Genomic DNA, 144179 nt, shown 5'->3' with positions numbered 1-144179 from the left:
TCAGAGCAGTCAATAATGGTAGCCAGGCACCATCTAGTTCTTCTGGTCTCAGGCTAGGGGAGGCTGTGGTTCACACGGGCCGTTAGTCTGACTAATTGCTTCCTTGAGCCTTTGATTTTCTTCACTGTCCTTAAAAGCAAATTTTTTATCAGGTTATATGACCCAACTGCTCCTCCTGACATCCTTAACTCTTACAAGCAGACTGTTCTGCAAGTTTCGTTTGATGGAGATACAGTGAATTAGTAATTGCTAGATGGAGAGAGGGGTACCTGAGTGGTACAAATGGTTAATACACTCAGCTACTAATGGAAAGGTTGGCAGTTCTAGTCTACTCAGAGATGCCTCAGAAGAAAGGCCTAGCGATCTGCATCTATATCGAAAACCCTATAGAGCACTGTTCTCTCAGAACTTCTCTGACATACATGGGGTTACCATGAGTTGGAATGACTCCACAGCGACTGGCAGTGTGGTGATGGAGGGAGAGAAAACAGTAAGGGCTTGAAATTCTCACACCTGTACTGTTGTAATAGTTAACTGGTTTCCTAACATCCAGGCTTGATCTGTTCTAGTTATCTCATAGTCTACATACTCAACACTGGCTGCATATTAGAACCTCTTGGGGAACATTTAAAAAAATATTGATGCTCTGGTCTCTACCCAAGACCAATTAAATTTGAATCTCTGTTGGTGTGCTCCTGAGCACTGGTATTTATTAAAAGCTCCCCAGGTGATTTTAACACATGCCAGAATCAAGATCCACTGCTGCAGACAGTTTACAAATGTTTATTAAGCACTTACAGCCTGCAGGTCCCGTGCTAGGTACTGGGGAAGCAGAGATGAGGGAAGGCCTGAGGGCAGCCATCTTGCTTCTGGTGAATGTGGTCCAGAAGCTCTTCATAAGGGGTCTTACACCAGGTGCTCAGTCAATATTTCTTAATTGGTTGTTTGACTCACAGATCACTGATGAGCTGTCTGGGATACAAGACAAAAAAGTTAGGAGTGAGAGGAAGTTATAGAGTGACAGCCAAATTTTAAAGTAGGGAAGCAGGAGATGCTGGGCCTTAAAACTCAGCCCTTATCTTTGACACCTTCTTTGTGTTTGCTGTGTATGTGCTTATCAACGCTGTCCACACCCACACACTTTTTTTTTTCTTATTTTTTGCCTTCTCTTGGCTTGATTAAAGCTACATATCTTTATTGTTTAGGGACTACCCTCCCTTTAAAAAAAATATACTTCTTGTTTTAGAATAGTTTTAGATTTATAGAAAAGCTGTGAAGATAGAACACATAGTTCCCGTATACCCCAAACCCAGTTTCCCCTATTATTAACAACTTACGTTAGTATGGTACATTCATCATAACTAATGAAGCCATATTGATACATTGTTATTAACTAAAGCTCACATATTATTCAAATTTCCTTATGCTTTTTTTTTTTTAAATCTAATGTCGTTTATCTGTTCCAGGATCCCACGTAGGATACCACATTACGTTTATGAACCACTGCTATTTTTTTAACACACATAAATTCATTTGTTTTCCGGCAAAGTTTAAGTTAATTGATAGCTCTTTCTTCCTATTATATAAGAAAAGAACACTCCAAAAAACCCACTGCCACTGATTCCGACTCGTAGCGACCCTCTAGGACAGAGTAGAACTGCCTCATAGGGTTTCCAAGGCTGTAAATCTTTACAGAAGCAGACTGCCACATCTTTCTCCCATGGCGTGGCTGATGGACTCACTTTAATTCCTCTTTGGTTTTCCATTCCAATTTCTCCCTTAGTGCTAACGTAAGTTTTTAGTTCCAAATTGTTTTTAGGGATGTAAAGGCCCAGGAGCAAGGACATCCAGTGGGAAATGACTGTTCTTTTTGGTCTTCCCTTGTTAAGGACATGAGTGAAAACCACAAGCCTACACTATGAAATTTTGGCTGTACTATTTGATAATTTTAGAAATTAGAACTGGAATTGCCAAATGGTGTTTTCTCAAACATTCCACCCTCATCCCTAAAAATTGACAAAGGAAATTGACTGTGGGTGAGAATAACTCTCTATTTCAATCTGAGCATTTTCTAGACTCAGATATCTCCATTGGATCATATCTTTTTTGAGGAATATAAAGACAGAATCATCATGAGATACAGTAAATAATACCCACAGAGTCTAATTGTTTTTTAAATTGCAATTGTAACTAATTAAATGCTAAAATGTGAACAGCTGCTACTTTTAAAAGACTATCTTATGTAAATACATGTTGTTGTTAGCTGCCATCAAGTCAGCCCTCAGGTCATGGCAACCCCATGCACAACTGAATAAAATACTACCTGATCCTGCACCATCCCCATGATTTGTTTTGGACTAGATTGTTGTGATCCATAAGGTTTTCACTGACTGATTTTGGAAGTAGATCACCAAGCCTTTCTTCCTAGTCTGTCTCAGTCTGGAACTCTGATGAAACCTGCTCAGCATCATAGCAGCATGCAAGCCTCCACTGACAGATGGGCGGTGGACATGCATGAGCTGCAATTGAACCTGGGTGTCCCACATAAATGGCGAGAATTCTACCACTGAACCTCCATTACCACCTTATGGGAATACACTGTGAGTGGTTATTTTATGTTTTACATCAAAAATTGAAAACCAACCTGGAAGTGGACAAAGAAAGAAATCTCTGGGATTTTTGGTTTAAGATGCTCACTGTAGGTTCCTTCAGCGAGTAGACAACAACACAGCGTAACTAGGTGCTTAAGAGTGGTCAGCAGGCACCACAATTCTGATCAAGAGCTGTTCAAACTGGGTGATGAGGGGAGTCTTTGTGGAGTCATCTGAGCTCAGTCTTGACAGATGAGCAGAATTCTTTCATTTGACATACATATTAAGCTTCTTACACTCATCGTGGTGTTAGGACTGGGAGCAAAGGGCAAAATAAGATATGACCTCTGCCTTAGGGAAGGTTGAAGTCTGGTGAGGGAGGTGGACTAATTCATCAGTGGCTACAGGGGATGGCAAATTATGGCCTATTGGCCAAATCCAGCCATCTATTTTTGTATGGGTTGTGAGCTGAGAATATTTTTGACAAAGTAGAAAGGAGGCAGGTTTGGATATGGGGTCACCCAGCATGGCTTGTTTTTTGCCTTTCTAGCCAATAGTGGAGCCTCTATATAGCTCTTTAGATAAAAGAAGTAGTATTTTATGGGTTAGAGTTCCTGGGTGGTACAAATGGTTAACATACTTGGCTACTGACCAGAAGGTTGGAGGTTTGAATCTACTCAGAGGCGACTTGGCTTCGAGGGTTCCTCCAGTTTGTTAGACCATTAAGTCTGGTCTTTTTACATGAATTTGAGTTCTGCACCCCACTTTTCTCCTGCACCGTCAGGAACTCTCTGTTGTGTTTCCTGTCAGGGTGGTCATTGGTGGTAGCCGGGCACCATCTAGTTTTCCTGGTCTCAGGCTGATGGAGTCTCTGGTTTATGTGGCCCTTTTGTCTCTCGGGCTAATATTTTCCTTGTGTCTTTGGTGTTCTTCATTCTTCTTTGCTCCAAATGGGTTGGGACCAATTGACACATATTAGATGGCCGCTTGCAAGCTTTTAAGACCTCGGATGCCACTCACCAAAGTGAGATGCAGAACATTTTCTTAATAAACTTTGTTATGCCAATTAACCTAGATGTCCCCCAAAACAATGGTCCCCACACTCCAGCCCCTGCTACTCTATCCCTCGAAGTGTTTGGTTGTGTCCAGGAAACTTCTTAGCTTTTGATTTAGTCCAGTGGTGCTGACTTCGCCTGTATTGTGTGTCGTCCTTCCCTCACCTGATACGATTTTTGTCTACTTTCTAGTTAGTGAATTCCCCTCTCCCTCACTCCCTACCTTTGTAACTATCAAAGAATGTTCCCTTCTGTGTTGCAACCTTTTCTTGATATTCTTATAATAGTGGTCTCATACAATATTTGGCCTTTTGTGACTGACTAATTTCACTGAGCATAATGACTTCCAGATTCATCCATGTTGTGAGGTGTTTTGTGAATTCATCATTGCTCTTTATTGTTGTATAGTATTTCATTGTGTGTGTGTATCATAATTTGTTTATCCATTCATCTGTCGATGGGCACCTAGGCTGTTTCCATCTTTTTGCTATTGTGAACAGTTTTGCAACAAAGATGGGTGTGCATATATCTATTTGTGTGATGGCTCTTATTTCTCTAGGATATATTCCAAGACATGGGATTGCTGGATAGTGTGGTACTTCTAGTTCTAGCTTTTTAAGGAAACACCAAGTCGATTTCCAAAGTGGTTGTACCATTTTACATTCCTACCAGCAGTATATAAGTGTTCCAGTCTCTCCACACCCTGTCCAACATTTATTATTTTGTGTTTTTTGGATTAATGCCAGCCTTGTTGGGGTGAGTGGTATCTCATTGTAGTTTTAATTTGCATTTCTCTGATGACTAATGGTCATTTCCTTATGTATCTGTTAGCCGCCTGAATGTCTTCTTTGGTGAAGTATCTGTTCATATCCTTTGCCCATTTTTTAATTGGGTTATTTGTCTTTTTATTGTTGAGGTGTTGCAGTATCTTGTAGATTTTAGAGATTAGACCCTTACCGGATATGTTATAGCCCAAAAGTTTTTCCCAGCCTGTAAGCTGTCTTTTTACTCTTTTGGTGAAGTCTTCTGATGAGCTTAAGTGTTTGATTTTTTAGGAGCTCCCAATTGTCTAGTTTCTCTTCTGGTGATTGTGCATTGCTAGTAATATTTTGTATTCTGTTTATGCCATATATTAGGGTCCCTACCATTGTCTCTATTTTTTCTTCCATGATTTTTATCATTTTAGATTTTATATTTAGGTCTTTGACCCATTTTGTGTTAGTTTTTGTGCATGGTGTGAGGTATAGGTCTCGTTTCAATTTTTTACAGATGGATATCCAGTTGTGCCAGCACCATTTCTTAAAGAGACTGTCTTTTCCCCACTTAATGGAATTTGGGCCTTTGTCAAATAAAAGCTGCTCATAATGGATGAATTTACATCTGAATTCTCAATTCTGTTCCAGTGGTCTATGTATCTGTTGTTGTACCAGTACCAGGCTGTTTTGACTACTGTGGTGGTATAATAGGTTCTAAAATCAGGAAGTGTGAGGCCTCCCACTTTGTTCTTCTTTACTTATCTGGGGCCTCTTCCTTTTCCATATGAAGCTAGTGATTTGTTTCTCCATCTCATTAAAAAATGTGGTTGGAATTTCCATTGGGATTGCATTTTATCTGTAGATCACTTTGGATAGAATTGACATTTTCACAGTGTTGATTCTTCGTATCCATGAGCAAGGTGTGTTTTTCCACTTATGTAGGTTTGTTCTGGTTTCTTGCAATAGTGTCTTTTAGTTTTTGTATAGGTCTTTTACGTCTCTGGTTAGATGTATTCCTAAGGATTTAATTTTCTTGGGGGCTATTATAAATGGTATTGATTTGTTGATTTCCTCTTTGAAGATCTCTTTGTTGGTGTAGAGGAATCCAACTGATTTTTGTATATATATCTTGTATTCTGATACTTTGCTGAAATCTTCTATTAATTTCAATAGTTTTCTTGTGGATTCTATGGGGTTTTCTATGTACAAGATCATTTTATCTGCAAATAGGGATACTTTTACTTCTTCCTTACCAATTTGGATGTCCTTTATTTCTTTCTCTTGCCTATTACTCTGGCTAGGACCTCCAGCACAATGTTGAATAAGCCATTACTCAAAATTTTTCTGAGAAACATGGCTTTATATGTTTTTTTAAAACTCTTCTCTAGGTGGTACACAGTTAATGGACTCACTGCTAACAGAAAAGGTAGCTGCTTGACTCCACTCAAGAAAGGCCCGGCAATTTGCTTCCAAAAACATCAGCCATTGAAAACACTGTGGAGCACAGCTCCACTCTGAAACACATGGGGTTGTCATGAGTTGGAATTGACTCCATGCAACTGTTGTTGTTTCTGTTAGTTGCTGTCCAGTTGGTTCTGACTCATGACGATTCTATGTGTAACAGAATGAAACGTTGCCAATTCCCATGCCAGCTTCATTTTGGTTGTTATGTACCAATGATAATACAGTGGTGAACAAAAACAGACGTTGTCTTTTTCCTTGCAGAACTTTAAATCGAGTGTGGGAGACAGATATTAATCAAATAATCACATAAACAAATGTAAAATTCCAACAGGAGGATGAACAGTAGACTGCACTCAGAGATGGGTTGATTTAAATGTAGTGAGGAAGGGTCAGAGAAGGTTTTCCGAGTAAAGATGGTCACGAACTGAAATAAGAAGGATGTATAAGAGTTTTTTTTTTTATATATAAAATTTTGTTTTTTTTTATAAGAGTTAAGGGCGAAAAGAACGGAGGGAAAAACTTTCCAGTTCAGGGAACACTGAGTGCAAAGCATCTGTGTTCAGATGGAGCATGGGAAGTATGGACGTCAAAAAGAAGACCTATTGTCCTAGCCAGAGCAGTTAGGCTAGATAAAGAAATAACGGTCATCCAGATTGCTAAGGAAGAAGTAAAAGTATCTCTATTTGCAGATGACATGATCTTATACACAGAAAACCCTCAAGAATTCTCAAGAAAACTACTGAAACTAATAGAAGAGTTCAGCAGAGTATTAGGATGCAAGATAAACATACAAAAATCAGTTGGACTCCTCTACACCAACAAAAAAGAACATTGAAGAGGAAATCACCAAATCAATACCATTTACAGTAGCCCCCAATAAGATAAAATACTTAAGAATAAGTCTTACCAGAGACGTAAAAGACCTATACAAAAAAAACTATAAGACAATATTGCAAGAAACCAAAAGAGACCTACATAAGTGGAAAAATATACCTTGCTCACGGATAGGAAGACTTACCATTGTAAAAATGTCTCTTCTACCAAAAGAGATCTATAGTTACAATGCAATTCCAATCCAAATTCCAACGATATTTTTTAGTGAGATGGAGAAACAAATCACCAACTTCATATGGAAGGGAAACAGGCCCTGGATAACTAAAGCATTACTGAAAACAAAAGAACAGAGTGGGAGGCCTCACACCACCTGATTTTAGAACCTATTATACTGCCACAGTAGTTAAAACAGCTTGGTACTGGTACAACAGCAGATACATACACCAATGGAACAGAATTGAGAATCCAGATGTAAATCCACCCACCTAGGAGCAGCTTTTATTTGACAAAGGCCCAAAGTCAGTTAAATGGGGAAAAGATAGTCTCTTTTACAAATGGTGCTGGCATAAAAGGATATCCATCTGCAAAAAAATGAAACAAGACCCATACCTCACACCATGCAAAAAAACTAACTCAAAATGGATCACAGACCTAAATATAAAATCTAAAACAAGAAAGGTCATGAAAGAAAAAATAGGGACAACGTTAGGAGCCCTAATACATGGCATAAGCAGTATACAAAACATTATTAACAATGCACAAACACCAGAAGAGAAATTAGATAACTGGGAGCTCCTAAAAATCAAACACCTATCCTTATCCAAAGACTTCACCAAAAGAGTAAAAAGATTACCTACAGACTGGGAAAAAGTTTTTAGCTGTGACATGTCTGATCAGCATCTGATCTCTAAAATCTACGTGATACTGCAGAAACACAACTACAAAAAGACAAATAACCCAATTAAAAAATGGGCAAAGGATATGAACAGGCACTTCACTAAAGAAGACATTCAGGTAGCTAACAGATACATGAAAAAATGCTCACGGTCAAAACTACAGTGAGATTCCATCTCACTCCAGCAAGGCTGGCATTAATCCAAAAAATGCAAAATAATATTGGAGAGGTTGTGGAAGGACTGGAACACTTATACACTGCTGGTAGGAATGTAAAATGGTACAACCACTTTGGAAATCGATTTGGCACTTCCTTAAAAAGCTAGAAATAGAAGTACCATATGATCCAGCAATCCCACTCCTTGGAATATATCTTGGAGAAATAAGGGCCTTTACACAGATATATGCACACCCATGTTCATTGCAAAACTGTTTACAGTAGCAAAAAGATGGAAGCAACTGAGGTGCCCATCAACGGATGAATGGATAAATAAATTATGGTATATTCACACAATGGAATACTACTCATCAATAAAGAACAGTGATGAATCCACGAAACATATCATAGCATGGAGGAATCTGGAAGGCATTATGCTGAGTGAAATTAGTCAGTTGCAAAAAGTCAAATATTGTATGAGACCACTATTACAAGAACTTGAGAAACAGTTTAAACAGAGAAGAAAATATTCTTTGATGGTTATGAGAGGTGGAAGGGAGGGAGGGAGGGGGAGGGGTTTTCACTAATTAGATAGTAGGTAAGCTATATCTTAAGTGAAGGTCAAGATAACACACAATACAGGAGAGGTCAACACAACTGGACTAAACCAAAAGTAAAGAAGTTTCCTGAATAAACTGAACACTTCAAAGGCCAGTGTAGCAGGGACAGGGGTTTGGGACCATGGTTTCAGGAGACATCTAAGTCAATTGGCATAATAAAACCTATTAAGAAACCATTCTGCATCCCACTTTGGAGAGTGGCATCTGGGGTCTTAAACGCTAGCAAGCAGCCATCTAAGATGCATCAATTGGTCTCAACCCCTCTGGACCAAAGAATGAAGAACACCAAAGGCACAAGGTAATTATGAGCCCAAGAGACGGAAAGGGCCACATTAACTAGAAACTCCATCAGCCTGAGACCAGAAGAGCTAGACGGTGACTGTCCTGACAGGGAACACAACAGAGAACCCCTGAGGGAGCAAGAGAGCAGTGGAATGCAGACCTCAAATTCTGGTAAAAAGACCAGACTTAATGGTCTGACTGAGACTAGAAGGGCCCCGGGGGTCGTGGTCCCCAGACCTTCTGTTAGCCCAAGACAGGAACCATTCCCAAAGCCAACTCTTCAGACAGGGATTGGACTGGACTATGGGATAGGAAATTATACTGGTGAGGAGTGAGCTTCTTGGATCAAGTAGACGCATGAGACTATGTAGGCAGCTCCTGTCTGGAAGGGAGATGAGAGAGCAGAGGGGGGCAAAATGGGCATGAAAATAGAGTGGAGAGAAGGAGGGTACTGTCTCATTAGGGGGAGAGCAACTAGGAGTATATAGCAAGGTGTATACAAATTTTTATATGAGAGACTGGCTTGATTTGTAAACTTTCACTTAAAACACAATTAAAATTAAAAAAAAAAAAAAAAGAAGACCTGTTGGCTAGAGCATCTGGATTGACGTGTAGGAAAACAGCGGAATGGGAGGTGGGAGGGAAGGGGGCGGCGGGCCATACCAGGCTGTGTTAAAGGAGTTTCACCTTTCTCTTAGGAGTCATGGAAATCTTTGGGAGCATTTTAAGAAGTGCTATAAACAGGTTACAGACAATTTAGAAGTCCCCGGCAAGAAGACCCCTAGATATTAAATACCCTCTCAGCTTCAGACAGCCATGTCAGAACGATAGCTGCTGGGAGCCACTCCTAGAAACCCCAAATATTAACAACCCTAAGGATATGTGAAGAAAGAGCAACTCCAGGACAATGCCTTCAGCAAGAAGCAACAGGCATTAGAGACTTCTGGGCTGGTAGCAGTAGAGTTAGGAGAACTTCATACTTGCCTGATGGCACTGAGAACATTTTTTTAAAGGTTGCAGAACTTTTTCTGGACTATTTTCATATTTTCCAACAACACTATCAGGTACGGCAGGAAATGGAGGTGCCTGCAGAGAAAGTTCTAGAACTGAATCTAGAACACAGTTCTCCTGAGGCTCCGTGCCATCAGTGGTCTTGCTGGGTGACAGTTGGGTGAGGGCTGCACCCACACAGTCCTGTGCCAGGACTGTCTTTGCACTGGAGGACACACAAACCCTGGTTCTCAGAGGTCCTCCAAGACTAACAGCACATTGACTCCAATTCTATTTGAGCCTGACTATGCCCAAGTCCTCAGTACCTACCCTGCCCCCAGGAGCTTTGGGGCTAGTTGTGTGGCTCAAAACTCTACACATTCAAAGCAAAACAAACAAAGCAGAAACCCCACCATGAAGCTGGTGATAACGGGAATAATCCAAGTCATTTAACAGGGAAAATGTGTCTCTGAAGGGAAGGCTCTACTGTCTTTTGAAAGGCTTTGAGAGGAATTTAAATTAATTCTTGTTTGCCAGGAATTTATTTATGTATTGTGATTACCTCCAGTCAGAGCAAATTGTCTTGATGCTTCAGTGTGACTGCAAGAAGCTTTGGGATTGGGTGGGGCAGGTTTGGCTGATTACAAATTTATGCATATAAGTCAACGTTTGTGTGTGTGTGTGTGTGTGTGTGTGATGTCATTTAATCAAGTCAAGAGTGCATTGTAGCCAGGTGTTCTGAGCTGCAGGTATTGTTGATTCTTCCTGTTGGCTTCATGATATCTCTAGATGGCTGTAGGAGCAGACATCTCTTGACCCATTTGCCCGTGGAGTTTCAATGCACAAGAAATAAGAACAGAGGCATGTATTGATATGCAAGGTTTCAACTCTTCCTGGTAGGGTTCTGCTTTTCCTTTCTGAGCCGAGTGGCTCTATGTGAAAAATCGATTTAACTTGTCAAACCTTGATTATTCCTTCTAAAAGTGACGAGGTGCACCCTTGCTTAGTAATTCTAAACTGTGTTACATCTTCCCAGGGAAAAGAAACTGGGACTTGACAGTTGGATTTGGACAAGTTGGAGGAATTTAGAAGAGCCATAAAAGTGATTAAGGGCTGGAGGGAGTGGCTGAAAAGAGATTAAAGGAGTGAAATGTGGATCTTCACCAAACTACAGACATGGGAGGAGCAGAGGGTACAACACTAGAGGATGATGAAGTGCTGGGGAAAGGAAGAGGAGGTGTGTCAAGGCTCTTAACCTCTATTTGGGTCATGGGCCCTTTTGCAAATCCGGTAATAGCTGTGAACCCTCTCCTCAGAAAAACATCCAGCCTGGCACACTGGTGGTCTCTGTGTGTCTGTCTCTTTCTGCCTGTCTCTCTCTCTCACACACACAGAACTTGGGAAGGGTGTCTCTGAATTTCTTATAAACGCCGGGTTAAGACTTCGCTGGTTTAAAGCGAGTGTCACAGAAGGGGACAGCCCCTGCTTGTTTCTGGCCATGTGGCCTTACCACTTGAGCTTGAATTGCCTGATCTTTTGATTTTTCTAGAGAAATTAGGAATACGTATTTTTTTATGTGAATTTTTCCATTAAAAAAAAAAAAATGTGCTGGCCAAATTATTTCTCCAGGTCATTTTGGCCTCTAGATTGCCATTTTCCTTCCTCTTGTTTAAAGAAGTGCTGAGGAAGGCTGGATGTCGTGGCTAGGGTGTATAAGGAGAGCTGGGTCCATCTGTGGAGGGCCTGCAGAGCCCATGGCTGATTATGTGATGGTGAACAAAATGTTGCTGACCTCATAGAACTTGCCATCTTTTGGGGCAGATAGTGGTGGCCCAACCAACCAAATGTATAATTGGAAATTGTGATAAGTGCTGTGAAGAGGTAGAGAGTACTGTGAGAGACAGCAGGGAGTGGGGGTGGGGGCTAATTTAGGTGGAGGGAACATGGAAAGCCTTTTAAGAAAGCGATGTTGAAACTGAGATCTGAAGGACAAATAGAAGGTGGACGGGGGTGGGGGAGAGATTCCAGGCTTTCACAGATAGATAGGAATGACCAGAGATCTTGAAGGAACTTAAAAAATGATGGGTCTGGTTTCTTCATATACATACAAAAACAAAGACAAAAACCCTGAGGCCTAAAGAGTAAAAATATCAACGATAATTGCTTAATTTTGTGTGTAAGGTTGATATGCTGTTCTTCTCATTCTTAGTTTATTTAGCACAACTTAGTACACACACACACACACCCACACACACAGGAGCTTTAGCATCTTTGTGGTAATTGCTAGCCCTAGTCATTTTAGTTGCTTTTTCATACATTCAGCTTACATTTTTGTTTTTTTATTTATTGCGCTTTAGGTGAAAGTTTCAGAGCATATTAGTTTCTCGTTAAAAAATTAAAACGCAAATTGGCTTGTGACATTGATTGCCAACGCTGTGATGTATCAACACTCTCCCCTTCTCTACTCTGGGCTCCCTGTTTCCATTCATCCAGTTTCCCTGGCACTTCTTTCCTTCTCGTCTTTGCTTTCGGGCTGGTGTGCCCATTTAGTCTCATATACGTGATTGAACTAGAAAGCATGTCCCTCATGTATGTTATTGATTGCCCTTTTATAGACCTGTCTGATCTTTTTCTCAAGGTTGAACCTTGGGAGTGAGTTCAGTACTGAGTTAAAAGGGTATCCAGAAGCCCTGTTTTTGGGGTTTCTCCAGTCTCTGTCAGCAAGTCTGTTCTTTTTTTTGTGAATTTGAATTTTGTTCTACATTTTTCTCCTGCTCTGTCTGGGATCCTCAATTGTGATCGTTGTCAGTCAGCTCACATTTTTAGAGTAACTACTGCATGCAAATTGCTGTGAAGGTACAAAGGAAGTACCTGACCTTGCGTTTGTATTCCTAGGAGGCCAGGGGAGGCTTAACACACACACACATACACATACACATACACATACACATACACATACACATACACATACACATACACATACACATACACATACACATACACATACACATACACATACACATACACATACACATACACATACACATACACATACACACACACAAAACTAGAATGTATCATATGGATCATTAAGTGGGCTCCTCAGTTAAATTGTTTTCTTAGGTCCCCACTTGCTTCACTGGCAGTATGTAACGCCTTTCCCTTCCTCACCATATGAGAACATCTTGAACTTTCTTTCTTATACCAGTCCAGCCTCAAAAATCATCCTTGAGTCAATTCTTCCCCCTTCTTTTTCTTCATGCAACCTCTTCCATTTTTACATAGTTTCTGGATACATTTTTTTCCAGCTAAATAGTACTAAAAGGTTAAGATAAGGATGACCTCTGTCCCTAGCCCAGTTACCTGGAGACCACATACCTCTGTTATTGTCGCTGTTCTGTTGGTATTTGTTTCTAAAGAAGATGCTTATAGCACTGTTTCTTGTTTCATCAGGTTTAGATGTTATCTGTGACTTTCTGTTATCTCAAATGGCTTTGGTTAAATTAATACTAAGTGTTACATTATTATAACTCCGCAGTTTTGTCACTGCTTACCCAATAATATACTGTGATCATACGCACCCTTTCTTGTTTATCTTTTCATTTTACCTGGTTCTTATTATTGACTGAGCATATGTAAAAATAATTGTTGTAAACTGCCTGGAGCCCTCAGTTCTCTTGCTTTAATCTGGACTAGTTGTTCTCTAGGCCTGCTCTACTGCCAGGGCTTCCAATGGGTTCAGTTTGGTTTGACCCCCTGCTGAGAATTTGCATTTCCATTCCAGATGTACTGAGTCAGAATCTTCATTTTAACAGGATCCCCAGGTGAGTCTGTGTATACATAAGAACCACCTGGGGACTTGTTAAAATGTAGCTATATACATAAGAATCACCCGGAGATCTTGGTAAACTGTAGATTCTGATTCAGTATATCCGGTGCAGAAATGCAAATTCTTAGTAGGGAATCAAACCAGAATGAGCTGGTTTGAAGCCCTGTTTACTGCAGTTATACTGGCTTTTCTCTTTGTGGTTCTTTGCTAGAACCCTTATTTTCTGAATCCTCTGTCATCCTCTATCTTTTCTTTGGCTGGTCCACATCCTCTGATGTCTTTCTATGAGTCTTTTGAAAGTAAGCTAAGCTCTTTTGTCCTTGCATATCTAAAAATGTCTTTAATTTTGTACCCACCCAAATATCTCTTGAGTGTGAGAGCGGAGTAAAGAAGCTAGTTTGTTCTGTAAACCTTCAGCTAACATACAATAATTTAAAAAAAGAAAACTCCCCATAACTGGACCAATAAACAAAATCATGATAAATGGAGAAAATATTGATGTGTCAAGGATTTTATTTTACTTGGATCCGTAATCAGTGCCCATGGAAACGAGATATTGCATTGGGCAAATCTGCAAAAGACCTCTTTAAAGTATTAAAAAGCAAAGATGTCACTTTGAGGACTGAGGTGTACCTGTCCCAGGCCGTGATATTTTCAGTTGTCTTATATGCATGGAAAAGCTGAACAATGAATAAGGAAGACCAAAGGAAAAAAAAAGGTAGTTTCCTCCTCCTGTCTTCCAGGATTTTGCAAGCATTTTCCATGGTTTTCTACTTTTGTTGCTATTGAGAAGTCTGATATCAGTCTGGTGCCTAATCTTTTATTTGTGATCTAATTTTTTGTTTTATAGTTTTTCTCTCTGTAAACTTTTGAATCTTTATCTTTGTGGTTCCGAAACTTCAAAATAATGTGCATTTTTTCTTCTCCATTCACTCTGTTGAGACTTCTCCGAGCCCTTTGAAATGGGAGACTCGTGTGCTTCCGTTCTGGAAATTTAAAAATATATGTATTTAGTTTATAATTCATTTCCGTATGTTTTTTCCTCCCTTTGGTTGATTCTAGAATTCCTGATGTTTGACTCCTGAACTGATCTTCTGTGCCTCTTATAGTTTCTCTTCACAAATTATCCACCTTTTTGGAAGATTTTTTTTTCACTTCATCTTCCAACCCTTCTACTGATTTTTTTCAAGATTTCTACTAATTTCTTTTTTACTTACAAGAACCCATCTCTGTTCTCATTGTTCTTTTTGCAAAAGGATACTGTATCTATGAAACAAGAACTGGATGACAGTTTTATCTTTCTGAGGGTTAATTTTATTTATCTATATGTCTATATGCAGTGGTTAAAGTGCTTGACTGCTAACCAAAAGGTCAGCAGTTTGAAACCCCCAGCAACTCTGCAGAAGAAGGATGTGGCAGTCTGCTTCAGTAAAGATTTATAGCCTTGGAAACCCTATGGGGTCGTTATGAGTCAAAATTGACTTGACAGCAGTTTGTTTGGTTTTTTTTTGGTTTTATATGTCTGTAAGTCTATATCTAGGAGCCCTTGTGGTGCAGTGGTTGAGCACTCCGCTGGTAACTGAAGGATGAGCAGTTTGGACCCACTGGCCACTCCACGGGAGAAAGATGTGGCAGTCTGCTTCCATAAAGATTATCCATTGCCAGTGAGTCAATTCCGACTCATGGTGACCCTATGGGACAGAGTAGAACTGTTCCATAGGGTTTTCAAGGCTGTAAATCTTTATGGCAGTTTGAACCTACCAGCTGCTCTGAGGGAGAAAGATGTAGTAGTCTGCTTCCATAAAGATCTACAGCCGTGGAAACCCTGTGGTACAGTTTTACTCTGTCCTGTAGGTTGCTATGAGTCAGAATTAATTCGACGGCAGTGGGTGCGTTAGTTTCTGCAGAGAATTGTCCCATCTCCTTGTGGAGGGAGGGGTGTTGTGCGTGTGAAGGAGGACAGGGGGAGAAGGTATATGGTTATATAGCTGGGTGTTGCTGTTATGGTAGGTAGCACGTAGACTGTTGCTTAATCCCCCAGTTTTCAGTCTCAAACTTCATCCCACTGCTCCACTTTGATACTTTTGAGCACAGAGAACTTTTGCTAAATTTTCTCGAAGCCTGAAGCCTCAGTCTTCTGTAGCATCAGTTGCTTTGATATGCAGGGCTGTGGAGAGACTCTGGAGGTCTAAATTTCCCTGTCTGCTTTTAAATAATCTTGTTTTCAACCTAAGATTCACCTCTGCCTTTTTGCTACCTGGTATCTTCAGGTGCTGAACCCCTCAGGGATTCTTTAGAACAAGCTAGTTTTCTTCTTGTTGGTCCCATGCTCTGCAAACTGTCGGCAGGGCAAAGACTATCACAAGCTAACCTGGTTCCCATTTGTCCTTCTGCTTTCCATTTTCCAAAACTGGTCGGAATCTCTCCTCTGCAGTTATCTCTTTCTTGTTCTCTTTGTCTTAGAAAAATTCTAAGTATTAACTAACAGTCATTTTAGTGGGGACTTCAGAAGAGAAAGAAATGCATGATTGGTCTTCCATTTTTAACAAGAAGCCTTCTTGTTTCTTCAGCTAGTTCCTTCTTATTTCTTCAGGACCTAATTTATCTGTTTTTATTTTCTCATCTTTCCGTAGTTTCTCCCCCAGTGGCTCCTTCCTTTTATCCTACAACTATAATCAAATCTCCTGTTCTAAATCCTAAATTATCACCAACGCTTCTCTTTTGCCCTTAAGTTTTCTCTCTCCTTTCTTTCAACCCTAAAGAGTAGATTAATATTGCTTTCTCCAGTGATTTTTTTTTTTTAAACCCAGTTCACACTCTGAGCCCTCCCCTTATTCTTATTAATCTCTGAAAGGTCACCAGTTGGTTATCCAATTTAATGATCTCTCTTCAGCCTCACATTGCTGGTCACTGTGGATTCTTGATCCTTGGCCCTCTTACTGTGGTTCCCTGATCCCAGCTGCCCATCTCTTACATCTAGCCTATCCTTGATATCTTGAGCTGCCCTTATACATCTTCTCTATCTTAAATATACATATCCCCCAAAGGACATACCCTAGTCTCTCCTCTCTCTCCTGAAATGAACATAGCTATGTCCATGCGCACGGCTGTTCCCTTTAAGTAGGGAACCCTGGATCTGCATCTGACCTCTCTTGATTGAATCCAGCACTTACAAATGCCTGTTGATGATATTTGCCCCAAAGTCCTGCTGTAACCTTAACATCAACACAACTAAAACCAAATCAGTTTTATCACCCATAGTCTGTTTTTCCTCCCATGTTCTCCATTTTTTGTTAAGGGTGTCACTACCCTCCAGTTCATTCAGATTAAAATCCTACGACCATGTGTTTGCTACTGCCTTTTCTCATCCCAGAATCTAGTTACAAAGTCCTGTTGCTTTTATCCTCACAGTGCCTCAGAACCCATCACCACTGCCTTGCTTAGCATCTCCACATTTCTCACTTGAATTATTGCAGAATTTTCTTAGTGCTCTTCCTGCTTCTACCTTCTGTTCTCTCCAGGTCATCTTCTATACCAGTGACTCCCAAATGGAGATCTAGTAACATCACGATGAACTCAAATTTTTTAAAAATGCGTATTTCTAGCTCCCGGCACCCAGTGATTGTGATTAATTAGATATGGGTGGGATGCAGGAATCTAAATTTTTAAGAATGCCTTATAGTGAATAAGACAAATGTAGAACAATATTTGTATAAAGCATCATTTATGTAGTTTTAACACAGAAGAGCCATGATATATAGTTTTTATATCTATTTATACCTATCTGAAGAACAAAAACTTAGAGTAGAAGGATACTCATCAAGTGAAAATATTTCTGGAGATGAGAACGGGGGGACTTTAGGTAGAGCTATAGTATTTCCCTTAAAAATTCTAAAGCAATAATGGCAAATTATCGACATGATTTTACTGTGAATGGAGAATTGCATATTACTGTCTGTACTTTTAATAAGTTTTATTATTAAGCAATTTTTGAAATGCCCCAGATGATTCTGATGCACGGTCAGGTTTGGACTCTGCGATGCTGTATAAATTACCACCTGAAACTGCAGGTGTGACCCCATCAGACCTTTGTTCCAAAGCCTGCCCTGGCTCCCGCCTCCTACGGAGTCAGTTTTAAACTACCTGTGATGGCATTTGAGGTGCTGACCTACCTTTCTAGGCTTGCCTTTTTTTTTTTTTTTAGCTTTTATTGAGCTTCAAGTGAACGTTTACAAATCAAGTCAGACTGTCACATGTAAGTTTATATACACCTTACTCCATACTCTCACTTGCTCTCCCCCTAATGAGTCAGCCCTTCCAGTCTCTCCTTTTGTGACGATTTTGCCAGCTTCCAACTCTCTCTATCTTCCCATCCCCCCTCCAGACAGGAGATGCCAACATAGTCTCAAGTGTCCACCTGATACAAATAGCTCACCCTTCATCAGCATCTCTCTCCTACCCACTGTCCAGTCCCTTCCATGTCTGATGAGTTGTCTTCAGCAATGGTTCCTGTCCTGGGCCAACAGAAGGTTTGGGGACCATGACCGCCAGGATTCCTCTAGTCTCAGTCAGACCATTAGGTATGGTCTTTTTGTGAGAATTTGGGGTCTGCATCCCACTGATCTCCTGCTCCCTCAGGGGTTCTCTGTTGTGCTCCCTGTCAGGGCAGTCATCAGTTGTGGCCGGGCACCAACTAGTTCTTCTGGTCTCAGGATGATGTAAGTCTCTGGTTCATGTGGCCCTTTCTGTCTCTTGGGCTCATAGTTATCGTGTCACTTTGGTGTTCTTCATTCTCCTTTGCTCCAGGTGGGTTGAGACCAATTGATGCATCTTAGATGGCCGCTTGTTAGCATTTAAGACCCCAGACGCCACATTTCAAGGTGGGATGCAGAATGTTTTCATAATAGAATTTTTTTGCCAATTGACGTAGAAGTCTCCTTAAACCATGGTTCCCAAACCCCCGCCCTTGCTCCACTGACCTTTGAAGCATTCATTTTATCCCGGAAGCTTCTTTGCTTTTGGTCCAGTCCAGTTGAGCTGACCTTCCATGTATTGAGTGTTGTCCTTTCCTTCACCTAAAGCAGTTCTTATCTACTAACTAATCAGTAAAAATCCCTCTCCCACCCTCCCTCCCCCCCTCGTAACCACAAAAGTATGTGTTCTTCACAGTTTATACTATTTCTCAAGATCTTATAATAGTGGTCTTATACAATATTTGTCCTTTTGCCTCTGACTAATTTCGCTCAGCATAATGCCTTCCAGGTTCCTCCATGTTATGAAATGTTTGACAGATTCGTCACTGTTCTTTATCGATGCGTAGTATTCCATTGTGTGAATATACCACAATTTATTTACCCATTCATCCGTTGATGGACACCTTGGTTGCTTCCAGCTTTTTGCTATTGTAAACAGAGCTGCAATAAACATGGGTGTGCGTATATCTGTTTGTGTGAAGGCTCTTATTTCTCTAGGGTATATTCCCAGGAGTGGGATTTCTGGGTTGTATGGTAGTTCTATTTCTAACTGTTTAAGATAACGCCAGATAGATTTCCAAAGTGGTTGTACCATTTTACATTCCCACCAGCCGTGTATAAGAATTGCAGTCTCTCCGCAGCCTCTCCAACATTTATTATTTTGTGTTTTTTGGATTAATGCCAGCCTTGTTGGAGTGAGATGGAATCTCATCGTAGTTTTAATTTGCATTTCTCTAATGGCTAATGATCGAGAGCATTTTCTCATGTATCATATGTTAGCTGCCTGAATATCTTCTTTAGTGAAGTGTGTGTTCATCTCCTTTGCCCACTTCTTGATTGGGTTGTTTGTCTTTTTGTGGTTGAGTTTTGACAGAATCATATAGATTTTAGAGATCAGGCGCTGGTTGGAGATGTCATAGCTGAAAATTCTTTCCCAGTCTGTAGGTGGTCTTTTTACTCTTTTGGTGAAGTCTTTAGATGAGCATAGGTGTTTGATTTTTAGGAGCTCCCAGTTATCTGGTTTCTCTTCATCATTTTTGGTAATGTTTTGTATTCTGTTTATGCCTTGTATTAGGGCTCCTAATGTTATCCCTATTTTTTCTTCCATGATCTTTATCGTTTTAGTCTTTATGTTTAGGTCTTTGATCCACTTGGAGTTAGTTTTTGTGCATGGTGTGAGGTATGGGTCCTGTTTCATTTTTTTGCAAATGGATATCCAGTTATGCCAGCACCATTTGTTAAAAACACTATCTTTTCCCCAATTAACTGACACTGGGCCTTTGTCAAATATCAGCTGCTCACATGTGGATGGATTTATATCTGGGTTCTCAATTCTGTTCCATTGGTCTATGTGCCTGTTGTTGTACCAATACCAGGCTGTTTTGACTACTGTGGCTGTATAATAGGTTCTGAATTCAGGTAGAGCGAGGCCTCCCACTTTCTTCTTCTTTTTCAGTAGTGCTTTACTTATCTGAGGCTTCTTTCCCTTCCCTATGAAGTTGGTGATTTGTTTCTCCATCGCATTAAAAAATGACATTGGAATTTGGATCGGAAGTGCATTGTATGTATGGATGGCTTTTGGTAGAATAGACATTTTTACTATGTTAAATCTTCCTATCCATGAGCAAGGTATGTATTTCCACTTAAGTAGGTCCTTTTTAGTTTCTTGTAGCAGTACTTTGTAGTTTTTCTTATATAGGTCTTATACATCTTTGATAAGATTTATTCCTAAGTATTTTATCTTCTTGGGGGCTACTGTGAATGGTATTGATTTGGTTATTTCCTCTTTGATGTTCTTTTTGTTGATGTAGAGGAATCCAAGTGATTTTTGTATGTTTATCTTATAACCTGAGACTATGCCGAACTCTTCTATTAGTTTCAGTAGTTTTCTGGAGGATTCCTTAGGGTTTTCTGTGTATATAATCATGTCATCCGCAAATAGTGATAACTTTACTTCTTCCTTGCCAATCTGGATGCCCTTTATTTCTTTGTCTAGCCTAATTGCTCTGGCTAGGACCTCTAGCACAATGTTGAATAAGAGTGATGGTAAAGGGCATCCTTGTCTGGTTCCCGTTCTTAAGGGAAGTGCTTTCAGGCTCTCTCCATTTAGAGTGATGTTGGCTGTTGGCTTTGTATAGATACCCTTTATTATGTTGAGGAATTTTCCTTCAATTCCTATTTTGGTGAGAGTCTTTTTATCATAAATGGGTGTTGGACTTTGTCAAATGCCTTTTCTGCATCAATTGATAAGATCATGTGGTTTTTGTCTTTTGTTTTATTTATATGGTGGATTACATTAATGGTTTTTCTAATATTAAACCAGCCTTGCATACCTGGTATAAATCCCACTTGGTCATGGTGGATTATTTTTTTGATATGTTGTTGAATTCTATTGGCTAGAATTTTGTTGAGGATTTTTCCATCTATGTTCGTGAGGGATAGAGGTCTGTAATTTTCTTTTTTTGTGATGTCTTTACCTGGTTTTGGTATCAGGGAAATGGTGGCTTCGTAGAATGAGTTAGGTAGTATTTCGTCATTTTCTATGCTTTGAAATACCTTTAGTAGTAGTGGTGTTAACTCTTCTCTGAAAGTTTGGTAGAACTCTGCAGTAAAGCCATCCGGGCCAGGGCTTTTTTTTATTGGGAGTTTTTTGATTACCGTTTCAACCTCTTTTTTTGTTATGGGTCTATTTAGTTGTTCTAATTCTGATTGTGTTAGTTTAGGTAGGCAGTGTTTTACCAGGAATTCATCCATTTCTTCTAGGTTTGCAAATTTGTTAGAGTACAATTTTTCGTAATAATCTGATATGATTCTTTTAATTTCAGTTGGGTCTGTTGTGATGTGGCCCATCTCGTTTCTTATTCGGGTTATTTGTTTCCTTTCCTGTATTTCTTTAGTCAGTCTGGCCAATGGTTTATCAATTTTGTTAATTTTTTCAAAGAACCAGCTTTTGGCTTTGTTAATTCTTTCAATTGTTTTTCTGTTCTCTAATTCATTTAGTTCAGCTCTAATTTTTATTATTTGTTTTCTTCTGGTGCCTGATGGATTCTTTTGTTGCCCACTTTCTATTTGTTCAAATTGTAGGGACAGTTCTCTGATTTTGGCTCTTTCTTCTTTTTGTATGTGTGCATTTATCGATATAAATTGGCCTCTGAGCACTGCTTTTTGCTGTGTCCCAGAGGTTTTGATACGAAGTATTTTCATTCTCGTTGCATTCTATGAATTTCCTTCTTCCCTCCTTAATGTCTTCTATAACCCAGTCTTTTTTCAGGAGAGTATTGTTCAGTTTCCACGTATTTGATTTCTTTTCCCTAATTTTTCTGTTATTGATTTCCACTTTTATGGCCTTGTGGTCTGAGAAGTTGCTTTGTAATATTTCGATGTTTTGGATTCTGCAAAGGTTTGTTTTATGACCTAATATGTGGTCTATTCTAGAGAATGTTCCATGTGCGCTAGAAAAAAAAGTATACTTTGCAGCAGTTGGGTGGAGAGTTCTGTATAAGTCAATGAGGTCAAGTTGGTTGATTGTTGTAATTAGATCTTCCGTGTCTCTATCGAGCTTCTTACTGGATGTCCTGTCCTTCTCCGAAAGTGGTGTGTTGAAGTCTCCTACTATAATTGTGGAGATGTCTATCTCACTTTTCAGTTCTGTTAAAATTTGATTTATGTATCTTGCAGCCCTGTCATTGGGTGCATAAATATTTAATATGATTATATCTTCCTGATCAATTGTCCCTTTTATCATTATGTAGTGTCCTTCTTTATCCTTTGTGGTGGATTTAAGTCTAAAGTCTATTTTGTCAGAAATTAATATTGCTACTCCTGCTCTTTTTTGCTTATTGTTTGCTTGATATATTTTTTTCCATCCTTTGAGTTTTAGTTTGTTTGTGTCTCTAAGTCTAAGGTGTGTCTCTTGTAGGCAGCACATAGATGGATCGTGTTTCTGTATCCAGTCTGTGACTCTCTGTCTCTTTATTGGTGCATTTAGTCCATTTACATTCAGCGTAATTATATATAAGTATGTGTTTAGTGTTGTCATTTTGATGCCTTTTTATGTGTGTTGTTGACAGTTTCATTTTTCCACTTTTTTGTGCTGAGACATTTTTCTTTGTAAATTGTGTGTTCCTCATTTTCATAGTGTTTGACTTTATGTTTGCTGAGTCGTTACGTTTTTCTTGGTTTTTATTTTGAGTTATGGAGTTGTTATACCTCTTTGTGGTTACCTTAATATTTACCCCTATTTTTCTAAGTAAAAACCTAACTTGTATTGTCCTATATTGCCTTGTATCCCTCTCCATATGGCAGTTCTATGCCACCTGTATTTAGTCCCTCTTTTTGATTATTGTGATCTTTTACATATTGACTTCAATGATTCCCTGTTTTGAGCATTTTTTTTTAATTAATCTTAATTTGTTTTTGTGATTTCCCTGTTTGAGTTGATATCAGGATGTTCTGTTCTGTGACCTTGTGTTGTGCTGGTATCTGATATTATTGGTTTTCTGACCAAACAATTTCCTTTAGTATTTCTTGTAGTTTTGGTTTGGTTTTTGCAAATTCTCTAAGCTTGTGTTTATCTGTAAATATCTTAATTTCGCCTTCATATTTGAGAGAGAGTTTAGCTGGATATATGATCCTTGGCTGGCAGTTTTTCTCCTTCAGTGCTCTGTATATGTCATCCCATTCCCTTCTTGCCTGCATGGTTTCTACTGAGTAGTCTGAACTTATTCTTACTGATTCTCCCTTGTAGGAGACCTTTGTTTTATCCCTGGCTGCTTTTAAAATTTTCTCTTTATATTTGGTTTTGGCAAGTTTGATGATAATATGTCTTGGTGTTTTTCTTTTTGGATCAATCTTAAATGGGGTTCGATGAGCATCTTGGATAGATATCCTTTCGTCTTTCGTGATGTCAGGGAAGTTTTCTGTCAGCAGATCTTCAACTATTCTCTCTGTGTTTTCTGTTATCCCTCCCTGTTCTGGGACTCCAATCACACGCAAGTTACCCTTCTTGATAGAGTCCCACATGATTCTTAGGGCTTCTTCATTTTTTTTAATTCTTTTATCTGATTTTTTTTTCAGCTATATTGGTGTAAATTCCCTGGTCCTCCAGATTTCCCAGTCTGCATTCTAATTGCTTGAGTCTGCTCCTCTGACTTCCTATTGCGTTGTCTAATTCTGTAATTTTATTGTTAATCTTTTGGATTTCTGAATGCTGTCTCTCTGTGGATTCTTGCAACTTACTAATTTTTCCACTATGTTCTTGAATAATCTTTTTGAGTTCTTCAACTGTTTTATCAGTGTGTTCCTTGGCTTTTTCTGCAGATTGCCTTATTTCGTTTCTGAGGTCATCCCTGATGTCTTGAAGCATTCTGTAAATTAGTTTTTTATATTCTGTATCTGATAATTCCAGGATTGTATCTTCATTTGGGAAAGATTTTGATTCTTTTGTTTGGGGGCTTGTAGAAGCAGTCATGGTCTGCTTCTTTATGTGGTTTGATATCGACTGCTGTCTCCGAGCCATCACTAAAATATTGTAGTGTTTTATTATATATTTGCTCACTGAGTATTATCTTGTTTTGTTTTCTTTCAATATACATAGATGGGCTACTAGATTGCGCTGTCTTGATTGTTGTAGCCCTTGAATCACTTATGACCTATTACCAGCTGGTTTGGGCTGTTGCCGGATATGTATGCCTGAGTCCATTCACTATTCTTGAGTAGAATCTGATTTTGGGTCATCAAGTGTGTGATGCACCCTGTCACCTATCCACCTTGAGAAGTAGCGGTGATAGGTGTGTGCACCAGATTTTAGTAGCAGCTGGGGTTCACACTCCAGTGGGGGCAGGATGCTGACAGGCTTCCCCCAAGTGTCAGTGAGGTAGGTGTGTCTCTATTCCTAAAGCACCTTGGTGGGTGGGCTCTGCAGCTGTACCTTAGGCCCCCAATGCAAGTACCTCTACAGATTGGTAGGTGTCACCCTCCTTAGACCCCTAAGGCAGGAGGCTAGGTGGTCTGGGGGGAGCTTCAGCCCTCAGTTCCCTGGTGTAGGTCAGTTAGGGCTCTGTTGAATACGCAGAGATATCAGACCTGGGAAACTTGTCTTTCCAGTAAATCCGCTAAAACAAATGCAGTCAGATCCCTATCAGAAATGCCTTTGCATTATAATAGCCACCTTGTTCCCTGTAGGGATGAAAGCCCGAGACTGTGGATCACATATGCTTGGCTGGAGCTGGTTCTGTGTTTTTAGTCCAAATAGGGAAGGATTTTTGGTCCCTGGGTTTTTTGTGGTTGCTTCTCTCAGGCCAGAAGAATGGGTTAGGAAAAGACCAAAAAAAAAAAAAAAGGAAAAGAAAAACCGCGGAGCAGTTCTTCCTCTGGCTCAGGAAGTTCCAATGTTAATGAAGCCGCCTGGGAAGGAGAGGGGAGGGTTCAGATAAATAGGAGAGTGTAGCACCCCAGAATATAGACAAAGTTACTTGTCTTGGTTAGGATGACTGTTTTATCTGAGATTCCCAAGGGGCATGTCGCCTGTGTGCGCTGGCTGGGTAGAGATTGCCCCTGAGGGTCAGGCCCGCATCCCGTGCTTGCGCTATCTCAGAAGCCGGGGTTAGTTCCTCCGCTGCCAGTCCAAAGCCCAGCGTCAAGGTTCCCCGGCTGGGACGCTGCACTCCCAGCTCTAAAAACAGTTGCTGCCTCCCGGGGACTTCTCCTCCTGCCAGCCACGACACTGCTCTGCCTGCGCGGACCAGCTGGGCCCCCTCCTGGGGTCAGTTCAGGGGGGTAGGGCTGCGTCCGGTGTTTGCACCATCACAGATGTCGTGCCCAGCTCCCCTGCGCCCAACCCAAAGCCCAGCGCCAAGGTTCCCCAGCTGGGACGCTGCACTCCCGGCTCCAAAACCAGTTGCTGCCTCCTGGCGACTTCTCCTCCCGCCAGCCGCGTCGCAGCGCCGCCCGCGCGGACCAGCTGGGCCCCCTCCTGGGGTCAGTTCAGGGGGGTAGGGCTGCGCCCCGTGTTTGCACTGTCACAGATGTCATGCTTGGCTCCCCTGCACTCAGTCCAAAGCCCCATGCCAAGGTTCCCCACCTGGGACGCTGCACTCCCGGCTCCAAAACCAGTCGCTGCCTCCCCGGGGACTTCTCCTCCTGCCAGCCACGTCACCGTGCCGCTCGCGTGGATGGCTGGGCCCCCTCCCGGGGTCAGTTCAGGGGGTTAGGGCTGTGCCCCATGTTTGCGCCGTCACAGGATGCTGTGCTCAGCTTCCCTGTGCCCAGTCCAAAGCCCGGTGCCAAGGTTACCTGACTGGGACGCTGGCTCCAGGCTCTGGAAACAGTCGCTGCTTCCCCGTAGTTGTTCGTTCTGGGTCTCTGTCACTCAGGTCAACTCTTTAAATCTGTGTTTGTTGGTCAGGGTTCGTAGATTGTCATGTATGTGATCGATTCACTTGTTTTTCCGAGTCTTTGTTGCAAGAGGGATCCGAGGTAGTATCTACCTAGTCAGCCATCTTGGCCCCCCTCCTCCTAGGCTTGCCTTTTATTACTCACCTTTTACTCAGCTAGTGGGTCAGGAAACTGCTTTTTGTTGAACCTAGAATATGCCATTTACTTTCACTTTTTTCTACGTCTTTTGCAAATGATCTTTCTTCTGTGTTTAATTCTCTTCATGGCTCCCCAACTTTTGCCCATCAAAATACTATTTATCTCTCAAGATGCATCAGAAGTGCTACCTCCTCTCTGAATTTTCCCCCTTTTCAAATGCTTCCTTTTCTGTATTTCCCACAGAATTTCATTTATACTTCTTTTATGATACTTGCAGTATTATGAAATGAATTATTGTTATTTGTCTTTGTACTTATCCCATCCTCCCTTGTCCCCAAATGTAAGCTGCTCAGAGGCAAGGACTGTATTATTCACTTACTCAATATATCTTTTATTGATCAAGTATTTATGAGCATATGTTATATGCAAGGCACTGTTCTAGATAGATTATAGGGGGAAGATGCACACATGTAAAGCCGAGTTCCATCCACATTCTATCATGAGGTAGATAGAATGCTCACACCATTGTAAGGGAGGAGAGAACAAGAATGCTTATCTGTTTGGTGTGCTGGGAGATTTTAAAAAGGGGTAATTCAATGTGCTTGATGAAACTGGAAAAGCATTTATAGATGAATTGTCTTTTGAGTTGGGCTTTTTGGTGTAAGATATTAAAAAAGAAATATAGATCAAGATAGGTGCTTGTTGAATTACGTACTAAATAAATCCCAGGCAGAGGGACCTCAAAGAGTGGGAGGCCATTGAGGATCTATTTAAGAATAGTCAATAATCCACTTTGGCCAGAGCCTGGACCAAATTGAGGGGAGCAGAAGAAAATAAGCTTGGAAGAGGTATCCCATTATAGTGGACTTGGATGCTAGGCTAAAGTGTGTGAGATTTATTTGGTTAGATGCCACTAACGGCTTTTGGACAGGATAGTGTCATGGCCAGGTTCTGATTAAGGCAGCAACACTGAAAACCCTATGTAGCACAGTTCTACTCTGACATGCATGAGGTTGCCAGGAGATGCAGTTGACTTGACAGTGTGTGATCTGGTTTGTGTAGGACAGTTTGTAAAGGAAGCTGAGACAGCACTTAAAAAGAAGTTATGGCCTGGTCCAAGATAGATGATCCAAGATGGGACCAAGGTGGAAGTGGCAGCCAAACCAAAAAAAAAAACAAACCCAGTGCTGTTGAGTCAATTCCGACTCATAGTGACCCTATAGGACAGAGTAGAACTGCCTCATAGAGTTTCCAAGGAGCGCCTGGCAGATTTGAACTGCCGACCCTTTGGTTAGCAGCCGTAGCACTTAAACACTATGCCACCAGGGTTTCCAAAGTGGCAACAGGCATGAAAAAAGATGGGACAGATGTGAGCATTCTGTGGGGGTGGAACTGATTCAACTGTACTCAGTTACTATGGATTTTAGAAGTGATTAGTACTGGAAAGTCAGGGATGCGAGCCCTTGAAGATGACTCAGAGTTTAGCCTGGGTTCTGACTGGAAAAATGGTGATTCCACTAATGCGAAGAAGATTCTACTAATGGGAAGAAGAGGTGGGGAAGAGGACAATGAATTTTATGGTGAAGAGGCTATGTTCCGGTTTGGCATATGTTCAGATTTTAAAATACAGGCCAAAAATTTACACAGTTTGATGCTCCAGCTGTAACTTTGTTATTTTATATGAGCCACTAAAAAGATTAACGTCTATTGTTGGGATACCTTGGCTGATGCTAATTTCGGGGAGCGAAAGGTGGAGGAGGAGGGGAAGTAGTGTTGGTGGGAAAATGAGATAGGTAGACTGCATTTCTTTGTACAAGCAAAACTACATCAGTATGTTGGTGAGTGGCATCAGGGGTCTTAAAAACTTGTGAGCAGCCATGTAAGATACTCCACTGGTCGCACCCCATCTGGAACAAGGAAGACTTAAGAAAACTAAAGACACAAGTAAAAGATTAATTCAAAGGACTAATGGACCACAACTACCAGAGCCTCCACCAGACTGAGCCCAGCACAACCAGATGGTGCCTAGCTACCACCACTGACTGCTCTGACACGGATCACAGTAGAGGGTCCTGGACAGATCTGGAGAAAACTGCAGAACAAAATTCTAACTCACAAAAAAAGACCAGACTTACTGGTCTGACAGAGACTGGAGAAACCCTGAGAACATGGCCCCTGTATACCCTTTTAACTCAGTTCTAAGTCACGCTCCTGAGGTTCACTCTTCAACTGGAGATTAGACAGGCTTATAAAACAAAATTAGACTAAATGGCCACACCAGCTCAGGGGCAAGGACAAGGCAGGAGGGGACAGGAAAGCTGATTACGGAGAACCCAAGGTTGAGAAGGGGAGAGTTGGCAACCAGTGTCACAAAACAATATGTGTATTAATTATTTAATGAGAAACTAATTTGCTTTGTAAACCTTCATCTAAAGTACAGTAAAGACAAACAAACAAAAAACACTACGTCAAAAGCAAGAAGCAATCAGTAATTGAGTGTTTACTGAGTTGCTATTTTGCACCCAACACTACAGTAAGCACTGAAAAGGACACAAGGTAAGAATTAGATTCTATTTGGGCCCTTAAGATGCTCATGATCATAATTGAAACAAAACCATTATGAAGCTAATATATAATCAATTGGTCAAATGTTGACGAAGATTGAATTAGCTAACCCAAACCTAAACCCGCTGTCGTGAAGTTGATACCGACTCATAGCAGCCGCATGAGGTTTCTGACGCTGTAACTCTCTATGGAGGCAGACTGCCATGCCTTTCTCCCTTGGAGCCGCTGGTGGTTTTGAACCATCAGCCTTTCAGTTAGCAGTCAATTGCTTTAATTGCTGCACCACCAGGGCTCCTGATGTGGCTAACAGACCTTGTTGTTGTTTTTTTTTTTTTAATTAATTAATTGACTACTTGAAGTTTTTAAAAATTCATCATTGAGTTTATTCTTCTCTGGCAAAGTCTGTCTCAGCAGTCTGTGTCCCCTGATTCCGTTAAGGTCAGATTGCCCCTTGGGTGGGGACGTGCCCTGATTTAACAGCAGAGCCATGGAATTTGTAGGCTGAGAAATCATCCCTTCCTTTCTTACTTTCTTGCTAGGAAAATACTTTGCAGCCAGCAGAATCAGCAGGGGGTGGAAGCATAATCACCCTCCAGTAACGGGAACGGAATAAATTCAAGTACTGTCTTATCTAAATGGCTTGACAAGTTCTGTCTGCCTGGCTAATTGCATCAGTCTGCTCTCCTTTTTCTCCCTCACGCTGGGATTTGGCAGGTGTGAGTGTTCACGGTTCCCTGCCACTGGAATGTGTCGTGGACAAGACCCCCAGCTCATCACTGTGGCCTCAAGAGGACAGAGGGGGCTTGTTTGCTGCCCCCAGTACTGCTTGAGGGCATTACTTCTAATCACAAAAGAATTTTACATCTGTTTCTGGACACATCTTGGCGAAGTTGTACCAAGATTGTGTTGGCTTGTCAGAAGGCAGGTGGGTGGCCTGAGACTAATGGAGCTGGGACCTGGGGACAGGCTAAGCGGTCTCTTGTTCTACCGCTGACACTTGTGATGTACCTCCCCAACAGCCCATCTTGTCGTGGCTCCTTTCTGGATAGAGTGCGAACCCCTTCAAGCTATAGGATCGGGAGTCAGCCCTAACGCCCACCTCTGTTATAGGGCAAACGTTGTCTGTGGAGAGTGCAGAAATTACCCTGTGGTATTTGTGGGTCCCAGCACTAACAATCCCAGCTCTGCCATAGGAACTTTCCAGTGAAGGGGAAAGTAGTTACTTTGTCAGTCCAGGCTGGAGTTCTGTCCCTGATAATCTCTTGCTCTAGACTCCTTTCTACAATGTGCAAGGTACTCTGTCCCCGAACTCTTCTTTTTAGAAAGAGGGGCACCTGAGGCTAGTTAAGGCGTCCGAGCTAGCCCTTGGTATTGAGGCAAAAGAAATGAGGACACCGTTTCTGGGAACAGCATCTCTAAGATGCTGTTTGCAGGGTGATTTCTACCTGCTGTAGATTCGATTCCAACACCTAGTGACGCCATATGTTGCAGAGCAGAGTTTTCATGGCTGTAACCTTTGGGAAGCAGATTACCAGGTCTTCCTTCTGAGGCACCTCTGGGTGGGTCCAAACCGCCAACTTTTCGGTTAGTAACCAACTTAACCATTTGCGTCACCCAGGAGTCCCTTGATTTCTAGTCAATACAGAGCAGTTGAGAAAGGCAGAGAGAGTTCCTGTAATATGGAGGTCAGAGGGCTTGGGGCAGGCAGTAGTCCCCTGTTTTGGAGTAGGGAGTCTTCAGGATATTTGTGAGGTGTTCTTACTTGTCACTTTCTTTCAGTTAGTGATTACTCTAGTTGGGAAGAGGGAAGCAAATGATAGTGAGGTCCTTGAGAGGGACAAGAGACAGAGTGTCACCAAAGTCTCTCCGGAATCCTCCCTTGGAATCCCAGGATTTAGAGGAGAAAGACAAAGGGAACAAACTGGCGGCATTCTACCAAGTTCAGTTTTGTAACACTGATAAACCCTGATTGCCTTTTTGGGATTTGTATCTTTGAGTGTGGATTTGGGACGATGGAATTTGAGGGGAAGGAAGAGGAGGAGGAGGAGGGCATCAGAAAGGCCTGAATGAACTTCACTGAGTGTCTTCTCACGCTAGGTGTTCCTGAGTAGGCTAATTTGAGGTTCTTGCGTTGGAATCCTTTTTTTGGCCATTTGGGATTGCTTTCTCAGCCCGTGGAAATGTCTCCTCTTCTAGAGGCAATGGATTGTTTACCGATAAATTAAAAAAAACTTAACTGTATTTGTTTCTATCTAAAAAAATTAATGCTGTGGGAGTCAGTTTAAAAGACATACAGGAGGAACTCAAAGCCTAGTTCTCTATAATTTTCCCAAACAGCTTTTGTTGTTTAAATGGCATGTTCCCAGCTGACTGAACACAAAGGAAGTGAAAGAACTTCAACTCAGCCAAGTGCTAATAATCTGGGATGACAGCAGCTCCTCCCAGCTGAGAAGTTTATGCTGAACAGAGTGCTCTGAATTTTTTATGGTTCTCAATTTTGCTTGCAATTCCCTTGCCAGCATACAAAAATGGCTGTTTTTTTGTCAACTTCTTATGGACACTTTTTGAGCCACTTTTGTGAATTCAGGTGTGCAGTGCTGGCCCCCTCATGCTCTCTGTACATCTTGAAGGTGAAAACAGAGTCCAGTCGAGGGTCTTGCTTTCTTTTTCAGCCAGGACTTCCAATCAGTTCATTCTGGTTAGAACCCCTGCTGAGAGAATTTGCATTTCTAACAATTTTCCAGGTGATGCTAAACTGCTGATTAGGGACCAGTTCTGAGCACCACTAGAACAGTGGTTGTTAAAAATTTATTATGGATAAGAATCATCTGGGGATCTTGTCGAAACGTAGATCCTGATTCAGTATATCTGGGATGGAATGCGAATTCTCAGTAGGTGTTCGAATTGGAATGAACTGTTCAAAGCCCTGCTTTAAATTATCTTGCTGGGGAGCTGTATTCTTTTTTTTAATTTTTATTGTGCTTTAAGTGAAAGTTTATGAATCAAGTCAGTCTCTCACACAAAAACTTTTATACACCTTGCTACATACTCCCAGTTGCTCTCCCCCTAATGAGACACTCCGCTGCCTCCCTCCACTCTCTCTTTTCGTGTCCATTTCACCAGCTTCTAACCCCCTCTACCCTCTCATCTCCCCTCCAGGCAGGAGATGCCAACATAGTCTCAAGTGTCCACCTGATCCAAGAAGCTCATTCCTCACCAGCATCCCTGTCCAAGCCATTGTCCAGTCCAATCCCTGTCCGAAGAGTTGGCTTCAGGAACGGTTCCTGTCCTGGGCCAACAGAAGGTCTGGGGGCCGTGACCACTGGGGTCCTTCTAGTCTCAGTCAGACCATTAAGCCTGGCTGTTTTACGAGAATTTGGGGTCTGCATCCCACTGCTCTCCTGTGGGGAGCTGTATTCTTAAGAAAAAAAAATCCAAACCAGTTGTCAATTCTGATTCATGACGACTCCATATGTGCAGCATAGAGCTGGTTTTTAAGGCTATGATCTTTTGGAAGTAGATGGTCAGGTGCTTCTTCTAAGGTGCTTCTGGGTGGGTTCTAACTGCCAGTGTTTTGGTTAGTAGTTGGGCACTTAATCAATTGCACCACCCAGGGACTATGTACAGTCAATCCTCCATATCAGTGAGTTCCACGTCTGCAGATTGAACCAACCATGGATCAAAAATATTTGAAAAAAAAGTTCCAAAAAGTAAAATTTGAATTTGCAGTGTACCTACCACTCCCTGACCCACACAAATGAAGCGACGTGTAGGCAGCCCCTGCTGTAGCCTCCAGCCATTTCACAGATCCTCATTCTCTCTCCAGCACTCCTTGTTCGAGCACTGTTCATCTGTGTAACTACTTAATAGCATTTACACTGTATTAGGTATTATAATATTCTCATGGGTAAATTGTTGTTATTTCACTTTTTGGAATTTTTTTTGGTGATACTATGTTTTTTCACTAATGGAATGGATGCTGAATCATTGTTGATAGTTTTGTATTTTTTGAAAAAATGGGGTGCCAGCTGCAAGTGAGACTTATCAATCTCATGTTCCATGAAGCACATCACACACACGGGACATATTGGTCCCATGGCGTATCACACTTCCTGGTTATGCTTGAGCCATATAATATCTTTCTCAATGTTCCAAAAATACACATGAAATACTAAATAAGCATTGCACTTATTACTCATAATTGTTACCGGTTTGATTGAGAGTGGGCCATATTGCTACCATGTTCCATGAAGCACACGCATGGGACGAATTAGTCCCATGGCCCAGGAAAACCATTACCATCAAGTCAATTCCAACTCACAGCGAACCTATACAACAGAGCAGAACTGCCCCCTAGGGTTTCCAAGGAGCAGCTGATGGATTTGAACTGTGGACCTTTTGGTTAGCAGTCAAACTTTTAACTGCTGCACCACCATGGCCCAGGAAGTGCATCACAAAGTGTTTTTACCCACAGAATAACTCATTTACTTGAATATTTCTGAATGCTGGTAACTGTACCTTCCTAATAACACAAAGAAAACAGTAAACATATTTGCAAGCCTTCTCTCTCTGTAAACCAAAAAAACCCACTGCCGCCGAGTCTGTTCCAACTCACAGCAACCCTATAGGACAGTAGGGTTTCCAAGGAATGCCTGGTGAATTTGAACTGCTGATCTTTTGTTTAGCAGCCAAGCTGTTAACCACTACGCCACCAGGGTTTTCTTATCTTGCTACAGAAGCCAAAAGACATCTGGGAAGCATCCCCTCATACAAATGTCTTTCTACACTCAAATGTGGCGAATACCAACTTCCTTGTTTTTCAGGCAGTTGCATCAGTATTTGCCATGATGTTAGACCATGATGTAAGGTGGCTCAAATGCCTGTCAATAAATCTCCAGGGACAGAAAAATGTAACACAGGCATATATATCCCCAGCCCATGAAAGGGATAAGTAATATAGAGATGATTTAAAGTGTACAGGAGGATGTGTGTAGGTTATATGCAAATACTACACCATTGTATATAGGATACTTCAGCATCCATGGATTTTGGTATCTGTGGGGGGTCCTGGACTCAATCCCCCACAGATACCAAGGAACGACTGTATTTTTCTTAGGACCCGAGTTTTCACACAGAAGGTTAGTTACCTTATTTACATGCGCTAGAAATGAAAGGAAACCCTGGTGGCATAATGGTTAAGAGCTACGGTTGCTAACCAAAAGGTTGGCAGTTCAAATCTACCAGGCGCTCCTTGGAAACCCTATGGAGTAGTTCTACTCTGTCCTGTAGGGTCGCTATGAGTCGGAATCAACTCGACGGCAGCGGGTTTGGTTTTTGGTTTAGAAATGAAAAGCTGCGGATGGCAGGCAGGTTAGGGGAACACAAGCATTTCTAATTGATTTTGTCCCCATATTTTATCAGTGCTTCAACGTGCTGCAGTGTCTCTGACTTTTTGATATCAGTTGTTGTCTGGACAGAATATCACAGTATTAGCCTCAGGCACCATGATAGTAAGAGTTACATTGTAGGCTGGCCACCTAGTGGGGAATGTTCTGATCTCATTTTAGCTTTAAATATGAAGAACGTTAATTAAGGTTCAGGGCAGGGGGATGGTGGTGGTGGTGGTATGTACTAAATCCTTAGGGAGGAAAACTAACAGATTTGTGTTCTTGCTGCCATTTCTGGTTCTGAAACTAGGATTTGTGTAATTAATCAGTTCCTTGTGGCGTAGCTCTTCTGCCTCTTATACACAGTTCTTAGAATAAAGCAACTATTTAAAAAATCAAGTACTTTTCACCTTGCAAATGGTCATAATTACTTGTTGAGTTGATTATACAAAAATTTATTCCAATGCAGGAAGGGAATATAAGTCTTCTAAAAATGCAAAAATACCAAAATTGAACTTTATATTTCTTAGATATATATTACCTGAAACAAAAAACCTGCCTGAAGGCTGTTTTTCTGCCAATTGGCCCCTAATCAACAATCGAGAATACCTTTACCTAGGCTGTTGCCAAAGATTCCAGCCTCCAACTGTAGCCCAATTCTCAATGAAAAGAAAAAGCAAATACTCCTGAAAACTGTGTACACTGCATTTTATCTTAGATTCAGTGTGATTGTCTTGTGTCTATTTTCTTCTTTGGTTTGGCCACAAGGATGCTCGGATCTTAATTTATGACCCACATCAAGTGATAGTTTAACACTTTACAATATACATTTCTGTGGAATAAATTTTTCCTTTAGCCTCAGATTCCTCAAGCCTCTTTTTTAGGTTGTCTTCTTTATATAGTACATATATTTTATAAGTCAGTGCATCCTTTTTGAAAATTAGATACATAATAAAATTTGTAAATACATAATAAAATTTTCTTATAATCAGATGTAGTTACTCGTCTTTTTTATTTGCTTGTTTGAATGCACGTAGGGAGACAGTCCAGTTGCCTGCCACCTCCTCATCTAGGTCCGAGCAGCATGTTGTCATTATTTCATCAGCTGGTAGGGCTGTCTTCCAAACCAGAGCTAAGTGGCACAGAGTCTTCATTGTAGATGTGTTGAATGTGTGAATGCTATGACCTGCCAACATACCCTGATATATGTCAGTGTTACAGAAGGTTCTGCCAGCTCCTTGGTAAACAGCATTTTTGTGGGGGGACGTGATGAGGTGTATGATTTCACCAATTATTACCATTCCCAATTAGACAGGGCCCAGGTGTGTGTTCATAAAACGTTAGTTACCTCACTCTCTGTAACATTAACGGCCCCACCTGACTTGATTCAGGGCTTTCATGCATTTGATATTGTTCAGTTGGATATATTGCTGTGGTTCTATTCTGAAGCGTCTTCAAGCGACCGGAGACCTGCCTTTTTGTTCTGAAACGTTCCAGTTGTTCAGGAGTGTAACTCCTTGCATACTCCTTTGTCATCAGTGAGCACTTACCTTATCTTTTTTTTTTTATCTTTGGTAGGCTGGTTGCTTTGTTTGGGCACACACTTCTTCACTGGTGGAGAGAGGAGAGTAGGGACCTTGCTCACTCACTCTCGTAAGGTAAGAATTGAAACTCTGTTAGGAATAACCCTAAACTTTTCATTTGGGAACTCTGGGTTAGGCTGACAGATCCACATGGATGCCTGAACATTGGAACTGTGTTTTCCTCTCCTTGAGCAGCTTTGGCAAGTTTTTCATCCCATTTTAACCTCTCTCTGCTTACTAAGCTGCTCTGGTTTTGGCTTAAGTTATGTTTCTGGTGAACCCAGGAGAGAATCTCCATGCCCAAGGATTGTAGATAAAGACCTCTCCACTTACCACATAGGAGCCCTGGTGGTACAGTGGTTAAGCACTAGGCTGCTAACTGAAAGTCAGTAGTTCGAATCCACCACCAGCAGCTCCCCAGGAGAAAAGACCTGGTGATCTGCTCGCATAAAGATTACAGCCAGGAAAACCCCTATGGGGTGGTTTTACTCTGTCCTGTAGGTTTGCTCTGAGTTGGAATCTACTCAATGGCACACAACAACTTATCACATGATGGACTAATTTTGGTCCATTAAAAGATGACAGTCTCTCATTAACTTCTGAAGTGATAGGGTGTATGTGTGTGTGTGGGGGGGTGCTCAAAGTAGATCAAGTGAAATACATTGCTAACTGTACTTTGTAAATATAAAAGAAAGAAGAAAAAAATTTTTTTTTTTTAATATGTGCTAAATATTAAGCATCTGTAAGTATAGGGCATTTAGATGTTAAGGTTTAGAAAATATCAGCTGGTCCAAAACAGGGTGTGGGTGCTACCCCAACAAAGAAGAGACAACAGCATAGATGTGGGCCCACTTAAAGTTGTGTGTTTTATTGATGACTGCCTTTTACTTCTTTCATTTTGCCCCTTTGGTTTTAGGTGTGGTGCTTAACACAAAGGCCTGACTAGATTAGATTGTGAGGTCTGTTTCCATTTTCCCAGGTGAATAAAACAAATCTAAGGTCAGGCTGCAAAGGCCAAGGAATGCCTTTATGAGGCTTCCAGGGCCTGAGCCTAGTCTGCTGAGTTGTCTTCTCCCTTGTGTGGGCTCTCAGCTCCCAGCCCAGCCCTTCCCCTTGCAAACAGACCTCCCACCATGTATCTGATGGCTGGAGGAAGAAGCATCCCTAGGAAATACTCTGAGATTGTGAGCTGCTCTGGCCAAGGCCTGGATTACATCCCCATTTCTTGTTTAAAGAGCAGATTGAATTATTAGCACCTATGTTTGCTAATGGTAATTATATGTTTCAAGAACAAAGTAGAATTCTGTAGAATATCTCCTAAGTTGCTTTACTTCTTGCCTTTGTAAAAGGATGACGTTACACTAACCTAATTAAGCTCAAGAAAACAAGTAGGAATCTATATATTATCACTGTTTCCCCCAGGGCACATTGGGATGTGTGAGCTGTTACTTCAACTTGAAGGCTCTGCTATTAATAAACCCAAAGAATATGAACATCAGAGAAACGATGGTTCAGCATGGGCCATATGGAGATCATTGGGGTATCTTCCAAAGATAAAAAGGAAACTTAATTCCTTTTTAGTTACAGTGTTAAACACAGCATTAGGAATATAATAATAATAATAATAGTGATAATAAAAAATAATAACTATAATATTAACCATCTCTATCACCACCATCATAGCAGCTAGCATTTATTGGCTCCTGCTTTCTGCCAGGCACCAGACTAAGCCTTTTTAGAGGCACTGTCTCACTTAATCTTCATGGCACTCCTATCAGGGAGGTTCTATTATTATCCACATTTTACAGTGGAAGAAACTGAAGTTTAAGGAGATTAGGTATGTTTCCCAAGGTTCGATAGCCAAAAGTGGCAGAACTGGGATGCCACCTGCTAAGCAGTGCAGAATAGGGTCTGACCATTGTGAGGCATCAACCCAGCCTCAGGTATTTGTGGCTGTTCTCCAGTCGACTTTATTGTGATCTAAGACCCATGATTAAGCTGCTTCCAAGATATCCCAAATCTTGGCATTTCTGGCCCTATATTCTGTCACAGACTTAAAAGGAACAAAATCCTGTATTCCCACTGCAACCCCTCTGCAAAGACCTGACTTGACTCAGCAAGCTTCCCCAGTTTCCCCCAGATTTGATCATTAATTGGCCTTAGCTTTTCCCAAGTCACTGTACTGACTGCAGTGCCCTCACTGGCCCAAGGTGGGGGGATGAGAACTTGGAAGCACCATGCGGTGGTTGATAAAACTGTTGGCAAACAGGCAAGTGGCCTGGTTTCATATGTATGTCTGTGTGTGTGTTTACATTTGAAATGCTGTTGAAAATAAAGCCTCATTTCCATAGGACTCTGTATCAGTTATCTGTTGCACAACAAGCTACCCCAAAACCTAGCAACTTAAAATAACAACTATTTTATTTGCTCATGGTTCTGTGGGTCAGCTATTTGGGCTGGGCTGGTTGGGTGGTTCATCTACTAGTCTCACCTGGGGTCTCTCACACCCCTGCAGTTAACTGGTGCCTCAGTTGATCTAGGGGGCCTCAGCTGGGGCAACTCACCTCTGACATGGGGTCTCATGCTTCATTAGGCTAGATCAGGCCCCTTCACATGACATAACTGTCTTGCAGGAGAACAAAAGTGGGAGCTGCAAAGCCTCTTGAAGCCGAGGCTCAGAAATCACACACTCACAGTTTGCCACTTTTTATTGGTCATAGAAAGTCACAGGGCCAGCTTAGATTCAAGGTGTGAGGAAATAGACGCCACTTAACCCTTAATGGGAGTGAGTAGCTGTACAGAACTCATAGCCATTTTTAATGTATCATAGGCCATTAACTTTGATATGAACAGTCTGAAATTATTTTATTTTGCTCTTAATCCTGGGATTCCATCCCAACTGAGTGAGGCCCATCTGAGAGAGGAGAAGCCTAGAAAACAGAGATGTTCTGTAACATACCCCAGAATGCAGTAATAAAGATAATAATAACAGCAGACGCTCACATTGCTCTTACTATATCCCAAGTACTGTTCCAAGTTTTTTACATATAGTAACTCATTTGATCATTACAAAGTCTTATGAGGAAGGACTATTTTAATCACCATTTTATGGGTGAGGCACAACTCTCAGTAACTTCTCCAAAATCATACAGCTAGTAAATGGCTGGACTGAAATTCCACCCGAGGCAGCCTGTCTCCAGAGTCTGCATTAACCCTGATTGCCTTTCAAGTTAATGGAAACTCACTCTTCTGGACTCTTAGCAGACTGTCATGAAGCGTGTAATTTTTCGGGGGGACAGGGGGATTGGTGATATGGAGAGGGTCACTGAACTTTTTCTACTTAATGCGGCCAAAAATGGGTCCAGTCACATGGTGCCATCAAGTCAATTCCGACTCATAGCAACCCTGTAGGACAGAGTAGAACTGCCTCATAGGGTTTCCTAGGCTGAAATATTTATAGGTGCAGATCGCCAGGTCTTTTCTCCCACAGAGCAACCGGCTGACCTTTTGGTTAGCAGCTGAGCACTTAACCATTGCACCACCATAGTAGGAGACCGTAATATGGAAATAATAAAGGAACTTGTGATCCCATGGATCCTGGCTCAATAGTATCTCCTGGGTGGGTAGGTTGGTTAGAGGTTACACTGCTTTTGTGCTAGAGAGGAGTTGAAAGAATGAGAATACTTAATGACGTTCTTCCTAGACTTTTAGATAGCCTCTTGCTCTTGGCTTCAGGCAGGTAGACAGCCTCAGCCCCAAAGAAGAGAATGTTGTGTTTCTTTAGCATTTTGTTTAAAGACTATCCCAGAGAGAGGGTGGGTTAATAGCCTCTTTTATGTAGTATTTGTAGGATTAAATGCAGTCCAATCTCCAGGTGGTACTAATGGTTCATCTAAGGAAAATGATGTATTTCATTGACATTTAAGAGATCATCAGAAGGAAATCCCGATGGCTTAGTGGTGAAGTGCTATGGCTATTAACCAAAAGGTCAGCAGTTCAAATCTACCAGGTGCTCCTTGGAAACTATTGGGCAGTTCTACCCTGTCCTATAGGGTCACTATGAGTCGGAAATCAACTCAATGGCACAGGGTTTGTTTTTTGTTGTTGTTGCAGTGAGTGAAGTGGTCCATTGTGCCCATATCTCAGTCTGATGGGCTTGGAGCACCTTCAAGGACCAGGATTAGACTTGAGTCTCAAACTGGTGGTTTTTCATTTTGCATTTAGCACTAGAGTTGGGGAGAGATACCAGTCTCAAAGGGAAGTGACTCAAGCCATCGAGCATTTTTTCCTCATCAAATTCCACTGTTTTCTTGACTCCACAGCTAACCGATGTCCTTATCCTCTTACATTGACTCAAGTTGGCATCAATGACTGTTCCCCTGCTGCTGAAAGGGATTTGCCGTAAGTTCTGAACGAGAGCCTACATGTTAACCGTAATATCTAATCCAGCTGGAATATGGGCAGTCTGGATATGCACAGCCCACCCACAAGGGAAGGTAGAGCATGCTGCAGGGACTAGGGAGACCCAAGCTGCTGACTGGCCCTCGTCTTCATCACCTGTCTCCCTCCCACGCCAGGAACTTGCCTGAAGGCCTGATTTCTGGATTGTAAAACACGAAATCCTGTGGGTGTTTTTTTCCCCATACTAGTGGAAATTCTGTTACCTTGACAGTCTTTTCTGTCAGGTAAACCTGAAGAGTTTATGGTGCTATCTCGAATTAAACACTTTTTCCTTTTGGATGCTTGCTTCTCCCTTTTCTTATTTAAACAGCTGGGACAGTTTAACCCCTTGCATGGAGGTTAAAACCTGAAAGGTAGGTCTTGAGGGCAGAGCTAGGGCCTGTCCTCTCTCCAAACAGTACTTTACTGCAGGCTCTTGCAACTGAATAGCTCAGCCTGCCTTTAGGACAGAATGGCAGAGAACAGGACGTAGGCAGGAAGCAGCTTTTTGTTTCAGAGGCCTTTGGGGCTGTTTTTTTCCTGTCATAAACTTAATTGCTCCCTGTGATGTATCTAGCAAACACCCCAGTACCCTGTTAGCCCCCGCCTGCTTGGTTGTTCAGGACTACCAAAGCCTGCAGCTTTGTTTTTTTAGCAGGTTTGGTTGATTAAAATTAGTTTGCATTTGGCTTTTGCTGTCATTGCCTATCTGGGGGGACTGGTGGTACTCAGGAGTTAGTGTGTTCCGCTGCTAATGGAAAGGTCAGAGGTTTGAATCTCCCCAGAGGTGCCTCGGAAGAAAGACCTGGCAATCTACTAACAAAAAATCAGCCATTGAACATCCTGTGGAGCACACTTCTACTCTGACACACATGGGGTCAGTTGACTGGACGACACCTGGTACTGGTTTTTGGTGGTGCCCAGGAGAAGGCTGAGAGTCTGTGTGTGTTTAGGGGGAATTGGGAGCATGATAGGCAGCTGGGTCTGCAAGGACAGTGGGTGAGTAGGCATGATTTAGAGGGCTTACAAAATTGTGGTTCTCCACAGTGTCCTCAGTGAATGAAAGCATCCTGTGTCTCCTGAAGGCTGGGGTAGGGGTGGGGATTATGCTCTTTATCCCCATTGCAGTGTTTCCTTGAACCCACTGCAGTTTTCCCTCACCCTTGGATTGCTGGGTTTAATTGTTTCTGTTGTTGGTTGTATGACCAGTGTTTCAGGAAGATAATACTTGAAAGTTTGTGTAAGCCACTCCGTGTTTTCAGCAGAGAAGACTATTGGTTAATAATAAACACAGAAAGGAAGTAACAAAAAAGAAAAAAAAAAAAAGGAACTTTAGGCTGGCTCTTGGCAAGGAAGAAGCTGGGGAGAGAGTTCTGAATAGTTAGAATATATATTTAAACACCTGCATGTCCATGTGTCAGATTCTAACCCATAGTAATAGCCACTTTAGCAACTTTCTTATAATCCTCAGTGGGTCTTTTCTTTAAAGGTTGTGATCAACAATTTAACCAAAACATAGCATTTCAAATTTATCCTTAAGTTGTTCTTGAAATTTTATCTTCAGGAAGTCTTTCTAGAGTAGAGATGGAAGCGTCCTCTCGTGGTATCTGAACATGACAAGCCCAGGTGTGATTTTCCTCTTCTCACCATGATTGCTTTCCATATTTAGCCTCTGTGAACATTGAGTACTGTCTTCTTATTACCTGTGGTTCCTTCCTGTTCACTAAGTGTGAGCCTTTGACAGGATAAAAAGGGCAAAGGTTGTTAGCTCCTGGATGTCAGGTCTGTGCTAACCACCCAGTGTGACACCATCCTGACGGATGATGCATAAATGGGTTTGGACAGTAATGTATACGCTCTGATCCTGGGGACCAAGCATCGGGTTTGCATTTAAACTTCAGGTGTGCTTTAACCAAGTATGTGGTCAAGCCTTTTCATTTAAGTTTACTTTGAAGCCTCAGCAATCTATCCAGAAACATGGTGTGATGTTTGTTGCCCAAAAGAAATCTAATATGAAGTAATAAGTAATAAGACTGTTGGTTCAGTCTCCACAAACTTAAATCAGTTTATTTTCTATATGTATTTTTAGTAGCACCCTATTTATAATCACCCCCAAAAGAATAAGTTGGAGTAATACAATATGAAGAATAGTGGGGGATTCAGATTAATTGAGAAAAGAGAATCCGTAATGCATCTGCTGATTTGCTCTTGAGGTTGGTTTAACTCTGACAGTAACAAGGTTTTCAATTTTCAAGCCTTTACAAATGAACCACCATAGTAGAGGCCCTTACTTTCTCTTGTCAGCGTGTATATTTACACTGTCACAATAAAATTTTATGCTAGTTTTATATAAGCAACAGTAGCAGTAGCTGCTGTCAAGTTGATTCCAACTCATGACAACCCCATATGTGTCAGAGTAGACCTGTGCTCCATAGGGTTTTCAGTAGCTGATTCTTTCGAAGTAGATTGTTAGACCTTTCTTCCTCTGGTTGGACTCGAACCTCCTCCAACCTTTTGGGTAGCAGCCGAATGCATTAACCATTTGTACAAGCAAATGAGGCAATAATCAAGAACAGAGAATCAGGTAGAGCTCCTGTAGACTGTCTCTCCACTGAAGTTATGGATGTCTTCTTTCTCATTTCTCACCTATCTCCAGCCTATACCTGTTATCACTGGGGTCCTAATGTATAGTTCTGTGGGTAGCTTTCCTTGAATTGTGAGCTGAAGTACAGACTTTAAATACAGGGTTGTAAGATGTTAGAGAGGAAAGCGACATTGATTTATTTGCCCTCTTCTTGCCAACTTGAGAAACCTGTCTCATCAGGTAATGAACAACTGCTCTTATCCTGCCTAGTGACTTCAAGAGAGCCATTATTCATCCCATCATTACTGTTCCCCCTGAGTCATCCACACTGGATTGTATTGGTTTCAACTGAATAAGAATCTTCAGGCATTGGAAGTCTAGGGACAGGGTGTGTGCTCAGTAGGGATTATATAAATGTACCTCTGACATGGAGCCACAGCTTACTCTGAAAAAATATTTAATAGGGACAGGTCTTCAGCCATGTGTCTATTTGAGAAATTGTATTGGCCAATATGGGTCAAAAGTGGCCATCTGAATGGTAAATGTAGAGTGATTATATGAGCAACCAGCCTTTCCAGCCTGCCATGTGTTGATCTAAAGGGCAAAGATACTGCTGTTAAAATGAATGGTAATTTGGGGGTACCTCCTGCCTGTACCTTCTTAGTAATGCTGCAGGTTGACCACTGAGTGTTCAGTGTGGATCATAGTAACACCTCTCTAAGGCTCTGCTCTTGTGACTATGCTGAGCTAGCCTAACACTTAAAAAGACCTGTGCCATTATAAATGAGTACTACCAAAAGACAACTGGAGTTGTTTCCGTTTTCCAAATACCACCTGTCCTCTTTTGTGTCACTCTTCTCTCAGGTCCTATTGTATATGATTTGGATGACAACTATGAGACTGAACTCTCCTGGATCAAATTTGGGTGAATGGTAGGTAGAGAGCTCAACATTGTTTGGCACATGTGTTTAGACCCAGTTCATTTCAAAATTCAGTTTAAAGTTCTTCATGTTTATGTTCAGAGCAGATCTAGAGAACCTTAGTTTGAAGTGAGAGCTCTATTTTGAGATTTAGTTGAAACATCCCATGTTCATAGGAGAGCTTTAAATGTAGAAAATATTCAAGGCAGAATGCTGGGCGTAAGTGTGTGGGTCAGTAGGAAATCCTCCCTCTTCTGCAGATTCTTAACTAATCCTCCCTGGGTTTAAGTAAAATCAACAGTTGCTATTACAACAGCTACTCTGTCACCTTTCTCTATCTTCAGGCACTTGAAATACATCATTAAACAGCATCAGAATTAATCCAAGGCCCTTTAGACTGTAGACTGAGTTCCTTGGGGCAGGAACCTCGTCTTCTTCATCTTGAATTCCTAGGACTAAAGAAAATAAATGTTTTATAAGCAGGTATGTATGGAATAATTAGTAGCTGTGCAAAGCAAAACAAATTGTGATCCCAGAGCCCCAGCAGTTTGACGGCATGCCCTATAGGGTCCTTGTTAGGTAGAAACCTGCTTCCAGGCGGGGAGCAGCTGCTCTGGGATTCTTGAAGAGGGCCTGCTTGGAGAGGCAATAATGCGTGCCCTGTGGCGGAGTGACTTTTACCGTTGCCTGTGATTCCTGTGTTGAAAGAGGAAGGCCCGGCCCAGACAAATGCTAAGGAAACAAAACCAACTCTTTTATTACTCTCTACAACATTTATAGCCAAATCCTATTCGATGCCCTTATCCTTGAGGCATTCTGACAGCCATTTTAATGATTTATTTTCTTTTTCACGACCAAAAAACAAATAAAATATTTTATTACCTTTTGGGTCGACTTGATGTCTTTCTCTTTATTTCATCACTTTCTGGGTCTATAAAATTCCCCTTACCTTTTGGTTTTTATAACTTGAGGATAGGAATTCTGCTTTTTTCATTCCTTGGCTGAGGGCTTTTTCTTAGTCTGATTTTGTTGTTATTGTTGTTTTCCTATATCTCCAGTCTATTTTCGTTGTTTTGTTTGCATGTGTGTGGTAAGGGGTAGTTGAGGAGAGGGAGGAGAAAGAGGGCTCAAGAAAGACCACATGTTTGCAATAATACACGGCAGGGAAGGTTTTGAATGAGAATAAAAAAATTTTTTTTTCAATGCTATTCTCTACTATTTTGAGATAGGAGAAAAGAGGAGCCATCAATGCTGAAGGAGGAAGAAGAGAGGTGGTTGTGCTGGTTGAAGAAGAAAATAGCCTGCTGTTGAAATTTGTTCTGTGGTTTCCTTACAAGGATCTACCATAAAAACAAATGATCTGTGTGAAAACCCATGGGGATGTGATTACTACTCTCCATTCTGAATTGTTGTCTTCAACCCAAGCTGCCTGCTTTACTGCTCCCAGGCTCATTTGTCTCCTCTTTGCCCTTTTGGTCATTTCTGCCTCATTCGCCATATGGCTCCTTATAATGGGGTGTCAACAGCAGGACATACTCTCAGACCAGTCATCATGTATCACAAAAGCTACTTGACCACATGTGTGGATTTGTAGGGACAAAGCTCTTCTTGGGGAGGCAATTTCAAGTCTGACTTGATGCAGCATGCAGTTTTGCCAAGTTAAGTAGTACAACTTAAGTGATTCTAGATGTCTGCCTTCCGCCCTTCTAGTTTCTTCACCACTAGCTCCAAAGAGGGCCTCAGAATTGAAAGAGGGCTTCAGGTATCTTTTCCTTCAAGAATCCTGATCTCCAAGTACAGAAATCCATTTGACAAGATCCCCATTTGTGGCTGCTCATCCATCCTCTGCTTGCATACTTCCATTGCCTGGGAACTCATTGCTCTCCAGCAGCCAGTTTCCTTGTTGGGCATTTCAAAATTTGACCCCAGATCGGTCTCCCTGCAGCTTCTGTGAAGTCATCCTCTGAAGTAATTGTCTCCTCTCCAACTAGTTGAAAAGTTATCAGTTGAAGTCTAACTCTCAATTCTTCTACCCCTACCTCAAAGTTTTCTTTTCCTTGGGCTGAAGAAGTGTCACTCTCTGAAATATCCTAATGAAGGTGTATCTATAACCATCCTGGACATCTGGTTCTGTTCTGTGTGCCTTCTAATCAGAGTCCACACAGAACTGGATGTAATAATTCCAAAGGTGACCTAATTCATGAAGAAGAATTTTGCTTGAACCAGATGTTGTAATCTAAAGATGAGGCTCATTGTGTATTAGTAGCTTCTTTAAGCAGCAGAATAGTATAGATAGAGAGACATGGTTTTTTAATTACTTAAAAAATTCATATAAAGTCACTTTTATATAATGAGGTTTTGACTGTTCTATGCCTATACCATTGATTATTTGAACCAAAACACAAAACTTTAACATGATATTGGTTTCACCTTGAGGTTTTAGTATAACAATTTTTTTTAGGTTAATTCGGTTATGAAACATGTTGTGCCATCAGTAGGTTTGACAAGAAGTCTTCTTATCTTCATTCGAGTAGGTGATAAGAGTGTTAAACAGATTCTCTAAAGTCAGAGCTCTGCAGCATACTTTAGAACGTTTAGGTTTGAGGCTTGTCTATTTAAAAACATTCTTTGGCAGCTCATAATTTTCTATCATTTCTACAAGGATAAAATATTTTATATATTGCCTTGCCAGAATCCAGATTGTGTGTGAAATTCCACTGATTTAATAGCTTGATAACTATGTCATAAAGGAGAAAGGAGAAATGAGATTTTTGGGGGCATACTTTGTATAGCCTTTTCATGTATAGTGGAACATATATGTACCACTTATATTTTTCATGTTTGGGGTTTATTGGGAGACTCATTTCCCATTTATACTACTTCCTGGCATTGGGGTGGGGCCACGTGTAACTACGTAGAACAGAAGTTCGTTGGCGCCATATCGCTGTGTTGAGAGGTTAGCGTACGAGGTGGTGCATCCCAGAGGAGTTATTGGGTGGAGCTTTGGTCTCTTTGGATTTCTGCACAGCAAGATAAGCCTTATAAGTATATTTACTGTTTCCTGTGAGTTATTGGGAAGGTATGTTTTTTGGGATTAGGTAATATCCAAATGAATAACTTATTTTCAGGTGCAATATAGTCTAAGCACACATTCTATTGTGCTGCAAGACCGCTGGGGCGTGTAAGTCCCACCTATCCTACCACCAGAGTACACTGGGACATATGTATCTCAGAGTAATATTTATCAAAATCCATCTTACCTAACAAAAATTTACCAACACTCCATGATTCAGCACTCATTCTATTACTGAAAAAAAAATTACATCACCAAAAAATTGCAAGCATAAAATAATTTGTTCATAAAATGGTTATCTTGGTTTACCCATTCTAGATCTTACTAATCACTTTTTTCTGCTTTCTCATAAACCAAATATTTAATAATGTGCACCTTCATTTATTCATAAAAGTGCAGATTATTATTAAAGAGATATTTATTTGAAAATTATCCTTGTCTAGTCCAGTACACAATACATAGGGTGTGGCTCCTGTCTTTAACAACTTTATAATCTAAATTCAGATGGCCACCAGACACGTGAAAAAATACTCAATGTCATTAGCCATCAGAGAGATGCAAATCAAAATGACAATAATAAGATACCATTTCATTCCCATGAGAATGGCTAAGATAATAAAATAACAAATGTTGGTGAGGATGTGGGAAAACTGGAACCCTTATCTTTTGCTGGTGGGTATGCAAAATGGTATAGCCGTTGTGGAAAACTGTGTGTTGGGTCCTTAAAAAACTAAAAATAGAACTACTATATGACCCAATAATTCCTCTTCTAGGTATATGCCCAAAAGACTTGAAAGCAGAGACTCAAAGAGATACTTGTATACCAGTGTTTACTGCAGCACTGTTCACAATAGCCAAAAGGTGGAAACAACCTAAATATCCATCAATGGATGAATGGATAAACAAAATATGGCACATACATACAATGGAATACTACTCAGGCAGTAGGAGAAATGAAGTCTTGATACGTGGTATAGTATGGATGAAGCTGGAAGACACTATGTGGTGTGAAATAAGCCAATCGCAAAAGGACAAATATTGTATGACCTCACTTATATAAAAAAACAAGGAAAGGCAAATGTATAGAGACCAAAGTTTTTTCATGGTTACTAGGAGTGGGAAAATAAGGGGTTATTGCTTACAGAGTACTATTTTTGGTTTATGGTGATGGAAGAATCACATTGATAAGGGTAGGGTTGCTCAGCCGATTAATGTAAATGTCGACAATAAGCTACAATTTATAACAATGACACACAGACACACACGAAAGGACAGTAGCTACTTATGTAGGATTGGAGGTTTAGGATAATGGATTCAAGGGGTATCCAGTTAATTGGCCTAATAACATGTTTAGTGCTTCTGTTCTACCTCCTAGTTCATTGTGTAGTGCCTGGGGTCTTAAAAGCTTGCAAGTGGCCATCCAAGGCAAAATTGGTCTCTATTTACCTGGAGCAATGAAGGAAAAAGGAGAGTCAGGGATAGGAGGAGGATCTGGACTGTGTGGCTAACTGCCTCCATGAGCAGCTGTCTCCTTTGCCAGGAGATCAGAAGAACTGCCTGGTGCCCAGCTACCATTACTGAACATTTTGATCAGCAGCTCTATAGAAGAGTCCTGATTAAAAGTGGGAAAATGCAGAACAAAATTTCAAATTCTTATGAAATCCAGATGTTCTATAGCCATGGAGGCTAGAAGAATCTCTAAAACTATTGCCCTAAGATAATCTTTAAACTTTAAACCAAAAGTATCCCCTAAGGTCTTCTTAAAACCAAACAATAATTTAGCTTAACTAGTAAAAAATACCTGCCTTGAGCATTATGCTCTTTTAAAATCTGTCTATATGGGATCAAAGTGGCAATAGCAACTCGATAGATTAGATAGGAACTTTTGGGGGCAGTGAGTTGATGATAATGATAGAGAAACAACTCAGAAAGGGAGGATGAGAACGGTTGTACAACTCAGAGTATCAGTGCCACTGAATTGTACACGTAGAAAGTAGAATTGGTGTCATTTTTGATGTGCATATTCTCAACATCTACAAAATACAACTTTATAATCTATATTGAAGAAAAGGATATGTAATTATGATACTCTGTTGATAATATAGGGAGCCCTAGTAGCACTGTAGTTAAAGCACTGAAGTGCTACCCGAAAGATCAGTGGTTCAAAACACCAGTGGCTCTGAAAAAAAAAAAAAAGCTCTGCAGGAGAAGAATGTGGCATCCTGCTTTCATAGAGATTTACAGCCTTGGAAACCGTATGGGGTCGCTATGAGTCAGAATCGACTTGATGGCAGTGGGTTTGGTTTTGGTTAATAATGTATATGTGTATGTATCTGTATATAATATGAGAGTGTGTATATACTTCTGTGTGTGTGTGTATGTGTTTGTATTAGTATATAATAAAGATGCAGTTTAAAACACAGTATAGTAAATATCACCTAGTAAAGGCATGCCCAATAGAGCAGGTAGCTGCCTGGTGAGATCAAGGACAAAAAAGACAAGGGAGGTAAAATTTGAGCTGGGCTTTACAGAATGAGGAGTAGACCACTAATTTTAGAAAAGATGGAATTGCAGTCAAAGAAAGGAATAGAGCCTCCATTGATAAGCTGCCTGGAACTTGGATTACAACCCCCTGGCCTACCCAGACCCTTTATGTCCTATGATGACTGCCCAACGCTCAGACCTGTGGCTCTTGGTCATGTTAACTACTGAATCTTGCTCTGACAACCATTTGACTCACCAACCTCCAGACTATGTTTGATTTTTTAATTTGGTGGGGCATTAGGGCCAGACAGGTGACTACAGGCAATTGTCAGGATCTGTCTGGTGGCCACCTACCTCCTATCGTGGCAGCCACCTCCCAAATTATATAGAAAGCAGCAATATTGTGACCCTAAGAGGCAGTACATACAGAGCCACATAGAATGTATATCTGTTCGACAAACTTCAAAATTAGGGTAGTACCTATGCTTTAAGCTAGTGACTGTAATAACCAAAACAAAAAACAGCTGTTGTCCAGCCGATTCTGACTCATGGCTACTCCGCGTGTGTCAGAGGAGAGCTGTGTCAGAGTAGGCTGTGACCTTCCAGAAGCAGATTGCCACACCTTTCTTCCAAAGTGCCTCTGGGTAGGTTCAAACTGCCAATCTTTCAGTTAGTAGTTGAGCACTTAACCAATTACACTACTTAGGGACTGCTAAACTAACAACAACTCTACTAAAAAGAAAACTTGCCTCACACACACACCCATTATCCCCGTGCCCTGAAACATCCAACCATCTTCACTTTGAACATCTCATCTGCTTTCATCCTCAGTTGAATTGTTTGTGAAGATTTGAAGTGGATCAGTTCAGCTGCATTTGCGTTTTCTAGAGCATGAATAATGGTCTTTCAGTTACGACGTAAAATAACTGAGGAACTGTGGAAAATGAGGAACCAAATGCACAGCCTGGTTATTTAGATGCAGGTGGAGCTGGCAGCATCTGTAGTTAGAGAAACTGCCCTCAAGCACGTGAGCTGAGTAAATTTGATCAGTGTTGCACAGAGAGAAAAAACCTGGAACAGCACAGTGTCTTTTTTTTTTTTTTTTAATGGATTTCTGACTACTCCCCCATTTGTTTGGGAAAAGGTCCGTTGTTTCCATCAAATGTATAGCCAATTGGCTAAGACGGTAACTTGCAAAGCTGGCTGGGATTCTGTTTTTAGTGTCCTGGCAGTAAAGAGATGTTTATTATATTTGGATACCTTAGCTGTTCTTCCATCTGGCCGTTTCCTCCTGTCTCTTATTCCACTTCACCTTGTTCTTTGGGAGCCAGTAGTGTTGCCTTTTTGTAAAGAAAACGGAGGTAAATTACCAGGGGCAGTGAAACAGCTCACGCATTGCTTTTCGGCTCAGAGGGCGGACGTTTTGGGAGTCAGCAGCAGGACACTTTGCCATGTGATCTGCAGGGGCCTGGGATGGATGTGCTGTGTGAACAAATCTCATGCCTATCGGGCACTCCATTGTCCATTCTCTGCAGTGAATGACTTCAGCAGGTGGGGATGCAGAACCTGTTTATGGGACCACTAGCTTTGGCAGCCAAACCTGCCACTCAGATAAAAAGAAAGAGCAAACTGTGTCATCTTCTTACACAACCTGGCACCATTTCCTTCCTCCAAGTTTCTTATCCACAATTGAAAGTGAAAAAAAGCTGGACAGGAATTAGCGTTTTTGAGTGCTTACCGTATGCCGGGCATTGTAAAAAACACTTGACAGTTAATTTCCACTGTGTTGTGTTTAATTCTTACATACAGCCCTAAAGTTTAGGTGTTACTGTTCTGATTTATAAATGAGGAAACTGAGACTCAGAGAATTTATGCAACTTGCTCAGGTTAAACAGCTCCCAAGTAATGGATTTCAGGATCTGAACCCAGGTCTCCCTGACTCCAGTGAAATCCAACATACACTAAGTCTTGAGAACAACTTCTTGCATTCTATTGGGGGTTAGAGGTTTACATACTTGGAATGAGAAGCAATTAGGCTTCAGCAAGCCTTATTACATAACAAGTAACATATGGACAATGGCTCATTGTTCTTCCCTCTATTGTTACTTAGTGTTAGAGCTTTAACATTTTTCATCTTTTAGAAAATCTAAAATATTGTAAAGACAACATCTTGTCACCATTCTGATTGGAGGTCAGTGCAAAATTTACTTCAAGTCAGTTTTCTATCCCTTTGCCCCTCATTGCCAGAATGAGAGGAGACAGTGCTATCTGATGAACGTCAGACAACAAAAGTGGTGAAGGCTGCACGGTGTGACCCCCGTTCACGGAGCAGAGTTTCTAAAAGTTACAGAACTCTGCATCACCAAGGACTTCAGACTGACACTCGCAGCTCTCACCTTGCCTTTGAAATTTTGTTTTCCTTTAAACTTGAGAAACGCCTTTAATGCTTTCCTCCTGATACACGTGCATTGTAGACATGATCTTCTAAGCCAAAAGACTATTGTATGAGGTCTTGGAAACCTGTTGGTGGTATACATTCTTCTCTTTCTCAACAAATGGTGTGTCCCTACACTTACTCTAGCCAGTAGGTCTTCTCAATAAATCCATCAAAGGCCAGGCCAGTCTGCACAAAGCCTGCTTTCAAGCCTTCCCCAATGGGATGGAAGGGATGAAAGGCGGCCCTGTAGAGCTTGGTGGAATGGAAATTAATTTTCTTATCCAACTCAAGAGTAAAACCACGCATCTATCAGTTTTCGTTCCTGTCTGGCGACGACAGTGGTGGGAAGATTACTTATTGTTCCTTCATTAGCCAATTTGTAAATTCACAAGTTTGGGAGCAAGGAAAACATTTCCGGCTGTGCAGGGCAATTTCAGAGTCACTGGCTAGCGGCAGGCCAGAGACAGAGGTGCATGCTGGGAGGCCTGCCTTCCTTTCCCACAGTGATGCTCAAGTGCCAGTCCTCAGTAAGGACTGACAGGAAGTCTGTGTATCGAATTACCTGGCCAGATCAGAGAGCTTCCATTTCTCCTGGCATAATTACGGGTCTTCGATGGTGTTTAGAAAGTCTACAGTTATGCAGATGACTTTCAGAGGCAACACAATATATTTTACCTCTCAAACTAAGTCCACCCATCTCAATAACTCTCAGCAGCTGGCTGACAGTGCTGATAACTATTGTAAAATCCAGAGCCTTGGTGTTGGGGAATTGCCCATGAAGCACAGAGAGCTATGCAACTTATTTGAAGGAGATTTTACATTCCAGACAGGGGTGATTAAAAAGACGAGCTGTATTGCTCAGATCAGCACATATGCCACTAATGTAACTTTTTCCCAGGTTTCTAAAATGGGGTCTGTTCCTGTTTGCAGGGTTGATGAGTGCCCACAAAGTCATTTTGATTTGTTATTTTTTAAACTGGCCATTCTGGATATCCAGGAGTTAATCAGTTGACAGAGGGCTGCTGCTAATTCATAATTTATAATCCCTTTTGGAAATGTCTGTTGCTGCTCATGTCTTCGAAGCCAGGTCACAATCCCCTCTGCATTCTCTGTCCTAAAACGGTGACATGTAGTCTTGGTAGAGCCAAACTCATCTTGCAACGTCAGTTCGTACGTTATCTGTATTCTCCCCAGTTTTTTAAATTAACAGTAAGAAGCTTAGTTGGTTTAGGAATTCTCTCAGATTTGGTATTTTGCAAAACTGGTAAGGAATCTTTCAGCCTAAGCTAAAACTAAAGCAGCCGTATCATGAGCAGAAATTTCCTACAGACAGAATTCTACTCCTTTTATTTGTTATCTTTCCTCATTTTTTTTTTTTTTTTTTTTCCACAAAGAGAAAAGGAAATACCGGGATTGGAAAGTCTGTCTTTTTGTACCTGGTGAGAAGGTAGATTTTGGCCAACTTTTCTTGAAGATTTAATCAGTGTTTGCTGTCAAAGAAGAGAAATGTCGTAGCTCTGTGAAGATGCTTTGTCTGTCTTGACAAACACAGTGAAGGTGATGGTAGGCCCTGTGTGGAAAAGTGAGGGGAATACTTTTTTTATGATTGGAATACAAAAAGACAGATTTACTAGGGGTTCTGCTGTTTTTTCCCCCCTAAACTTCCTGATTCAGCGGGCCGTGCAGGAACAGGTACAATGTTATATGCTGTTACACAAGTGAAGCCGGGCAGATTTAATGATTCTCTGCTTCTGGGTCATAATTCTTTGGTAACAGAGCTTCAAACCTGCAGCACTTCTCTCTCTTGCCCAGAGCACGCACATCCCGCGTACTCACATCTCTTGTTCTGTTGTTGTTTGGTTGGTTTGGTTTTTTGGATTTTTTTTTTTTTAAACCTTACCTTTAGTCTCTAAAAGAAGACTCTGGCAGGGGCAGGGGGGGATAAAATAAACTTCGAAATATGGATGAGGCAGAGAAAAGTGTTAACTACACCCTTTTTTTAATCTTAGAAACATTCTAAATTTTAGTTATTCGCAGGAGGTTCAAGACTGTGAAACTGGTTCGCTGCTCTGCCCCTGAGCCGTCCAGACTCGCTCCCGCCTGCTCTAAGCTCAGCCCCAAATAGAGCGTGCTCATGCACCGTCCTCAACCGCATTCCGCCATACTGACATGCTTGGGGCAACTTGGGATTGGCTCCTGGGATTGGGTCTGTCACAGGCGCAGTAAAGGGGCTATGGGAACCTTGGCCCAGGAGCTTCAAAGTACAGTAAAACCAAAGCCATTGCCTTCAAGTCAATTCTGATTCATAGCAACCTTTTAGGACAGAGTAGAACTGCCCCATAGCGTTTACAAGGAACACTTTGTGGATTGGAACTGCTGACCTTTTGTTTAGCCGTAGCTCTTAACCACTACACCACCAGGGTTTCCTCAAAGTACATTAGATGATCTTTTTTTCCCTAAGTTTTCAGATACCCATTTAGAGCAGTTCAACATGCCTCTTAACTGCCCTAACTCACTTTGTGACCTTGGACCAAACCCCATACCTCTCTGGTCCAGCTTCCTTATCTGTATATGTTTGGGGTTTGACTAAATCCAGGGATTTTCAGATTTTTAGCAATGGAGCCCTTATCTGAATGAGATTTTATGAAAAAAAATCTAAATAAATGCAGTTGTTCAAAATCAGGTCTGATCTGCTCTCATTTAAGTGAGGGTAGAGACCTAGAGCCCCTCTTCATCCGACGCAGATCCCCTCATCTGCTGGAAATCCAGCAGGCCTGTGGGGCCACCTGAGGTTCAGCCTGATAATATGTTGGCCGAGTGCAGGAAGTCAAGGCTAAGCTAAGGCCAGAAAATACAGATGATTGTACTTCTGTCAATCCTGAGTCCTAGAAACAGCGTATCTTGCAAGTTTTTAAGTCAGCCAACCTAAAATGGCTTAATCCATCTTAAATTAGTAAATGCCACTCATTCTTCTCTTTTATATGCCCTGTTCTTGTCACCAAAGTCTCTTGGATTTTCTCTTGCTTGAGGGCATCAGATGCACAAGTAAATCTAGGGTAATGAATTCTGTAAAGCAGGTTGTTGTTGCTAGCTGCTGTCCAGTTGGCCCTGCTCCATCCCCAGTATTGGTTGCAGATGGGACCATTGTGAGCCACAGGTTTTTATTGGCTGATTTTTGCAAATAGATTAGCAGGCCTTTCTTCCTAGTCTGTCGTAGTCTGGAAGCTCTGCTGAAACTTGTTTAGCATGATGGCAACATGCAAACCTCCACTGGTAGATGGGTGGTGGCTGTACATGAGGTGCATTGGCCTGAAATCAAACCCGGTCTCCCACGTGGAAGATGAGAATTCTGTCACTGAACCCCAGTGCCCCCACCTGTAAAGCATACCCATCTCAAAATCTCAGAAGTATGCCAGGCCTTCAGTCACTCCTTGGATTCCAGAAACCCAGACTGTTATGTCCCCAATCTCCCACCACTCTAACTCTTCTACTACAGGAAGACTATGTTAGTCTTCTTAAACTCTATATTCATCATGCCAGTCTCCTTCTCAAAATATCCTTATCACCTGAAAGACCTCAGCTCCTGACTCTGACTCTGAATCCTCCATGAGAACTTAATTTTCCTCTCAAATCCTGTTTTCCACATCCTAATATATGCCCCGTTTCAGTAAGCTATTCTTCCCCTGTTCTCTACCTCCAAGCCTGGGGTTGTGTTCTTTGCCCTGTATTGCTATTTGCTTTTACCCATAAATACTCTATGTCCTTTATGTCATCCACCAGTATCCTTTACTACCCGCCCTTTGAGTCCTTCTGTGCTTCCTTTTTCACTTCCCATGGTGCTTGGCAAAGCAGCATGGTGTGGCAGGTGGCAGGAAGATTATAGAATTGGGAGATAGCATTGAATCCACAATCAACAGCCACGGAAGCAGCAGTCAAGAAATCAAAAGACGCATTGCACTGGGCAAATCTGCTGCAAAGAACCTCTTCAAAGTGTTGAAGAGCAAAGATGTCACCCTGAAGACTAAGGTGCGCCTGGCCCAAGCCATGGTATTTTCAGTCACATCATACGCACGTGAAAGCTGGACAATGAATAAGGAGGACCGAAGAAGAGTTGATGCCTTTGAATTGTGGTGTTGGCAAAAAATATTGAATATACCATGGACTGCAAAAAGAATGAACAAATCTGTCTTGGAAGAAGTAGAACCAGAATGCTCCTTAGAAGCAAGGATGGCGAGACTGTGTCTTACATACTTTGGACATGTCAGGAGGGATCAGTCCCTAGAGAAGGACATCATGCTTGGCAGAGTACAGGGTCAGCAGAAAAGAGGAAGACCCTCAATGAGGTGGATTGACACAGTGGCTGCAACAATGAGTTCAAGCATAATAACGATTGTAAGGATGGCACAGGACCGGGCAATGTTTCGTTCTGTTGTGCATAGGGTCACTATGAGTCGGAACCGACTCGATGGCACCTAACAACAACAACAACCATCCTGGGAAGTCTCTGGATGGTGAAAATGGTGAACATGCTTGGCTGCTAACCAAAAAGTTGAGGTTCAAGTCTACCCAGAGGCACCTTGGAAGAAAGGCCTGTCTACAGGTGGCATAGTGGTTAAGAGCTACAGCTGCTAACCAAAAGGTCGGCAGCTCAAATCTACTAGATGCTTCTCGGAAACTCTACGGAGCAGCTCTACTCTTTTCTATAGGGTTGCTATGAGTTGGAATCATCTCATCGGCAATGGGTTTGGTTTTGGTTTTTGGTACCTGTTGTTGTTGTTGTTGGGTGCCTTTAGAGCAGCTTAGACTTCTTCCTTCCAGTTCCATTGGTTCCTGATCATATGCCACCTCTTGAAATGGTTGAACATTGGCTAATTCTTTTTGGTATAATGACTCTGTGTGTTCCTTCCATCTTCTTTTGATGCTTCCTGCGTCGTTTAATATTTTCCCCATAGAATCCTTCACTGTTGCAACTGGAGGTTTGAATTTTGTCTTCAGTTCTTTCAGCTTGAGAAACACCGGGCGTGTTCTTCCCTTTTGGTTTTCCATCTCCAGCTCTTTGCACATGTCATTATATTTTACTTTGTCTTCTTGAGACACACTTTGAAATCTTCTGTTCAGTTCTTTTATTTCATCAATTCTTCCTTTTGCTTTAGCTGCTCAACGCTCAAGAGCAAGTTTCAGGGTCTCGTCTGACATCCATCTTGGTCTTTTCTTTCTTTTCTGTCTTTTCAGCGACCTCTTGCTTTCTTCATGGATGATGTCCTTGATGTCATTCCACAACTCATCTGATCTTCAGTCACTAGTGTTCAATGCATCAAACCCATTCTTCAGATGGTCTCTAAATTCAGGTGGGATATACTCAAGGTCATATTTTGGCTCTCGTGGACTTGCTCTGATTTTCTTCAGTTGCAGCTTGAACTTGCCTATGAGCAATTGGTGGTCTGTTTCACAGTCGGCCCCGGCCTTGTACTGACTGATGATATTGAGGTTTTCCATCATCTCTTTCCACGGATATAGTCAATTTGATTTCTGTGTGTTCCATCTCGTGAGGTCCATGTGTATAGTCGCCGTTTATGTTGGTGAAAGAAGGTATTTGCAATGAGGAAGTCATTGGTCTTGCAGAATTCTATCATTTGATCTCTGGCATTGTTTCTGTCACCAAGGCCATATTTTCCAACTACTGATCCTTCTTCTTTGTTGCCAACTTTCGCATTCCAACCGGCAGTAATTATCACTGCATCTTGATTGCACGTTTGATCAATTTCAGACTGTGGCAGCTGATAAAAATCTTCTGTTTCTTCATCTTTGCCCTAGTGGTTGGTGTGTAAATTTGAATAATAGTCGTATTAACTGGTCTTCCTTATAAAGCGTATGGATATTTTCCTATCACTGACAGCATTGTACTTCAGGATAGATCTTGAAACGTTCTTTTTGATGGTGAATGCAACACCATTCCTCTTCAAGTTGTCATTCCCAGCATAGTGGACTATATGATTGTCCTATTCAAAATGGCCAATACCAGTGCATTTCAGCTCACTAATGCCTAGGATATCGATGTTTATGCATTCCATTTCATTTTTCATGATTTCCAATTTTCCTAGATTCATACTTTGTGCATTCCAGGTTCCAATTATTAATGGATGTTTGTAGTTGTTTCTTCTCATTTTGAGTCACGCCACATCAGCAAATGAATGTCCGGAAAGCTTTACTCCATCCACGTCATTAAGGTCAACTCGACTTTGAGGAGGCAGCTCTTCCCCAGTCATCCTTTGAGTGTCTTCCAACCGGGGGGGCTCATCTTCCAGCACTATATCAGACAATGTTCTGCTGCTATCCGTAAGGTTTTCACTGGCTAATGCTTTTCAGAAGTAGAGTGCTGGGTCCTTCTTCCTAGTCTGTCTTAGTCTGGAAGCTCAGCTGAAACCTATCCTCCATGGGTGACCCTGCTGTTATCTGAATATTGGTGGCATAGCTTCCAGCATCACAGCAACACGCAAACCCCCACAGTACGACAAACTTACAGACACGTGGGGTGTACCTACTTTCAAAAAATTAGCCATTGGAAACCCTGTGGAGCATAGTTTTTTTCTGATACTCATGGGGTCACCATGAGTTGAAGTCGACTCAGTGGCAGCTGATACCCGTATATCATTCTGAAATCCTGCCACTTATCTGCACGGTGTTCTTGGCTAAGTCCCTTAACCACTTTGGGTTACATTTTCGTCATCTATAAAACGGGGGTAATAATTCAATGTCTACTTTGCCTACTTCACAGTGTGGCTGTGTCAAAAGTCAGTTTAAAAAATAACAAAATGACCTTATGAGCACTCATCAACCCTGCAAACAGGAATAGACCCCATTTAGAAACTTGGGTAAAAAACTGTATTTGTGGCATATGTGCCGATCTGAGCAATACAGCTCATCTTTTTAATCACCCCTGGCAGGAATATAAAGTCTCCTTGAAGTAAGTTGCATAACTCTCTGTACTTCATGGGCAATTCTCCAACATTGTATGTGAATGAGCTTTATTTAATTTAAACACTCTACATGTTTAATTTTTTGTTCTTGAATAATAATAGAGCATCGTTATGAGATAGTATTATCAGTTATTTACCTTATGGCTTTTTTAAAATTCTTAATCATATCCTGTCCTGTGCTTAATCTAGTCATTTCGTGTATGGTGTCCGGTCTCATCAGTTGTTGAGGTCAAAGATTTGTCTTATATTTTAAAACTCAACAATGATTATCAGAGTGTTGACTGCAGAATAGGTGAATATTTTTTTTTTTTTGATAGAATTTTGATCTCTGATAGCCTCTGAGTACCTACTATTTTTGGCCTGCTGACAGTACAGGCCATTTAATTATCACAAAGATATTTGAAATCTGATTGATTGATTGAAGTTTTAAGAATTTAAAATGGACATGGGAAACCTAAGAAGCAGAGTAAATAAGTAGTTTGGGTGATTTTCCTTCTTGAAAATTAATTCAAAGTAGAACTCAGCTCCAGGACCAGTTAGAATGAGCTTAGCAGTCAGTGTCTTAAGTTAGTGTAACTTTCTTCTTAAAGCTGTGGATGCTCACAGGCAACAAGGAGAAAGTCTCAGTAAGGTGTGGATGCTGCTGAGAGTCATCAGAGCTGCACAGTTATTCACTGAGGACATGTTGCAAGAAACTCCCATAAGGGAGGCAGGAGCATACTGGCTACCACTTACAACTCTGGAGATTTAATTTGCAACGGTAGAGGGTCAGCGAAAAAGAGTAAGACTCTCAACAAGATGGATTGACACAGTGGCTGCAACAGTGGGCTCAAGTATAAAAGAGATTGTGAGGATGGCGTGTGACCAGGCGGTGTTTCATTCTGTTGTACATAGGGTCGCTAGGAGTTGGAACCAACTCGATGGCCTAACAACAACAACAAGCTGGTGATCAGCGAGATTCGATGTTTTTCCCTCCAGGGATGACATAACTGGTGTACCCTACGCTCCTGGAAAGATTGAACTTTCTAGGAAGAGTGAAATTTCCAAACCAAGAATGGGGACATAAGAACTACGGAGCTTGCTGAGAAAACAAGATATCTGGTGCTGTAAATTAAGCCACCCACACTCATTTATTCTGGTGATGCTTAGGGGAAAGCCTCAAGTTGGCATGATTTCTTTCTTTCTTCTTTTTCTTTTTTTTTAAGAAAAAACACCTCCCCCCAAGACATTTTCTTTATTTGGCCAAGCAAAAATGTGTGTAAATTTGTTTTTGCATATTTGCATGATTTCACCATAAATAATATGCTTCTCTAAGTAGTATAAGCTACAGAAGAGTAAATGTACTAGAGTTGTTTTTTGTTGTTGTTAGGTGCCATCAAGTCAGTTCTGACTCGTAGCAACCCTGTGTACAACAGAAGGAAAGGCTGCCCGGTCCTGCCCTATCCTCACAATCGTTACTCTGAGCGCATTGCCACAGACAATGTGTCAATCCATCTTGTTGACAGTCCTTCTCTTTTTTGATGACCCCTTTTTTTTGTTTTTTTCTACCTTACCGAGCATGATGTCCTTCTCGAGGGACTGGTCCCTCCTGATAACATGTCCAAAATATGTGAGATGAAGTCTTGCCATCCTCACTTCTAAGGAGCATTCTGGTTATACTTCTTCAAGACGGATTTGTTCATTTTTCTGGCAGTTCATGGTATATTCAATATTCCTCACCAACACCATAATTCGAATGCATCGATTCTTCTTTGGTTTTCCTTATTCATTGCCCAGGTTTCACGAGCATATAAAGTGATTAAAAATACCATGGCTTGGGTTAGGTGCCCCTTAGTCCTCAAAGTGACATCTTTGCTTTTTAACACTTTCAAGAGGTCTTTTGCAGCAGATTTGCCCAATGCATTGTTTGACTTCTTGACTGCTACTTTTATAGGTGTTGATTGTGAATCTAAGTAAAATGAAATCCTTGACAACTTCAATATTTTCTCAGTTTATCATGATGTTGCTTATTGGTCCAGTTGTGAGGATTTGTGTTTTATGTTAAGGTGTAATCCATACTGAAGGCTGTAGTCTTTGTCTTCATCAATAAGTGCTTCAAATCCTCTTCACTTTCAGCAAGCAAGGTTGTGTCATCTGCATATCGCAGGTTGTTAATGAGTCTTTCTCCAATCCCGATGCTGTGTTCTTCTTCATATAGTCAAGCTTTTCGGATTATTTGCTCAGCATACAGATTGAATTAGTATGGTGAAAGGATACGACCCTGACACACAACTTTCCTGACCTTAAACCGCACAGCGTCCCCTTAAGGAGCCCTGGTGGCACAGTGGTTAAAGAGATCGAATGCAAACTGAAAAATCGGAAAATGGAAACCACCAGCCACTCCTCAAGAGAAAGATGTGCCAATCTGCTTCCACTGAAATGTACAGCCTTGGAAACCCTATGGGGTCACTATGCATCGGAACTGACTTGACTTCAGTGGGCTTGGGCTAGTATCCCCTTGTTTGGTTCAAACTGCCTCTTGGTCTATGTACAGGTTCTGCATGAGCACAATTAAGTGTTCTAGAATTCCCATTCTTGGCAGTGTTACCCATAATTTCTTAAGATCCACACAGTTGAATGTCATTGCATAGTCAATGAAACACAGGTAAACATCTTTCTGGTATTCTCTGCTTTCAGCTAGGATCCACCTGACATCAACAATGATATCCCCCATTCTATGCCCTCTTCTGAATCCACCTTGAATTTCTGGCAGTTCCCTGTACCTTGTAAAGCATGATGTCCTTCTCCAAGGACTGGTCCCTCCTGATAACATGTCCAAAGTATATGAAATGAAGTCTCACCAGCCTTGCTTCTAAGGAGCTTTCTACCTTTTCTTCTTCCAAGGCAGATTTGCAAGACAGAAAAGCATAAAAAGCATCATTTTTTTTAGTATCTTCAGCATAATTTTACTTGCATGTGATATTAATTATATTGTTTAGTAATTTCCACATTCTGTTGGATCACTTTTCTTTGGAATGGGCACAATGGATCTCTTTTATTTGATTGACTAGGAAGTTGTCTTCCAAATTTCTTGATGTAGATGAGTGAGCACTTCCAGCGCTGCATCCATTTGTTGAAACATCTCAATTGGTATTCTGTCAGTTCCTGGAGCCTTGTTTTTTTGCCATTCTCTTCAGTGCACCTTGGACTCCTTCATTCAATACCATCAATTCTTGATCATATACTAACCCTTGAAATGGTTGAACATCGATCAGTTCTTTTTGGTATAGTGACTCTGTGTATTTCCTCTAACTTCTTTTAATGCTTCCTGTATCATTCAATTTTTGCCTGTAGAAGCCTTCAAAATTGCAACTCAAGGCTTGAATTTTTTCTTCAGTTCTTTCAGCTTGAGAAATGCCAAGCGTGTTCTTCCCTTTTGGTTTTCTAACTCCAGGTCTTTGCACATTTCATTGTACTACTTTGTCTTCTTGAGCTTCTTCTGTTCAATACTTTTACTTCATCATTTTTTCCTGTCACTTTAGCTACTCTATGTTCAAGAGTAAGTTTCAGAGTATATGCCTTGAGTGTATCCCACCTGAATTTAGAGACCATCTCAAGAATAGATTTGAACACTAAAGACCAAAGACCAGACAAGTTGTGGGATGACATCAAGAACATCATACATTATGTAAAAGGTCATTAGAAAGATGGAAAAAAAAAAAACAGAAGGATATCAGAGGAGTGTAGAGTTGTTGGTAATGTTCGATATTTCATTGTCCCTATGGCAAAAAAAAAAAAAAAAACTTTTTTTTTTTAATAGCAATTATGGCAGGGGTGGCTTTTGTATATGGGTTGCTGTCATGTCTATATTCCAGTCACTTTAGGGCAGGAACTATGCCTTACATTTTCATTTCTGGTTCCTCATATAGTACACAGTAGGTGCTCAAGGATGTTAACTAAATGAATAAAAAAGGAAGATATGTATTTCTGTGCGTGTGTATATATACATAAACATAGTTATTTATAGTGCATATATACACAAGAAAAATCTCAAAGATACATTTGAATTGATGATGCCAAAACATAACACTTTTAATCCAAGGCTCAACATAATTACCGACACAAAAGGAAGCCAAATATATGGGATACGTTCATCAATATGTGGCCACACAGCAGCCAAACCACCAAATTGTCTTAGTCTGTCCTTCTGCAGGGCCCAGAGAACTCATAAAGGAGCTCTTCACACTGTTCTCAACTTTTCTTTATGAGTTTCACCTGCGAAAAGCTATATAGAAAGCTTAGATTAAAAAAAAAAAAAAGGTATGGAAGAGTTAGTAAAAGTCTAACCAGGGTGGCAATATTTTAATATACAACCATCTAGTACTCCTCATTTAATACCTCATTAAGGTATTAAATTTCCGAAGTTCTGCAATTTTCCTTGAAGAATTTTTAATCGAATCAAGCTTGTTAGAATATTAGGTGGTGTTGCTGTTGATGTTTTCATGTCAGTTTGATGTCCCCATGCCACTTTTCTTTATCATTTCAACCTCTCTTTCTCATACAGATTTGAAATCTTTAACTGTTTTGAGTTAATGGTAAGAACCAGATCATCATTGCTGTGATGTGTGAGCACTAGCCATGTGACCTATAACACTCATAATACAGCCCCCGTCTTCTCAGCATTCACATTAAAACATATTATTTGAGATGGTTGGCACAAGCAGTTAAGCACTCGACTACTAACCAAAAAGTTGCCCGTTCAAACCCACCCAGAGGCACCTTAGAAGAAAGGCCTGGATATCTGCTTCTGAAAGGTCACAGCCTTGAAAACCCTGTGGAGTTCTTGTCTCCGCACATGGGGTCCCCATGAGAAATCAACTCAGGGGCAACTTTTTTTTTTTTTTAATGTGATATGTATATCCCCTATGCAAACTTAAAAAAAAATTATTATTAAATCTGTTGTCCTATAAAGTGCTTCTTAAAAGAAAACGTGACTTTGCTTTTGTACCTGCCTTGGTACATTTCTTTATTCCACAACATCCAGCAAACATTTGGGCCCCTCCTCTGTGACCGCCCCATTGCTGGAGATGAAAGACAACCCCTGCCTTCAGGGCGCAGGGATGTGGTGAGAGAGGGTGCGATCTCCCCTTGCACACACATTGTTCCTCCCACTGAAGAATCTGGAGCCAGACACGGAACTGTTGCATGGACTTCTGGGGCATTCAGGGATTAAAGCAAGGTTTTTTTCAGTGGACCCATGAAAGAATCACTGAGGAGAATAATCAGGGTCTGAAGCCTCAAACTTGAACAGTCTCACATTAACCTGGGAAAATAGCGGCGGTGATAGCCATCTGCTGACACGCCGCTGCCCACTACCCACTACCAGGGAGCGAGTGTTTTAGGCCAGCCAGGCCTCCCGCAAGCCGGGAGGGTATCCCTGACCAGAGCAATTAAAGCGGCTCCCTGAACCAGTGCATAATTTGCTTAATCACGCTCACTGCACTCGACTGTGGTTTTGGCTAAGAAGGTTTTAGAAAAAAATGCAAGGTTTGGGGAGAAGAGAAAGGAAGCAATTAGGGAGAGAAATTCAAATTGATTCTCCTTCCTAGCCAGTCTGGGGTTGGCAGAAAAGAAGGCAAATGCATCAGTGACCAGGTGTAAGTACAAGGGGGCTGATTTGGAACATAGGCCCTTTGAGTCCTATTTGGGTGAGAATCACTCAGATCACAAAAGGAAACAGCTGGTAAGTTCCAAAAACCTCTGCATATAAGCCCAGCATTTGAATAATGTACTAAATGTAGTGTATCGTGTATATTTAAATATTTATGTACGTGTGGCTGTCGGTTCTTAGCCTGCTCTACCATGGTCCCATGGCTTGATATAATTGCTTTTAAATGACCATTTTCTAGATGCTGGAAAGGCATTGTACAGAAGAGGGTGAGAATCACAGCAAACCAAACAAAGAAAATGCAGAAGAGAGTATTATAATCCGAATACAAATCATCGTAGCAAACTATATTTAGGAGGCGTTTGAATGGAGGAGTTTGGAATCGGACCTGAATTTAAATTTATTCCGGAGTTACTAGCTTTGTAACTTTGTGCAGGTTACTCATCCTCTTTTTAAACTTCACATTCTTCCTCTGTGAAGTGGGGCTAATCATAGTGGTATCGACCTCACAGTGTATCTTACGCAAATGAAATGAATTCGTGGTGTTAAGTGTGTAGGATAATGCCTGATACCTATACCAGTTGCTGTGGAGCCAATTCCAACTCATGGCAGGCAACCCATATGTTTCTGAGTAGAACTGCGCTCCATAGGGTTTTCAATGGCTGTGACCTTTCAGAAGCAGATCGCCAGGCATTTCTTTCGAGGTACCTCTAAAAAAACCAAACCCACTACCATTGAATTGATTCTGACCCCTCGCAGCCCTATAGGGCAGAGTAGAACTGCCTCATAGGGTTTCCAAGGCCATAAATCTTTATGGAAGCAGACTGCCACATTTTTCTCCTGTGGAGTGGCTGGTAGGTTCCAGCTGCTGACCTTTTGATTAGTAGCCAAGTGCTTTAACCACTGTACTGGGTGGATTCAAACCCCCAATCTTTCGGTTAGTAGCCCAGCGTGGTAACAATTTGTACCACCCAAGGACTCACCTGGTGTGCCTGGTGAGGACTAAGGTGTACCTGACCCAAACCATGGTATTTTCAGTCTTTTTATATGCATGTGAAAGCTGGACAATGAATAAGGAAGACTGAAGAATTGATGCTTTTGAATTAAGGTGTTGGCAAAGAATATCAAATATACCGTGACCTGCCAGAAGACCCAACAAATCTGTCGTGTAAGAGGTACAGCCAGAATGCTCCTTAGGAGAGAGGATGGTAAGACTTTGTCTCATGTACTTTGGACCTGTTATCGGGAGGGACCAGTCCCCAGAGAAGGACTTCATGCTTTGTAAGGTAGAAAAAGAGGAAGACCCTCAATGAGATGGATTGACACAGTGGCTGCGATGGTGGGCTCAAGCATAGCAACAATTGTGAGGATGGCACAGGACTGGGCAATGTTTTGTTCTGTTGTACATAGGGTCGCTATGATTCAGAACTGATTCAATAGTACCTAACAACAACAAAAATGGAAACTCAACTGACATCTATAAGCCCTCAATAAATGTTAGCTTAAAAAGAAAGTTAGCCTGTATGAGGGCATGTGTAGGAAATCACTAGCAAATTTATTAGAGGGTAAGAGCCCTGAGAGCAGGAACTTTCCATTAGGAACAGAAGCAATAGCAGCAGACAAAAGAATACTGTCATGTACTGAATTGTGCCCCTCCAAATTATGCATCCACTTAACTAGGCCATGATTCCCAGTATTGTGTGATTATCCTCCATTTTGTGATGGAGGATAGCCTCTGTGCATTATGTTAATGAGACAGGATTAGGTCATATGAATGAGGTTTAAGGTGGAATGTATCTTGAATCACTACGCTTTACTGCCCTGATCTGATGTAAGGAAGTGTTTCCCTGGGGTGTGGCTTGCATCATCTTTTATCTTACAAGAGAGAAAAAGAGAAGTGAGCAGAGAAAGGGGGACCTCCTACCACCAAGAAAGAAGAGCTGGAAGTAGAGCGTGTCCTTCGGACCCAGGGTTCCTGTGCTAAGGAACACCTAGACCCAGGGGAAAATTGATGCCAAAATACACAGAGATTTCCAAAGAATGCCGGGCCCACAGGTGTTGAAAGGAGACAAGGACATTCCTCCAGAGCCAACAGAGAAAGAAAGCCTTCCTCCAGAGCTAGTGCCTTGAATTTGGACTTCTAGCCTCCTAAACTATGAGTCGAAATTGACTCGATGGCAACGGGTTTGCTTTTTTAAACTGTGAGGGAATAAATTTTTGTTTGTCAAAGCCATGTACTTGTGGTATTTCTATTTTTCTAGGACTAAGATGCCTAGCACATAGTAGGTGCTCCATAAATATTGAATAACTGAATGAATATATTTAGTCCATTTAGAGTGTAAATTGGATTGTTTTAGGATACTAACTAAAATGTGAATTTTAAGTGAGGAAAGCAAAAGGAAAGAAATAATGGGTGAAAATTTTGAGTGTGGCAATGGTGTATTTTTCAGCTTTTAGCCAGAAAAATGTCAGTACTTTCTTTTTTCATCAGGGACACAGTTTGATTCCATTTTCCTTCCAAAGATCAAATCACCTTGGGGGTCATTTTTTGTAGTGCTCCAGACCGTCTCCTCCTGGGAACAGCATTCCCAATTCCATTTGTTCTCCTATTTGGAGGATGTTAAGAAGAGACATTGTAGGATAGAGACACTTTAAACACTATTTTATCTTATTTACTTCTGCAACATGATAATTTAATATCTCCCTTGTAGTAGAAACAAGCCTCGGAGGTGCCAGACCCTTGAGCCTATCTGGAATCACTGTTTTCCCGTTTGTGCTATCTGTGTGTGTAAATAGTCTTACCCTCTAAACTCTCTTCTCCAGCCATGGATTGGTGGTTCTGCCCTGGTCTTCCTGCAGTGTCTTCCTCTGCTTCCTCGTGTCCTAAGCCCTGGCCCACAAGGATTGACATTCTCTGCCTAACCCCAGCCTGAAGTCATCACTCAGACAAGATGTGATGAATCAATACTGTCTTTGGAGGAAGACTTATAAAAATGCCAAAGAAAGGAATGTGCTTCTGGGACCTCCTAACTATTTTTTTTTTTTTTTTCACAGCACTAGTGAAGTGGAGTGGAAGTTACGAAAGTAAATACTTTCCATTTGTACTCCAACTAATTAGTCTACGGAAAATGGTGACGGAGGATGTGTACTCTTACTTCTTAGGAAGTAGCCCAGGAAGACTGGCTCAGAGAGACAGTTTTAAATATAAACCAAAAAAAAAAAAAAACCAAACCCAGTGCTATCGAGTTGATTCCGACTCATAGCGACCCTATAAGACAGAGTAGAACTGCCCCATAGAGTTTCCAAGGAGCGCCTGGTGGATTTAAACTGCAGACCCTTTGGTTAGCAGCCGTAGCATTTAACCACTATGCCACCAGGGTTTCCCATTTTAAACATACTCATGTCTAAAATGTTATGTACTGGTAGCTAATATTTATTGAATTTTTACCATCTTCCAGACATTATTCTAAGTGGTTGAGATATATTAACTCACTTATTTGGAGCCATTATTTTTATTATCATCTGATTTTTACAATGAGGAAATCTGAGGCACAAGGAGGTTAAATAACCCTGGTGGTGTAGTGGTTAAGCAGTACAGCTGCTAACCAAAACTTTGGAAGTTTGAGTCTACCACGTGCCCCTTGGAAACTCTATGGGGCAGTTCTTCTCTGCCCTGTAGGGTCACTATGAGTTGGAATCAACTGGAGAGCAGTGGGCTTGGTTTTGTTTGGTTTGATGCCATGCACTTTTTTTTAATTGTAGTAAATACACATATTTATCTATATATACATGTAGCATCTATATGTTTATATATATTGTATAGGTATATAACAACCCATTTTCCATTTTAACATGTTTTACATTAATTATGTTCATCATGTTTCCACTAGCTTTTAAGACTTGACCTTACATGTAAGAAAACTGAAACGCCAAGAAATATCCCAGGTATGGAAAAATATTTAACTTGTTCACTAAGCTAAATAACAAGAATAGGAGTTTTCCCCCTTTGTATTATTTGCACAAGGAACCATTGCATCCTTTCCTATGGAAGTAGGTCATAGCCAGTCTTACTTATAAAGCCTTCATGCTGGCGGTGGAGGGTGAGGCTTCCCAGACTTCCTCCTCTTGCCTGGTCAAGCACCTGAAATCTGGGATCCCAGAATGCAAATGTAGCCATAGTCATGGGTGATGTTGAGCTATTTCCAATATTCCAAAGAGCTTAAGTGAAATTTTTCATTTAAGAGCAATAAAACAATGTGAGCTAATGAATATATAAAAACAATTTTTTGCATTTGCCAAAATCGTATATATCATCTTAAAAAAAAAAAAAAACTTGCCACTGAGTCGATTCTGACTCATAGTGACCCTATAGGACGTAGAAGAACTGCCCCATAGGGTTTCCAAGGAGCAGCTGGTGAATTCGAGCTGCTGACCTTTTGGTTAGGAGCAAAACACTTAACCACTTCACCATCATCTGGTGTAATATTACTTATCGCATGTGGGTCAGGCCCTTTTCATGGCAATGGTGTGTTTTTGATTTTAAAAATCAGCATTCAATTATTATCTCCTACATAAAATTTAGATAAATCTTTCTGAACATGGATTCTGGGGGTCTGGGTGGATGTCTTAGTCCTGCTGTAACAAATACCACAAGTGGGTGGCTTCAGTGACTGGACGTTTATTTTTCACAGTTTAGGAGACTGGAAGTCTGAATTCAGGGTACCAGCTCTAGGGGAAGCCTCTCTGTTGGCTCTGGGGAAAGATCATTGTCTCTTTCAGCTTCTATTCCTTGATTTCTTGACAACCTTCACGTGGCACCTATCTTCACCCGTCTGCCCTTGCTTACTTCTGTGCCTAATCACAATACAGAACTTTTAATATCTCAAAATGAGTTGGTTTAAGGCACACCCCACCCTGATATGCCCTTATTAACATAACAAAGAAAACCCTATTCCCAAATGGTATTAATCCACAGTTATAAGGATTAGGATTCTAACACGTATTTTGGGGAGACGCAATTCAATCCATAACAAAAAAAAAACAGTGGGGACAAAATAGAAATGGGCTGGGGGGATGAAAAAATTGGCACCTATTGGCAGGGGCAGATGAACCAGTGAGCAGTTACGCACGGGCTTAATTTTGTTTACATACAAATCTGTACTGCACAATTTCACCTGGTCAAAGATGTGAAAAACAAGTACACACCACAGATTAATAAGCTCGAGGAAATGCGTGCGTGCCTTGCTTATTGGGTAATCCTTCTCAGCCTGTTGGCCTGTAGCACAAGAGAGGCTGTGCTGTTAATAGTCAAAAAAAAAAAAATCACAACACTCTCTAATATAGATAGTATCCTTGTGTTCTGAGGGAAGGCAGATCCTGGCTGTTTATCGTCCTTACCCTCATTCTTAACCTGCCCTTGTTTCAGACCACTGTGAATGTCTTACCAAGATCTCAGGGGACTTTATCGATGGAATGTGCAAATGATGCATCCCAAAGCCAAATGAAAATGATATTTTGTATCATCTGCTGCTTGGATTTTCTCAGCCACTTATATATTAGAGACAAAAACCGAGCCTTATTAACTGTATAGTAGGTGCTTACACATAAACCGTACAGCCAAATGAATTCTTTTAATTTAATTTTTTAATAGGCCATGGATTCACATGGGTCAAAAATCGGAACAATGGAATGAGGTATACCCTGCGAAGTCTTTTTCCTACTTGTCCCCTTATACTATGTGTTCTCCCCCTGCCCTTCCACCAACAGGTCATGACTTTTATTAGTTTCTTGTGTGTTCTTACTGAGTATCTTCATGCATATATATAAGTAAACAGATATATTATTTATTATTCTGTTCCCTTTCTGACACAAAAGATGATTTTACATATACATGTTTACATATATATCTGTAGCCTAAAACTCTTCACGCTGGCATACAGGAAACATCCTTACATTTTCTTTTTACCAGCTGCATCATATTCCATTGTGAAGATATACTGTATTTTGTTTAACTGATCTCCTTTTGATGGATACTTGGATTTCTTCAATCATTTACTATTATAAACTGTACTGCAGTGACTATCGTGGCAATATATCATTGTATGTGTATGCAGACCTATCTGTAGGAAAAATCCCCAAAAGTGTTTTTTTTTTTTTTTTGTGCTTTAGGTGAAAGTTTACAGAGAAAATTACTTTCTTGTTCAAAAATTTATGCACAAATTTTTTAGTGACATCAGTTGCAATCCCTGCATTGTGTCTGCACTCTCTCCCTTTCCACTCCAGGTTTCCTGTTTCCATTCGTCCGGTTTTCCTGTCACTTCCTGCCTTCTCGTCTTTTCTTTTGGGCATGTGTTGCCTATTTGGTATCGTATACCTGATTGAAGATACTTGTTTGTTTCATAGGCCTGTCTCATCTTAGGCTGAAAAGTGAGCTTTGGAAGTAGCTTCAATTCTGAGTTAGCAGGGTGTCCAGGGGGCCATAGTCTCAGAGTTTCTTCCAGTCTCTGTTAGACCAGTAAGTCTGGCCTTTTTTTGTGAATTTGAATTTTGTTCTACATTTTCTCCCTCTCTGTCCAAGATCTTCTATTGTGATCCTTGTCAGAGCAGTCAGTGGTAGTAGCAGGGTACCATCTAGCTCTCCTGGGTTCAGGCTGGTGGAGGATGTGGTTCATGTGGTCCATTAGTCCTTTGGACTAATATTTTCCTCCTGTCTTTGGTTTTCTTCATTCTTCTTTGTTCCAGACAGAATGGGACCAAATAGATGTATCTTAGATGACTGCTCACAAGCTTTTAGGACTCTAGATGCTACTCATCAAAGTAGAATGTAGGACATTTTCTTTATAAACTATGATATGCTAATTGAGCTAGATGGTCCCCAAGACCATGGTCCCCAGCCCACAGCCCACGTAACTCAGTCTTTCAAGGTGTTTTAGATGTGTCTAGAAAGCTTCGAGAGCCCTGGTGGCACAGTGGCTAAGAGCTCTGCTGCTGACCAAAAGGTCGGCATTTGAATCCACCAACCGCTCTTTGGAAACTAGTTATACTCTGTCCTATAGGGTCACTATGAGTTGGAATCCACCTGACAGCAATGGGTTTGGGGTTTTAGGAAGCGTCTATGATTTTGCCTTGGTCAAGTTATGCTGACTTCCGCTATATCGTGTATTGTCTTTCTCTTCACCAAAGTTAGCACTTGTCAACTATCTAGTTAGTGATTTCCCCTCCCCACCCTTCCTTCCCCTTGTAACCATCAAATATTATTTCTGTGTGTAAACCTTGAGTTTTTATTCATCGTTGTTCTTTATCGTTGATTAGTGTTCCATTGTGTATATGCACCATAATTTGTTATCCATTCAGCTGTTAATGGGCCATTAGGTAGTTTCCATTTTTTTGCCATCGTGAATAATGCTGCAATAGACATGGTTGTGCATATGTCTATTTGTGTTACGACTCTTATTTCTGTAGGATATATTCCTAGGAGTGGGATTGCTAGATCATATAGTATTTCTGTTCCTAGCTTTTTAAGGAAGTACCATATTGTTTTCCATAGTGGTTGTACCATTTTACATTCCCATCAGCAGTGTATAAGAGTTCCAATTTCCCTGCAAACTCTCCCACATTAGCTATTTTCTGTTCTTTTTTTTTTTTTTTAGTGTCAGTAATGTCAGGGTAAGATGATACCTTGTAGTTTTGATTTGCATTTCTCTAATGGCTAATGATCATGAGCATTTCCTTATGTGTCTGCTAGCTGCCTGAGTGTCTTCTTTGGTGAAGTGTCTGTTTATATCCTTTGTCCATTTTTTTAATTGGATTATTTCTTTTTGTTTTTGAGGTGTTAAAGTACTCAATAGATTTTAGAGAATCGACCCTTGTTAGATATATTGTAGCTAAATTTTTTTTCTCAATCTGTGGGTTCTCTTTTTACTCTTTCAGTGAAATCTTTTGATAAACCTGAGTATTTAATTTTTAGGAGGTCCTAGTTTTCTGTTTTATCATCTGGTGTTTGTGCATTGTTAGTTATGGTTTACTTTCCATTTATGCCATATATTAGGGCCTCTAGTGTCGTCCCTATTTTTTTTTTCCATGATCTTTACAGTTTTAGGTTTTGTATTTAGGTCTTTGATCCATTTTGAGTTAGTTTTTGTGTATGGTATGAGGTATGGGTCCTGTTTCATTATTTTGCAGATGTACATCCAGTTTTGCGAGCACCATTTGTTAAAGAGACTGTCGTTTTCCCATCTAACAGATTTTGACCCTTTCTCAAAGATTTATGTCTAGGTTCTCGATTCTGTTCCATTGGTGTATGTGTCTGTCATTGTACAAGTACCATGCTGTTTTGACTACTGTTGCTGTATAGTAGTTTCTGAGATCCGGTAGTGTGAGGCCTCCTGCTTTGTTTTTTTCTTCAGCAATGCTTTGCTTATCTAGGGCCAGTTTCCTCTCTATATGAGGTTGGTGATTAGTTTTTCCATCTCATTAAAGATTGCTTTTGGTATTTGGATTAGAATTGCATTATATCTGTAGATTGCTCTGGGTAGAATTGAAATTTTCACAGTGTTTAGTCTTCCTATCCATGGGCATGGTATGTTTTTCCATTACATAGGTCTCTTTTGGTTTTTTGCAGTAGTGTTTTGTAGTTTTCTTTGTATAAGTCTTTTATGTTCCAGGTTAGATTTATTCCCAAGTATTTTATCTTTTTATGAGCTACTGTAAATGGTATTGTTTTCCTAATTTCCTTTTTGTAGTTCTTTTTGTTGATGTATAGGAATTCAACTGATTTTTTCATGCTGGTCTTACATCCTGCTACTCTGCTGAATCTTTTTGTTTGTTCCAGTAGTTTTCTTGTAGAATTTTTGGGACTCTCTATTTATAGTATCATATCATCTGCAAATAGGTATAGTTTTACTTCTTCTTTACCAATTCGGATACCTTTTATTTCTGTTTCTTGCCTTATTGCTCTAGCTAGGACTGTCAGCACAATGTTGAATAGCAGTCATATAAAGAGTATCTTTGTCTTGTTCCTGTTCTCAAAGGGAATGCTTTCAGCTTTTCTCTTTTGAGAATAATGTTGGCTGTTGGTTTTGTATAGATGCCTGTTATATTATGTTGAGGAATTTCCCTTCTATTCCTATTTTATTGGACATTTTTATTAGGAATAGGTGTCGGACTTTATCAAGTGCCCTTTCTGCATCAATTGAGATAATTATGTGATTCTTTTATTCGGTTTATGTGGTGATTACATTGGTTGATTTCCTGATGTTGAACCATCCCTGCATACCTGGTATGAATCCCACTTGGTCTTGGTGTATTATTTTTTTAATATGATGATGAAATCTCTTGGCTAGAATTTTGTTGAGAGTTTTTGCATCTCTATTCATAGGGGATATTGGTCTGTAATTTTCTTTTTTTTTTTTTTTGTGGTGTCTTTACCTGGCTTTTGTATCTGGGTTATGCTGGCTTCATAGAATGAATTTAGGAGTATTCCTTCCTTTTCTATGCCCTGATTTGAGTAGTACTGGTGTGAGCTCTTCCTTGAATGTTTGGTAGAATTCTCCAGTGAAGCTGACTGGGTGAAACATTATTTTTTGGGGAGGTTTTGTTTTGTTTTGTTTTGTTTTGTTTATTTAATTACCTCTTCAATCTCTTCTCTTGTTATGGTTCTGTCTAGATTTTCTACCTCAGTTTGTGTTAGGTCAGGTAGGTAATGTGTTTCTAGAAGCTTTTCCATTTCCTCTAGGTTTTCAAATTTGTTGAAGTGCGATTTTTCATAGTATCCTTTTTATTTCAGTTGAGTCTGATCTAATGTTCTCCATCTCATTGCTTATTTGGGTTATTTAATTCCTCTTCTGTTTTTCTTTTGTCAGTTGGCCAGTGGATTGTAGATTTTGTTGTTCTTTTGAAAGAGCCTACTTTTGGTCCTATTGGTTCTTCTTATTGTTTTTCTGTTTCTATTTGATTTTTCTCCTCTGGTCTTTATTATGGAAACCCTGGTCGCGTAGTGGTTAAGTGCTAAGGCTGCTAACCAAGAGGTCAGCAGTTCAAATCCGCCAGGTGCTCCTTGGAAACTCTATGGGGCAGTTCTACTCTGCCCTATAGGGTCACTATGAGTTGGAATCAACTCGACGGCAGTGGGTTTGGTTTTTTTTTTTTTTGAATCTTTATTATTTCCTTTCTTCTGGTGACTGGGTTTCTTTTGCTTCTCTCATTCTGTTTGTTCGAGCTGTAAGGCTAACATTTTGATTTTGGCCTTTTTAGGAGTGGGATTTTTGAGTCAAGGATAAGTGCATTTGGAAATTTTGATAATTGGCCAAATTGCTCCTTGGAGGTTGTGCTCCTACTAGAAATATCTGAAAGATTTCACATGATCTCCCCAACAGAGAGTGTTAGAAAACATTTTCATTTATCAGATTGACCAGAGTTTAGAAGTTATAAAATATAGTTTTAATTTGCATTTCTCTTATGTGAAAAAAGCTCAACTTTTCTCATGATGTTTAAGGGCCATTATATTTTTTGTTTCTATGAAATGTCTGTGTTGTCTGCCAGGTTTTCTATTGGGTTGCTAATAATTTTCTTATTGATTTATTGTAGTTCTTTCTATATTTTTAAGATAATTCCTCATTTTGTCTGTGATATGAGTTGAAAATACTTTCCCCTGGTGGTTATTTCTCAATTTTGCTTTTGCTTTCCTTTTTTCTTTATTTTCTTTTTGTCATACAGAGGTTGTCGTTATTAATATAGTTGAATTTGTCAAACTTATGATTCAAAATCAGTTTTGAATCATAGAAAGGCCTTTTCCTCTGCAGTAAATGAAGTCACTCATGTGTTCTTCTGCTACTTAAAAAAAAAAAAGTTTTATTATGGAAAATTTCAAGCATATAAAATACAGAGAAAATACTAAAATGAACCCCAGGTACCTATTATCCAAATTCAACAATTAGGAATACTTTGCAGTCTTCGTTTAACTATTTCTCCTCATCCCCAATTCCCCGCTTATAACCTGGGCATGATCACACAGCCTTACCTCACAGGGATTAATTAGTTTCAGATGGGAAAGTTCTTTGACGATGAATCATGTGGTTTTAGGGAATGTGCTCACCTGAGGCTTTACAGCCCATGAATTGGGGTAAGTGCTTGCTGCCCAAAGGCCGGTCACCAAAGGCTAAATGGAAACCAATCAGCCACAGAGTCAAGGGATTGGACTTTGCAAATTGAATAAATGAATGAAGTCTACCTTATTCAAGCGTTTATTCTATGAGTGTTTAGCAAGTTCCTATTCCGTCAAAACACCCATTTTGAGAATATGGAAAGCAAATGCCAGACATCATATTATTTTATTCATAAATACATCAGTATATACCAATAATATATATGGACTTTTTAGAACATACCCTATATACCATTATTATACCAATAAGTTCTTATTATCTAATACCATTCTGTGTTCAGATTTTCTCTTTTTGCACTTTTATGGCTTTGTTTTTTGTGCATGCAGTGTGACATACGTGTCTGACCTTATCTTTTTCCAGATAGCCATCCAGTTGTCCCAACTCAAATTTTAAAAGTCTATCCTTACCTTACTGGTTTGAGACACCACCTTTATCATCTGTCAGATTCCCATATGAACATGAGTCTGTTTCTGGACTTCCTATTGTGTCCCACTTGTCTGTCTATTCATAAGCTAGACTACTGAATTTTTGAAGCTTTAAGGGGTGTTTTAATGTCTGTTAGGACTAGTCATTACCCAAATGAAATAGTAAGTCATCTACTCCAACCAATGTGATACAAAATTGGCAGAAAATTTCAGTTTACAATCGAGCCTCCTCAGGTTAGGGATCAGACTAATGATTCAGAAATTGGCAATATAGGAATGGGAGTTAAAAGTATGAAAGCAAATGTGGTCCCTAAGGAAGGTAATAACCAAACACCAGTTCCTGTTGAGTCAATTCTGTAAGGTCGATTTAGTACTGGTGACCCCATGTGTGTTTCAGAATACAACTCTGCTCCATAGGATTTTTAGTGACTGATTTTTTGGAAGTTGATCACCAGGCCTTTCTTCTGAGGCCCCTCTACGTGGACTTGAACTTCCAACCTTTGGATTAGCAGCCAAACACATTAACTGTCTGCACCACCCAGGGACCCCGAGGAAGGTAATAGAGCAGAACGTAAAGCCTAAAACTTTGAGCGGGTCCTGATCAGGGAGGTGGGAGAAGGAAGACAAACCACCAAGGAAAAAGGACAAAGTTTGGATGCTGAAAGCTTCTCCATTGTTCTTTTCAGCAAGGTTAGAATATTGAAATATTTGCTGTGTCCCGGAGAACCAATCAGAGACACAAAGTGTGCTACAGAGCAGCAAGGTCCTGGGGGAACTGTTTTAACGAGGTGAATGTTGTCATTCTGCTGTGGGCAGTTTGCAGGCTTGGACAAGTGGTGACCCTGAACCCCAAAGCTGCCTTTGCACTGGCTTGTGCCTCTGAAGGTGCAAGAGTGACCCTTGTTAAGTGCTTCGCAGGAAGACAGATGAAGATTTATCATTCTCAGTCTTCTTTTTTGGAGACAATACTAAATCTACCTAACAACATATATTTGTTTACTGGAAAAGATCTGAGAGAGGTGACTTCTAATACCAAGTTATTGTGGGAAGGAAATCTGAAGTGCTTAGCAGGTGCTAATCATAATACAGTGAAACCTGTGAGAGTCAAAACTCAGCGGGACTGCCTTATCTTTCCCAGCCTCACAAGTTTTCCACCTTTGACCGGATGTAGTCTTACCACTTTTCTGTTGCTCTCTATTAGTGGAAAATACCTGAGTTTTCCTTCTCTGATAGGTTTCTGGCTTACACAGGTTTTACTGTAATTTCTTTTTTCTCTGAAATGCTCCTGTCTGCTAGGTTCTGTCTACACCTTCATAAAAGCCCAGAGAATAATGCGGTCCAGGCATGGTGGAAAGGTCTGGATTCTGAGTGGGTGGAGAGACAGAGCCTGGGATTACTGTATGATGACTTCATTCCCCTGCAGACACCCTTAATAACCTTGCCACAGCCTATAACCTCCTCATCCCCAATTCCCCCCTTATAACCTGGGCATGATCACACAGCACTTACCTCACAGGGATTAATTAGTTTCAGATGGGAAAATTCTTTGACGATGAATCATGTGGTTTTAGGAAATGTGCTCACCTGAGGCTTTACAGCCCATGAATTGGGGTAAGTGCTTGCTGCCCAAAGGCCGGTCACCAAAGGCTAAATGGAAACCGCTCAGCCACAGAGTCGAGGGATTGGACTTTGCAAACTGAATAAATGAATGAAGTCTACCTTATTCAAGCATTTATTCTATGATTATTTAGCAAGTTCCTATTCCGTCCAAACTGTAACAAGCAGCCATGGTAGGCTGGAGGATGAGGGGTGGGGTGGGTGGGAAGGAGGTTAAGCAAGGAGGGATAAACCCTGAAGTGCAGGCACTGTGCAGGCTGCTGGAGTGGTTATTCCCCATAGTGGAAGCCAGCAGCCCAGAATTGTGAATTCGTAGACTAGGCGATCATCTTTGCCATCAGTGGGTATATCCTGATCATCAAGTACAGTGGGCTCCACTCTGTGGCGTATTGTGAATAATCTGATCGATAGGGTCACTGTTGCCTCCTCAGTTTCCTCACCTTCCAGGCACTACCCTTAACAACTCCCTCAGCCAGTCTTCTGTGGTAGATGCTTTTAGTGAAGAGGCTCTTTGCATCCATTACAAATCACTAAGGGATAAAAATGAGAAGAATCCCCCTTGGGCCTCCTTGACTTCTGTTTTTACATGCCACCTTTTTAAAGAGTACATTCAAGGTGTGCTATACGTTAAGCACAAGGTAAAGAGGACTGTTTTAGGCATTATTATAGAACACTTTCTCTGCCAGCAAGGAGTTTTATGGTCTGGAAATTGGTATAGAATATGGATGAGATCTCGATGTACATTTCAAGCTGAACTTTTTTACTTCCTCCCCCCCTCCTTTCAGGTGTCCTTGAGTGAGGGTAGCAGGGAGTGGAAGCGAGGAGGAGGAGGAAAGAATATTAATTAAGAAAGGAGGGTATGAATAACTTTGGAAGGTGAAGTAAAGGGCTTCCCTTAGCAAATGAGGTTACTGAGACCATTATCCCAGTGGGAAGGTTTGTGACTAGGGAAAAGTGAGGAAACCAGAAGAATAACCAGAGGGCAATTCGGGAGAAGGTCCTTAATTATGTGAGAAACCCATTGTGAAGAACAAAGCTCCTGTGGTTCTTGAAATACAAAATCTTAGGCAAAGCGCCCCTGAATTAACGTGTGATTCCAGTTTTAAGTGAATTTATTAAGTTCATATAAACTTACATCCTCTGCAAATATTTATAGATTCTATAATACATTAAGAGGGGATAGCGCTGAATATAATAAAACTTCAGTGGGCCTCAGTACTTTTCCATAACAATAAATGTGACTTTTTTTCAGCTCTTTTATTAAAGTTCAAGAATCTTGCTCATCTCTCTTTGCATATGTAGTAATGTTCTTCAGTGATGGTGGCAGCAGAAAAAGCTGAATTTTGGTGGGGTTGTGATATTTGCATGAAAGTAAAAAATATTGTTGCTTCAGCCAAATTTATTTTCTGATATTATAGTTTTATTTTCTTTGTAAAATCTTCATTCTTACCATGATTGGTTTGTAGTATAAATCCTATATTTGGAATTTCCTATAACCTAAGGTTGCTGAGTCAGACTTAAAGGTGGTGAGTCAGCAGGCTAAGAGGAGCTCTGGTAGTGCAGTGGTTAAGAGCTTGGCTGATAAGCAAGAGGTCAGCAGTTTGAATCCACCAGCAGCTCCTTAGAAACCCTGTAGGGGCAGTTCTACTTTGTTGTGTAGGGTCACTATGAGTTGGAATTTACTCCATGGTAATGGGTATGGTTTTTTTGTTTGTCTTTTGATATAACCTAAGAAATGTTACCACTTGCTGCTAACCTTTACTGGTAAAGAGGCTACTGTTTAATCATTGCAGCTGTTCCTGTAATAGCTCTGCTCTAACAATTAGAGTCCCTGGGTGGTGCAAACAACTAATGCACTTGGCTGCTAGCCAAAAGGTTGGAGGTTCAAATCTACCCAGAGGCACCTTGGAGGAAAGGCCTGGTGACCTACTTCCAAAAACTGCACTGTGGAGTGCAGTTCTATTCTAAGACTTGGGGTCACCATTTGTCAGAGTCAACTTGACTGCAGTTGTTATTTTGTTGTTGCTTTAAATAATAAGCCTTGACACCTTTGTCCAGAGTTGCTCCTTTCCTGGTGTTTCAAGACTAGGGCTAATCAGGCCTCTGCCAGGGTCCTGGCAGGAACCAGATGGCATGCTCAGACTGGAGTTATTTGAGGGAGTTAATGAAGAGACTTTTTAAAAGTGTGGGCTAGTTTTAGGGAAATCAACAAGGGATAGTACTAGACTCTAGAGCAGGGCATCAAATTGGTTATTTCCAGTTCGACCCCTTACTGAGAATTTGCATAACAGTCACTTGGGGATCTTGTTAAAAAGTAGATTCTGATTCAGTATATCTGGGGGTGGAAATGCAAATTTTCAGCAGAGAGTTGAATGGAATCAAAGCCCAGCTCTAGAGTTAGCAACCCAGAAGAACCATTTCTGCCCCATAGGTCTAAAGGATGAGGGGAGAAAACAACTACCAGAACCCTGGAGCTAGCTACCTAACAGGACCTGTGGGATGCGATGGCCACCTGGCAAGGAAAGAGTCAGGGGAATGAATACCCCGATTACTCCTCCCACCCTCCAATGGCCAGTACCTGCCATTGGCCAGACCAAACTGGAGCCACTGCAAAAGGGAACCTTGAGAATGGGCTTTATAGCTCGGCTTTCCGGGGCACAGAGCAGGGTAGAGAGGGGTGAAGGGTGGGCAGAGGGGCAAAAGGTGAAAGGCCAGCAGAATTAGCTTCCCTTTCAACCTACTAGGATAGCTTGTGAAGATCATGTTTCTGAAGCATATTTAAGGTCCCAACATAGTGTGTGTTGAACAGGGCCATTATTGGACAGACCTTGAGTTGTTGAAAATGGAGTATCTCACATAATCTCCACTTAAAATCTAAATGAATGATCAGAATGGAAATGGCAGTTCTTTAGGTGGAGAAGATGAAAAGTCATTTTCATTATTGGTGATGCCTGCAAGTAGGAGAGGTATGTAATCCCTTAGAGACCTTCAGTCAGTTTCTGAGCATGGACTAGAGCTTGCCCCTGCCCAGGCCAGTGCAGGAAAGGACAGAGTCTTATGTCCCCAAACACATGCTAAGCTTTTTGCAGGGTCAAGACTAACCCATGGGCTGGAGTAGACACCAGAAGCCTTCATGAATGGGAGATACTTGAACTGGGTCTTCAAAGAAGAATGGGAAGTACAAGGCAATGACAATGTGAAAGCACAAAGCCTACTGCTTTTTTAAAGCAAAAGTTGTAGGGACTACTGGCTATTATTTATAGAGAAGGAATATAGCTTTATCAGAAATCAGATAAATGAAAATGCTCTGGTAAGGCCTAAATATTGTTCCCAGGCATATTGTTATTGTTTAAGTGCTGGACTATTAACCGAAAGGTTAGTGGTTCAAACCCACCCAGAGATGCCTCAGTACTAAGGCCTGTCAATCTGCTTCTGAAAAGTCACTGCCTTGAAAATCCTGTAGAGCAGTTCTCCTCTGTACACATGGGGTTACCGTGAGTCGGAATCAACTCCATAGCAACTAATAACGACAAGATATTCTAGAGTGGTTTTCTTAAAATAGGTCTTTGGAGAAATTTCACATCCTTCTTACATATATACTTACTCACATAATCATAGAATGTGGGACCTGAGAATATGAATATCAAATTTGAGTGTTAAATCTTCTCAGATATTGCATGATCTTAATGAGATCGGTCAGTATGGTAATCCATAGAAGAACAGTAAATCTTTTCATTTATCTTTCTAATTGATTTAATAATTTGGCAATAACTACAGTAACAGGCAGGGACTTATTCTCATTTAATTCCTACAGCAACTCTCTGCAAAATAAGTACGTAATATCTCTATTTTACTGATAGGGAAACTGAGTCTCAGGGCAATAGAATTTCCTGCTAGAGGTTGTAGAGCCAGCAAGTGACAGAGCCAGAATTCGTACCCAGGCCTAAGTGCCCCTGAAGGCCGTTCCTTCCCTGTTATGCTAGGCAGCATTTACACAACTTTATCCTTGTGGGATCGTGAACTGTCGCTTAAATGTCATTTTTCATGTTGCAATTAAAACACTGTTTAATGCACGTAATTTTTCAGTTTCCTCTGGGTGTGTGAAATTATGCACACATATATTTTTATATATGTACATTTCCTTCTGCTCCAAGTGGTAGTAGTGACAATTTATAGAGCAGGTGACACGCTGTTACTTTATTATATATGCAGAATACAGAAATTTTTTATTAGGATTGCTTTTATAAGCTTGTCAGCTTCCGGAGAGTTCCTTGAATAATCTGTTCTGGATTTTGTGACTCTGCGAAAGTCAGCACAATATTCTTTTACCACAGCAGTTTTGGTGGGTTTTTTAATGCCCTCCTGTTTCAAAATGATACCTACAAACAACATATCCTTTACTTTTGTGATAAATGCTTTTAGATGTAGAATCAAGAATAAGTTTGAGCTAGTGAGAAAAAAAAAATGGGGCTCTGTAAACAATGACATAAACGTAAACATAAACAATGACATAAACCCTTTTTTCCCCCCAGTTGCCATGGAGTTGATTCCAACTCCTGGCAACTCCATGCGTATCAGAGCAGACCTGTGCTCCGTAGGGTTTTTAGTGGCTGATTTTTCAGATGTGGACCGCCAGGCCATTCTTCTAGGGCACCTCTGGGTGCGCATGAACCTCCAACCTTTTGGTTAGTGGATGAGCACATTAACCATTGGCACCACCCAAGAGTGAATGAAGACAGGACAAATATGTAGTAACAAACAGTTCTTCATCCTAAAGCTTTCCCAATTGAAAGATAACTGGTTACTGAAAGCAGCTGGCATGATTGGCAATACAGACTTTTAAACAGTTCTAGGGACATTGTTACAACCTGGCACATGGTTAGCGCTTAAGCAATCAATTCATTTTGATTAAGTGCTGTATGCCAGGTTATAAAAGTATCCCTAGAATTCTGTGTGTGTGTGTATATACACACGTACATACATGTATATGAGTGTGTATACACACCCATACATTGTACGAACACATATATCCAAATGAACTTATTGTTAAAAATTTCTGCTTTGATACATTCTCTTAAACTCAAATATATATATATTCAAATGAAAATCACACCTATATGAACACTTTATTTCTATGGTCATTTTTCTATGTCAGCTGAGACTAAACAGAGTCAAAAGTACTAGCTGAGTGACCCTGGGTACTAAGGTCTCTCACCTGAGTTATGCCGTCTATTAGAGTCTGCGTCCTTGGGATGACACTCCCTCACTCAACAAATGTAAAGTAATGGACCCTTAGCCAGCTGGCACACACTTCAGCCTCAATTTCTGTTATGAGAGCTTCAATTTGTTATTAAATGTGTTTTGTAAAACAAGCAAGGATGGGAACATAAAAGCAATGTCTCCCGTGCCCAGCCTATGTTGCCCTTTGGTTTATATCCCTACGGTTCTGCCAATGGGCCTGCTCATTAATGGCACCAAACACCTGCGTGCCTGCAACTCTACTGCAGAATTTCTGTCCAGTTATGTCTTTCTCTCGAATTTAAAGGCACCCCTCCCCCAGAGAAAAGAAAAAAAATTATTTCCCATTTTCCTATCTGACAGCAGACATACCGCCATAGAGCTACATTTTACTATCATGGCCTTGGCTTTTTTAAAGAAATGGCCAAAGGAAGGGTCCATCAAAGCTCTCCAAAACAAATGTCAGGCATTATCCTTGTATTTTTTGTGCCCTCTGTATGATAATGCAGAGGGCCTATTAATTTGAGAATTAAGTATCAGGAAAGAGTTTCCTTTCATAAAATAATGAGAATTATGTGTCCCTCTGTGTCTCCCTGGGTTTCTGGAAAGCACAGAGCAAAGGTAACACATAAGCAGAGGAACACCATTCATGGAGGAGGTGAAATACTCTCTCCTCTCATTCAATATGGTTTTTACATGGCATTTTGAAGCCCTTAATGTATAAGTGAAAGGAACCCTGGTGGCACAATGGTTAAGCACTCAGCTGCTACCTGAAGGGCTGGCGATTCAAACCCACCAGCCACTCTGCAGGAGAAAGATGTGGCAGTCTGCTTCTGTAAAGATTTACAGCCTTGGAAACCCGATGGGGTAGTTCTACTCTGTCCTATAGTGTCACTATGAGTTGGAATCAACTCGATGGCACTGGGTTTGGTTTAATACATAAGTGAAGACCCCTGGGTAGCACAAATGCTTTGCACTTAATTACTAACCCAAAGGTTGGTGGTTTGAATCCATCCAGTGGTGCCATGGAAGAAGGGCCTGATGACCTGATTCCATAAAGATTATAGACAAGAAAACCCCATGGAGCAGCTCTACTCTGTGACACTTGGGGTCACCATGAGTAGGAATAAACTCCATAGCAGTGATTTTTTTTTTTAATGCATAAATGACTTATATATCTAAGCCTCTTAAAAATCATCTATGGAAGCAGCCTGGGTAAAAACTATTTCATCTATGTGAAGGATACTCTCAAGTTTAATCAGTTAGCACATTTGGCTGAGCAGTTCAATAAAACACAACAAATCAATCTTGCTTTAAAAAAAAAAAGTCCAGTTTTCAACTCCTGAACAGCTAAGCTTTTTTATCTTGCTCATGTAGAATTCTTTGCACCTTACCCTTCCTATGTCATAAATGCCTTCTCAAAAAAAGATGTAAAATCAGGTCTTTGACAAAAGTGTAGCTGAAAAGCTATCATTTTGGAAGTTTTTTTTTTTTTTTTTTAAAGCTTTTTCTTAAAATTTGAATCACATTTAAAAAGATGTTTTTAAAATTAATTAGACTTTCTCCACCCAAATCATATTACTTACAGGCCTTCCACTAATGCATGATTAAATTTAAAATTGGTTTGTAGTGAAATTATTTAATATTAGTATTGTTTTAGACATTGTGTTTTATCAGCTTGCATGTAGAAGGTAAACTGTCTTTTTTTTGTGATGAATATATACATAACACAATATACACCAACTCAACAAATTCTGCATGTCTAGTTCAGTGACATTGATTACGTTCTTCATGTTGTACAACCGTTCTTGTTACCCTTTTGTGAATCATTCTCCCAGCATAAACGTTAACTCAGTGCCCACTGTCTTGGTTATCTAGTGCTGCTATAACAAATACCACACGTGGATGGCTTTAACAAAGAGGAATTGATTCTCTCACAGTCTAGAAGACTACAAGTCCAGATTTAGGGCATCAGCTCCAGAGAAAGACTTTCTCTGTCTATTCGCTCTGGAGGAAAGCCCTTCTCATCAGTCTTCCCTTGGGCTAGGAGCTTTTCTGTGCAGGAATCCTGGGTCCAAAGGATACACTCTGCTCCCACCACTGCTTTCTTGCTGGTATAAGGTCTCCAAATCTGCTCACTTCCCTTTCCTTTTATCTCTTGAGAGATAAAAGGTGGTGCAGGCCACACCACAGGGAAACTCCCTTTACATTGGATCAGGGATATGACTTGGGTAAAGGTGTTACATTCTACCCTAATCCTCTTTAACATAATCTAATCTTGCCTCATTAACCACAGGCAGAGATTAAGATTTACAACATATAGGAAAATTACAATCACAAAATGGATGACAACCACACAATACTGGGAATCATGGCCTAACCAAGTTGACACATATTTTGGGGGGACACAATTCAATACATGGCACCCACTAAGCAAAAATTTCCCCTTTCTCCTTCCTTACCACCCCTACTAACCACTAATAATCTTTGTTTTCTATATATTTGCGTATTTCATGTAAATGAGATCATATGGTATTTGTCCTTCTGCAACTGATTTATTTCACTCAGCATGGTGTTTTCAGGGTTCATTTGTGTTGTGGCACACATCCAGACTTCATTTCTCTTTATGGCTGAGTAGTATTCTATTGTGTGTATATACTACATTTTGTCTATCCATTCATCTGTCGATGGACATTTTGGTTGTTTATACATTTTGGCTATTGTGAAAAGCTGTCCAGTGAACATTGGTGTACAGGTTTCTGTTTGTATTCTTGCCTTTGCTTCTAGGATTGGGATTGCTGGGTCATATGGTAGTTCTGTGTTCAACTTTTTGAGGAACTACCAAACTATTTTGTACAGTGGCAGTACCATTTTATATACCCATGAGCAATGGGTGAGGGTTCCATTTTCTTACAACCTTGACAACACCTGTTGTCTTCCTTTTTTTTTTTTTTTTTGATCTTTGCCATTCTTGTAGAGGCAAGGTGATATCTCATTGTGGAAAACTTCTGTCTTTTACATTGCAAGATTTATGCCATTATGCTTAGGAATGAGATACTCATTTCTGTGAGTTTTTGATCCTGTGTTTGATGGAAAATTTTTTTTTTTTTAGTTTGTATTCTTTAAAACAGCAAGGCAAGAATCTGAAATATGGGGACGCTGCATTATATTTATGATTTTTTATGGCATAAATGGAATTCTTTATTACTCTCCTACTGTAAAAATCCTAGAATCCTAGAAGTGGAAGGGACGTTGGTGGTCATTTATTCCAACTTCCAACTTGATTGCAGTAGAGAGAATTTCTGAACCGTCTTAAGAAGTTATACATATGACTCAACAATGTGTACCAGATCCAGCTATTATAGAATAAAATTAGACAATTATATACCTTGATCTGGCCTCTATTTAGTTATAGAATAAAATTGGACAATTATCTCCCTTGATCTGGTCTCTGTTCTCCTACTAACGATGTTTGAAGAAGGGGGAAGAAGGAAGAATTGGGGAAAAGAGGCACCTAACATTTCTTGAATGCCATCAAAGTAAAAGATACATCATCTATGTAGTTGTACTTGATCCACATAATTACTTAGAATATTTACCTACAAGTCTCTAAGCCTCAGTTTTATTGGTAAATGGGGGCAATATTTCTTAACTGTATGGTTACCAGGTTAGTAATTGTAGAACCAGAGTTTTATTATATGTCTTTCTGACTCTAAAGCCTATTGTTTTTCCTCCTATTGGAGATGACTGTATTAATGATTAGCAGTCACCTATCATCAGTGGCTCATTTAAGTTTTTGATCTCAGTAGTTTATGAGAGCCCAGGGATAGCATCTCTCTTAGTCACCACTGTATACCAAGTGCTTACCATAGTACCTGCTATAAGTGTATGATTTATAATCTTGCTACTTTCAAGATTTTGATAAGCTGTAATTAAAGGTTGAATCATAACTCTATTTTTCCCTATTAAATGTTGTTATCCAAGAGTAAAATCTGTGATACTCCATGGAAATTTTAGATATTTAGATCAGGTTAATGGATTGAGCATAAGCTAAAATTCTCTCCTCGTTCTGCTTTAGACATGTAAAAATGCTAGATTAAATATTTTTAAAATTAAAAGAATTCATATCTAAACTTAAAAAAGGAACTGTTCATGTACCAGAAATAGAAAAAGAACCTATCCAAGTAGTTAGGAGCTGAAGCCAAAGAAGCTGGGCTCTGAATGCCCGGGTAAGAGTAGGAACTGAATCGTCAGTCCCCATGCAAGGAAAGGAACTAGAACAGAGATCCTACGTAAGACCTAAAAATACTCTTCATAAATTTAATGGGGATCAGATTACCTCCATTGTCCAAACATTGTCCACACTGTCCACTGCACTGTCCGTAATAGCCAGAAACAAGCAGCACAACCCTTGCTATGGATGGTAATGATATCCAGATAGGTCTAGAATCCACATCTCTGAGCCATAGCCAGTTTACAATATATACTGTGTTCAGAAATCTTAGGGTAAGGCCTGATTCAGAGTCCGTGCACCCCAGAAAATACTCTTGAAAGATAAAGTGGCTAAAATTTAAAATATATATGAAAGTATACTGACCTGAAATACATTCCATAGAACCAAACTAATGGAGAATTCACATCTGAGAATTATAAATAATGGAACAATCTAAAAAGGACTTAAAACTTTTAAAGTATTAAATGTATGTATTCTTATTTCACAGCTGCTTGGTTATTTTTAATATGTACTTATTTTAAGGAGATAGAAGAGCACTCATTCATAAGTTGAATTCTTAGATATGAAAACTAAGATAATTGAAATAAAAAATGAATAAATGAGTTAATGGAGTATATATATCTAAAAGAAGAATTGGAAGAAAGCACTGAGGAAATCTTCAGGGTGCAGCCCAGAGCATTAAAAAGATAAAAAATAAGTAATATGACTACTAAGCATTCAAGAAGGGAGGTTAGGGATAACAGGATTAGAAGCAACATAAGAGATAAAAGTTGAGAAGTAAAGACATGAATCAACAGATTACCCTCAAAGAAACAATAATCAGATTGATAGCGCATGTCTCAAAAGCAATAGTACATGCTGGTAGACAATGGGATGCCTCTAAATGTTGGGGAAAATAATGGAAAATTCCATAAACAAGATGTCATTTGATAGTTAAAGTGAGAGAGAAATAAAGAACTTAGAACCTTTACTCCCTGCAGACCCTCATGAAAAAGCCTCCTGTAGAATACATGTTTGGAATGCAAGAACCAACCAGCTCTCCCCACCACTGAGGTCAATCCACTCATCAACCATACTCCAGGTGCAGTCATTTATTCCATATTCACCCATCTCTATTGTTACCATCTTATCATATCACTCACAGTATAATGGAAATCTTACAACTGTCTGGTAAATTCTACTTATATTATATCAATACCAATTTTCTTTTTTATAGGCTTAGTAGGTTGCAAATTAAAAAAAAAAAAAGACTGGTTACTAAAAAAAAAAATTGGTTTGCTTTACTGTCAGTGGTCTTTATGACTCAGGTTAGATTCTAGTGAGTGCTGTGGTTTTCTTTAAGCTATCCCAAATTATATATAGGAATTTTCTGAATATTAACTTTCATTTCACGACTGTTAGCTTTTTCTTTTTTGGAAAATTGGGAAGAAGTTTGCCCATCTTTAGTGTTCTGACATATTTCCCCTTTTGAGAGGAGTGCTTTCATGTGTTCCATTTTTTCTCAGTAAAATTTCAGCACTCATTTTGAATTTCCACTTTGCTTTTTTTTTTTTTTTTTAACAAGGGAAGCCAGGCTTATTAAAGTCTCTCATTAAAGTGTGTTACTGTGGGATAAGTGATGCTTGCAGGAAGGTATGAATGTGAGTGTTGATAGGCATGTTGGACTCAGTAGGGCTGTTTCCCTTAAATAACCTACTTCATTAGTGTTGTTGGCATTTGAAGTTGGCCTTGTGCTTGCTGACTCATTTTTAGCAGTTGTGCAAGAAGTGTCAATAGTTACCATCTCTGTTTAGTCTCTTCTTTTTCAAATCACCTTCCATCATTTCTTTATCATCTTTGGATACCCTGTCAACTCTCTGTTGCCCATAACATTTGTCTTACTTGCTAAGAAAGATGCTACTTCTAGGTTATAGCTAACAATGTCAGTTCTATTCCAAAAAGCGTTGATTGAATATCTACTGTGTGCTTAGTGTAGTCCTAGAGAACATGAAAATGATGTAGGTCATTTTCCTACCTCAAAAGAGTTCATGATCTCAAGGATATGCCACTTCTCAAAGGTCCCCATCAACCTTCCACATTTTCCATAGAAGTGTCAAATGCCACGTGTGGGATGAGTTAATTACTATGACTCAGACCTGAGAGGTAGTCATGCTGTTAGACCATGTGCCATGCAGGTCCTTTACTCTGGGCAGCAGTGGTACAAAGTCTAAGGTGGGGTTTCCTAAATTTACAAATCTGGACACCTGCCATTTTTTGGAACGCCTGCAAGATGTTTGTCCCTACTGCATCCCTACAAATATGCCTTGCAAACATCCCTTCCATCTCCTGGAAGAGAAGCAAATTGCATTCATGAACAAGTATTAATACACCTTTCAAAGAGAGGACTAGCACCATAGGTGAGGGGTTTCTGAACAGGTGTTGTTATTGTTAGGTAGCATCAAGTCAGTGACCCTATGGAGGTAATGAGTTTGGTCTGGAGAGGGGTGTTTTGAGCTATCTCTGAGTTTTAGGGAGGTGGACCAGATCCCTCAATATATGTGGAACTTTATCTCTTTGTTTCAAAATATGAAAACTTCGAAGTCACAGGAAGCTGAATCATAGTGATATTCTGAAACACCAAACCAACATTCTTAACCTGTATGTATGTGTGTCTTATATTCCTGTGAGTTACTCCGCCAGGGGGAAAATAAGTAGAGGCGCACAGTTTTGCAGGTAACTTCAGGGAGCTCATCTCTTCCCCCATGTGAAGAGCACTGTCCTTTGTGATGGCCTTGGAGAATGTACCAGAATGGTTTAGTTGAACTTGTATTAAAGATTTTTTTTTCCTCTAGAGCAAAACCCAAGCTCCACACTAACCTTGTTCTGCAATGACAGCCTACTCAGCAAAGTCTCAGTAGATAATTTTTCATTCAGTGTCTCTGTGAAATGATTCTAAATGTAAAACAACTCTCAGGTACTCTAGTTAGTCATTTACTTTTTCATTATCCTGTTGTCTTTTGGTTTTGAAAAATAAACGGTCATGTTAATGCAAACCTATACACTGAAAAATAGAGATAGATATAGGTGCTTGGGGGGAAAGCAGTATCATGGTAATAGGTTATAAAGCATGCTCCAGAAATATAAGACATTTTTATCTATCACTTACATCATTTGACAGGTAAAACCTTTGCAGTTTTCGAGAATTTTGATAGACTAAGGCTATGGTGTTTTAGTTAAAATGAAAATGGAATATCCTATGTATATACGTTTGGTCTATATGGAAGTAGTATTCTTTTGGTTCACTATTTACCAGTTTTTAAGTTTAGTAAGTGTCTTAGTTATCTAGTGCTGTTAAAACAGAAATACCACAAATGGATGGCTTTAATAAAGGGAAATTTATTCTCCCACTGTCTAAGATGCTAGAAGTCCAAATTCAGGGTATCAGCTCCAGGCTTTCTCTCTCTGTTGGCTGTTGGGGAAGGTCCTTGTCATCAATCTTCCCCGGTTGAGGAGTTTCTCCATGCAGGAACCCGCGCTCCAAAGGGCGTGCTCTGCTCCTGGTGCTGCTTTCTTGGTGGTGTGCGGTCTCCATGTCTCTCTGCTTGCCGTTGTCTTTTATACCTCAAAAGAGTTTGGCTTAAGACACAACCTAATCTTGTAGATTGAGTCCTGTTTCATTAACATAACTGCCACTAATTCCATCTCATTAACACCCTAGAGACAGAAATTACAACACATAGGAAAATCACAAGAGATGACAAAATGGTGAACTGTCACGTAATACTGGGAATCATGACCTAGCCAAGTTCACAGATATTTTTGAGGGGCACAGTTCAATCCATGGCAATAGGCTAGAATAAGCTACTTCGAAATTTTTTGAGGAGATACTACATGCCAGGCAGTGTGCTAGGATTTTTACATATATTGTCTCTGAAACTCAGTTCCCTCAGTTGTAAAATGGTGATGATAACTCTGTTCCCCGCAGTGGTTTTTGAGGAAAGGAGAGATCCAAAAACCATTTAGACCCTTGGGTTTGTTGTTCTTTCAGTTATTTTTAAATTGTCTGTCATCCATTCATTTGTGCATTCAGAGAAACCTTTGTGGTGTATCTAAATTCCATATTCCTCATATTCCCTATTACATATGCCTTTATTCCAGGAGCTAGAAATAAGAGTAGGAATTGGGACTGATTAACTCTACAGAGACAAAGCATTCCTGGTATTTTTCAAAAATAGAACATCTAAAATTAAACAGTTTCTTGATTTTTTTGCTGGATCCCAAATCCTCACCAGAGGTTGTTAAGTTCCTGCATGAGCTGGCCCCACTGACTACCTTCATATTTCTCCCCCCTCAGGATTTCTGAGTTCGCCCAACCAGGCAATCATCTTGTCACCTTATGGGCTTGGTTGCTTTCCCCCTTGATTCTGTACTTGGCTGTTTTCTTCTCATCATTGAATTTACCTGTTCAGATGTCACCTCCTCAGAGAGGTGTATGGGGGCCATAATATATCTAAAGTAGCTCCTCCTACTCTCTAGCATATCACCTTATTGTATTTCCTTCATAGACCTTATGACTGTCTGCAATTTTGTTTTGTTTTCTGATTTATTGCCTGTCTTCTCCCTCTAAAATGCAGACTACATGAGAGCAAAGGCCTTGTTAAGGATTTAGTGATAAAAAATGTCTGTTACATAGTAGGTGTCATAACGACGTGTTGAATCAACAAGTGGACTCAGTGGTTAAGAGTTAGGCTGCTAACCAAAAGGCTGGCAGTTCAAATCCATCAGCCACTCCTTGGAAACCCTGTGGGTTTCCTGTTGGGTGGCTATGAGTCGGAATCGACTCAGTGGCAATGGGTTGACATTACATGAGGACAACCAGGGGTTATGACTTGTGATTCCAAACTGGTTGGGGATTTGTTCATCATAGTAAGTGATTGCTTAGTAAGAATTAGTAAAATGTCCAGCACATAGTTAACTGAATAGTTCAATTGCTTATGTCTTCACTAATTTAATTTCTATAACCCTGTAAGGTAGGTATCATTATTATCCCCATTTTATAGATGCAAAAATTGTGGTACATGAAGGTTGAGGAACTTGCACAAGTCTATACAGATAGGAGGTTTGGAAGCAGGGATTTGAGCCCAGGCTCTACTACCTAAAAAAAAAAAACAAAAAAAAAACTACCTAATAGAAACCAAAAAAAAAAAAAAACCCAAACCCACTGCCATCAAGTAGATTCCAAATCATAGTGACCCTATAGGACAGGGTAGAACTCCAGGGAGTGCCTGGTGGATTCAAACTGCCGACCTTTTGGTTAGTAGCCATAGCTCTTAACTACTATACCACCAGGGTTTCCACCTAATAGAAAGTGCTCAGTAAATACAGCTTTAACTGGGTGCTCAGCACTCTGCTGACTGCTTTGTATGCATTGTGTCATTCAGCCCTTACTTCTGCACTATGAGGTGGGCACTGTCATTGTTCCTGCTCTACAGGTGGGGAAACTGAGTCACGGACAGCTCAAACAACTTGTCTGAGGCCCCACAGTTGCTTAGTGATGCAAACGGGATTTTAATGTAGACAATGCAACCCTGAAACCTGTAATCATAGGTAATCTCCAAAATACTGGAAGCTTGGGGATTCCTGTTGGAACACATTCATTCGGAGGTTTGTAAAAAAGGGATTCATCTCCTCCATTCAAAGGGTCCTCACGGCGTAAGGAAGGGATATTGTTACTTTGCTACAGGTTCATAATGACCACATAGCAGTACAACTCAGAGAAAGAAATAGAAGAATTTATATCAGTAAAACCACTTGTCTGTGAGGAATCATATAGTTTGCCCAACATCCATTTCTTCAGAAAGAGCATAAGGTTAGAATTTAGAAATGTGATTATTCTGAAAGGTCAACCTCAGTTTCTAAAATGAACTGGGACAGAATTAGATATATTTTTACATATCACCAGGCTGATTCTGCGCTGAGCTGAAATGCAGTGTTAAAAGTTTAGCACTGCAGTTTTTCAAATTTACTCTTTAGGTTTTTTGTTTTTGTTTTTAACATGGAATATGTCCTTAGGAACTCAGTCAGTACTGTCAGTGGCAAAAACCCTAGTATATCTCGAGGGATGATGTGATGTTTGGCTACTGCCCTGTTAAAACCCGTTGCTGTCAAGTCGACTCCAACTCATAGTGACCCTATAGGACAGAGTAGAACTGCCCCATAGAGTTTCCCAGGAGTGCCTGGTGGATTTGAACTGCTGACCTCTTGGTTAGCAGCCATAGCACTTAACCACTACACTACCAGGATTTCCTTGGCTACTGCAGAGGGGAGGAAAATGGAAGATCATTTATTTAACCATTATCTCTCAAGCCAGTGCTCTGTCTACCAAACTGTTCTTTGTCAGATAGTATGTTCCATCTCCATTGTTGTTGTTAGTTGCTTTTGCTTCATCTCTGACTCATGGTGACTGTCTTAGTTATCTAGTTCTGCTGTAACATAAATAACACAAGTGGATGGCTTTAACAATAGAAGTTTCTTTTCTCACAGTTTAGGAGGCTAGAAGTCAAAATTCAGAGCACTGGCTCCAGAGGAAGACTTTCTCTGTTGGCTCTGAGGAAGGTCCTGTCTCTTCAGCTTCTTCCTCCTACTTCCTTGGAGATCTCCATGTGTCTTGGCATCTATCTTACCCCATCTCTCTCTCTCTCTGTTCTCTTGTTTAATTGCTTTTATATCTCAAAAGAGATTGACTCAAGATACATCCTATACTAATCCTGACTCATTAACATACCAAAGATAGCTCATTCCCAAATGGGGTTATAACCACAGGCATAGAGGTTAGGATTTATACACATATTTTGGGGGGACATATCCATAACAGTGACCTTATGTATAACAGAAGAAAAAGTCGCCCAGTTCTGCACTATTTTCATGATGGCTGGGGTGTTTGAGTCCATTGTTGTGGCTCTCACGCCATCTCATTGAGGTTTTTCCTCATTTTCACTGACCCTCTACCAAACATATCCTTTTCTAGTGACTGGTCTTTCTCAATGAAGTATCTAAGGTAGGTGAGCCATAGTTTTGTATTATTAGCCACACAGGCAAAAGCAATATACTCACACACAAGAGGGGGAAGTAAAATCCTTAGAACCCACATATTATTACCCTGGCTTCAAATAAAATGTCCATATAAAGGATTATGCTCATATAGGCAGAGATCAAACCTTCTCTCTTTGAAAAATTCTCTATAAATCCACTGAGATCAGTTGACTCAGCAAGAAGAAAAAGAGTTCAACCAATATTACTGAATTCTCATATTCCAACATTTTCACAGAACCTTTATTATGAGTGCTTTTACATACACAATCCTGTGTGATCCTGACCTGAGCTGAGCCTCTATTTGGTGCTCACAATCGCCCAAAATTGTGGACAGGGCAGGCGTTATTACGCCACTTTTCAGATGAGGAAATTGAGGTTAATAGAGTTTAAAGAGCTTGTCCAAGGTCAGGCAGCTAATAAATGGCAGAGACAGGACATGAATCAAAGCCCTTGCACTCTGAGTGGGATACTGTTGCCTCCCCACACCCCCTTGTCAATAGGACCTGTTGGTAGTGATACTATAGGCTTTGAGCATCTTTTCTAAAGATTTTTTTTGCTACTACCTAGGTTCACTTCTTAAAGGCAGGACCCATAGGGCTTCCAAAAAAAACCAAACCCCATTGCCATCAAGTCGATTCTGAATCTTAGTGATCATGTATGACAGAGTAAAACTGTACTATAGGGTTTCCAAAGAGCGGCTGGTGGATTTGAACTGCAGACCTTTTAGTTAGCAGCCAAGTTTTTAACCAATGAGCCACCAGGGCTCCCTGTGGGGCTTAAGATGTGATATCTTCTACTCAGTGCTATGTGCATGTCTGTTTCATTGGGTTCAGTCCTGCCTACTTTGTTAAAGTCTCTGAAAGCAGTGAGTAGTATTTGTGGAGCAGGACTAGAATTATATGGTTTCTAACTTTTCAAACAGCTTTTGTTCTACTTCCTCTAGAAGTGCCTGGCAGCTTCTTTTTGCACCCAGTGTGACAGAAACAAATGGGGTTGGCATTCACCTTCACTGTGGTTTTTCTTCTTAGTGCCTGTGTGCCCTGGGAACAGGAGGTTTAGTTTCTCCAGCTGGTTGTCTTTGTATCCACTGTCTTTCCTGCTGCTCCAACTTGTATTGTTTTCTTTCAGGTTTTGAAAGAGTTACAGAATTTATCAAATACAAATGTTAACTCAGGGAATGGGATTGACAGATATGTGGTCCAGTAACTTCAGCTGAACATGCCTCAGACCATGGTTGATTTAAGAGACCAGGCGATTCAGCACAAAGTAAATGAGGTAGCCTCACACAGTGACAGAACAGGGTGCAGCCAGGTCAGTGCTGGCTGCTTGTTCTTCCTGAACCCCAAAGGCCATTGAATGCCCAGCTGAAACTCAGCTGACTAAGACAGAAGCCTGACCAGTAGAAGGCAATGATTGCTTAACTTTCACCTCATCAGAATTAATGCAGTTTACGTCCAGGGTCTGGCCCTACAAAACAGGGAGATGGTTGAATATATCTGAATAACTGAGCTTTCTACAGAGAAGCAAAACCTACTCCTGTTGATGTGGGAAATACAAATAAGCTCAAGCAGTCTCTCTTTTCATTGTAGACACATGAGTTCCGGACTTTCCGATATACAAGATCATAATGCTGCACCTCTGCCATGCCCTAGCCGTAGCAGTGATCCAGATCTTTCTCTTCTCAGAAAACTGGACGTTTGCCAAGAACATCAACTTCTATAATGTGAGGCCTCCTCTTGACCGTAAGTAGCCATTGCCATCTCAGCTCATCACTGTGGGGGCAGAGCACCTGTTGGAAGCCCCTGTTTTCACCTGTGGGGATTTTGCCTTTTCCTGGAGCCTTTGGTTTATACCTAGAAAAAAACAGACAATCTTCATTACTTCTGTAAGGGAAATATGTAGTGACAGAAATTTTCTCCATTTCTTTAAAATGTTCGACTTCCTGTTAACGTCTTAAAAGAGATCTTGTTTTTTTAAAAAAATTTGAACACTGTCCCTAATCATGGCTTAGAAAAGCCATGCAGAGAAAATCCAGTGTTCTTTGTTGATCTCTTCATTACAGAAGGACATTACTTGTAGTAAGCTTCTGCATAAATTATACACTAATTCTTTCAAAGGGCAATTAACAATTTTGAAAACAGATTGCTATGTTTGACATTTGGAGGAGAATATTACCTGAATTTTTGTTATATTATGCAAAAATAGTAAAAGACAATGTTCTGCGTCCTAGTAGCGTCTGGGCTCTTAAAAGCTTGTGAGTGGCCATCTAAGATACATCTATTGGTTTCTTTCCATCTGGAGCAAAGGAGAGTGAAGAAAACCAAAGACTCAAGGGAGCAATTAGTCCAAAGGACTCATGGACCACATGAACCACAGCCTACACGACCCTGAGACCAGAAGAACTACATGGTGCCTGACTACACTGACAGCTCTGACTAGGATCACAACAGAGGGTCCCAGACAGAGCAGAAGAAGAAAAATGTAGGACACAAAAATCAAATTCACAAAAAAGACCAGATTTACTGGTCTGACAGAGACTGGAGGAACCCCTGAGGCTATGGTCCTATGACACCCTTCTGACCTGGAACTGAAGCCATTCTTGGAGACCACGTTCCAGGCAAGCAATAAACCAAACCAAATCTGTTTCAATTCATAGCAACCCTATAGGAGAGAGTAGAACTTCCGCATAGGGTTTCCAAGGAGCGGCTGGTAGATTGAAACTGCTGACTGTTTGGTTAGTAGCTGAGTTCTTAACCACTTCACCACCAGGGCAAGCCCATAAGATAAACAATAACACAGGAGAGGAACGTGCTCCTTAGAACAAGCAATTATACGAGATCAAAAGCAAAAATGAGATGGCAGGAAGGGGCAGAAAATCAGGATAAAAGGAAATGGGGAACCCAGGTGAAAATAGAAATAGGGATAGTGCTGACACATTGTGGGAAATGAAACTAAGTCCATGAAACACTTCATGTACAAACCATCAAATGGGAATGTAATTTGCTCTGTAAACTTTTACCTTCCTTTTTTTTTTTTAATGACATGGTTGCTCTGTAGCTTATTTAACCATTTCTCCATACTTAGAGTAGCCATATATATATTTCTCACAAGCAAATAACACTTCATTGGAAATCTTTTTAAAATTATTTTTCTCTTCAGTTTGTTAATAACCTTAGGATAGATTCCTGGAATTAGAATTAATAAAGCAAAAAGGTTTTGCCAATTTGTAGTTTAACCATTCACTTACCAGCATTGAGTATTAGTATCTTTTAAACTGTACTGATTTAAAGGTAAAAATGGATTCCGCCCTCCCTGCCTTCTCCACCTGATCCACTTTTATGCATAGGCAAAACTGAAATATATTTGCATGTCTTCAAAACTTTAGTTTTTGATATTTTGCTATTGTTGATGTTTTGATATTTTGTTCTTGTTTTATGTGTCGATATGGTGGCATGCTGGTTAAGTGCTCAGCTGCTAACTAAAAGGTTGGCGGTTTGAACCCACCAGCAGATCCACAGAAGGAAAGACCTGGAGATCTTCTGTAAAGATTACAGCCTAGGAATCACTATGGGGCAGGTGTACTCTGTCCTACAGTGTTGCTATGACTCGGAGTCGACTCGGCGGTGTACAACAACAACAACATATTTCTTATGCTGGAACTGAAAAATATACTGCTTTCTAATTTTTACCACAACTTCTGGTCAGATTCCTAGGATAACTTGGGGTACACCTTGATCCTTGTTTGTTTCTTGCTCCAAAAATGAAAGCCTTGAAAGTTTTATACAGGCTTTATATTCTGGTCCATACAGAAATGTCCAATTACTTTTGACTTCTCGCCCATTAAAATAACAAATTACAAAGCAAAAAGATGGCATAAAGACAAAGGACATGCTAGTGCTCTCAATCCAGACTGCCAGCAACCAAAAATTCCTTCCTCCCTTAACACTTTGGGCCTGAGTGTAAGGGCCTAAGTATTACTATCCACCTTATATTAAATGTTACATTCCTGGTCAAGGTCTAGTATCGTGATAATTGACGTATGTCAAATGAGAGTACTTATTTAAGGTTCTATGTAGCTGTAACGGAAATGACAAATAATCCAGTTTAAAAATGGGCAAAGGAAATGAACAGACATTTCACCAAAGAAGACATTCAGGCATGCAACAGACACATGAGGAAATGCTTACAATCACTAGCCATTAGAGAAATGCAAATCAAAACCACGGTGAGATACCATCTCACCCCAGCATTACTGGCACAAATCAAAAAAACAGGAAATAACAAATGTAGGAGAGGCTGCGAGGAGATTGGAATTCTTATGCACTGCTGGTAGGACACTGGAAACCCTGGTGGCTAGTGGTCAAGTGCTACTGCTGCTAACCAAAAGGCTGGCAGTTCAAATCCACCAGGTGCTCCTTGGAAACTCTATGGGACAGTTGTACTCTGTCCCCTAGGGTCGCTGTGAGCTGGAATCAACTTGATGGCAGTGGGTTTAATGGGAATGCAAAATTATACAACCATTTTGGAAAATGATATGGCGCTTCCTTAGAAAGCTAGAAAGAGAAATACCGTATGTTGTAGTTACCTAGTGTTGTTATAACAGAAATACCACAAGTTGAATGCCTTTAACAAAGAGAAATTTGTTTTCTCACAGTCATAAAATTATTTATTATAGTAGGCTAGAAGTCCAAATTCGGTGCATCAGCTCTAGGGGAAGGCTTTGTCCCTCTGTCAGCTCTGGAGTAAGGTCCTTGTCATCTATCTTCCCCTGGACTAGGAGCTTCTCTGCGCAGGAACTGTGGGTTCAAAGGGTGCATTCTGCCCCCAGCACTGCTTTCTTGGTGGTATGAGGTCCCCAACTCTCCCCTTGCCTCCCTTTCCTTTTATATCTTGTAAGATAAAAGGTGGTGCAGGCCACACCCCAGGGAAACTCCCTTTACATTGGATCAGGGATGTGATCTGAGCAAGGGTGTTAACGTCCCACCCTAATCCTCTTTAACCACAGGCAGAGATTATGATTTATAACACATAGGAAAATCACAAAATGGAGGACAACTACACAACACTGGGAATCATGGCCTAACCAAATTGACACATATTGGGGTGGGGGGGCACAATTCAATCCATGACACCATGTGACCCAGCAATCCCACTCCCAGGAATATATCTTAGAGAAATAAGAGCCATCACATGAATAGACATATGTACACCCATGTTCATTGCAGCATTGTCCACAGTAGCGAAAAGATGGAAACAACCTAGGTGCCCATCAGCAGATGAATGGATAAACAAACCGTCTTACATAAACACAATGGAGTACTATGCAATAATAAAGAACAATGATGAATCTGCAAAGCATCTCATAACATGGATGAATCTAGAGGGCATTATGTTGAATGAAATAAGCCAATCATAAAAGGGCAAATATTGTATGAGACCACTACTGTAAAAACTCATGAAAAGGTTTACACACAAAAAGAAACAATCTTTGATGGTTACAAGGGAGGGGAGAGGTACGGATGGAAAAACACTAGACAGTGGATAAGTGGTAACTTTGGTGAAGGGTAAGACAGTACACAATACTGGGGAAGCCAGCACAACTTGTACAAGGCAAGGTCATGGAAGCTGTACAGACATACCCGGACTCCCTGAGGGACCGAATTGCTGGAGACCATGGTCTCAGAGAACATCTAGCTCAATTGGCATAACATGGTTTATAAAGAAAATGCTCTGCATTCTACTTTGGTGAGTAGCGTCTGGGGTCTTAAAAGCCTGTGAGAGCCCAACTAAGATACTACACTGATCTCACCACTTCGGGAGCAAGAAAGAATGAAGAAAACTAAATATACAAGGGAAAGATCAGTTCAAGGGACTAGTGTACCATGTCTACCATGGCCTCCACGAGACTGAGTCCACTTCAACTAAATGGTGCCCAGCTACCACCACTGACTGCTCTGACAGGGCTCACAATAGAGGGTCCCAGACAGAGCTGGAGAAAAATGTAGAACAAAATTCTAACTCAGAAAAAGACCAGACTTACTGACTTGACAGAGACTGGAGAAACCCCAAGAGTATGGCCCCCAGACACCCTTTTACGTCAGTAATGAGGTCACTACTGAGGTTCATCCTTCAGCCAAAGATTGGACAGTCCCCTAAGACTAAACGAGACTAAAGGGGCACACCAGCCCAGGGGCAAGGACTAGAAGGCAGGAGGGACAGGAAAGCTGGTAATAGGGAACCCACGGTCAAGAAGGGAGAGTATTGACATGTCGTGGGGTTGTTAGCCATGTCATAAAACAATGTGTACTGTTTAATGAGAAACCAGTTTGTTCTGTAAACCTTCGTCTAAAAGTACAATAAAATAAATGAAAAATATTAATAAAAAATAAAATTCCCAATACACACGCACACACACACACACAAATGTAGCTGTAATAAGTGGATGTGAATGGAAACCAGCATGACTTGATGTGCCAGGGACTCTGCTAGATATTTTTCTTGCAGTTACCTCTTTAATCCTTATTCCATCCCTGCAAGTCATGGGGATCTTCATAATTATCATTTTCTAGAAGCTAAAAAAAAAAAAATCTCACAAGTAATTAGTGGCAAGGGCAGAATTCAAACTCAGACTAATTTGAGTCCAGTTTTTTTTCAGGGATGATACTATACCATGAATGAAATTACTGATTCTACTACAGCCACCACCCATTATCCATACCCTCATCTCTCACTTATTCCCAAATTATAAATTAGAATGATACCATGAACCTTTCATAGTGGCTTGTGGAATCGTTTTCATTACTCTGTTATTAGCTGCCATCGAGCTGGGCCCTGACTCATGGCGGCCCCATGCACAATGGAAGGAAATGCTGCTCAGTCCTGCGCCATCCTCATAATCAGTTGGGGATAGGGTGGTTGTGCTCCATAAGGTTTTCATTGGCTGATTTTCAGAAGTACATCATCAGGCCTTTCTTCCTAGTCTGTCTTAGTCTGGAAGCTCTGCTGAAACCCATTCACCATCATAGCAACACGTAAGCCTCCACTGACAGACAAGTGGTGGCTGTGCATGGGGTGCATTGGCTGGGCATCAAACCGCAGGTCTCCTGCATGGAGGACAGGAATTCTACCACTGAACCGCTACTGCCCCCATTCATTACTCTACAGTGGAACTTTATAGGGGAGATATTTAAAGAAAAGGGAATAAAGAAAATGCTTGAAGTCTGGTGGATATATCCCAGCTCCCTAGAAAGAGACTCTAAGGATGATTGATGACTTGTGAATTTTGTTTGATCTAATAAAGTTGCCAGTGTTGTGCCATATTTGATGTTTGAAAATTTTGTCTTTTTTAACCTTAATGTTTCACCTCACACTTTTCTTTAAAGCAACACCATTTCCAAACAGCTTCAAGTGTTTTACCTGTGAAAATGCAGGAGATAATTACAACTGCAATCGATGGGCAGAAGACAAATGGTGTCCACAAAGTAAGTGTGCTGAGTTTGATCATTTGTTTCATGATCCCACTTCATTTAGGTTTGCCCTGAGCAGAGATGCCTACTAATAGGGTTAACATGCCAAAAGGCTGATGATGTTTGACAGGGATCCAGAGGTTTTCTTTACAAGACTATCCAGATGTCAGACTATACTAGGAGAACTTAGAAACTGATGGCACAGCCTCAATTTGTAGTTTTGTGTGTCTTGAGGAAGAATGTCTTAAATGGCATTTACTAGGGAGAACAAATAGACCACAGTGTTGGCTAAGGCATTCTAAGAATTTCAGAAATGCTTAATGATACCTCTAGAGAAGTCATACTTACTGGCTAAAGGAAAGGAAGGCTTTAGTTTGTTTACTTCACTGATGTATCCCCAATGCCTATCTAGCTCCTGGCCCATTTTAGGCATTCAGTAAATATTTGTTATCAGCATGAATGGATGTCTTTGATTAGGTGTCAGGGAAATCTTCTCTTAGAAGATGGCCTTTGAACTAAGACTTGAACGACCCAAACAAGCCAGCCCTGCAGAGATCTGTAGGAAGAGCATACCAGAAAGGGGGGAACAACGAACACAAAGTCTTCAAGAGACAAGAACAGACTTAGTCTGTTCAGGAATCTGAAACGAGGCTGTCCGCTGAGGCTTAGTGTGAGATGGAGAAAGGGTCTGAGATTGAGGCAAGAACTGGAACACAGGATCTTCTTTTTTTGATCAAGAGTTTGGATTTCATTGTAAATGTAATGGGAAGGTAATAGAAGGTTCTAAGCTAGGGAGCATATGGCGCTACTTGTGTTTTAAAAAGATTACCCTGGTTGCTGTGTAGAGAATGGATTGTTGGAGGTGAGTAGAAGGTGACACCAAGTGGAAAATAACCATTGTCTTCAGGCAGGAGAAGATGATAACTTGGCCTAGGGTGGTTGGAGTAGAAGAAAAGAGAAGTTGCAGATTTCGTGTTTAGAAAACTTGGAGGTAAAGGAAATATGATATGCTGATGGATGACATGGAATTAAAAACTCTACTTAGCTTTATGAGGAGGCTCAGGCTCTTCAGATTTTAGGGTATACTTTGTTTAGATTTTCAAATGTGAAAGCCCAAGAAAAAACAAACAATAAGCAAACAAAACCCTTTCAGAGTTAGAGGTTACCAGTTTTGGTCTACTGTTACCTTCTTTTAGAAATTTCTATACCACTTTTTTTAGAGCAGTGGAATATTCTGCTTGGAATATTCCTTGCCTATTCCAGATAAATGAGGAGCCCTGGTGGTGCAAGTGTTTAAGCGCTCAGATGCTAACCAAAAGGTCGGCAGTTGGAACTGAGCAGCAGCTCCTCAGGAGAAAGATGTTGCAGTCTGCTTCCACAAAGATTACAGCCTTGGAAGCCCTATGGGGCAGTTCTACTCTGTTCTGTAGGGTCACTATGAGTTGGAATCAACTCGACAGTAATGGGTTAGGTTTTTTTTATATTCCAGATAAAGCCAATGTGTGGAGCCAGAAGGTAGTACTCATTGGAGACCCCACAGAGCCCAAGAAGCTTATGCTACAAACTAACAAAAATGGCTATGACATCTATACAGATAGTAGTATTTTCTTCTCAAGAATAATTACCAAAACATTTTTTCTCGTGGTTCTTTCACATTCCCATAGAGTGGCCATCTTTAAATCATGTGTGTGCACTTGTCAGTGCACGTGCATGCATGATTTATGTATTTGGTGGCTTCTAAGCTTTTCACAGAAATATTATCTCAAAGTTTTCACAGTTGACCGATTCCTCTCTTTACTAACTTATTTCAGACGATGGGTATCGTTCTTTAACGATTTGCTTTAAATTCCTCCAAAAACTGGATGGTATGGGTTAGGAGACTAGTTAATTGGACACTGATGCCTAACCTCTTAGTTGTATCTTCATGGACCATAGTTTTCTTTTGTACCAAAACATTGCTCCTCCTAGGTCTGTGCTTCATGCTCCAATATGTCATTCATTAACCAAATCCATATTTAATTGGGACGGTGCATGGCTATTTCTGGGCTTTAAAATTTCATCTCTTTTGAAACGTGGGAAAAGGGGAAAGCTGCAGCTTTTCATCACCAAGAAAGTATCAGAGGTGGGGAGGGTGGCAGAGAGTCAGGTTTATCACGTCTTCCCTGAAAACCTGACCCTTAAAGAGATCCACATGGACCGCCTCCACATTCCAGCATGGCGTGACAGCGCATACTTGACCACATGCCAGTCAGGTCCCAAAGACACTAAGCACCTGGAATTATAACTAAGATGTACTTTCTTACTTTTCACTTTGTTATTTGGGCAAGTGATAATCAACCATTTCTTGGGGCAAACAGGCCTGCAGCTATTGTTCTCCGTCATCTCAGGTTTCTTTTTCACCCTACAGCTTCACTTCTGTGGTCTTTTGGTGTTGTTAAAAGAGGTTCTCTATGTAACAGAATATGACAAGAATGACATTTCTTGTTTTGCTTTTACTCGGACTTTTAGCATGTGTGACATTCTATATGAATTCATGCTGCTACCAGTTTTTAGCTCTTTGTTTGGAGGATAAATTAAAATGCCTTCTCCAAAGCATTCTGTTGCTTCCTTTCCTTCTGAATCCAGAAGGCAGCTAATCCTGGAGAGCACTCTACAGCACCGTCTAGTTTAGTATTAAATACATGAAGAGGCAGAGTAATGTGCTGGTGAAGGCTACAAACTCTAGAAAACTGTCTCTGTTAGACTACTACCTTCTACCACTTTCTTCTTAGGTGACCAAAGGCAAGAAACTGTATCTTGGTTTCTTCATCTCTAAAATGAATCTATTAGTATGCCTTGGAAATCCTGGTGGCGTAGTGGTTAAGAGTTATGGCTGTGTTATGTAACAACCCAGCAGCACCTGGACCCAAGGTCGGCCACATCTCCAAGAGACTGAAGAAAGACTCTGGAACCAGCGATCATGATATATGGTTTATTGGGAAACTTACTTGTAGGACCATGGCCCAGGGCAGTGGCTGGACCAGGTTAGCATTCCATAACCACCTAGCAGGGGACACAAGCTTATAGACCATTCCAGCTGGGACCAAGGCTCATTTTCTCCCATGTCCTTGGGTAGTCAGCATTCCCAGGAACTTCATGTTCAGGCACAGATGTTTTTCTTCTTGTTGCTAAGGTGTCCCTTAGCCTCAGCCACTGGCCCAGTCACGCCACCGCTGGCCTTGTACCTTAGCCTGAGTCCATCCCAAATTCATCCCCAGCATGCTTCGGGGAAGAGCAAAGCTGATTCCATTAGGAGGGGATGCATATTGCTGAATAGCATTACTCTACAGGCTGCTAACCAAAAGGTCAGCAGTTTGAATCCTTCAGGTGCTCCTTGGAAGCCCTATGGGGCAGTTTTACTCTGTCCTATAGGGTTTTTTTTTTTTTTTTTTTAATAGGGTTGCTACGAGTCAGAATTGACTTGATGGCAATGGGGTTTTTTTTTTTTTTTTGGTAATATGCCTTACCTTACAGGCTTATTTTGAGGAGTATATGAGTTAACACATAGCAATATGTGTTTGCTATTATTTAAAGCCTACAACAACTCTAGCAAAATGTTAGTTGCCATCAAGTCAGCTCCTACTCATTGCGACCTAATGTATAACAGAATGAAATGTTGCCCTGTCATGTGCCATCTTCATGGTCATTGGTATGTTTGAGTCTATTCTTGTGGCTGTTGTGTCACTCCATCTCATTGAAGGTTTCCTTTATTTTTGCTGACCCTCTACTTGACTAAACGTAATAAAATGTATTACCATCAATTTACAAAAAAGAAAACAAAGCTCAAAGGCTCTAATATGGCTTGCTCACTTCTGACAGAGATAATTCCAAAAGCCCAATATTCTCAGATTTAGTCTAGTTTTATTCCCATTCTACAATATTCCTGCTGTAGTTTCTGCTCGATAAACTAAATAGCATTTCATTGGGTGGAGATACGTATAGGAGAGTCACTGGACCGAGGTGGAATGTCCTAGAATATTGAATGAAATAACTTTGTGGGAAGCATCCTAAGTAGAATATGAATGTTTAAAGTTATAAGGATAACTCTGTACAATTGCTAGCTCTCCACGGGTGGGGAGAAACAGAGAAAGTAAGAGTTAATTAAACAGGACAAGAAAAAATGGAAATAAGTGGGTGAGGAAATGCCAGGGAAGTTAGATTAGAGCATCAAAAAGAACAAGATGAGGAAGGAATGTGATCTTGATGTGTAATTCGAAGCACCTGCTTTTCACTCAGTTCACCACATGGTCTATTAGTATATAAGAAACAAATGTTGAATAATGCAAAGACAAGTGTTCTGGCCCATTGCATTTTAAATTCACAATTTTAATTTTACTTTAGAGTTATAGGACATGTGCTTCAGAGAGAAAGGCAGGAGAGAAAGAAGAAAAATAAAGAGAAAGAGGGACATACTTTCAGTTGAAATAAGCAGACCTATGGCTCTGATGAAGAGCTTGCAAAGTTTTTTCTTAGCTTTAGCTGGTACCAAAGATAGGTGCCCACTTATATTCATTTTCAAAACACACGTGTGCTTCAGGAGCTATGGTCTTCAAAAAATACCACCTGGAAACTCTAGAGTTCACTGCCAGTTAATTTCTTGCCTGGAAACCTCAGATCATCCTGAATATGAGTTATTTCTAAAGTGATTGTTGAGAAGTCTTTTTTGCAATGTGGAAAACATAGTTGCCTTGATTTATTTATTTATTTATTTTTATGCCTAGATACACAGTACTGTTTGACAGTTCATCACTTCACCAGTCATGGAAGGAGTACATCCATCACCAAAAAGTGTGCCTCCAAGAGTGAATGCCATTTTGTTGGCTGCTACCACAGAGATTGTGAACATACAGTAAGGATCGTGTGTGTATGGAGTTACTTTTTAAAAGCTTCATGCTAGGTGTCTTAGTTCTCTAGTGCTGCTGTGACAAATACCATAAGTGGTGGCTTTAACAAACAGAAGTTCATTCTCTCACAGTTTAGGAAGCTAGAAGTCCAAATTCAGAGTGCCAGCTCCAGGGGAAGCCTGTCTCTTTCTGTCAGCTCTGGTGTAAGGTCTTTGTCATCAATCTTCCAGTGGTCTAGGAGCTTTTCAGCACAGGGATCCCAGGTCCAAAGGATGTGTGCACTCTTGGCCCTTCTTGCTTGGTGGTAATGAAGTCCTCTCCTCTCTGCTCAGTTCTCTCTTTTATATCTCAAAAGAGATTGACTCAAGATACAACCTAATCCGGTAGATTGATAACTGCCTCTAATCCTGCCTCATTAACATCATAGAGGTAGGGTTTACAACACAGGAAAATCATATCAGATCACAAAATGGTGGACAACCACGCAATGCTGGGAATCGTGGCCTAGCCAAGTTGACACACATTTTTCTGGGACACAATTCATAACACTAGTAACCAAAAACCAAAACCAAACCCCTTGACATCGAGTCAATCCCAACTCATAGTGACCCTATAGGACAGAGTAGAACTGCTGTGTAGGGTTTCCAAGGAGCACCTGGTGGACTCAAACTGCCAGCCTTCTGGTTAGCAGCCAAGCTCTTAACCACTGCGCCACCGGGGCTCCATAACACTAGGAATGGTGAATTATATGTCATGGGGAAGGCAGGAACCATAAGTAATATGTCAAACTTATTCATAATTTGAGGAAAGACTACATACATTACAGTGATGAAGTGGAGACCAAAGAGAAGTTGAAGACTTCATTTCCATCAACAACAAATAATGTCACCCAAAAGAATAATTCCTAGCATCCAGAGCTAGGCCCTAGACCTTGAATTTCTGTGAATTTTCTGAGGCCAGCTTCAGTGGCTCAAGAACAAACCATCCATGAGAGCATGACAGATACTCCAGAGCCCAGCTCACCTGTTTTGTTCTAGGCCAGGAACTATCAAGACCACTACACTGGAAAGCAAGAAGGTGGAAAGAGAAGAATGGTGTATTGTGACACCTCTTACTAAAGGAAACCTTGTCTCACTCACTACCTCCACTTAGATGAGGAAGTGAGAGTCTGAAAGATTAACCTCCATTTAATATGATGAACCATAGAGGCATTTGCAATCAAGTGATTTCTTCAACTTTCTCATTCTATCATTCTAAATGCCTGTGGTACTGAAATGTTTGAGAAAAAAAAAATACTTGCAAGTATGTTAATTTCACGAGGTTTTAGAATTTGACTTGGCCCGAAGTACAGAAAATGGTTCTCACATCAGTGGCTTTTTGCTCTGGCTACACGTGAAACTCACTGGGGAGCGTTTGCAGCAACAAGCTAAGTTAGTGGTGGCAGAGGTCACCCCAGACCAATTGAAACAGAACCAGGGGTGTGGGGGGAGGGGTGCTGGGCATCAGTATCTTTTTTTAAAGTTCCTCAAGTTGATTCTGGTGTGCAGCCAGGGTTGGGAACCACTGATCTAGATACTTTAAAAAATTTCACAAAAACCAAACCTGTTGCTGTGGAGAGCTGCTCCACAGAGTTTTCTCGGCTGTAATCTTTACAGAAGCAGATCACCAGGCCCTTCTCCCACAGTGCCGCTGGGTGGGTTTTGAACCACTGACCTCTACGCTAGTACCCAGTGCCGTCGAGTCGATTCCGCCTCATAGCGACCCTATAGGACGGAGTAGAACTGCCCCATAGAGTTTCCAAGGAGCACCTGGCACTAGTGGTGAAGCATAAACCATTTGCGCTACACAGGGACCTAGCAGTGGATGTCTTTATGTTGTCTAGACTTCCTGGCCAGGTTTATCAGGTTAAGGCAGTACCAGGCACACAAGGGTATTACAACAGGAGATGGCTTTCCTTGGAAACATCTGTAACCTTGTACTGTAAGCGACCCTTCCCTTTTCACCACTCAGCAGCCATAATTAGCAAGCCATTGCTGGTGTAATGATAGGAATCAGGTGTTAGCATAGACAATGGGAGTCATTATTACCCCCTAACAAGTAGTACTGAGAAAGAAAATCAATGACTAATCCAAAAAGCTCCCAGCTTTCATTTTGTCTGAATGTTTTCCCTTACAAACCTTGGAAGATTTGTTGAACCCATCTAGCAGTCTTATTCAGTTTCCCTTCCTCTTCTTTCCCTTGCTTATGGTTGGTTTGACACAAGTAAATCACAGTTAGGATGAAAAGACTCTCCAGATATGCTTTACTTCCCGGTCAGTGAGGGGAGGGCACCCCAGGGCCTGGTGACCGTAGACTGGAAAGCCATCTCTAATTCTTCTGTCTGCAGGAGAGCTGAGGAGGCCTTTCTTCAGTTTTTCTTTGTTTTACTCCCTCCCTACTATTCCCTATAGGGTCGCTATGAGTCAGAATTGACTCGACTGCAATGGGTTTTTTTGGTTTATTATTCCTGGTATTCACTCTCTTTTCCCTCTCCTCTCCCTTTCATAACAGGAGTGTAGGTCTTGCTGTGAAGGAATGATCTGCAATGTAGAATTACCCACCAATCACACGAATGCAGTCTTCGCAGTAATGCACGCTCAGAGGACATCTAGCAGCAGCACCCACACGCTCTGCCTACCAGTACTTGCCTGGGTCTTCACCCTTCCATTGCTATGATGCCACCATTCCTCGGAGAGGCAGACACCAGCCCTCTACAGCACAAGTGTAAAAACTGTGTCAACAGTGAGCTTTTAAGTAAAGACCAACTTGGCTCTTGGTGAAGAGTGCACATTGGACCCTGAAGCAGAGCCGGTTGTCTGCTTAGCTAAAATGCTCATGCATGGCATCACAGGACCAGGAGGAGAGGGATTATCTAGTTTCCAGGTTTCCTTGTCAAAGGGGGCTGCCTGTTGTTAGTTCTGCAAGGAGGATCCTTCCAGCATCTATAATGGGTTGCAGTACCTAGGGAGCCTGACCAGGCCTTTAGCTGAAAGTACTTCTTGACCCCTCAGAGTCCCTCAGAAGCTGCTAGGTCATACTCTCTCAGTTCTGTGATTAGCTCAGAGCGTGACTATGAAATCTCACCCTTCCTTGGGATGACAAAGCAGTTTCCCCACCAAGGACATAGTAAACCAGAAAGGCAGCTGTTGGAAGAGAACTTCCAGTTGAACTAATATGAAATCCGTTTGCTAATTGTCAGGTGGGAAATAAAACTTTTAAATTATACAATGTAAATGCATGTTTGTGATTTCTTGACTGACATGGAGACCACAGATAAAACACATTTACCAGTGTCATGAAGGAGGTCACTGAAGTCATGTTTTCTGCATCGGTGATATGTTCTGGCATAAACTATAAAATTTGGTGCCAAATCCACTTTTTTTCCCCTGGGCAGGACACTACTTAGGATGTGAAATGCAACCTTAGTGAATTGAGAAGGTCAGTAAACCTCCCTGATTAGGGATGATGACACCCAAAAACAAGATGCCCCCTCAGCAGTAGCAGCTTTAAAGAGTCCCTAATGTAAATGGTGCAGGACCCAGCAGTGTTCTGTTCCGTTGTGCGTGGTGTTGCCATGGATTGGGGCCAACTTGGCAGCTAACAACAACAACAAGCAGAAAATTGGCAAGATGGCCCTTCTCTATATGGTCCATATGGTCATCTTTGTATGTCAGGCCGCCAAGAGAACCTCTCTACACGTTTAAAATGTTTAACCTCCTTGTCTTCTTCTCTTCTGCTTTTATAATACTATCTCAGAATTTCAAATGAGCATCTTCTCCATGTTTCTACAATCCTTATTTTCTGCCTTTGCACTTAGAATGTGACCTTTTACACTCTGCCCTTGCATGTGCAGTCATGAATTAATTGTTTGCTTTATCGCACATCCACTATTAGAGTGCTGGGTGCTCTGTAGAATATGCTAACAAGATTGTCTCTGCTGCCTGGGTTCACCTATGACAGGGGTTGGCCCCAAGTCTGGCCCACCTCCTTTTGTGTGTGTGTGTGTGCTTTAGGTGAAAGTTTACAGTGCAAATTAGTTTTTCATTCAAAAATTTATATATAAATTGCTTTGTGATATTGGTTGCAATCCCAATGTGTCAGCCCTCTCCTTCTTTCTACCCCAGGTCCCCCATGTCTATTTGTCCAGATTTCCTGTCCTTTTCTGCCGTCTTGTCTTTGCAGATGTTGCCCATTTGGTCTTGTATACTTGATTGAACTAAGAAGCTCATTCCTCACGTGTGCTATTGTTTGTTTTATAAGCCTGTATAATCTTTGGTTGAAAGGTGGACTTTGGGAGTGGCTTCAGTTATGAGTTAGAAGGATGTCTAGGGGGCCGTAGTCTCAGAGGTTTCTCCAGTCTCTGACCAGTAAGTCTGGTCTTTTTTTGTAAATTTGGATTTTGTTCTACATTTTTCTCCCGCTCTCTCTGGGACTCTCTCTTGTAATCCCTACCAGAGCGGTCAGTAGTGGTAGCAGAATACCATCTAGTTACTTTGGGCCCAGGCTGGTGGAGGAGGATGTGGTTCATGTGGTCCATTAGTCCTTTGGACTAATATTCCTTGTTTCTTTGTCTTTTGTAGTCTTCTTTGCTCTGGATGGGATGGGACCAATAGATGTATCTTAGCTGGCTGCTCGCAAACTTTTAAGACTCCAGACACTACTCACCAAAGTAGGATGTAGAATATTTTCTTTATGAACTATGTTATTCCAGTTGACCTAGATGTCCTCCAAGACTATGTTTTCCAGCCCTGAGTCCCAGTAACTCGGTCCCTCAAGGTGTTTTGATGTGTCTAGGAAGCTTCTATGACTTTGCCTTGGTCAAGTTGTGCTGACTTCCCTTGTATGGTGTATTATCTTTCCTTTCACCAAAGTTAACACTTGTGTACTATCTAGTTAATGATTTCCTCTCCCCACCCCACTCCTCCCCTTCCTCATAACCATTGAAAAAAAATTTTTTTTTTCTGTGTATAAACCTTTACTTGAGTTTTTATAACAGTGGTCTCATACAATATTTATCCTTTTGTGATTGACTTGTTTCACTTAGTTTCACTCCAGATTCATCCATGTTGTGAGATGTTTCTCCTGGATTCATCATTGTTCTTTATTGTTGTGTAGTGTTCCATAGTGTGTGTGTACCATAATTTGTTCATCCATTCATCTATTGTTGGGCATTTAGGTTATTTCCATCTTTTTGCTCTTGTGAATAATGCTGCAGTGAACATGGGTGTTCATATGTCTAGTCATGTAACAGCTGTCATTTGTCTAGGATATATTCCTAGGAGTAGGATTGCTGGATCATATGGTATTTCTATTTCTAGCTTTTAAAGGAGATTCCATGTCATTTTCCATAGTGGTTGTACCATTTTACGTTCCCACCAGCAGTGCATAAGAGTTTCAATCACCGTGCAACCTCTTCAACATTATTTTCTGTTGTTTTGATTAGTACAGTGATGTTGGGGTGAGATGGTATCTCATTGTAGTTTTATTTTCAATTCTCTAATGGCTAATGATCATGAGCATTTCCTTATGTGTCTCTTAGCCACCTGAATGTCTCCTTTGGCAAAGTGTCTGTTCATATCTTTTGCCTGTTTTTTAATTGGATTATTTGTCTTTTTGTTGAGGTTTTGAAGTATTCTATAGATTTTAGAGATTAGACCCTTGTTGGCTATGTTGTAGCTAAAAATATTTTCCCAGACCATAGATTCTGTTTTTATTCTTGTAGTGAAGTCTTTTGATGAGCATGAGTATTTAATTTTTAGGAGCTCCCAGTTATCTGTTTTATCTTCTGGTGTTAGTTGTGGTTTGTATTGTATTTATGCCATCTGTTAGGGCCCCTAGTATTGTCCCTATTTGTTCTTCCATGATCTTTATCATCTTAGGTTTTATATATAGGTCTTTGATCCATTTTGAGTTAGCTTTTGTGTATGGTATGAGGTGTGAGTACTGTTTCATTTTTTCACAGATGAACATCCAGGTTTGCCAGCACCATGTGTTAAAAAGACTGTCTTTTCCCCATTTAATGGACTTTGATCCTTTGTCAAAGATCAGCTGACCATAGGTGGATGGATTTATGTCAGTCAGGGTTCTCAATTCTGTTCCCATTGGTCTATGTGTCTGTCATTGCACCAGTAGCAGGCTGTTTTAAATCCTGAGGCTGTATAGTAGGTTCTGAGATCAGGTAGTGTGAAGCCTCCTGCTTTATTCTTTTTCTTCAGTAATGCTATGCTTATCCAGGGCCTCTTTCCTTTGCATATAAAGTTGGTAATTAGTTTTTCCCTGCCTCCTATTTTTGTGAATAAAGTTTTATTGGAGCACAGCCATGCCTTTTCATTTATGTATTATCTATAGCTGCTTCCTCACTGCAATGGGTTGAGTATTTACCACTGAGACTATATGGCCTGTAAAACCTAAAATATTTACAGTCTTACTCTTTACAGTACAAGGTTGCTGACCTACAGAATGGCAGGAGTGCTCTGGGAGAATGTTGTTTTCTTTGCAAGAGCTGTGATGCTGATGGTGGTTACTCCTTATAATGGTTTGCCAGCTCTTTTCCCTGGTTTGGAAACCCTGGTGGTATAGTGGTTAAGAGCTACAGCTGCTAACCAAAAAAGGTTGGCCGTTCAGATCCACCAGGTGCTCCTCGGAAACCCTATGGGGCAGTTCTATTCTGTTTTATAGGGTCGCTATGAGTCGGAATCGACTTGACAGCAGTGGGTTTGCTTTTTGGTTTTTTCCCCCTGGTTTGCTTTTGTCTTCTGCATTAGTGCCCGTTTCTTGTTTGTTCCATTTATTCTATTTGTTATCGTAGTAATTATGTGCTGACATCAGGTGCTGGGCTGTAGTTATTTTCATCTCTTCCTTGAAGCATGTGAGCGTCTCCTCTTAAGTCTGTTTAAAAAAAAAAAGAAATTTTTTTTTTTTTTTTTAAGCTTCTAATAAACCAGGGAGGGGCAGATGTCATTATCTTGTTGTCTCTGGCCCAACTCACCTGGAAACATCAGTTGTGAAGCCTGATGTAGGTTTACCTGCCTTTCACTCAGCAAGTATTTGAGTTTTCATAGCTTATGCTTGTTTGGAATTACATATGTGTCACTTGGAACATTTATAAAGCATCTTCGGTGTCTTTTTATTCCCAAGGGTTTCTTTTGACTGTGTAATATTGATCAATTGCCTGGTAAAAAAACCATTAGCAGACAGTAATTTTTTTTCTACTTTTGTTTTTGCTGTCTAGATTGTGAATTTTCCTTTGCTATATTTTTTTTCTTTCCTGAGTAAACATCTTAATTTTCCCTTCTTCACCCACACAGCGTTTGCATGAGTTTCTTTCCTCACTACCACCCCCCTAAGCATGTAAAACAGGGATCTGTTGAGCAAAGGAGGGTGTGCATAGAGGAAACAAACTCGTCTTGAAATACAATGCAGTGAGTAGAGTTGCCAGATTTAGCAAATTAAACTGCAGGATGCCCAAGTAAATTTGAATTTCAGATAACAATTTTTTAATGCAGGCAATCCCTGAGTTATGAATGTCCAACTTACAGACAACTCGTAGTTGTCCTTTAATGTCATGTAAATTTGCCCTCCCTTTGAAACGATTGAACCAACCCCTACTCGCAACAAATTCTTTATCACAACCACCTTCATGTGCTGCACATGCAGCTTTTAAATCATTGAAAAGGCTTCAAGACTTTTCTTGCACTCAGCAAACCAAACCCATTGCCTTTGAGTCAATTCCAACTCATAGTGACCCTATAGGAAGGGCGGAACTGTCCCATAGGGTTTCCAAGAAGTGGCTGGTGGATTCGAACTGCCAACCTTTTGGTTAACAGCTGAGTTCTTAATTAGTATGCTACCAGGGCTCCTTCTTGCACTAAAGTAAGGCTAAATAAGAACTGTATGCACCTGTTCTGACTTCCCTACAAATTTGACTTAAAGCAGTTTTCTGAACTAGTTTTTCTGGTTAAGCCCCTTGCTGATAATTTGCATTTCCACCCCAGATATACTGAATCAGAATCTCCATTTTAACAAGATCCACAGGTGATTGGATCTTGTTAAAGTGTAGATTCTGATGCAGACTTATTAAAATGTAGATTCTGATTTAGTATATCTGGAGTGGAAATGCAAATTTCAGCAGGGGGTTGAACCGGAATCAGCTCAAGCCCTGACTTAACAACATAGTTAGGAATGGTTCTCATTCGTTACCTGGGGACTGCCTATATAGGTTATTCATGAACTCACAAATCTGGCTTATCTAAGGCAATGGTTTCAAATCCTCGTAATAAATTAGAATCTTCTGGGTAACTTAAAAAGAATACATGTTCCCTGGGCATCTTGGAAATGATGATTCAGTAGATCTAGGATAAAGCCCAAGCCCTGTAATTGAATGTTAAATTTAAAAAATATGCCCCCAGTTGATTGTGATGATAAACCACGTTTGTTAATCCTGACCTAGGAGAATGATTCCTTCCTCTAAAGCCTGGTGCTTGGCCATGTAGTAGAAATGCTAATAAACAGTGAATATGTGGACACGTAGCCTGGATTAGAGCTGTGGTTCTCAAAGTGTGGTCCTCAGACCAGCAGCATCAGCATCACCTGGACACTTAGAAACGCAGATTTGTGGGCTCCATCTCAGACCCAGTGAATCAGAAACTCTGAGGGTTAGAGCTGTGTTTTAACCAGGCTTCCAGGTGATTCTGATGCACGCTCAAGTTCAAGAACCACTGGGCACATTGGAAAAGTGCTCCCCAAATGTCTTCAGAAAATGGGTCCTTGGTGCCTACCTGAGGATCACTTAAGGGAGCTTGTAAAAATACCACAAAACACACTCTTGACCTCCCAACTCCAGAAGGTTGGTTTCTTTATGTCTGGGTTGAGTGAGAAAATCTGTATTTTTAACAAACTTCCCAGGTGATTCTGATACATAGCCACTTTGGGAGCCTCTAAACTAGAAAACCAAAGGGTCGGCAGTTGGAATCCGCCAGGCGCTCCTTGGAGACTCTGTGGGGCAGTTCTACTCTGTCCTGTAGGGTCGCTATGAGTCGGAATCGATTCGATGGCACTGGGTGTTGGGTAAACTAGAAAATAAGAGATGGGGGTGGTGTTGGGGACCAGAAGGCCCTGTTTCCAACATCTGACCTTTGAATCCTAACACGAAAGCCCTGTGGATTGTAAGTTGACTCTACGTGATCTCTCCAATGCAATTTAAAAACTCAGATCCAAAAAATAAATAAATTCAATTATTAGACTCCATTGCATAATTTTTTTGTTGTTCATTGCATGGGTGCCTGAAATGGACAAGTGTCTCAAGACCTTGGAGTAATTTAATTTGCCCTTAGTGAGCAAAAAAATGAGGAATACTTTGGCACCAGTATGTCCAGTGAGAAGTAGAGTAGTGGGGGCAGGAAAGGGGAACATGCAGATTTGTTGCTATGAGAGGAAACAAGGGGATTACCTGTGAATATGGGAGGGTTTGAGGCCTGTCAAAGTTCCATTTTGAATAGCTGTGTATTCTGCAATACTCTTTGAATTTCCATCCATCAGTTCTTTCCTGAAAAAGACAAAAAAGGAACTGAACACTTCTTTTTCCCAGCTACATCTAAACTCCCTAAATTAACTCTCAGTGAAGCTAGCAGTCAGAAATCACAGTCATTTTTTTCCATACCATCTGCATTCTTTCATGTGAGTTACTGTGTAAAATATATTTCAGAAGAAAAGGGAAGGAGGTGGGTTGGCTTCTCTTTCTCACTGAGGAAGAACTTAGAAAGCCACACAAAGTGTGAAATGAGCAATCTGGACTGGCATGGATTTGGGAGGTGAGGTGTGGAATCGGGAAAACATATTTCACATTTGTAAAATGACTCTTTTGCAAAATTTTTGTGACATTTAGATTGCCAGCTTATAAAAGTTTGCTCTGACATTTGGATCTTGGACATTTTATTTTTCACATCATTCTTCATCATCAAGTCTTTGATTTGTGAGAGGGTCGGTCACATTGTGATGCTGGATGTGTCTGGGTGCAAATCATGCCAGTGACAAAGGCTAGTAGATGTTCAAAGGTGAAAGTTACAGAAACTGGAAAACAAATGGCTGTTGTAATTTGAGTCGGCCTTTGGGCATAGTTCCACTGTGTGCATCAGAAACAGCCCAGCGTCTTCCTAGCACACTTCCCATTTGTCCCTTCGTCTTCGTGGTTCTCTGTCTCCTTCCTGGTCCCAGTCCCCTTCTCCCACTGCCTCCACTTCATCTGATGCTGAGGTGGACACTGAGCTGTCTTTGGGGTGATCTGGGGCATGTAAGATAACCATGGTTTTGGCTGTGAAAAATAGAGCTACACCAGCTCCATCCCAGGAATACTATTGAGAATCTGCATTTTTAGCAAGCATCTCAGGTGATTCTGATACTGGTAGTTTTAGGGCCTTTCTTTTAGAAACAATAACCTAGGGCCCCAGCATCAGGCTTCAGAGACCTATGCTGAGAGATCACTCAATTTCTAAACTTCCATGTAAGGACATTTTGAAGTACATGAAAATTGGTGCAAACTCAGTTTAACAAACTCAGCTGTTAACAGAAAGGTTGGAGATCCGATTCCATCAGAAGCACCTTGGAAGAAAGACCTGGCAATCTACTTCTGAAAAATCAGCCATGAAAAACTCTTCAGAGCACAGTTTTACTTTGACACACAGGGAGTTGCCATGAGTGATAACATGGCAGCAAGTAGTTAAGGGGCAGGAAGCAACAGAAAGTCTCTGGAGCTTTGGAGGGATGCCATGACAGGAATGGTCTCGAGAGGCCTGGGGCCCCAGGAACTGCTTGCTGGCTGCCCTTTACAGGCAAGCAGGAGGTCCAGGGTTCTGACTATTGACTGGAGTCCCTGGGAGGGAAGCTGAGCAAGGCAGTAGGAGCAATGCAAAGGGCAAGGGGAGCCTGTCAAAGGTGCTAAACAGAGACTAAAAACAGATCCAATGCAAATCATCTCTAAAAGAAGATAGACAACAAGGGCAAGCAGCACCTGGAGACAGATTCTGATAAGGATCTTTGAGTGTCCCTAGAGAGGGTGCCTTTTATAGAACACTGTATGCATTGGGATGGCGTTGGCTGCAAGTAACAGAGTCCCACTCAAATTGGAATAAGTGAATTTATTGGCTCACACACTAAGAGTGGGTTTTAGGATGGACCTAACCCAGTGGTTCTGGCTTCTTCTGCTATTCTTTTGTCCTCTGGTAGCAAGATGGCCACAGCTGTTCCATACCTCCCATTCACTGTCCAGAATACTAGATAGAGAGCTACAGCTGGAAGCTCTCAAAGAAAAGAAGGTCTTCACTCAGACTCAAATCGCAAGCAAAGAAGATGTGATCACCCTTGGCTTAGTACAACTAAAGGGAGTTCAATGTCCCCTGAGGCATGGGTGCTACATTACAGAGGAGGTAGATATTGGAACAAAATAGGCATGCAGCCAAAAAGTAGGAAGGAAGAAATGGATTCTGGGTGAGAAACCAGCCATGTCTGCCACAGATTCCCACAGTCTGAGCCCTGTGTGGAGAAGGAGTTGTTAAGGTGGCAGAGGCAATGCTATCATATTAGAGATAGAAAGCTGAGACCTCGAAAGATATGTACGCTTGCCCTAACTGCGCAGCTAGCTAGAAGCAGGCCCAAACAGGGAAGCCCTCAACACCCCTGCTTAGTGTCACTTCCACTACATTCTCTTTTCATTGGTGTGCATTGTAAATCGGCAACGAGTGGAGAGAGTATATAGTACTTCTCAAACGATTCAATGAAAGAACCTTTTCTTCAACCAGCACCTTGGGTTCCATTGAACACACTTCATTTAGCCAACACCACCTTACAAATGTGGATAGATGTGAGAGGACAACCTGCAGAAACGGGGGGCAGGTAAGACACCAATTTCTAAATAAGTGGTAAATCCTACATACTCATGACCGTGTGCTGAGTGAATGAATTTAAACCCTTTGGGAGCTTTCCACAGCATAGGCTTCATCTGATACAGACCTGTTTCCATTACCCTTGGTTGAACAAAGGCAGAAAAATTAGAAGTTGCCTTAAAACGGCGTAGCTTCAAATACTTTTTCTTTGGTTTTGTTCTTACATTTGCTGAACAAGTCAGTGTCCCGAATTGATTTTAATCCCAGCCATGGCACTCATCTCTATGTGTGAAGTGCCCACCACTCCCTAGGGCTCAACTGTAAACCAATCAAGAAGGCAATGTTTCATGAGGATTGTTTTCTCGTTTCCTCTCTTTCCATATACCTTCTGAAGAATTTCTGAAGAAGTTAGTTTTTTATTATTCTAAATAACTCAATCTTGAGTCAGAGATTGGTCCTGAATATTAAGTATTTATCAGCATTTAACTACTGAATTTAGACCAGAATTCATTAACAGAGTGAAAATGTATATTTCTCAGAGATGTGGAAAGATTCTCAAGGAAAAAAAAAAAGTTCTTTTATAATTTATCCAACAAAGGAAAATGAAGCTATAACTAAGTTGAAAAGTAAAGGAACAACACAGAATTTTGCCTAAATTTGATAAGCTCACATTTTTGGGCTTAGTCTTTTCTTGTAATCATAAACCCAAATGATTTCGGAAGAGGTTTTCTCAGCAGTATTCAGGATGGGGCTTTTATATACTTACCCGGCTTTAAAAATTCAGGAATTTGAAGAAAGATGAGAGAAAGATTTTGATCATAGTTACAACAATGTCTCATCTTTAACTACCTGGGGGCAGAGAGCAATTATTTGACTGATATAATAAATTAGTGAAATAATTCTACATGACATCCTTGTTTTTCTTTTTTGATGCAAAGTTTCAAAGTAAAAAGTGAGTTTAATTAAGTGGAAAGATTAACCATAATTAAATAAGATAACGAAGCACATATTGCAAACAATGTTAACATGGTGAAAAGCTTAGAGTTTATGGTTAGGGAGAAAAAAAGTCAAGTAGTTTGGGGCAAAATTTTCTTGACTGATTAAAAAGAAAAAGCAAGAATGCTAGCTAGATCTTATCTGCTTTTTGAGCAAGGCAAGGGGCAAGGCCAAATCTTCTCCATTTCACTATCAACAGCTCTGGAAAGGCAACTACCTCAAGTAGCTTGATGTCCCTTGTCAGAGGTGCATAAGTGTTTGCACTAAGGATGCAAGGATGGCACCGAGGAATGTGGGAGGCCCCAGTTCCCAGGGCACTTGCAGAATCCTAATCAGCACTTAATTCTTTTACTCACAGAAGCCTGCAGTGCCCTGAGGGGAAGTGTAATCTGAGATTTGCGCAGAGCAGGAAAACCACACCTGCCTGAGAGCTTCTTAGGGATTGCTCTCTTGGAATCTCTTCTGGAATTCGGTAGTTACCTGAAACTCAGAGGTCAAGGCTGACCTAACTGGTCACTCTTTTGGAGCTTCATCCATTGCAGCTCTGTTCTGAGAGTTTGGCTTTATAAACAGCTGGGGTTTGAATGGCTTATGCTCTACCTTACTAAGCGCCCAGCCCAGATTAGGCACGTAGGATAAGGTTGTTGGATGGGGATAGTTTTTACTACTTGTGGTTCACTTGGATGGAGGATTGGTTGATGATGTTTTTGTGGGTCCACTGGTGTGCAGGTGAATTATTTATAAGACTGGAGTGGGAAATGGCTTTGCAATCTAATATCTCATTTGAGAATCAGGTTCTTCCCCTCCCGGCTTCCCCCCATGCAACAAAACTCCTACCTCTTTATGATAAATTTCTGTAATTCTGAAATTGTAGCCAACTGTTGATTGATTCATTCTTTACAGGAAGCAGTTAGAAACCAACCTCTGATACCCCAGTGCCGAATCCTTAATAAAAATGAACAGCGAGGAAAGGTTGGACTAGAAGGAAGCAAGAATAGAGGAAGAAGCTTAAAGCTTAATGGTCCTCAAAGTTTGTCAGTTAGTCCTTGAAGAATTGAGCTTGGCCTGGACCCCTGATGAGAGATATGGTTCTAAACAAAAATCTAGACACCAAGGGTCCTCAAATCCCCACCCCCTCTCACTTCCTATGCACCACTGTTTCCTGTAATAGAGGTCAATGGCAGGCAAATCATGGCTTTGCCCAAGAATCATTAAATACCTGTTGAATTGAGTCCATGAAATATTCTTCATAAAGTATTTACCCTCACCAGTATTTGATTTCCCATTCATGCTTATTATTTATTCCCCATCCACCTCCTAACATTGCAGAAGGACCAACTGATGATTCTCTTAAATAGTTGGCAGTCAGCAAGTGCTGCAAACAAATATGAACTTATTATGTTATCTCCATTTTCTTTTAAGTCAGTTATAAGCTGCAGAGTAGAACTATGCTCCACAAAGTTTTCAGTGCTTCATTTTTCAGAAGCAGATTGCTAGGGCTTCTGAGGCATCTCTGGGTGGACTTGAACCTCCAACCCTTAGGTTGATAGTCAAGCACTTAACCATTTGCACTACCCAGGAAAAAAGCTCCTTTTTATGTGCTACCCTTTATGTTTTCTGTGAACTCATTAAGATGCCCCTTCTGCACCCCATCAAATTGGCTTCACTTTATTGATAAAAGATTTTCATTTAGTTTTCATAAACTGGTTAGAATTCTTCAACTTCAAATGCCTCACTGAAAAAAAAAAAAGTATATGCTTTATGTTATCTAATGTTCAGAGCTTCCATTTAATGAATTGTTTGACTAATTTTCTTTTAGGAAATAAGCAAATTATACAAGCTATTAATGCCGATTCATGCCTTTCATTTTGTGGGTTTCAGCAATCTCTGCATGACATACACTGTAAGAAAATAGAAATTGATTTCACCAAGTTTGGCAACACTGCAGTGTTTTGTAACCTTTGCAATGATGCTTATTTGAAAGGCTGGGTTTAATTATCCTTTTTTTCACCCGCGTCTGAAGATGCTGATGGGTAACAGTTCTATTGCACTTGACAGTTAAAAGTAAATTCATCTCAAGCCTTCCTACACTGCCCTTGATGCTTGTCACATAAGGAGACTTTAATATACCCACCAGAAAAGCATTAGCCTAGCTTGTCTGCATTTTAGTTTTTATATGCAGGAAAAAAAGAAAGCAAGTCCCTCAGCTACAAGGCAGTGTAGGAACCAGCCCTCAGGGTAGAACAGAGGCTAGTTTAGCAGTTTCTATCTGAGACCAGAACTGGGGGATCCACTGAGATTCAAGACCTATGAAAGGCAAAAGAAGTGGATCCTATGTCTACTGCAATGCCTTTAACATGACTTTCTGTTCCTAGGAACTGGTTCCCTGACCTCTCTATGGAATAGATATATATAGACAGATAGACAGACAGACAGAGACAGATAACTGCTGCTGAGTTGATCCTGACTCATGGCAACCTTACGTACACCAAAACAAAACATTGCCTGGTCCTGTGTCATTCTTAGACTTGTTGGCATGTTTAAGTCTATCGTTGTGGCTATTGTCCCAATCCATCTCACCCTTGCTGGCCCTCTGCTTCACCAAGCATGATATCCTCTTCCAGAGACTGATTCTTCCTGATGATGTGTCCAAAGAAAGTGAGTTGGACAATGTTGTGCTGTGATCCATAAGGTTTTCATTGGCTAATTTCTGGAAAATAGCTCACCAGGCCTTTATTCCTAGTCTGTCTTAGTCTGAAAGCTCCACTGAAACATGTCCAACATGAGTGACCCTGCTGGTATTTGAAATACCGATGGTATGGCTTCAGGCATAATAACAACACACAAGCCACCACAGTATGACAAACTGGGAGACTCTGAGGCGGCTCTAGAATATAGCTTCTGCATACTCAAATGTTCTGATTCCTCATGACTCTGGCTCTCTTGGCCCTTGTCACCTCTCTGCCTCACAACCTTTCTGCATTGCTCCCACTGCACAATCTGATGTGCTGCGTGCTTTCTTGTTTTGGAAGGCCTTTTCGCTCCAGGCTGCCTCATGGGCCACTGTCGAGCTTAGAGTCTGGCCACCCCAATCCAGGAAGTCGTGCACAATAACGATTGGTCAGAACCTGAAGGTTAAGATGTGGGGACATACCTTTGAGCACCTTTTTATAGTTAAGTGTGGCAGTATTGCAAATCTCTTTTTCTCTTGGTTTCTCTTCTCACCTCCATACCCTAACCTTCCCAACCTCAGATTTAGTCCATTGGCATTTGAAATTCAATTAACAAGACCATGACTTGGCAGCTATCACATTTTCAGTGGCTTAAAACTTTGAAGATACGTGCTGGTGGAAAAATTTCTGTGTTCTAGTGTTCTGAACAGTGGGGGCTATGTTTATAAAAGGATAAAACCTGTGAAGACACAAAGAAGAAGGTGACAGAGGTGAAAGACCAGAGTGCTTGCTTTTCCTCTGGCTCTGAACCTTTTATTAGAGTTGCTCATAGTTTTCAAATCAACACCTAGTCACGAAGCAGAGCAACAGGCTGCAAGTCCGGCGTAACCCTGACTGGGAGAGGGAATTAGAAGTGTGTGAGATTATTTATGGGGCCAGCATTTAATTAAATCGCATGAGAGTGAAGTCTCTCTTGAATATACTCAAGCTGTAACTCACTGCATGTTTGCGGTTGCAATAATTGATAGAATATTCACTGGTCTCTCCAAGTAGCCGTACTGAACCAGGAGACAGATGTGCTTCTGGTTCTGGGGACTTCTCATCTACACATCTTACTGCAGCATTTCCAATTTTCTGCTGATCTTGCTGGAAGGTCTGTCTAACAGAATGGAGGCTAGACTGCTTAGATTTGCTGAAGAAAGAATATAAAGGGAAGGAATAAACAAGATCGTTTTTATTTGGTCAATATTCAATTAGGCCTTTTTGTCTTTATCCTGAGGTTTTAGATGGTGGTGTTGCATTTCTTTAATATGCTCAAATAGAATTTATTTTTCTTAGGAGGAAATTACTGTGAAATGTCTGACAGTACAAGATAACGAGATTTTTAAAAAATAAGCCATAGTGGTAAAGGAGGTTAGTAAAATAGTAGAGATGATAAAAACTTTAAACCTGATTAAAAACATAAATTCTTGCCTATCCCCGGTCCTGTGCTTTATGCTTTGGTAAAGCTTCAGGACAGGTGTAGGGGACAGGGTGGGTTCTAGAGGTCAAGTTTGTACCAGAAACAATCCAAGTAGTATTCTCATTTCTGGAGGGCATGGTCTCTGTCTGACCCCTGCCATGATCTTACAAGGTCTCCATGTCGCCAGACACTGGGTTTGCCTGGCTGGGCTCACTCTCTACTCACTCTGCCTGGCGCTGCTTCTTCCTGTAATGGTATAGGTCCTCCCTGCCCTTTGGATTTGCCAGTGACCAGAGAGGAGGTGGCAGTTCATGTGGCGGTCTCACGTAATCCCGGTTTTCTGGATCATTTGATTTATTTAAGTACCTACAATGCCAAGGCCCCTGGGCATTTATCCAACCAACTGCGTATATTTCCATAAATAATGCCAGCTCTAGGATTCAACTGAATGAGGTCAAAGGCTGTCTAAAGGGTTGTCTCTCTTGTGCTCCCTGGAGATCAAAAGTTTTTGGGCTATTGGCATATAACAGCTTTTTCAGAAAAGTGCCTCAAGATCAAAATTTCAGAAACATGGTCTCATTCACTATTCAATTTTGAATTTGTTTTAATAATATATTTCATTTGTAAGTCTTATTTTGGTTGGTACATAGAAAGGGCCTTGAGGAATTGATGTGGAGGAGAATCAGAATGTAATACCCATTTATTAACAGATTTACATTAAAAGGCAAAGTCCAACAAGATGATGTCCACATGCCAGAAAAGAATTTGCAGATTGATGAATTATGTCATTAAATGTCAAAGTCAAGGAGGAACTTAAGTAGATGTTTGGAAACTCAAATTGCTTAATATTTGCTCCTGGACTCTAATGATTAATATAAACACATCATACTAGTTAAAATAAACAAATCATTAACCTTGGTCTTTGGAATGAACCAGACTGTAATCAATAAGCGATATTTGTTCTTTCTTGCCAAATAGTTGGGAGATGAGAAGATATGGAGAAGTGTCTGGACAATGTTTGCAATGGCAGCTCAAGAGAGAAAAAGGGAGGCCCTGGATAAGCAAAACATTATTGAAGAAAAAGAACAAAGTAGGAGGCCTCACATCACCTGATTTCAGAACTTAGTAGACAGCCATGGTCATCAAAACAACCTGGCACTGGTACAGCAACTGACACATAGACCAATGGAACAGAATCAAGAACCCAGCTTTAAATCCACCCATCTATGGTCAGCTGATCTTTGACAAAGGACCAAAGTCCATTAAATGGGGAAAAGATAGTTTTTTTAACACATGGTGCTGGCAAAACTGGATTTCCATCTGTAAAAAAGTGAAACAGGACCCCATACCTCACACCATACACAAAAGCTAATTCAAAATGTATCAAAGACCTAAATATAAAACCTAAGATGATAAAGATCATGGAAGAACAAATAGGAAAACACTAGGGGCCCTAATACATGGCATAAATACAATATAAACCACAAATAACGATGCACAAATACCAGAAGATAAAATAGATAACTGGGAGCTCCTAAAAATTAAACACTTATGCTCATCAAAAGACTTCACCAAAAGAGTAAAAAGAGAACCTACAGACTGGGAAGAAATTTTTGGCTGCAACATATCCGACAAGGGCCTAATCTCTAAAATCTATGGAATACTTCAAAATCTCAACAACAAAAAGAGAAATGATCCAATTAAAAAATGGGCAGATGATATAAACAGACACTTCACCAAAGAAGACATTCAGGCAACTAACAGAAACAAGAGGAAATGCTCGTGATCATTAGCCATTAGAGAAATTTAAATCAAAATTACAATGAGAACCATCTCACCCTGATTACTGGCACTAATCAAAAAAATGGAAAATAACTAATGTTGGAGAGGTTGCAGGGAGATTGAAACTCTTATGCCCTGCTGGTGGAAACGTAGAATGGTAAAACCACTATAGAAAATGATATGGCATCTCCTTAAAAAGCTAGAAATAGAAATACCATATGATCTAGCAATCCCGCTTCTAGGAATATATCCTAGAGAAATACACCCATGTTCATTGCAGCATTATTAAAAATAGTGTCTTGGTCATCTAGTGTGGCTATAACAGAGATACTATAGGTAGATGGTCTTAACAAAGAGAAATTTATTTCCTCACAGTAAAGTAGGCTAAAAGTCCAAATTCAGGGCATCAGCTCCAGAAAAAGACTTTCTCTCTGTCGGCCTTCTCATCCATGTTCTCCCGAACTAGCACCTTCTCTACGCAGGGACCCCAGTTCCAAAGGACATGCTCTGCTCCCAGCATTGCTTTCTTGGTTGTATGAGGCCCTTGTCTCTGCATGCTTCCCTTTCCCTTTATCACTTGTAAGATAAAAGGTGGTACAGGCCACACTCCAGGGAAACTCCCTTTACATTGGATCAGGGATGTGACCTTAGTAAGGGTGTTACAATCCCACCCTAAACCATCCTTTTTATCATAAAATTACAATCACAAAATGGACAACAACCACACAATACTAGGAATCATGGCCTAACCAAGTCGATACATAATTTGGTGGGGAGACACAATTCAATCCATGACAAATAGCAAAGATGGAAAAAACCCAAGTTCTCAACAACAGATGAATGGATAAACAAATTATGGTACATACACACAATGGAATACTATGCAATGATATGAATCCTCAAAACATCTCATAACGTGGATGAATCTGCAGGGCATTATGCTGAGTGAAGTAAGTCAATCACAAAAGGACAAATATCGTATGAGACCATTATCATAAAAACCCAAGAAAAGTTTTAGCTAACCAAACCAAACCCGTTGCCATTGAGTCTATTCTGACTCATAGCAACACAGGGAAAAAAGAAAAAGTCTTTGATGGTTACGAGGGAGTGGACGGGTGAGGAAGAGAAATCACTAACTAGATAGTAGACAAGTATTAACTCTGGTGAAGGGAAAATGACACATCATATGGGGGAAGTCAGCACAACTTGACCAAGGCAAGGCCATAGAAGCTTCCTAGACACATCCAAACACCTTGAGGGACCAAGTCACTGGGGCTGAGGGTTGGGGGAACACAGTCTTGGGGGATATCCAGGTCGATTGGCATAACATAGTTCATAAAGAAAATGTTCTATATTCTACATTGGTGAGTAGTGTCTGGAGTCTTAAAAGCTTGGTAGCAGCCATCTAAGATACAAATATTGGTCCCATCCTGTCAGTAGCAAAAGAGATTAGTCCAAAGGTCTAACGGACCACATGAACCACATCCTCCCCCAGCCTGAGCCCTGAAGAGCTGGATGGTGCCCTGCTACCACCACCAACCGCTCTGAAAGGGATCACGATAGAGGGTCCCGGAGAAAGTAGGAGAAAAATATAGAACAAAACTCAAATTCACAAAAAAAGTCCAGACTCACTGGTCTGACAGAGACTGGAAGAACCATGGAGACTATGGTCCTCGAGAACTGTGCTAACTCAGCACTGAAGCCCCCGAAGTCCACCTTTCAGCCAAAGATTAGACAGACCTACAAAATAAACCATAACACATGTGAGGATCGTGCTTCTTAGTTCAATCAAGTATATGAGACCAAATGGGCAACACTTGCCCAAAAGCAAAGCCGAGAAGGCAGGAAGGGACAGGAAACCCGGACAAATGGACATGGTGAACTTGGGGTGTAAAGTGAAAGGGGGAGAGCGCTGACACACTGCAGGGGTTGCAAACAATGTCACAAAACAATTTGTGTATAAATTTTTCAATGAGAAACTAATTTGCACTGTATACTTTCACCTCTAGCACAATAAAATTAAAAAGAAGAGAGGGAGAGATCACTGTAGCTGGACTGCTACTGAGGGATTCTCTTGGGAGAATCTGAGGTCTTCATCATAATGTAAAACAAATCGATTTCCCCCACATGTAACTAAAGGTGTCCATCAAATCCTCAGCCACACCCACTTTGAGGGGACCTGGGGCCCAACTCTCAAAGAGTGATTCTGGTTATTTCTAAGAACTCCGCCAACGGGCTGGTTGCTCATGTCCTTCTGCTGCTTTTTTTCCCCCTACCAAAACAAACTCCCTTCTGCTTCCTACTCTTGTTCCTTTCAACACCTCTCAGTACTTAGAGCACAGAGCATGATCTCCCCTACATGAATCCTCTCCCATGGGGCCCCTAGCTAAGACCATACTGAAAAGTTTGAATAAAATGTCGTTGAAGGTTAGGTGATGTTGGAGAAGATGTATAACACAGAATAACTGACCACTGCCACTCAAAGTCACTTTACAGGGCCTGATACACTCCTAACCTGTTCCATATACCCAAGCTCGCTGCCACTAGCCATTCCCCCCACCCTGCCACAACACCCCTACCCACCGAAATCTACTGAACATCTTAACGTCTTAGTTATGATAGGATCCATCTGTATCTGGCACAGAGAAAGGAAGGAGTTTTGTCCTCCATCCAGGTTATAGCCTGTCTCTTTTCCTGCTCTTTTGATAGCAGGCCTCTTTTCCTGCTCCAGAAACAGCCTCATCTCAGGATAACTGCATAGGAATATCTCCCCCAGGCCAAAGCCCCATCCTCCACTCATACAGGACATTATGGTCCTTTGACTTCAAAAATGATGATATAAAAATAGTGTTAGTTAACACTGAAAAGCCAAGAATATACTGATATTGGCCCATTGCTTGACATCACCCAAACCAAAACCCACTGCCGTCGAGTGGATTCCGACTCATAGTGACCCTATAGGACAGAGTAGAACAGCCTCATAGAGTTTCCAAGGAGCACCTGGTGGATTCGAACTGCTGACCTCTTGGACTTATTACAGATGTAATTAAATTGGGGGAGCAGTAGGAAGAGATAAGAAGATACAAAAGTTAGAAGAGAAGGAGGGGAAAGAAATTAGGTTTGGGGTTAATATCTTTCAACATTAAAAAACACTGGACCTCAGATATTTCTTCAACTCTGACAGCAGCTAGTCAATTTCAAGAGCCGATGCTACCTGCCAGATTGCTTAAACATTCTTCCTAAGCGTATTTCACCAGCCTGAATGGGATTTGCTGAGCACTTTTGTGAGGAATGAAAAGGCACTTCGCCTTAGCTGTGTTGTGTCTCTTCCAGGTATGTGCAGTGGTGTTGCCTCGTACAGTGTTGCAGAGAGGCGTGTACAGGTGTGTGTGCATGTGTGTTTGTGTGCACATGATTGCGTGAGTGTGCATGTGTATGTGGCAGGTGGGGGGCTGGGTAATTTCTCAATGAATTCTTAGTGGTTCTAGGCTGTGAGGTAATTTTTGTTTCTCATTATGCTATAAATTAAGTGGAAATCTCTTTTAGAGGGAGGTACCACTTTTCATCGGTTATACTTGTCAGCCATTGGCTTTTACCCAGTAAGGTGAGCACATTGCTTACAAGATGGAAAATGTAGTAGCTTAAATGGACATTTTCAGGTACGTCATTCACTCATTTAGCAAATATTTAAGGACGTGACATGTGTCAGGATGTGGTAGGTGCAAGGAGTATGAACATGGTCCCTTTGCCCAAAGGGCTGAATCCAGTAGGGAGCCAGATATGTGAAGAGATTAAACACATTCGTCCCCCTTTAGAGCATAGGCTTGTTTTAATTTTATTCCCACAAAAGCAGACAATGAGACAAGGATTTGGGTGCAAGTCATTTTTTTCCCATCTTTTTGAAGGGAGGAGAACAAGGAACTCCTGTGTTGCAGTGCCAGCTGTGACTTCCCTATACTGTTTGTCTCTCTAGAGTGAATCTCTACAATATGCCAAGACACACTACACTCAGTTTAGTGCCAGTAAAGGCCAACTATTTCATGCCTCCATGTTTCTAGGAATGCTGCAAGAAATTTCACAATCCTTGAATCCAGTCAACCCCTCGGCACATTTTGATGACTCCCTGAATTCTTCCAATTTTCTCTGGCCTGAAAGCACTAAGACTCTCTTTTCAGGTCAGTGCTACTCAAAACTCAGTTTAAGAGTGTGTCTGACCATTATTATTACTCATGGCATTCTTTAAGCTCTTCCTTTTCTTGAGAAACAGAATTGGAGAAGATGAACTATTATTCTGTCATAAATTCTTAATGTAAGAGGTTACATCTTTACTTTCCTTACCAGACCAGATTAGTTATCTTGTTTTGCCTGCCGACATCAATTCTCTCAACAAATCCTTCCTGAGTCCCTATTATGTGTCAGACACTGAAGACCAGTAAACAGAGTTTTATTGGTCTTTGTATCCACACATCCTACCTAGGAGGGGAAGAGGGGAAGAACAAAAAAGGGTATAGACATGAAACACAAGTAGTCAAAAAATAAGATAGATATATATACAGGGTGCTGTTGGAATACATAGAAGGGCACCTATCATGCTACAAATGTGCCCAGCTTCATGTTCAGAAGATCTTTTTGGGCAAATGTGTATGAGGTGATTGTCTTATTGCATTATCTTTGTGTAACTAGGGGATTTTTCTTTTAAAAACCAAACAGCAGCTTGCTTATTTAGCCAGGTGAAAGAGGCTGGCACGCTTTCTTAACGAGCTGTGCTGGACATGTTAGGTTCAAGTTCTAACATATGTGTTCCTCTTCAATAATTCTTCATTTGATCCAAAATATAAAGTGTACAGAAAGCATCTGTAGACTGTGCTTGTAAACCACATTGGAGTGTGATAATCCCATTGCAAAAGCGCTGCTGGGTACAAGCTGCTGCTTTGTTCATGAGCAAAGTCAGATGCTTGTTCATAGATAAAAACAGTTCTAGACAAAACTGATCTCTCTTTTAAATTGAAAAAGCGAAAAATCTCCATCTGCGTATCTATGAAAGTCATTACTTTGACCTCCTCAAATAGGGGTAGTTGAGAAACCTAAATCTCAAAGCTAGAAAATATATGGCATGAGTTTTACAAAAAATCTTTTGACAGATTAGATATTGCCATTGAGGTGGAGTTTATCATCAACCTACCCCAGCCTGCTATGTCAGAGACCTTCAGAAGAATTACTCATAGTTTTCACAAATCATTTTGCTGCCAGAATGGTTTTGAGCTGGATGTGGCTAAATATTCGGGTCCATAATTCTAGAACTGAGATCTCACCCTCTAAAGGACCTTCAAAACTTGTCCTATCATGTTTCATTCTTGTATGTTTCAGGTCTTTCCAAAAGCCCCACTCTCTTGTCCAGGTTTTCATCATCACCTTAACTCTTTTCTGCATACTGCTGGGCACATCTCCTGATTTCTCTTCTCCCTCCCAAGTCCTTGATCTGTACCAAGTTTACCTTTTGACTCACAGACTTTCTTACCTCCTCAACCCCTGTTTTTCTCCTGATACCCTGACATCTCGGTTCCTTGATTTCTTCAGCTACAATCTCCTCCCACATTCAGGGTCCAAATACTTCTTCACTAGAAGCTGTGCCAAATTAAAACTCTCAATTTTAAATATTCCACTCCTTGATCATTTACAGCTCTACACAAGTCTTCCTTGTTCTTCTGCTCCCACTGCTACAAGTCTTCAAACACATCACGACACGTACTTCAATCCTTCCCATTTTCTCACAGGTGGCCACTTCCTCTCAATCTTCACTTTCCTCTCTATCCACATTTTAGTTCATCACTTGGTACATTTGGTACCAAACTCTTTCAAGTCCTTTGTCCCTCTCTCCCCCTTCATCCCTGTCTGGAAAAGCTTTCGTGTATCTCCATCCAGGAAGCTCAATAATATTGGAGAAAGTTGTGAAAGCAATACTCATACAGACATACAAAGCTGTCTGGCAATCCCTTTTCATTTCCCTAATGAAGAAATGTTCCTACTTTTGGAGTTGGCAGTTCATTACTGAGGTCTTCTCTCTCCTAAGCCTTTCCCTTACTTTCCACACCTTCTCAGCTGACAGCATACTTCATATTTTACTAAGAAATCAGAAGTTATTGAACAGAATTCTGAAATCTCCCTACAATAAAATCTAAATGTCCATCTTCATCTATACCTGCCTTCTCTTCATTCTCCCTTTTTTATGGAAGAAGGATTTTTTCTCTTGCTAGAGGCAAATCTTTCCTCTTATTTACTAGATCCCATCTCCCCACTCTTATGCACCTTTCATCTCTTATAGAAGATATCTCTTAAATACCTTCTATAGTATTTAATTTTGATTGCCATACAAGCATATTTTAGTATCTTTGAGCTTTGAAAAATATATCTCCCTGGAAACAACTGAAGTGCCCATCAGAGGATGAATGGATAAGCAAAATGTGTTACATACATACACTGGAATACTATACAACCATAAAGAACAATGGTGAGTCCACGAAACATATTATAACCTGGATGGGCCTGGAAAGCATAATGCTAAGTGAAATAAGTCAAGTACATAAGGACAAGTATTGTATGATCCCTCTTTTATAAGAAGACAAGAATAGACATATGTAAAGAGACCAATATTCACTGGTGGTTATCGGGGGAGGAGGAAAGAGGGGTGAACATGCTCTAGATCATAGAGACTTGTTATTTTTGGCAATGGGAAAAGTGGCACCAAATGTGAGTGTAGTGAGCACAGCATGCCCCGAGTAAATGATGCTGCTGAGAAGCACTCATGAGAAAAGGATGCCTGTATCGTAGAATTTGACATATATAAGAAGAGAACAATCCAGCAAAGAAAAAAAAATGAGTCTAGGATCACATATGGATGGGTATTAAAAACAAACAAACCTGTTGCTGTCAAGTTGATTCCAACTCATAGCGACCCTATAGGACAGAGTAGAACTGCTCCATAGGGTTTCCAAGGAGTGGCTGGTGGATTTGAACTGCTGACCTTTTGGTTAGCAGCTGAGCTTTTAACCACTGTGCTACCAGGGCTCCATGGATTGGTATAGGCATATACATGTATGAGAATAGATAGAAGTGGAAATATAGATATGTGAAGGCAGACATATATATTCATTGAAGCACAACTACAGATACTCCTCAGACATAACCAAACACCTTCCAAGATTGGCTTTCTAGGTTTGAAAGCTTAGGGCCATAGTCTTTTGGGACAACTTAGTCAACTGGAATAATATAGTTCACAAAGTTCATGTTCTGCATCCTAGTGAAGCAAGTAGCATCTGGGGTCTGAAAAGCTTGCGAGTGGCCATTTGAGACACAACTATTGGTCTCTACTAGTCAGGAGCAAAAGAGTAAGAAGGTAACCACAATCACAGAGAAGAGACAAATCTACAAGGTTGATAGCCTACAAAAGCCACGACCTCAACTATGCTGAGACCAGAACTAGATGGTGACCAGCTACTGCCACTGACCAATCTGACTGGGGGCACGATAGGTAATCCCGGTTAGAATGGGAGAAAAATGCAGAACAAAACCTTAATTCTTAAAACAAAGGCCAGACTAACTGGACCACCTGAGACCAGAGAATTAATTCCCTGAGACTATCACCCTGAGACGCTCTTCAAACCTCCAACCAAAACTATCCAGAGATCACCTTTTAGCAGAAAAGCAGAGTGACACACAAAACAATGGATATTACCTGTTAGATTGGTGCTCTACTAAAAAAACATGTGTATGAGTCCAAAAGAACAGCATTTAATGCAAAGCAAAGATGAGAAGATAAGAGGGCAGGGAAACTAGAGTACTGGAAATGAAACAACTAGAACACAATTGAAGAGAATGTTGACAAAATGTGGAAAATGTAACTAATGTCATTGATCAATTTGTGTGGAAATTGTCAAATGGGAACCTAACTTGCTGTGTAAACTTTCACCAAAAACACAATAAGATGTTATTAAAATATATGTATATGTATCGCCCCGACTCCGTAACTCTTATGTCCATAGCTCTATTCATCTGTTCTCCTTTATAGAAAAACTTCTCAAAAGCATTGCCTCCTCACCTCTCATTTACCCTTAAATTCACTGCAGTCTGCTGTCAGTTCTCATAAACCACTCTCTTAAGGTCTACAGGGATCTCCATGTTACGAAATAGAAGGCACATTTACTGGCCTTACCTTAATTTATCAGTTGTGTTTAACACTCTCTATCCTTGGCTGTTTTACACTACTTTTTCTGTTTTTTCTTCTACCTCAAGTGCCATTCTTCTCAGTTGCCTTTGCTGGTTCCTTCTCATTTAGCCAACTCTAAATATTTCAGATTCTGGTGGCTCAAATCTGTATCCTCTTCCCTTTTGTATTTAAAAAAGTGGTTCCCAACCTTGGCTGCCACTGGAATTACTTTGGAAGCTTTGAAAAGTTTGAGACCCAACCATCAGGAATTTTCAAAGCTTTTCAGGTAATTCTAATGTGCATCCAAGACTTCTGGCTATGACAAGTAGGTAATATCAGACTCACTCTCACCCTGGAAAAAATTATAAAGCTGGACAAAATATATGAGGCAACTGTTTTCAATCTTTAAACAATAAGCAGTATAAGACTGAAATTCCTGAGAGAAGAGAAACTTATGAGGTAAGCCACTCAATTGCTTGGTGCTCTGCCTGGAAACAGCTTTCTGCCTGTGGTACAACAAGCTGGAGTCCAAGCAGAGTTCAGTGGTACCATTGAGCTGAAGAAACAAAGATAAGAGATTGAGGTAGTTGAAGTGGTTGAAACCTGTGGGGCAGGTCACTGGAGATGAAGTTGCTGTGTCAAATGATGGGGAGCAGAAATCTGTATGGAAGTCTCCTGTGAGTGCTTGGCTGAAGGCTGGGTGGAGTATGTAAATGTTAAGACCATGTAAGGCTTACCTGAAAGTGGCTGCTATGGAGTTGAGAGAACAGTAAAACAAGTCTACCCAATTTCATGGTGATCAGTCAACAACAGAACTACCTACTAGAAATCAGTACTCTTCAGAAAAAGAAGACATAATTTGGATTCTCTACAGTGTGTTATCCATAATGTCTAGTATTTAATAAAAAATTAGCATGCAAAGATATAGGAAAATGTGACCCATTGTAAAAAAAAAAAAAACAAAACTTTGCTAAATCTAATACCTAGGTCATCAAAATGACCTAGATGTTGGATTTAGCAAAAAAAATTAAAGATAACCTAGATGTTAGTTTTAGCAAAGATATTAAAGAAACTGTTACTAATAAGTTCAATGAACTAAAGGAAAATGTGTTCAAAGAAGTAAAGAAAAATGTGATCTTAATAAGACAGGAAATATAAGCTGAAAAATAGAAAATATAGAAAAGAATCAAATGGAAACTCTATAACTAAAAAATATAATAGCTAAAATGAAAAATTCATAGGATGTGCTTAATAGTATATTGGAGATGGAGGAATAAAGGGTCAGTGGATTTGAAGACAGATCAATAAATTATCCAATCTGATGAACACAGAGATGGAAAACATAAATTTAGGCATTCCAGAAACTTAGTGATCCCCAAACAGAACCTTGGGGACTAAAGTGCACCTGACCAAGTCATGGTATTTTCAATCATCTCATACACATGTGAAAGCTGGACAATGAATAAGGAAGGCTGAAGAAGAATTGATGCATTTGAGTTATGGTGTTGGTGAAGAATATTGAATATACCGTGGACTGCCAGAAGAATGAACATATCTGTCTTGGAAGAAGTACAGCCAGAATGCTCCTTAAAAGCGAGGATGGCAAGACTATGTCTCACATACTTTGGACATGTTATCAGGTGGGACCAGTTCCTGGAGAAGGGCATCATGCTTGGTAGAGTGTCAGCGAAAAAGAGGAAGACCCTCAACAAGATGGATTGACACAGTGGCTGCAACAATGAGCTCAAACATAGCAATAATTGTGAGGATGGTGCATAACTGGACAGTGTTTTGTTCTGTCATGCATGGGGTCGCTATGAGTCGGAACAGACTCAATGGCACCAAACAACGACAAAGCAGAACACAGGCAAAGAAAACCACACCAAGAATATAATGGTTAAACTGCTGCTATCTAAAGATAACAACATAATCTTGAAAGCAACAAGAGAAAACTCACACTATATAAAAAAAAAATTATATAAATTATGGCTAACTCCTCCATCAGAGACAATGGAGACCAAAAAATTGGAACTCTTGATTAACTCCCCTTCCTCCAATCTGCTCCTTCTTTAGTCTTTTCGATCTCAGTACATGACCACCATCCGCCCAGCTCAAACAGAGTTGAGGAACCATGTGGTTTCCTCCTTTTCCCTCATTCTCTTCCGTTTATTACATCACCAAATGTTGTTTTTATCTCTAAAATACATTTTCACTACAACCCCTATCTAAGATCCTACCTGGCTACCTCAGTTCTGCTCTCGTACCCATAGTGTGAATGACCTCTTAAAAATGGCAATAGAAGCTTGACTTGGTTTATGTTATGAATTGAATTGTGTCTCTTCAAAATGTGTGTCAACTTGGCTAGGCCATTATTCTCAATATTGTGTGGTTGTACACCATATTGTGATCTGATATGATTATCCTATTGTTGTAGAGCCTAACCTCTATGATGTTAATGAGGCAGGATTAGAGACAGTTATGTTAATGAGGCAGGAGTCAATCTACAGGATTATGTTCTATCTTGAGTCCATCTTTTTTGAGATATAAAAGAGAGAAGTGAGCAGGGAGACAGAGGAACCTCATATCACCAAAAAAGGAGCGCTGGGAGCATAGTGTGACCTTTGAACCCAGGGTCCCTGTACTGAGAAGCTCCTAGACCAGGGGAAGATTGATAACAAGGACCTTCCCTCAGAGCTGACAAAGAAAGAAAGCCTTCCCCTGGAGCTGGCACCCTGAATTTAAACTTCTAGCCTCCTAAATGTGAGAGAATAAACTTCTGTTTTTTAATGCCATCCACTTGTTGTATTTCTGTTAAAACAGCGCTAGGTGACTAAGACAGTTTAAATCACTTCAGACTTGTGATGGCCTCAGGAATAAAAACCATTCTTCTACAATGCCCTGAACAATTTGGCCCCTGCTTCCCTCTCCCGCCTTCTTCCTCTTACTCTCTGCACTCTAGCCATACAGCCTTCTTTTTGTTTCTCAAATTCAAAGCTTGAACTAGTGTGAGGTGAATGAGGTACAAAAATCAAAAATTTAAAGACAGGACCAGCACTGGTGTCATGCCAGGCTATATTGGAGTCAAAAGGAAAAATCAGTAATACTGATCCCATCTTTATTTTAAAAAGTTTGTATTTATTTCATCATGGAATTTTTTTCCATTTATTTTTGTTTATTTAATATATTACATTAAAATATGATTTATCTTCATTACTGGGATTTTGACAACCTCCTTTAAATTTTGTGCCCAAGCAAGTGCTTCATTCACTTGCTGCACACTAGTCCCCTGCCCTCTTCTAACCACCAGGTTCATTCCTGCCTCATGATCTTCACTCACTCTCCCCTCTGCATGGAGCACACCTCCCACCAGATCACTGCGTGGCTGTTTTTTTCTTATCTTTCAGCTCTCAGCCTTAAATGACACCTCTTTAGGGAAGATTCCCTGATCATCCTATTTTAACACTACCGCACTCCACCCTGACCCCATTTACTGCTTATTAGAGATAGCATTCTATTTTCTTAGTAGGGTTTTTCATAATCTGTAATTATTTTATTTACTTATCTGCCTACCTATTACCTGTCTCTGCACTAACACATATGAGGTAAGAAACAATAGCTGCTTTGTCTCAGTTCTGTCACCAGGGTCTAGCCCTATGCTCAGCTCGTAGTAGCCATTCAATGCGTGTTTTTAAAGTTAATTAATGAATAGGCTGATCCCACACAGAATTACTTCATCCCCTTCTCTCCTGGCCATTGCTTTTTTCTTCTATTATGATCTCCCTGTTTAACCTACAAGAGAATTAGGTCTTCTTGAAGCAGATATACTTGAAGTTTTCCCTCTCTCTTTAAAAAAAAAAAAGATTACATGGAAACCGAACTAAAATACAGTTAAGGGGAGGAAAGGTGGGTGATGATTCTCTTAGGTCTGCCTCAGATTTCTATTTGTTCACGATTTATGTATTAGTAATTATTTTCATGACTGCACAAAGGCTTATAGTTGTAACTATTGAATCCAATTAACAGTTGAGACTATTTCGTACATTCAATGACTTTTTTTTTTTTTTTAATTCCACAGTAAGAAACTCTTATTAAAATTTCACTACATATAACCCGGGTTTTACTTTATGTTTAAGATAATAAACGTTGTTTATTAGGTGCCCACTAGTCAGTTCCGACTCATAGTGACCATATGCATAACAGAACAAAGCACTGCCCTGTCCTAGCCATCCTTACAATCGTTGTTATGCTTGAGCTCATTGTTGCAGCAACTGTGTCAGTCCACCTCGTTGAGGGTCTTCCTCTTTTCCACTGACCCTCTACTCTGCCAAGCATGATGTCCTTCTCCAGGGACTGATCCCTCCGGACAACATGTCCAAAGTATGTAAGACGCAGTCTTGCCATCCTTGCCTCTAAGGAGCATTCTGGTTGTACTTCTTCTAGGACAAGTTTGTTTGTTCTTTTGGCAGTCCGTGGTATATTCAATATTCTTTGCCAACACCACAATTCAAAGGCATCAATTCTTCTTCAGTCTTCATTATTCCTTGTCCAGCTTTCACATGCTTATGATGTGATTGAAAATACCATGACTTGGGTCAGGTGCACCTTAGTCTTCAAGGTGACATCTTTGCTCTTCAACACTTTAAAGAGGTCCTTTGCAGCAGATTTACCTAATGCAGTGCGTCTTTTGATTTCTTGACTACTGCTTCCATGGCTGTTGATGGTGGATCCAAGTAAAATGAAACCCTTGACAACTTCAATCTTTTCTCCGTTTATCATGATGTTGCTCATTGGCCCAGGTGTGAGGATTTTTGTTTTCTTTATGTTGAGGTGCAATCCATACTGAAGCCTATGGTCTTTGATCTTCATTAGTAAGTGCTTCAAGTCCTCTTCACTTTCAGCAAGCAAGGTTGTGTCATCTGCATAACGCAGGTTGTTAATGAGTCTTCCTCCAATCCCGATGCCCCGTTCTTCTTCATATAGTCCAGCTTCTCAGATTATTTGCTCAGCATACAGATTAAATAGGTATGGTGAAAGAATACAACCCTGACACACACCTTTCCTGACTTTAAACCAATCAGTATCCCCTTTTTCTGTCTGAACAACTGCCTCTTGATCCGTGTAAAGGTTCCTCATAAGCACAATTAAGTGTTCTGGAATTCCCATTCTTCACAATATTATCCATAATTTGTGATGATCCACACAGTCGAATGCCTTTGCATAGTCAATAAAACACAGGTAAACATCCTTCTGGTATTCTCTGCTTTCAGCCAGGATCCATCTGACATCAGTAATGATATCCCTGGATCCATGTCCTCTTCTGAAGCCTGCCTGAATTTCCGGCAGTTCCCTGTCCATATACTGCTACAGCTGTTTTTGAATGATCTTCAGCAAAATTTTGCTTGCGTGTGATATTAATGATATTGTTCTATAATTTCCACATTCAGTTGGATCACCTTTCTTGGGAATAGGCATAAATATGGATCTCTTCCAGTCAGTTGGCCAGGAAGCTGTCTTCCACATTTCTTGGAATGGATGAGTGAGCACCTCCAGCACTGCATCTGTTTGTTGAAACATCTCAATTGATATTCCATCAATTCCTAGAGCCTTGTTTTTCACCAGTGCCTTCAGAGCAGCTTGGACTTCTTCCTTCAGTACCATCGGTTCCTGATCATGTGCCACCTCTTGAAATGGTTGAACATCGACTAATTCCTTTTGGTATAATGACTGTGTGTATTCCTTCCACCTTCTTTTGATGCTTCCTGCGTCGTTTAATATTTTCCCCCATGGAATCCTTCACTATTGCAACTCGAGGCTTGAATTTTTTCTTCAGTTCTTTCAGCTTGAGAAATGCCGAGCGTGTTCTTCCCTTTTGGTTTTCCATCTCTAGCTCTTTGCACATGTCATTATAATACTTTGTCTTCTTGAGACACCCTTTGAAATCTTCTGTTCAGTTCTTTTACTTCATCAATTCTTACTTTCGCTTTAGCTGCTCGACATTCAAGAGCAAGTTTCAGAGTCTCGTCTGACATCCATCTTGGTCTTTTCTTTCTTTCCCGTCTTTTCAATGACCTCTAGCCTTCTTCATGTATGATGTCCTTGATGTCATTCCTCAACTTGTCTGGTCTTCAGTCACTAGTGTTCAATGGGTCAAAGCTATTCTTCAGATGGTCTCTAAATTCAGGTGGGATATACTCAAGGTCATATTTTGGCTGTCGTGGACTTGCTCTGATTTTCTTCAGTTTCAGCTTGAACTTGAAGATGAGCAATTGATGATCTGTTCCACAGTTGGCCCCTGGCCTTGTTCTGACTGATGATATTAAGTTTTTCTATCATCTCTTTCCACAGATGTAGTCAATTTGATTTCTGTGTGTTCCATCTGGCAAGGTCCATGTGTATAGTCGCTATTTATGTTGGTGAAAGAAGGTATTTGCAATGAAGAAATCATTGGTTTTGCAAAATTCTATCATTTGATCTCTGGCATTGTTTCTCTCACCAAGGCCATGTTTTCCAACTACTGATCCTTCTTTGTTTCCAACTTTCACATTCCAATTGACAGTAATTATCAATGCATTTTGATTGCATGTTCGATCAATTTCATGCTGCAGCAGCTGATAAAAATCTTCTATTTCTTCATCTTTGGCCCTAGTGGTTTGTGCATAAATTTGAATAACAGTTGTATTAACTGGTCTTCCTTGTAGGCATATGGGTATTATCCTACAACTGACAGCATTGTACTTCAGGATAGATCTTGAAATGTTCTTTTTGACGATGAATGCAACACCATTCCTCTTCAAGTTGTCATTCCCAGCACTGTAGACTATATGATTGTCCTATTCAAAATGGCCAATACCAGTCCATTTCAGCTCACTAATGCCTAGGATATAGATGTTTATGCGTTCCATTTCATTTTTGACGATTTCCAATTTTCCTAGATTCATACTTTGTACATTCCAGGTTCTGATTATTAATGGATGTTCGCAGCTGTTTCTTCTCATTTCGAGTCACACCACAACAGTAAATGAAGGTCCGGAAAGCTTTACTCCATCCACATAATTAAGGTCAACTCTGCTTTGAGGAGGCAGCTCTTCCCTGGTCATCCTTTGAGTGCCTTCCAATCTGAGGGGCTCATCCTCCAGCACTATATCAGACAATGTTCCACTGCTATTCATAAGGTTTTCAGTGGCTAATGCTTTTCAGAAATAGACTGCCAGGTCCTTCTTCCTAGTCTGTCTTAGTCTGGAAGCTCAGCAGAACCCTGTCCTCCATGGGTAACCCCGCTGGTGTCTGAATACTGGCGGCATAGCTTCCAGCATCACAGCAACAGGTAAGCCCCCACAGTAGGACAAACTGACAGACATGTGGGGGATAATAAACATAGTAATAGTTTATTTATTTAATTGATATCTATTGAATGCCTATTATGTGGCAGGCCGTGTTTTTAGGTGCTAGGCAGACAGCAATGAGCAATCAGAGTCTTTGTTTTCATGGAATTTATATTTGAATGCAAGAAGAGAATAAGCAAGCGAACTAGTACAGGAAGAGGTATTGTTAATAAGCAAAATAAGGGAACATAAGTGGACTAAAGAGGGGTGGAGCAGGGGTCAGGGGACCTATTTTAGATGAGGCTACAATTGTACAGAGACTGTTAAGGCGTTTTACCTGGAAGTCTGCTTTGTTTTATATTTTATTTCCGGGTAGTCGTGGTTTGAATTTTCTGAACTGGATGCTGAAATGGACTTCGGGGTGCATGTTGATTATTAGGGATCAACACCTATGAAAGGAAGTTGGGGGGGGAAGCAGGATTGGGCAGAGAAAGAACTGTGTTAGTCATACAGAACTTTTTGAAAAGATATTTTCATGGTGTGGCTTTGCTCATTCATAAAGTTCAAATAATCACTACACTGTTAAGTAAGTCATTGAATAAGTACTTACTAAATGTTAACTATCTACCAAGCACTCTAGTAGGGACTAAACCCAGTGCCATAGAGTCAATTCCAACTCATAGCAACCCTATAGGACAGAGTAGAACTGCCCGATAGAGTTTTCAAGGAGCACCTGGTAGATTCAAACTGCTGACCCTTTGGTTGGCAGCTGTGGCACTTAACCACTACGCCCTCATGTCTGTAGCAATAGAATAATTTCAATTCAATGTGGAAATGGCCTTTAAAAGGGGCTCTCGGAGTGCACCAGAAGGACTGATTAAATGATTTACCTGGAAGTACATTTTGTAGCTAACTGACCTGGCAGACTCATTGGTATGCAGTCTTCCTCAAAAATCCGGTATTCTACCAGAACAATATTAAGGTTATATTTTAGATGAGGCAGAAAGTTGATAAGCTCTGCCCCCAGAATCTCCCAGATCTAGGACATCTCTTCCACACTTTATCACTCAGGACTCTGGGGCTTCAGCTGATTAGTTTTTGCAACATTTAAACAGATAACGAATAAATAAGACTTTCAGGTGAGAGAATAGGTGCTGTATTATTTTTCCCCTTAAACCCTCATAGCTGCAGCTGCATAGAGTGCATAAAGGATTTCCCTGCCTCAAAATATTTCTCTGTAAAGGAGCAATACGTAGATATTTGGAAGATAGTTATGTTACAACACAGTGTATAGAATTCATTTGTGCTCAATTAAAGGCAGGCTTTGTGAAGGTCTAAAAGATGGAAATTTCTTTTAAGGGGGACCAAGGAGAGAGCCCTTTCTGACTTAACAGAAATCTGGAAATTTTAAAGAAATGAGAAAAGTGAAGTAAGACGCTTAATAGAAAATAAACCCACTGAATGGAACTGCATAGAATTTGTGTTTAGAAAAACCCAGAACCTTTCTTTTAGAAAGAGAATATATCAACGATATACTTGACTATTAGGTTGCTATGAGTCGAAATTGACTCGATGGCAATGGTATATTAGTTTGCTCCACATGTATTTTTCTTTTAAGCAAATAACATACTCATTGAAGAACTCTAGGGTAATCTGACAAGCAGAAAGCAAAAGAAATATCACTTATAGCTTCACAATTCAAGAATAACTACCACTGTCTTACAGTTTTAATTTTACGTATCATAATTTTTCATTCAATTTTTTTAAAATTATCATTTTTCATGTCACTATGTAACTTGAAGAGCCCTGGTAGCACAGTGGTTAAGAGCTTAGGCTACTAACCAAAAGGTTGGCAGTTTGAATCCACCAGCTGCTTCTTGGAAACCCTATAAGACAGCTCTACTCTGTCCTATAGGGTTGCTCTGAGTTGGAATCAACTTGATGGCAATTTTTTTTTTTTTTTTAAGTAGCTTGAGAAGAAACTCAAGTTCTAGAATAGAAGAGTCACAAAGAAGCAGAGACACTTTATTTCAGTAGCCATGAGTTTGAAGGGTGACTTGGTTATAAAGGTCTTAAGTTACATTTTGGCATTGCTGGCTTAGGGCACCCCAATCTCTGCTTAGTGTTTGATCCTATAGAAATATGAGACTTGGTCTATATCTGGAGGAGAATGAGTGAACTTGTGTAGTTAGAACAATTTTTGCTTATTTAGGGATTTTATTTTTTATTATTTTACTTTATTTAATTTTTATTGTGCTTTAAGTGAAAGTTTCAAAATCAAGTCAGCCTCTAACACAAAAACTTATATACACCTTAATTTTTTTTTTTTAAGTAGTTCCAATTGCCCTCCCCCTTATGAGACAGTCCGCTCCCTCCTTCCACTCTCTCTTTTCGAGTCCATTTCGCCAGCATCTAACCCCCTCTACCCTCTCATCTCCCCTCCAGGGAGGAGATGCCAACATAGTCTTAAGCGTCCACATGGTCCAAGAAGCTCACTCCTCACCAGCATCCCTCTCCATCCCATTGTACAGTCCAACCCCTGTCTGAAGAGTTGGCTTTGGGAATGGTTCCTGTCCTGGGCAAACAGAAGGTCTGGGGGCCATGACCACCGGGGTCATTCTAGTCTCAGTCAGACCATTAAGTCTGGCCTTTTTACGAGAATTTGGGGTCTGCATCCCACTGCTCTCCTGCTCCTCAGGGGTTCTCTGTTGTGTTCCCTGTCAGGGCAGTCATTGGTTGTAGCCAGGTACCATCTAGCTCTTCTGGTTTCAGGCTGATGTAGTCTCTGGTTTATGTGGCCTTTTCTGTCTCTTGGGCTCATAATTACCTTGTATCTTGGTGTTCATCATCCTCCTTTGTTCCAGGTGGGTTGAGACCAATTGATACATCTTAGATGGCCGCTTCTAAGCGTTTAAGACCCCAGACGCCTCTCTCCAAGGTGGGATGCAGAATGTTTTCTTAATAGATTTTATTATGCCAATTGACCTAGATGTCCCCTGAAACCATGGTCCCCAAACCCCCGCCCCTGCTATGCTGGCCTTCGAAGCATTCAGTTTATTCCAGAAACTTCTTTGCTTTTGGTTTATTCCAGTTGTGTTGACCTCTCCTGTATTGTGTGTTATCTTTCCAATCACCTGAAGTAGTTCTTATCTCCTATTTATCTAACTAGTAAATAACCCTCTCCCACCCTCCCTCTCTCCCCCTTCTCGTAACCATCAAAGAATATTTTTTTCTCTGTTTAAACTATTTCTTGAGTTCTTATAATAGTGGTCTCATACAATTTTTGTCCTTTTGCAACTGACTAATTTCACTCAGCATGCCTTCCAGGTTCCTCTATGTTATGAAATGTTTCACAGATTCATCACTGTTCTTTATCAATGTGTAGTATTCCATTGTGTGAATATACCATAATTTATCCATTCATTGGTTGATGGGCACCTTGGTTGTTTCCATCTTTTTGCTATTGTAAACAGTGCTGCAATAAACATGGGTGTGCATATATCTGTTCGTGTAAAGGCTCTTATTTCTCTAGGATATATTCCAAGCAGTGGGATTGCTGGATTGTATGGTAGTTCTATTTCTAGCTTTTTAAGGAAGTGCCAAATCAATTTCCAAAGTGGTTGTACCATTTTACGTTCCCACCAGCAGTGTATAAGT

General features: G+C 40.6%; 1 protein-coding gene across 1 annotated transcript; it reads left to right on the top strand.

Annotated features, from left to right (window-relative positions):
* The first annotated feature begins 39768 nt into the window (after nucleotides 1–39768).
* On the top strand, nucleotides 39769–109492 carry LYPD6B (LY6/PLAUR domain containing 6B). Its single transcript, XM_010586327.3, has 5 exons — nucleotides 39769–39913; nucleotides 95411–95563; nucleotides 101204–101302; nucleotides 106048–106175; nucleotides 108721–109492. Exons 2-5 carry the CDS (start codon nucleotides 95449–95451, stop codon nucleotides 108883–108885), a joined length of 507 nt encoding a protein of 168 aa, XP_010584629.2. The 5' UTR covers nucleotides 39769–39913; nucleotides 95411–95448; the 3' UTR covers nucleotides 108886–109492.
* The last annotated feature ends 34687 nt before the right edge of the window (nucleotides 109493–144179 follow it).

This window comes from Loxodonta africana, chromosome 6 (assembly GCF_030014295.1).
Source record: "Loxodonta africana isolate mLoxAfr1 chromosome 6, mLoxAfr1.hap2, whole genome shotgun sequence".
Taxonomy (NCBI): domain Eukaryota; kingdom Metazoa; phylum Chordata; class Mammalia; order Proboscidea; family Elephantidae; genus Loxodonta; species Loxodonta africana.
Note: the sequence above shows the minus strand (reverse complement) of the source record. Positions and strands in the feature narration are given on the sequence as shown.

What these genes read in the sequence shown, in the direction of transcription:
- LYPD6B (XM_010586327.3), top strand. Translation starts at nt 95,449, where the DNA reads ATGCTGCACCTCTGCCATGCCCTAGCCGTAGCAGTGATCCAGATCTTT. An exon ending in TGTGAGGCCTCCTCTTGACC is followed by an intron (nt 95,564 to 101,203) that starts GTAAGTAGCCAT and finishes TTTTCTTTAAAG; the next exon opens with CAACACCATTTCCAAACAGC. An exon ending in ACAGAGATTGTGAACATACA is followed by an intron (nt 106,176 to 108,720) that starts GTAAGGATCGTG and finishes CTTTCATAACAG; the next exon opens with GAGTGTAGGTCTTGCTGTGA.